The sequence below is a fragment of the Cinclus cinclus genome, chromosome 5 (genome assembly GCF_963662255.1).
Source record: "Cinclus cinclus chromosome 5, bCinCin1.1, whole genome shotgun sequence".
Classification (NCBI taxonomy): domain Eukaryota; kingdom Metazoa; phylum Chordata; class Aves; order Passeriformes; family Cinclidae; genus Cinclus; species Cinclus cinclus.
Window position 1 is genome coordinate 59862991 of NC_085050.1, and position 144179 is coordinate 60007169.

Below are 144179 nucleotides of genomic sequence, written 5' to 3' on the forward strand. Positions count from 1 at the left end.
GCATAAGTACACCTAAAAAAGAATCTCTGATCAATCAAATACAATCAAGGTGACATTAATAGAAACTCAGCTTTTCCTTGTCTTCTGGAGGCAAAAGAGCATTGTCCCCTCTCTACAAGACAAACTGTCATAAACTAGACTGGCAGTAGCCTGGCCTTCAGAGCATCTTATAGGAAATATGCTAATACTGCTTTTATCATTATTTATATTTTTGTACTGCAGGAATTTAGTTTTTCTCTTTGATTCTCGTTTTCTATAAATAACTAAGTTACACATGGCTTTATATGTGCTGCGCACATCCAAATAAACAGAACAATGGGTAGACTCACTCCTTTTCTGTCATTAGATTAAGACAGAGTCTGCGTTTCACGTCAGGAGATGAGCTGATTTGGTGCAATTTGCCAGCACCAATATCTTCTCTTACTTGGAGTTTGCCATCGTAGTCCTGCCTCACCTTCTAGTGGGATCTGGGAGATAGCAGGTATGAGAGAAACCATCGTTTGTTAACTTTTGCCACACAGGGAATATTTTTGCCCATGAAAACTCCTACTCCTAAGTGCTCTTGGTACTGAAAGCCTTCTCAGCAGGATGGAAAATAGTCCTTGGTTTTGGTACAGATTTGTTTCTTCAAGTTTTGATTGTACATCAGTTTAGATTGTCCATAAATGTCAAAACTAAGCACCTGTAACTTTCTGCACATTTTATACTCTCTGAATGTTTTGATTTCAGAAAATCTGACATGGTTTTATGACATGAAATAGTTATTTCCAGAGCAATAAAAAGAATTTTCTACTCAATAGCCACCTCTGACGCACAGAATAAGCCTTGAGCAAAATTAGGTCTCTGATATGTCAATACAATATACTAAGTAGAGATTAATAAGCTTGATCTTAGCCATTAAGTTAAATAATGGATGCACTTGCAACAGTCCTTCAAGACAGCTCTAACAAACATTGTGCACATTATTTAATGTTAATTTTAGTTGCACTACTGACTTTTAAGAGATTGATTCTGCTAAACATGAGTAACAAAAAAATGCAAACTGTCATTATTTAGATTGGAGTGCCAAGACTAAGCTGTTTTAAGCATAAGCTGAAGCATTCAGTATCACAATGCTTTCTGCATGGTCCTGCAAAGTTCTTTGGAAGAATTAGACACAAAATAATCACACAAATCCCAAAGTTGTACTTTGTGAAAGACAGGAGTCTGTTTAATTTTGCCTCCCTATAATAAGAGGAAATGGCAAGTGTGTGTTTAGGGAAGTTTAAAAACTAAAATTCTGCTGAGTTTCTTTACCAGTCACAAAGGTATTTCAACAACTATTTCAACTTTCTATTATTTTATATTACATTATAAATAACCTTAAAAAACACTGTGTTTGAAGGTTTAATGAATAAACCACTGTAGAAAGCGCCGTTCATCATCAAACATAATTTTCACTACACACATCTCTTGTAACCTCCTGAGTATCAGCCAGCATACCCCTTTACTATTATTCACACTGAAGTTTTCAAGAATGATAGAGCACAATGGTGTCATGCTGCCTCATCCACTCAGAGTTAATAAAATGTTAATGTTGTAGAAATTGTTAAAAAAACAAGTTTTGGTCCTAACCTTTTGAATGGAAGCATCCTCAAACACACTCATTGACAAAACCCTCTGATTTTGAAAGCTAGTTTTTCCTCATTAGCAAAGTATAGCCCAACAGTGCCTTTACTGTAGTCTTGCATGAAAATAATATTTTTTCTGTACTTTTCCTATGACAAATTTATTTTTCCTATATGCTTTTACTGGCTGGTGCAGTTGGCACGGCTTGACTGACAATGAGCCAGAAAGATGTTGAGTGTAGGGAAAACTCACAGCTCTCTCAGCTGCTGGAACAGGGGAGGGGAAGAATGCAGCAGAAGTGATGCATTCAAGCACAACTGTGTGAGTTAGCATTCCCTGCCTACCAGCTTGGGAACACTGCTGCCAGTGCATGCAAATGCAAATTATTCACAGCCCTGTAAACTAAGAGAAGGTGTTGGAAACTAACTGCACAGAAAAACATAGCAAAATGCTCTAAGTATTCATCAACTGTATGAGCAAGTGAGTGCTGCTATTTGAGCCCAGGATTTTAAGAGGTGAAGCTGATTTGCAAACTAAAATGCACTATCACGCTTAAAACAAAACCTGCTGTTTACAGCACCTGTGGCATTTTATTGTGTTCTGTTACCAGAACAGAATTATAGCCCTATTAGGACACCAATCTGATTAATTCTTATCATTTATGAGAACACCACTGGATCACAACACTGTAGCTGATTCTTACGGAGAGCAGCTTAATAATTCTATGTGGTGATAGAGTCTATCAGGTGATACAATGCTGAAGGAAATAATAAAGTTGGTGGCACTGAATAATGAATTTTTATGACAATAACTCATCTTAAATCTCCAGTTCACTACCAGCTGGGCATCAATGAGTTGAAGGTATCACTACCTAGGATTTGAGTTTTAAGATGACATCCAAAGAAAGTTTATGAACTTTCATCTAAACACATGAAGAGGAAACACCAAAATATCTCTAAACAGGTTCCTTTGATTTTTAAACAAATCCTAGTTATGCACATGCCTTCAGAAAAGTAAATCAGAAAAAGTTCAGGAAGTGAAAACACACGTTAAAAAATTATTATCATGATTTGCAAAAAAACAGAGGAAAATCCCATTGTCAGATGAGACAATAAATAGTTCTGAATCAGAGAAGTTGCATGATCTAAGAAAGCCCAGCAGATCTATTAATGACACAGGACAACATTATAGGTGATAGCACAAACACACAAGCAAGATGAGCTAATTATCCAGTCCCACAAATGCCCATACATTCTTTTTCTTCCTACTTCAGTGGAGCTCATTAAGCTACGAAATCCAGGAGCAAAACAAAAGCATACTCTAACAAGAAGCGGATACCAATTCAAAAAGAATTTATCTCAATAAATGCTGAAGAAGACATGGACAGAAGAACACATATAATAGATCTAAAACACATTCTTTTTGGAAATTGTGATAACAGAAACCAAGATGTATATGACACTGTGTGACTGGCCTAGGTTTAGTTGTAAGCAGTGTTGGCCAAAAAGTGCATTTAATAGAATATATCCAAGATCCAGCTCTGCATGTATTTGAAAAGGAATGGCAGGGAGAAATACAAAGATATCTTCTGCAAACACTGTCAAGTATATACCAGAGCTGGAAGTGGAAAAGCTTTAGAAACTACATTACTTGTGATATTTTTGAGAAGCGGGAAATGACAAGTAAGTTCTGTGGCAAGGAGTTTATTTTAATGGAAGAGCAGTAAAAGGAATGACACAGTGGAAGCATTTTGTGTGGTCCTGTTCATATTTTCACTGGATGGACAGAGTGCTGGTTCCACTACAAGCTTTTATTAACAGCCAAATCCAACAAGATGTGATTTTAAGCTAAAACATATACATATATAAATTGTTTATTATTTAAATTGCAAAACAAGCATAGTATTCAGACTAAGAACTAAGCCCTTGCTAGTTTTACAGAACACAACACTACAAAGGTTATGGATCAGTCTAAACACTTTCTCAGTGTACTGTGATGAGAAAACAGTTAGGGTCTTTTTTCCCTCCTCCTTTCTTAAACATACTCCTCAAAATTTTGCTTTTTGGTGGTACTGAAATGCAACATTCAATTATCAAATCATAATGTTTCTACTTCCAGTTGGCTTCACATTCTACATAAGTTTTGCCAACAGCAAAATGCTGAAGAACTTAATCACTGAAAAATATACAAATGGCAGCAACAAATCCATAAGGTCCATTTGGCTCAACAACCTGTCCCTGACAGGAGCCCAGAACAGTATCCACTGGGTTCTTTGATATTTTCAAGCACTTTCTAGTGCTTTGGAGGGTGCTCTGAAAAGCAGGAAAAAAATCTTCACCTTTAAACCTAATACACACATTCCTTTTCCAACATTTGTTGTCCCCTGTAGTCACTTTATTTCTCCAAATTCTTGTTTCCCTTATTCTTTTCCAAGCTAAAGTTGTTTGGTCTTGTTAGGGCCTGACACCATCCTGCTCCTAGAAAGGCACTGGTCTATACCAGTGCCAGCAAACAATTCTCTAAGGGAACAGTGTAAGAGGACAAGCATGTAATGGCATTTCATGCAGTACTCCAGAGATCCCCAACAATTTATGGCCTTTCTTTTGGGTTTCATAATCTTCAAAGGATTTTTCTTCCATGAATTTGTTCAGCCCTGTCTAGAAACTAAGCAAAAGCTTAAAATGTCTCCAACTACTTCATCCAAGTTTAAGCTACACATCTTAAATACAGCTTTAAGAACAATATACTTTTATTTATTTTGAACTTCTGCTGACATAACCTGATATCCTCTCATTTTTGCTCTGAAAAGACATAAGGATGGGGAATCAAATCAATCCCTACTCACTCACTCCACAGTATTCATTATTTTAATCAGTTCATTTGACAGCGCTCAGTTTTTAGCAGGCTGCTTTTGAACAGGTGTGTGAAACAAGGAATTACATTCAGAGAAAGGATTTGTCTTGAGGTAGCACGCCTTTCTATCCCAATTCACCCACCCTGATGGTAATAGGAGCTACCATGAATTAGGTGGGGAAAGACTTTCTATGCCTTAATTATATACCAGGATGAACAGACTGGCTTGGATTGTTTTCTTCTTTGGCTGCTCTTATTTTGGGTTAAGTGCTTCAGGACCACCAGAGCACAAAAAGGCTCCATATGATCCAAATCATCTTTGTCAAATACTTTCTTGCTTTCAGCAGAGCTTTTGCATTTAGAAGGTCGAGTTTGGAAGCTCCTGATAGCCCAGCTGTGCCCTGGTATTTGAAGGCCAGACAGATATTTGTACTTTGAGGCAGTAAAGATGGTTGAAAGTTCTATCTAGCAAAAAGAACCCTGCATGACAAAAAACAAATAAATAAAACCTGTCTTTTTAACACTTTTTAATAGACTGGGCACACTACAGCCTTACACCAGGAATCCAAATAGCCCAAAAAAAGGGTTTCAGTTATGAAGGTATGCCCAGGTTGAAATCCAGTGCAAAGCTAAGGGGAAGGGGGCAAGAAAGAAGAAAGAAAAGTTTAATAATGACAGAGCTTGAAAAACAAGAGTGTGAATAAGCCTGGCTCACATGAGCAGGTCAGGAGAACAGGGCAGGAGGAGTTACTCTGCTCCTTTTATTACCATACAGACTGCACACTGGGGAAGCAGAATCACAGCAGGGCACTGCAGACAGTGCTAGGTTAAAACCCTCTCAGAGCTCACCCTGGGACACTGCTACTCCAGCACAAATCCCCCCCTGAAAGCTATAAAAAAGCATAAAAGAACAGAGATATTTTCAGTACAAATACCCTTGGCAGGCTGTATCTATATAGAAAGATACTTCAACTAGACTGGGGAAGCAAATAAATTATTTTTAAAACTCTGAGTCTATAAACCCCAAATAAAAATATCTATTCTAACATCCTGAAGCTTAGCTAGTTTCTGTAGAGAATGAATTTTATACCAAATGGGAAGGTCCACACAAAGTGACAAAGCACATTGCCCAGGAGATGCTATTTGGTGAAATGTGAAACATTACCCAGGGTTCATTCCCTTGCAGATCTCTTCCGAGTTTCTCAAAACTTAGCCAAATTGCAACTCTGTTAGCTGAAATTTCCCATACCAGCTGTCTGCCTCAGGCTGAATTTATTTTTGAAAACTCCAGCCAAAACTATTCAGCCATTTCAGAGAAATACTCTCACAATCTTTTATTTGGAAACTTTTAGCACTTGAATGCTTTAGAGTTTCTGAAATTAGATGGGAATAGAGAGAGAGTAGGAGATATGCATAGAACCATTTATGAATGCCTGCCTAGTTTTGGCCAAGCCTAAAAATGCACACCCCACAGAACAATCCTGAACATGATCTGGTGTGAAGCTACTGGGCAAAGTCAACCTTTTTCTGTAATAGCTGCTTTCAGGTATTGTATCCTTGGGCTGTGTTGAGTATTACAAGCAAAAGCAGAAAAATCTCTCCCCTGTGCTCTCAATAATCTCATCATCTGCAACTTTAGCGGGATGGGAAGAGAGCTGACAGGCAGAATATATATTATGCAATGTGGGGCGGAAGCATGTCGTATTAGTTGGGACTAGCTGGGAAAGAAAGGAAAATGTTCAGGATTAGTGGAGGGAAAATGGAAAATTAGGGGATTTGGGGGGGGATATTGAGAAAATGAGTAGTGAGTGAGAAAATGTATGACTAAATAAGATACAAAATGCTGCCACAGTGCCTGGGAGAGGGACAGAGAGCTCTGGGGAAGGAAAATGGGGGTAAGGGGAAAACTAAAGCCTAGGGTGGAAAAGCACTCAGACTTGGAGATGAGACTGGGGCCAGTTTAAAGACTGGAGAGAAAGCAAGCACTGCAAATGAGCAAAGCAGGGTCCAGACATGATGACTTCTAGAGGAAAAAAAATTAGGGCTGCCATCAGAAGCCAGAGAAATCAACTAATTGAATGCAAACTTTTGTCCCCAGTAAGTGAACTGCATTGTTTTTAACGATTTTTTTTCCCCCAGGTAATCTCTTGAGCTGAATACAATGAATGATGCAAGCAAGCCTCTGCCTTCAGCAACATCTGAGAACACTGGGTATTTTCATTAATAGTTCAGAAAACCTGAACCAGAGCTTTCAGAGTAAATCCTCCAAGAAACAGACAATGAGTGATCACCTATGAAAATATTCAAGTGACTTTGCTAGAGTCATTGTGTGGGAAAATAAAGATGGAGTCCAACTTTCCAAAAAGCAATCTAAATCAAAAAACCATGTCCTCCCCCCCCTTCTGCAAGACTTCACCTCACTCACTCCATACTTTTCAAATTTCCAGAGGAGCCAGAAGTAGTAGAGTCCTTTAGCTGTGTTATTTTGATTCACTCCTAAAATAAGGCGGGGAAAAAAGAACACACGATCATAGACAAAAAGCAGCATAAATTATGGGAACAGAAGGATTGTACAAACTATTTGGATAATCCTGATTTTTGACAACATAGATAAGCCTGTCATTGCAAACTTCAAAAAGCATGTATATCAATCTTTATTCATTTAATATGCAAGAACAGACTCTCTCCTAGCTTGCACTGTTTCACTGATTTAATAAGGTTGACTTTGGTTTATGTTAACATGAGAACACAGCTAATTTTTCTGTCTGGAAGACATGAAAACTGCAGTATGTGGAGGGAAGCAGTCTAAACAGCCATTTATATACCCAAAAATATTTCTGAGAGACCCACAACAAACACTTTGTTGGTAAATACCATAGACAATTCCCTGTTTTTTTTCAGGTACACCCAGATGAACTTATCTCCTTTTAGAAGTACAACTACTTGATAAAAAGCCTTCATAAAATATGAAAATGAAGGAAACAAACAAACAAACAAAAAAATCCCATTACAAACAAGGAAGAATTAAAAGCAAATTGTTACTACAGGCAGGAAAATGAGGTTAGTGAAGAATTAAAAAAGAAAAAAACAAACAAATAAAATATTTTTTTTTTTTTTTATTACTTACCTCACTGCTTTATTGTAAGGCCTTAAAAAACAACACTGAATTATCAGAGATGGAAATACAAAAGGATTAGGTATATGTGATACAGCAGCACCTGAGCACATGTGCTCCCACTGATATTTACATCTCTACCAACTAGGAAGGTTTAGAATAACTTGTGACAGTTGAGAAGCAACAGAATATAAAGACTCCTGGCTTTTCAATAAATTAATGATAGAAAATCTGACAGAATGAAGATATACATAACCTGTATTGAGAGATGAACTATCTCTGCTAGAAGACTAACAACATCATGGAAGCTTTCAGTAAGATTTCAGTTTAAATCTTTGTCCCACTAGTATTCTCACTGACTTTCCATTGGAAAAATGCACCATCAGAAAACACTATAATTCTCCCCTGTCAACTGCCAAATAATGGGAAATAGTACCAGACAGAACAGATAAACAAGCATAACATCTGAAATATTTAAGACTAGTCTCAACTAAAATTAGAATAAGCTTTAATACTGAATACAAGAGGTCACAAGATCCTGGCCTAGAAAGACTTATCTTAAAAAAAAAAACAAAAAAAAAAACAAAACAAAAAAAAAAAAAAAAAACAAAACAAAAAAACCCAAAAAACACTGCATTTAAAGATAAAATCATTGTAAAAGAATCAAAAATCACACCAAACAAAACATGAGGATTAAATTAAATACAATTGAAAGATTAGATTCTATGGGTTTATTTGTTCCTAATAGAAAATCGCTTCAGAGATGAGTGCCCCAGATTAAAGATTCCACTCTGAAGCACCAGAATGAACACCTCTTTATTTTATACCAATTTTCAATGGCAACAGAACAGCAACCTGAAGGCACAGTGTAGAAAAACAGGTAAAACCTTTGCAAAAGAGCAGTAAGCTCACCTTTTACTTGAAATTTCTAATCAGTTTAAGCAAAGACAGAAACACATTTTTAAAGGAAATGCACAAATGTAAAGAACAAGGCAATCCCTTTCCTGAGGTGTTTTCTAATTAAAATGCTCAGACGTTATTTTGTCATAAATTATTTGCTTGTCATAGTAGTGTTTTTCTAGGGTGAATGAGACTCGTTTATAGAAGCTTTCCTCTCTGCTGCTTCACATTAAAGACTATATGCCAGTACAGAAGTACAGTAAATATTGAAATGAAACAGCCATTAGGGAATTTTGTTTAGATCATTCTGCAAGCTAGACATTGTCACCTACACAGTATCAGTCATGTACTCAAGAATATTAAATATTCAAAAAGTGAAGCGCTGAAGAGCTCTGGTACTTTCATCTTATGCACAGAACTTTTACCTTCTAATTGTACAAGATTTCAACAAACTACATGTTCATACTACATTGCATGTGTTTGGAATTTACTCCTAATTTTGTATATTGAAAGAAGCATTTGAGAAAGAAACTTCCAAAACTGCTCCAGATTTGCCTCTTTATCTATATAACTGGGAAGTCACTGATCCCATTTAATTTCCTTTGAGTATTAAATATTGGCTAAACTGTTCCCCTACAGTTATTTATAATTATTATAATAACCACATAGTTGTTTATAATTAACAGCAGCAATTCACTTCAGTGGGATCAGAGTTCAGGTATTTAATGTTTCCAGTGATCCCAAATTTACTTTCTCACTTCATATATAATTATGTCTGGATTATATCTTCTAGCAGAATCAAGTATTAGCATAATTTTCATTACCTGGGCTTTGGGGTAGGAGCTTTTTTCTTTTTTTTCCCCATTCTTCCATTAAACTAAACCATGCTAATACTGTTGACTGCTGCAAGAAAGGTTTATTCTTTGGTGCAAATGGAGAAACTGTCACAGGCAATTGTTAGGCTGACGTAAAACAGCTCATTGAAATGTCAACCTGGAGTTATAGCAAACATGTCATGCGAAGGATGACTTTCAATTTGCTTCCATGAGCAGTGTTTAATGATGCTTTATGCAGCTTTATAAAAGCACCTTAATACCTTTCTGATCTAAACCAGAACACTTAAATATTCCAAACCAACAGCAGACCACCCAATACCTTTGCCTGGAAGCCTCAGCAATCCCATATTTAGAGGGACATACTCTTAATATTATGAACATTTTAATTGCACTTAGATTATTATCTTGTGCTCCAGCAAAGACCTATTGTGTTTAATTAAAGAAGTAATGTGGTAGTTAAATATTAAATAAACAGCTATTTTAGTGTATACATGCAAAGGAATGCAAAGCATTCTTGTAATCAATGCATCAGTGTTAATTAACCATTAACACAGAATGACAAAATTTGGGAATAAGAGTGCAAAGTTTACCAGAAATTAAACAAGGCTCTGTAAGCACAGCACAGCAGTGCACTGCTTGTTATAACCATGAGCTCTTCCAAGCCCCAAACCTCTACTTCCCCTTTGCAGACAAGCACATGCTGAGGTCAATCTGGGTCATCCAGTGATGCCAAAGAATTCAGATATATTCTCCTAAAGCTGCAGAGCTTACTGATAAATTTTTTTAAAAATCCACTAAAACTTATCTCCATAACTCATTTACACAGCAAAACATAGTAACACTATAACAACTATTTATTCTTTCATTTAGACCTGGCAGAGCAATGAACTCTTCTTTTGTGTATTACTAAGCAGACCCATGCTGAAAATACAGGTTATAGAAAAACCCACTCACCATTTTGCAGCAAAAATAATGGTTGACAAATGGCTAAAGTCTTTAGGATATTCTGAGAAGCTTACTAGAGTAGCTTCTGACTTTCCTTCTTTCTTTACAGGGTGTAATGCAATTCAGCTCTAATTACTAGGTCCAGCCTTATCACCCTGACTCACTTCAGGTGATATGAATTGCCTGAGCACCTGTTTCACTTGCAGTTCCTGAGTCCAGACAATTACAGTTATTGCTGGCTACTGCTGTGCGAAAGGTGAGGATTTTTCAAGGAATGACCTACTGCCTAGAGTTGTGGCTTGCCCTATTAGGTGAGGCAACTGGCCTTCCCAAAATCTGGTAGCTCTCCATGGTCCTTCAGACTCTTCCACCACTTCATTCATTATGCCCAAGTTCATGAGTTTGTGCTGATCAGTACTGGCCATCTCAACATCTGGCTGTCTCTAATACAGAAACAGATTTCAAGCCTAAATAATGTTTCAATTACTTCCCTTAAAGTGTTTTAACACAGGTGAAGAAAAACAAATACCAACAGTAAAACTCACTTCAGGGTTACAGGTAACAACAAGCACCAAGGTGCAGCTGGAGAGTTTCAGTGGTGCATCTATAGTCGGAGTAGTGGCAAAAGTATATCTCCTACAGACAAAACCAGAACAACAAAACCAAAAATACAGTTTAAACTTTTAAATGGAATTACATACAGAAATTACACTACTGAAAAATTTGTCTTTGAAACAGGATCATTATCTGAAAATCAGCTTCACAGTGAAAGAGAAAATAGACAGTGATGATATGGCTTCAACCTCCAGCTCTGCCAGAGATTCAGATATGTGAATTTAAACAAAATATAAATGTTTTGCTATTCTCCATTTTAGAAACCAGGAGCAGCAAATACCTCTTTTCTCCCTCTCCTGCCATCTCCCTTTCTTATTTACACTGTGGTGCTAAGAAGACACACAGACATGACTTAGTCAAAACACAGGTACTGGCCTACATTTCAACCATTCCTCAAGATCCTGGTCACGCAGTTACCTCCCTCTTCTCAGTGTCTGCAAAGGAAATCAGCTAGAGTTTAATTAAAAGGAAGGTTTCTACACTTGCACTGGGAATCAAATTTCTGTTCTGTGAGGCAGAAAGGCCTAGTGACCTTCCAACAAAAGTTTTTAAATCCCCTAAATTATTACTATTTGAAGTTATGAGTCAGACCACTGCCAAGTCATGATTTTTCAGGACAAATAAATCTTCCATTTTGTCTGTCATTTATGCAAATATTACTTGTACTACTCAATATTTATCAGGTGTTTCTTATACAGGAGAAAAAGAGAAAGGCAGAAGATTCCAGGCAACTGTGTGTCTGAAAACAATGAGAAAGGAAAAGAAGCAGGAGCTAAACACAACATACATGTAAAGTAACTTCCTGAATGACTTGGCAGCCCAGTTCAAATACTAACTACTTTATTCATACACAAAGGCAGCAACATGCTTTATTTTCAGACACACTCATCTAGGATCTCATCATTTAAAAATCAGCAAACGTATGTAACCAAGTGCCAAAAGTTCTAAAAAACAAATGTACCTCCACAGATGTTAAATACCAGTGCAATGCAAAGTATCTACAGTTGCTACAAAACAACAGAGAAAAGATTTCATATGGATTTAGAGTGGCCACTGCACTTGTTTTCAAGTAAGTACAGATTCCTTCCCCAACAGTAAAGTTTAACATAATCCAGTTTATCATGGGTTCTTAAAACCACTTAAACACAAACTGTAATTTTAGAAGAGCAGGGTAAGTAGTCAAGCTGCATTTCAGCTTATTCAATGACACTGCCAGAAATAACGATTCCAAATTTTTGACACAAATGCTGGCCCCTATTCTGTATGAGCATTGATGTCCTGAAAAAAAAAATCTATAAAAGCTAGAATAGCTCTCTAAAGATCCAAAAATGATGCCTACTGATAGAAGGACAGAAATAAGAAGAACAAGACTGTGCTAACAGGCCTGTTCCTAGTACTGGATAATGTTTGGCACAGGGCAGTATTAGTCTCAATATCACTTGCAGAGTGACATATATGAAAAGATAAATGTTACTGACCAAAACACAAAATTACCACAGAATTATCTGTGGTAGAATCCTTAAGTAGGAAACAGTGGTTTGATGATGCAAAGCTAGGATGGATAACTGCCATCACAACTTCTGGGGGAAAACCAGGAAAATTCCGTGTCTAATAATCTGATTTCTTAAAATCAATCAAAAGCTTATCAAAAGTAACTAGATAAATCCAGGAGAGGTTTATTGGATTTTTTTTAAACAGTCAAATATGAAGTGGACATCAAAAGTCCATAATTGGCTTCACGTGAATAGGAACGTACAACTCCCTGACACCATATAAGAAAAGTCACAGAAGCGACAGACTTGGTGAAAGGCACAAGTTCAGCCAGCTTCTGCTGAACAGGAATTCTGCATTTGATCCATCCTCTACAGGGAAAGGTAAAGTACCATTAAGGTCCTCCTGAAATGACTGAATCCACATTTAAATAGAAACCCCAAACTATTCATGCACTCCTCTACAAGGTTCTTTACAAGAAATGCTCTACTTAATGGCCCTCCTAAATACTGTGGAAATCAGCCACAGATAAAACTTTTCAGTCAACAACAACTTCATCAATATAAAACAAATTTCAATAGTTAAATCTTTGACAACATTCCCCTTTTCCTCCATTTCACCTCTTTTCTCCTCTGCAGGATGATGTGTCATTGTTTGATGAGCCTTCACAATTATTAGCCTTTCTTGCTCACAATTAAGAAGAGTGACAAAAGTTTTCCTTCGCTGAGATTGCTCTGGATCAACCATCATCTTTTGTGGTGCTATGAGGAAGAATGAGTTTGATCAGTACTGAAGATTTTAAAAGAAACCTTGAACACCTTTCTAAAATCTATTCAATTTTTTTAAAAGATTAAACAACTAGTGATTGGACTATGAGACATTAGTAGAGGTCTTAAATATTCCTACTCACAGCAAGTAGACAGAGCACGCATTTTCCTTGCAATGCCCTTTGTTTTAAGGCACACATTAAAAAAATTCTGTGCTATACTCAAGTTCCCAGTAATTTAGAAGGTGCATTGGACCACCACATTCATTCCTACATTGCTGTAGGGTGCCAGAGCATTCCCAAACCACTTATTTTAAACAGCTATCATGTTCTAGATAACCTACACTCAGTTTATCTATACTAATGTATATGCTGTGCTGAATAATTTGCAAATATTTGGTTTTCTTCATGTCATTGTCATCTTCACTGCATTATCAGTCACTAGAATAGGCTCCCCAGGAAAATGGTTATGGCACCAAGTCTGTTACACTTCAAGGAGCATCTGAACAACATTTAGTCATATGGATTAGTTGTAGGTAGTCCTGCAAGAAGCGGCAAATTTGACTTGATGATCTTTCCATGTACCTTCCAGCTGGAGATATTCTGTAATTCTATGATTTACTTTGCAGCTACAAAGACTAAATCCATGCCCACAGCCACTGAGCCAGAAAAACCCTCTAGAGAAAAGAGCACAACACATTAGCACACCTAATAACGGGAAAATACTACTGGTAATGTCCTTAGATCATGGCTGCTCAAGAAGACAAGCAACTTTTTAAAGAGCAGTTTTTGGGTAGAGGAAATAACTATTTGTATGCATTATCAAATTAATTACTGATTCCTACCCAGTCAAATACATTCTTTTAAGAGTGCCTGGATTGTTTTTCCCCTCTCAGAGAGTACAAGAGCACTCAGACACCTAGAAAAACAAACAAAATTACAGATTACAACATATTGTAACACAAAATTATCTTTATTTCAAAAATCATACAAAGTATAAACATAAACATATAATTACACTGAAGTAAACCCTGCTCTTTAAGTATCTCAATACTTTAGCAATGATATGGTCATGAAAAAATACCTTTATTATTCCTCATGAGGAAATTTTATCTGATGGAGCGATACATCATGAAATCAATTGTTGTACATCTGGGAAATTTACCAATGGAGCTCTCCTCCACAGGGGTGTACACTTTAATTTGCCTCATGTGAGTGTCTCTTCCATTCTGGTGATTTGCTAAAACAGCAATCTGGATCATAAAGGTGCGAATGGGCTTCTTGTGAGTATCTGTTAGAGGAACATGGATCCAGCCACTGGGCTCCACTAATTCCAGTTGCTGTCAAAAACAAGACAGAAGAGCAAAACATTCAGAAACACTTCACATGCTTCATGTAAAAGATCACATTTTAAACCCATTTAATACAGCAGTCTTGTTAATCAGACTGCAGATACTTTTTCAAAGTAATTTTGAAAAAAAAAATAAATGTTTCAAATTAATTTGAAATAACAGAGTTGAATGCTCATAGCTAATTTACTGCTTGTGTAAACATATACAAATTTGGCTGTCTGCAGTTGTGTTTGCTTTTGCCTTTCAGAATCTACTTCCCATTTTGTGCCCCAACCTTAAAATAAAAATCAGTATAAAAGAATACAGGCTTCAGTACAAATTTGAGAAAGTAAAAGTGCAGCATTTGGGCCTTCTTACTGAAGAAAAATGCTTAAAGATGACAAAATATGCATTTTAAATTGTTTTATTAAGGCACTCTGAAGTACAATATACTAGAGTGACTTACATAGGAAACTAAATGCACATAAAGTTCTAGGTTTTCAGAAATTCCTTAGATTATTACGGGGACTGGGGAAGAGGAAAAGGAAGGTGACAGAGGAAAAAAAGAAAGGATACCTCCAACTTCATCTCATGTAACAAGACAGATGCCTGGGCAATTAATAATTGCTGCACAACCATTAAATCACATTCTAATCATATTTGACTTGCCTTTTATACAATATACCCAGTGTGATATGATTTTTTCTTTTTCAATTTTAATCCTACACAATCCAATGTCAAGGCAAACAAAGAACAGCATTTTGTTAACTCTAAACCACATCGCTGACACAAGTGAAATCAAGCTGGATCCTATGCAGAGCATGGTAACAGCTTTTGTTTAAAGCTAGCTGCCCAACTTCAAAGCAAAGCTCAAAACACACATGGAAGAGAACACAAGTAAACAGAAGTCTTGGGGGGGGAAAGAAAACAAAACACAAAACAATTGTCCACTAGCAAGTGGATTCACACAGCTAAGCAAATAAGAGAGCTGTTCTTAGCAGCTGAGTTCCCCTAAGGAAGATGTATGTGCTTTGAGCCACTCTAAATTCCCATCTTTCTCCCAAAACTACTGCGTGACACATCTTGTCAAATGCCTTGTTTATGCTGAAGCTTTTAAAAGAGCCATCTGAGAGCTACTGGTTCAGAGGCAGCAGACACCCTGAGAAAACTACCCACAAAACAAGTAAAAAAGTTAGATGACTACTTCAGCTTAAAGTAGCAAACAAAAAAATCTTTTACACCTCCACCTTAAAAGAAAGGACAAGGAAAAAAAAAAACAACAAAAAACCACAACCCAAAACTCTCCACAGCTGCAGACTCTCCAAAAATTATTTCCAAAGCATTAAATTCACTAAACCTTAGCAGCAAATCATTTCACTGAGAGCTAGACATTTCCACAAACACACAGTCACTTACTTGTTGTAACACTGTCCATTTAATTTGGGGTTTTTTTGTTGTTTTTTTAAATATAGGAAACTTCAGGTAATGGCTGCCTTTACAAGGGGATAAAAAAGGATGTCTTGTTGAAGCATCTTTACAAAGGTGAAATTTATCATGGTGACATGGCAGTAAACAAGGATGCTCTCCATCTTCATAGTAAACAGAGGAGGAGAATCCTCCTAATGCTTTATTCAACTACTACTAAGGTCAAGTGACTGTGATTTTGAAGAGAATTAAAAGGCTATTGCAAATTGAACTTGCATTTTAATATTCTCACTGTTTACAAATTTGGACTGCTAATTCAAAGGGGAAAATTTGAATTCAAGAGCTAAGATACTGAGATTTTTATGCTTGGATCAGTATGAAATAGATTCATTTACACAGTATTAAAAAAAAAAAGATAAAAGTATGGCGTATTTTTCAATGCTTTGTTTCATCCCTGATCAAGGGAGGTGGTTACATGCTCTATTTACATCATGCTATTTTCCAGTCCAGCTACAAAGGAAACCAGTTTCCCCCCAAGTCTTTCTACAGGGATGGGACAAGTTAGTCTTTCACCTGTAAAACTGGCAACTGAGGCATTAGGTTAATTAGACTAAAAGGCTCCCTGGCTCCAGGTGTCAAACTTCACATACTCTGAGCCGGGTTTTACTGTCTTAACTAAAATACAGGATTTTAGAGGAGGTTTAGCTCCCACTGAGTTCACTTGCAGTTCTGCATTTCTGAAAATGGATACAAGTACTCAAGCCAGCCACAACACAGAGTCTGAGCAGCCACCTAGGAACAGTCACTTGAGTGCTTCTTGTAGAAACACCACAGCTGAGCACAGACAGCATACAACTTGTCAAGCACCACTGAACTGTCTTAGCCACAAAGACTTTTTTTTTTTTCCCCAAATCTCAGCTTCCCTCACTTCACATTTTTCAACTTCCCTAACAGATGAATACATAACCTTTACTCCTACAAATCCTGGACTCATCTTCACAATAGGACCCTTTCCCCATTCCAGGCAAACAGCTGCCTCTTGGACAAAACACACAACACTTGTGATGAAGTTGCAAACGTCAGACTTTAATGTTTGAAAAAGTGAGCTCTAAATGATTGATTTCTGCCCTCTAAATAACATTCCTGTACTGACATTTGAGTATAACCTTTTTTTTTTTTAATTGATTCTCACATAGTTCATTTAAACTTTGATACCCACTCAACTATTGAGGTTTAACTGCAACAAAACCAAACTGAACATTCAGTAGAAAAGGAAGTATTGTTTTGCCAGTATGATACACACATTTTCTGTGACCAAGGAATGGTATAAACCAGACACACACTCTCTCCCAAATTCTTCTCCTCCACATCTGTCATGCTCTTTAAGATGAATTAAACAGTTTCTTTTTCCAGAGGGCCCAGGTCCATCACTAGGGAGAAGGAACAGGACATGGGAATAGGCAGGGGTGATAGAAGACACAATGCTGCCCACTCCTAGCTCAATGTCAGCACCCAGACCCAGCCATCACAACTCCTAGCAGAAGTGGGATGAAATATGCAGCTCTACTCTGCCTGGAGCATTCCCAGTGTGAACAGAATCTAAAGGAAGCTTACTGTGAAGTTTTAAGAAATTCCTATTAAGCCCATGCAAATGGCAATCTTTCAAAGCCTTGTAAACTGGTCTGGAAATTTGGGTGGATTTTTACAGGGAGGCAAAAGGCACATCCTCAACACAAAGGCTGAACTATTGCCAAATTTCAAATCCTTGCTTTAGAGCTTGGGGGCACTGGAGCATCAAAGAAGGACACCAGAATATTCTTACACAAGCAAAACAGCATACTTTTCACTAGCCTTATTCTTGGAACAGAACTGCTTTGGCTGAAACTTTTTAAAAATTAAACCCAAAGCAGATATCTGGCATGGAAAAATCTGTCAGAATTGAACTTTGGCAAAAGCCAAAGTAACCAAGAGTTAAACCTTAAAATGGAAAGGGTCACACAACTTTTAATACAGGTGGCACTGGCAGCTCCACCCATAATAAATACGGTTCTTAAAATCCATGTCAGCTGACTTTGCTCAAAGTCAAGCTCGTTCTTTAAAAGCACAGACCACTGTGTATACATATAGGCACACACATATACAGATAGATTTACATTTCACCTCAGTTCTATAGCATCAGTCCACTATAAGCAAATACCAGATTAAGTTTGCTCCTATATTTTTAATCTTATGTAGATCAAGACTCAGACATAACTGTCTTCCAAGAAATTTCTAAAAATAAGCTTTATTACTAATCAGTTGAGTGAAATTAAAAATTTCTTTTGGTTATGTGTTTTTCTAGAAAAGTATTTTTTTCTTTTTTTTTTTAAAGGAAAACATAGGTATGAATCATTGCAAGTTCAGTATTGGTAACTCAGGACAGCTCCTGCAGCTCTAGATTAATCTTACTGTATAATATACTAAAAGCCCAGGGTTTGTGGCTTTTTTATATTGGCTTCTAATACTATAAATTTTGTGACAATTGGAAAACAAGAAGACCATGAAAGTCAAAATAAAAGAACAAAGGGATAAAAATTGAAATGGAAAAATCACTCACTTGTCCTTGCTGCTGTTATACTCTAGCTCTTCTCCTGCTTTCTCTCCATTGCTTTCTTATTTTTCCTGTCCTCTGCGTGCTACAGCTTTACCTATGGACACATACTCCCAACTCCAGGAATCCACATTATTTGGAAAGCCAAAGGAAAATTAATGTACTCAATGGAATTCTCCTCCCCAGCCTACTTAACAGCCCTTTTTCTACACTTCATTGTACAGTCCAGAGATTCTACAGAATTCCATACATATTTGGCAAGGCTACTATTGCAACTAATGGGTGTCCTACCATAGAAGATGCAAACCACACAACAAAAGAAATTGAAAGAAAAAAGAAAAAAACCCAAGGCAACTTGAGGCCACACTTCAGAGTGATGACTGAACACAAGACCAGAGCTTTTAAGAAGAAGCTTCTACAGTCGCTAGCCTCCTTATAAGCTAGGAAATTATTTACCCAAAGAACACTTTTCTGTTGTATTCATCCTACCTAAACTGAATATTGAATTGAATATTGACTTATTTTCAACACTCAGTGATATTTTGTTTACATTCTGTGATGTCTCCAAATGGCATATAACTCTAACTGCTACTTCTGCTAGGGTTACAAATGCAACCCAAGTTTTCAGCTATATTAACAGTAAGCTAACATCCTTGAAATAAGACACGATTTTTCCTGCCCTTTAAAGGTGTCTTTTGTGAAGATATAGAGGAGAAAACTCACTCATACTCACTCATAAGTAGTTTCACATTCAGTGTAGTTACAAACACATCCCAGATGTGTGCTAGACAGGGCTTCCAGTTCAGGGGAACAAACACATATAGGAAGAAAAAGCAGCTTAGTTTTCTCCCTCTGGGAAGGGTGTGCAGAAGAGGACCTATGTACTGACAGAAAGCTGAGAATCCTTGCTGCCATCACAGCTTCAGCATAAACACAATTCTGAGATGTTTGTACCTCATCAAATTTCCATTTTATCAACTTTACTACTACATTCAAATGGCTGTAAAATCAAAGAGCATTTGATTTTACTCCTTCTACTTTTCCCATAAAACTGTTAAAGCTGCTTTTAATTTTAGTGATTCAGCCAACTAGAAATTAAAAGTAGTGGCTAGACTCTTCTTCACACATAATTTTGTCTCTCTATGTGCTTAGCTAGTTCTTACAATACAGTTATTATAAAAACCTAAGCTTTTCAAAGCAGGTGTTCTCAATAAATAATGAATTATTCCAAGCAGCAGATTATAAAACTACGTTTCAGGGAAAAGAAATGCTATGTTCAGAAATTAAATATTTATTGACACATGAACTTTCCCATGTAGGAAAAGGTTTTTTCCTGTTTAGTCATTGTTTTTTTACAGTTATGCAAATATGTTTTCACAACAATTGGCAAGGGGGAAAGAAGGCTGGCTTAACTTCCAAAATTCTGTTTCCATAACTGCCATGTCCTACCATTTAGTTACCAGGATTGAGAATCTGTGTGCCTCCGCATAATTCCAAGTATTGGAACTGTCAACACATGAAGTAGCAGAGCTTGGGCTTCAGCCATCACTTCACTTAGGAAGGAAGAGAACCAGTTAATAGCAGTGATGCACCAGTTCCAGCAGAAAAAATGAAGCATGTCCAAAAGAAACTTGGCGAGTTCCAAGTGAGCCAAAGGAAGGACACCACATTAGCAGCTTAACAGAGAACACAGCAACAGGCTCAAAGGACCCACTGTGAACAGCACACTTGTGTGCTCCGATGAAGCAATGACCACCTAAGGAGGTGCCTCTGTGGTCTTAATCAGCCACCTCCTTAAACGGTCAAGAAATCTCATTTCAGTCCATTAGGCAAGAGAAGTTTTCCATTCTTTTAAACAGCAGTTCCTGAAGAGTCAAAAGGAGCACAGTCCATCCTCAGGAAGAGTCAGCTGTGGATTCAGGGAGACAGGAGATCAGCTTCAGAATAAGCTATATTAGAGAATCAAACCTGCAAACACCAGAAGTTGCTATCTTTTAATATCCTATAAGCTCTTTGTTCAAATAAAGTGAAACAAATAAGCTTTGGGAAGACTGGGAAGGTCGAAAAAAGGTCCAAAAGATCCTTGCTAGAAATTTTATAGAACCTCCTTCAGACTATTCTGCTCCAGATTAAAACATTAAAAAGTAATCAATGCCCAGGTGTTATAAAGTAGTATGCAATTAAAATAAAGACAACTAAACAATCAGACCAAACTATAAAGAATATGTAGAAAAGGAAGAAAATTAAATCCCAGAATTAAATCCAGAAAAGCAAATCCTTAGTCTAGGATTACTTGAGCAGCACAACACACATTGGACAATGTCAGTGGGCTGTGTCCAATTGCCACTTTCTGAAGGGAGCGGATGATGCCAACTGACCCATGTATAATGCAACCTAAACTTCATTTGGCAGAATGATTCACCAACCAACTCATGAAATAGTCTCAGTGACTGGTTCATTTTGATATTCTTTAGAATTAGGTGTCCTGATTATCATTTCCCCATACAGTTAAAAAGAAACCAGTGCAATATCTTCTAAGAGGTACATAGATGATTCAGGCAGAATTTCAGTATTACAACAGGAATAAAGTTAGGCAGAGTTGAAGTTAAATCCATGGAACAGTAAACAAGGAAAGTCAGCTTTATGAATGCCCTCATAGTCTGTCTTTGAAATCTGCTGAAGTCAGATGAAGAACATATAAGAGGACAACAATTAAGTCCTAGACATGATGGGGAGCCTCTGATGAGGAAGTGTGCACATAAGCCTACTGTCAAATGGAGGAAATGGGGTACACTGGCACACACTGTGGAATACCAAGAGCTTTAGGACATGGATTCACAGGAAAAACAGCTCTTTCAAAATCACCAAGTGATGAAGAATCCCACATAATGATGCCTGCAAAAGGATCAAGGCTGTGCTGCACAGCCCACATACAAAAGTCCTGACAGATGAAGTCATGGATGGTCTGGACACGTGTGGAGAGGTCCCTGTCCGTGGTACTTAAAAAAACCACCACCCTGGCCATCACACTCCCACCTCTGCATCTGCTCACAGCACTTGCATAGTCAGGTACATCCAGCCTGACAGACAAACAAATAACCTGCCAAATGCTCAGCCTCTGTGAAATTGTCAGCCACAACTGTCTGACTCAATTACAATTTCAGAAAATATTGTCTGCTTAACTCTGGGTGGCAGGAAAAATAAGCAAAAGGAAAGGGAAAAAAAATTGACAGCAGTCTTTGACTACTTCATTCTGTAGAAAGTGGCTGAAAACAGCTCTTCATTCTAGAGAATTTACCTGCAGAAACCATCAGGAATTTGTCACAGACTGTTTACTAGGAAAGTCTCTCTGGAAGAAAGAAACACTGTTTTCCCATTTGCTGTGCCATATGCACTTCTTTTTAGTACGTTCTGTGAAGAACAATAGATAGGCAGGTCATACTCAAGAGGTATATATTGCTTCAGAGAAGGACGGAAATTTTCAACAGTCCTGGACAGTTTGCTTTTCAGTCCCACATTTTTGAAGTCCTACTGTTAAGTGAGGTCATTTGACCTTTCACATAAAACTTTATGCACACGTCCATAAATTAGAACTCATTAGAGAAGGATTGCTATGCTGTGTACGCTTTAAGTGGCAACCATCCTATCCACTGGAACTTCAGGAAAAAACAGAAAACCTTCTCCCCGTCTCTTTGAAAAGCAGAATGATCCAACCAGCAAATACAGAATGACAATGAAGTCTACAATGGAGTTTCATATGTGCAAGTATGGAATTAAGGCCTAAAACTCCAAAGCAAAACTTGTACCCACAGCAGGAGGCTATCTAAGTTTAGTTTGGTATCAGCTAAAAGGGATTCCATCTTAACAGTAATCTGTTGCTCCAGAAGGAATACTGTCTTCAGTTGAAATCAGCCATAACAGCTGTGAAATTTTGGATCTCTGATTTAAAGAAAAATGGGTTTCATAACTCATTTAGGAAGCAGTCAAGAATGGAGGAGAGGAAGGCAAATACACCCTAAGTGCAGTACTATTCTCCTGCAGGGACCTAATCTCATTCCACAGCTGCCACAATCCACAGGAATGCCATGCAGGGGCACTGCAGCTCTTGAGAAGATTCCTGGTATCAGGGGAAATCCTTCACATCTACAGGGACTTGGCTCCAGTGTGAACCTGCTACTTCACCTGAGCTTGGCAGACAGCACACTGAAGATGAAAAAGCTACAAAAAAATTCTTGAGCTTATGCTCTGGAGTGGTGACTGGGCTGACAGTATCAAAAAACAGGTAATGCAGCCCAAAGCAAGCTTTCTGCCTCAGTTGACCTATTTCTGGTACTAATTTCTAGTTAGGCAAAGTTTTAGTTGCAGACATACTGGAACAGGCTGCATCTGGACAGTTTGGCCTTAAAAATGAGTTGTAGAAAATCCATGGTTTGCTGCAAGTCTTTTCAAAATTCCAGCATTCTGAAAGAAGAATGAGGGACTTTTTAAATATGTTTTTTTTTAACCAGGGTACTTTACAACTCAAATTAGCAGTAGCTTAGAGTATTATAGATGCAGATGTGAGAAAAGAAACAGTACATTTAGAAAACCAAAAACCAACCAAAAACATTAATATAAAATATAAACACCACACAACTATAAAATATAAACACTGCGCATTGCACATCTAGAAAGAAGTGCAAATCTCATTTAGTGAAAACAAATGTTTTATACCTCTAAGGAAGCACTTCAAACCAAAGTTTATCATACTGCAATGTTTCTTCACTTTATGGACAAGTAACTAACTAAGGAGGAGGCCCCATGTGCACAAGGTAACTGTGTAGGGATACTTCTAAGCAGGAATCTGGAAGATGATGACCAACCAATACAAGTAACTTTTGGAGTGCTTTTCAAAACCCTCAGTTACTTTTACCTTGCTTGCAGGAAAGGAAGGTATCAGAAGCTTGCAGGAAAAAAAAGCAACTATCAGACATAACAAAACCCACTACAACTTGCCATGTTCACTCAAACGAATAGTACCATCTGCATTCCAAAGTTTTTAGTCATAACACAAAATACAAAATAGTGACAAAGGAATAAAAAAAAAAAAAAAAATCTGGTTAAGGATGTGGACTAAGGTTTTCCTAACAATGGAAATAGGGCACACATTTCTTAAAAATTACTTAAGATGATACATTACCAGCACTTTCATTTGCTTGTCTCTTAGTCATACATTTGAATTCTCTCCCCACAAGCACTGAAAAGCCCTAAGATTTCCTTGTACTGAGATACCGAAATTTTAGTCCCTCTCTCCAGAGCAGCACCCATCCAAAATAAAGACATCATCTCCTACAACTTCCAGGTGAGTCAGGCCACTCACAGGAAGAGAGTAGCACTTCAACCATCTACTGAAGAGAGGCAGGGGAATCCAGTAATGAAAGAGCAGGCAGCTACACAAAGAGAACAGTAACAGATTGAACTGGGGTAGTGGAACATTCTACTGCAAAGAAGTCTGAACATATATTTAAAAAAACATTCTGAACCTCAGGTGAATTTGCATTACAAATGGAATTGCTGACTGAAGAATGGGACAAAGCAGCTGCCTTTTATGAAAGTTAACAGAACAGGCCAAACTTGATCTCAGAGGCAAAGGCCTTAAATGACTTAAATGACTTAACTTAAATGACTCTATGGTTAACACCACAAAATCTTCCAAGAAGGGGAGTATAGACAGAGTTTTCTGTGAGCAAGAAACAACTGCTTTGAACAACAGCTTTATATAGGAGGACCTTAAGGCAAATAGAATGAACACATTAAAACCTAGTAGATAGTAAAGCATAAAGGGAGAAGTCCTATGATTTTTTTTTCAAACTAGAAATGCTGGGTACAAGTAGGAACAATATAAATGTATTCTATGGGTGCACTGCACAAATTGATTGCAAATGGAAGTTAAGGCTGGAAAACATTTCTGGGAAATAACTAATTTTACAAAGGGGCAGAAGTTTGCAAATTCGATGAAAATTGTATTGCAGATGTCTGCAGTTCCCATTTCTCCTAACATAATGGAACGATACTATGTTTGTATGAAAGTGCAAAAAAACCCAGGTCATAATTTACCTTCAAAATTGTTTAGCCATATCCAGGAAATATGTCTAGACATAGCTACAGTTAAATTATACAAAGTAAGTATTTGAAAAAAAAAATTATGCAATGAATATTAAAGATTTAAGCGCCTGAAAACTGGCCACACTGAGTTAATTCTCTATCAAACCATCTCAAATAACTTAGCAGCAATAACCTAATGACCACATTTCATGCCATGCACCACTTTGCATCCCAGAGAATGCAGAAAATTAATATGGGAAAAGAACAAATGTAAACAAAAATAAATTAAAAAAAAAAATAAAAAAGGGAACATCAAGATAATTTAAAAATAGTCCATAGTAGTAGATTAGTAGTAGCTAGCTCTCAAGCACTCTTTATAGGTGAGGGGACGAAAGTACATCAAAACCAAAAAAACCCTCATTCCTCTCACTGAAAAGAGCTATTACTATAGACTGAAGAGAACTGGATTTCTGATATTCTATCAGAAGACAGGCCCACAAAACTGCATGGCTCTTTTCGCCGGTTACACAAGACTCCTGTAGCTCCTGGGCAACTTCATTTGTCAGGAAAAGACTGGAACAAATTATATGCAAGTGGTACCAAATTAAAAAACCCTACTCATTCTTTACCAGTGAGAGGACAAGTTGTTGCTTTAAGACACAAAAAGCACTGCAGTTAAGGGAAAGCGTTTCTCCTGGTTTCACAGGAGTGGATTGTTTCTGAGAATTACAGAGGGTTGCCTCTCCCAAAAATCAAGGAATTTAAAGACCCCAAACCACTGTAAATAATCCCCAAATCCTGCAGAAGTACAGTATGCAAATATTTCCATGTCTGGATATGGAGTCCATGGATGCTCAGTAAAGGCAAGTAGGGCAGAACCTGATAAACTTCAAGATTACTCAAGTGTGTTGTAGCACACAATAAGCAAATGCAGAGTAGCATTGCACAGGATCCAGAGCATAATACTCAGCTCATGGAATATTTACCCATCGGAAATAAATGCAGAAGACTGTTGTGAAAACTATTTGTGCAAATTTAAAATGCAAAGCAGAGTCTCATCGCAGAAAGATCCCAAATTCATAAACATGTCTCACTGTAGATATATTTTCATACGAATGAACTTTAAAAGAAAAGAAATATATCTGTCAGAGGTTCAGCTGGATAGTTTTATGTGAGCCAGAATACACATCCATAAATTTGCAAAGCTGGACTCAGAACTGTTGCCCAATGGAAGCATTTAATTTTACATCTAAACAGAATTTCTTTAATGTACTGGAACAATGCAGCAGAGCTTTTACCCTTTGCTTGTGTTTTCCTACAAATCGATAAGAAAGCGTATTCAAAAAAACCACAAGGCTCTTTTTCTGTTGTTTTATGTGGAGGTCAGACTCTAGTTTCTGCTTCTTTCAATCTAGATGAATTTCATTTCTTGACTTCTTTCTGGGAGTCAAAGGTCCCTCAAATCACCATTCACTCAAAAATATACAGTTTAAAAAGGTATTCAGTAGTGCTATACACTGTTGGGCTAATGACTCCCTCAGTGCAACAGCATTTCTGCAGCTAACAGCATCTGCAAAAGCCTTGGTGCTACATCCTACAGACCAAGAACATGAGCTCTTCACCATGAACAGTGTAAGAATCAAAACAAATTTACATCCTAAGCATGCTCCTGAAAAATGAGGGGGCAGTGGAAAACAAAGCATGAGAATGAGACAATTAAAAACTTGTTTACCAGCAGGCCTGCTATGTCCTAAGTCTAGAGCTACTGTGGGGTGTCATCTTACTGCTTAGCACAGTGCAGTCAACAACAAGCAGATGGAATTGGATTGCAAATCTATGTGACTTACTGTATATCTACAAGTCCTGTGGCTACATATGCTCCTCTGCTTAATTTATTTCTGCTATGCAAGTAAATCGTTAACTCCTCATGACAGGATAAAGGAATAGAAAACAGTCCAGTAATTCCACAACAGAAGTTCCCACCCCAGCATGCAGGATTTACCAAAAGCCAATTTATGAAAACCTCTACATGTTGACCATCATAATCACAACAGAGACCTGGTCAAGGAGAAGGAACTCTACATCAAAATTTTACTACATTGTTTCTCCTGCTACTGAATTGCAACTCTTTTTGAAACAATGAAAACACAAAACAATATTTGATTTTTTCCTTTCACATTATGCTAAGCAGCACCATCCTACTAAGAAGTAACAAATTAATCTCAATTAAGAGAAACAAATTAAGGTTTTCTGCATTTGCTAGTAGAAAAAAAAAATCCTTCATACTAACAGATGAATTTGATCTCTGATAGATACAGAGGGGGAAAAATAATAATTAAAAAAGAAGTATTGGGGGCTAGGCCACATGATTCACTCAAAAACTGTCACTGGCAACAGCATTCATAAAAAACTTCAATAAAAGCTGTATTTGTTAACATTCCTTTAACATGAGACATAAAACACTCCAGAATTCATTCTGAAATAAAATAGGATTATTAGATAAACCTACTTTAGGAATTGGATGAAGGCAGCTAGCGAGCACAGGCCCTCAAGCCAGACACATATGCTACATTATTATTCTCACTCCACCCTCTCCTGTGTGTTTGCACAGAAAATGGAAAAAGCCTGGGAAAGGTTTTTCCGATTCAAACACATGATCTCGGTTATCTTATGACAGATTAAGACAGAGAACAGCCCTCAGAAAGAAATAAATTTATACTTCATAGCTACAGAAACATTTCCATGCACTACTTGAGATAAGGAACAGGGTAACACCACATTCAATCCCTTCCCACCCAATAAAACTTAGCAAAGAATTGAATTTAGACCCTGTGTAGCAGTTCTCATCAAAGCTACATGCAGACACATGATCCCTGACCCAAATAACATTTCAGTAATCAAGGGAGCAAGACCTCCCTCTGGAAAGGACTGCCATGCTGGTAGCTCTGAAGCAACTGAGTCTCTTGCTCCAGAGCCCTGGATTTGTTCTAGATCGCTACCACCTGCCAGGTAGCATTTTCTTCTGAACACTGAGGATTGCTTTAATTTACCACATCAACAGAATTCCTTCCCAAAACTACTTTCCTAGTGACACTGTGAATAATCTCAGCTTTTCACTAAAATTTTAGTCTTCAGAATGACAAAAAAAAAACAAACAAAAAAAAAAGCTGACTGTAATTATAAAACCCCCCCATATACCTATACACCTATAAGAAATACAAGTGTTCCTTTATTTCTACCTGAATTTATGGAAAATTTTGTTTGGTTTTTTTTGGTACTGACTTGACAATGTGTGGCACATCCAGTGAATTTAATGGATTTATTTTGGGGTTTCTTTAATCCTAATTAATAGTAACACCTGATAACTTTGCCACAAGGCAGCATGTACTACAAACAGCCAAGTGTGACTGCATTTGCACAGATGCAAATAAAGTTTCTACACCATAGAAGCCACACATACAGAGAATAATAAGTGGTGGGCAAATCGGTTCCTAATTCCATCTAAATTAGGGCCACTTCCTCCCTCCACCCCACTGCCAAGCTGTTGGTTTGGCAAAGGGTGGTGAACCCAGTCACAGGAGGTTTCCTTTCCAGCTGCTGGTGCCTACAAGTTTTCAAATTAAACAGAAAATGAAGTCTGCTGTGGCAGCTGACCAGCACCAGTTGAGATGATAGCATAAAACTGTCTTAGGTATCCAAGAAAATTCTCATTCCTTTCGTATCTTTTCTTATGCTTAAACCAAATTAAATGTTCAATGATGGCTTTACTCTTCGGTGGATTTTAATACTATGCTTGTAGCAGCAGCCAGAAGGATCAGAATCAGTCTTGGATTTGACCTTGCTGCATGTATTTAGCACTTCTTAATGTCTGAAAATATCTAGTGCTCCCCCCAAGGATTACTCTCCGCAGTTAAGTCTATGAAGGCAATCAGGTAAATCAAAGATGATTGTTTATAATTCACTGACTTTATCCTCCCAATCCTATTTCACAGTGTAGAAAAAGGTAGCTTAAAGGCAAGAAGTTTCCCAATGGTAAGCAACCTCTCCAGAAAGAAGAAAGCAGGAATGAGTGAGCAGCATGTTACTGTCAGCTTTGACACAACTGTTTTATATCCTTCAAGCAAAAGATGGTGGTGTGACTCCCACAATGTTACCACATTTGGAATCCAAAACCTGAGGAGATCATTTTGAATTACTCAGGCCTAAGGAACTTACAGAACGGGAAGGAGCATAACTACAGAATGTGGTAGGGTAGAAGAAGAAGAAAAATGAGAGAGAGAAATAGCTCTTTATTTAACAATTTCCACGCAGTATGCAGGAAATTTACACTTTACAACAGAAAAATGTAATTTCCCTTCCAAATACAGGTCTGCTGCACTTTTCCAAGATCTCCTTCCTAACATGCTGCCTTTTTAAGATCAAAGAAGTGTGTGTCCCTTGTTCCAGACAGTTTCTTCAATGGTACCTACCTCCTTGCTCTGCTAAATAATTGCAAGGTCAGGTGTCTAGAGTCCACTCCCCCAAAAGCTGATAAAGGATACAGCCAGCCAACAAAGACAAAGATTCTCATTTTCCCTAGTTCAAACCTTGAAGCTTTATGTGCCCAGGAACTCCTCCAAACACCCAAGTAAAAAGCTGCATTAAACAGTTTACCTACCAAGGTCTCCATCCTTCTGTCCAAGTGCAAAGAGGTCAAACACAAGAGTAAAGCAGATGTTGCTACGTGCTCCAGTTTGCAAGTGCACAGTATCCCATGTTTTGTAAACCACAGTTCTAATGAATTCTGGTCAGCTGAGGAGGTTGACCTGACTGAGCACCATGAAGATGCTCTAGATGAGTATCACACTGACACCTACCATAAGCTGTAATGCTGGAGGCACTTGGATGTTTTAAAATGTCAACTAGACACCATACTTGCATTAAAAATGAGGGGGAAGGGAGGGAAGGGGTTAAATATTGAATTTGGGAAACTAAGAATGTGAGTGTCTTCTGTCATGCTGTCACCTCCCCCTCCATTCACCCACCTTATTCCTCCCTCCCCTGTTCAGTCTTAGAGAGAGAATGCTTAAACTAAGAGAAGAGCACAGAGATCTTTCATGTTACAGTTTTCATGTTGCCAAATCCCTGCTTGCTTCTTTTACTTCTGAAACATTAATGATTATCTGCAAGAAGTATCTAGTGAGCCTACACTGGTAAACTGTAATTAGAAATCCCTACAAACTTTGAAAAACCATTGACCAACAAGTATCCCACGGCACGCTCCAAACACAGAACCTTTATTCCAAGAGGAACTTCCAGTAAAAAAAAAATGATGTGTGAACAGCAGACAGTGATGTTCACACAAGCTTACTTCATACAACCCAGCAGGCGATTTTTCTGGCTTTTTTGGATTATGCCTCGGAGATGCTGGCACAATGGAATTTCAATACCATAACTGCTTATTTCTCTGTGTGCCAGCCTCTGAAATAACAGGTAAAAAGAAAAAAAAAGAATACACACAAAACAAACATTCTCTTTTTTAAAATTACAGGAATCCCAAAATGAAATGTTTTTAATTCTCTAGTTCAAACGATGTAATTTATAACCATGACACAAATAGAGAAGAAGCACAAAAGAAGGGAAAATACAGAAATAACATAACGTTCCCAAGGTTCAGTTTACAAGGACCTCACACAAAGTTTTTTGGGTTTTTTTTTTGTTTTTTTTTTTGCAACTCTTACTAGAAACAGTATTATTTGCTAAAAATGCAGTAGCTGCCAAAAGCTATGATCCATCTAAAGCAAACATGTTTAAGATGGAAATAGAGTGTTAATGCTGAAGAAAGACAGAATTGAGTATACAAGTTTTCTTTTTAAAGTGTGGAAGCAACTGCAGTACAGAGTTAAGTTTGTTTTTCATCTTTCTGAGCAAAAAATTGATTGCATTTGCAGATAAGCACCTAAATTAGAGAGAAGTGCATTAAGACAATAACAAAAGTAATCAAATTTCAAACTTTCTAATTAAACTTCTTTTTCCTGCAGAAGGTTATTGGGAATTCAACACTAGCCTTGGTTCACATGATAGAACAATGGGAAAATTTTCCGAATGGTTGAACGCTAACCCTGACAAGTGTGGAGAGCCAACTACAATACATTATATGGTAGCATAACCTGCCACCCACGTTGCTGAGAGAACAGCTTTCAAACACATGCACCGAGCTGTAAAACCACAAAATCCCTTATTACACATTGTCCCTTACTTAAGGTGAAATACACTATTCCCCCCCCACCTCCTTTTACAAATTTTGGTGTTTTTTTTTTTTAAACCCTCATCCCTGAAGTTTATTTAGCAGCCAACTGGACTGTTTTTCAGACTTTATTTTCCAAATGCCATTTTTCCTGTTTTGTTTTCTAACCAAAATAAAATCATATTTTTATAGTACACAGTGAAGCCTGTTGTGTCCTTCACCGTTGCCTTTTTTTTTAATACTACTTCCACCTGTGTGACATTATCCAAACTTTTAAAAGGAAATGTCTGATATATGACTAATTCACTTGTGAAGACTTATTTCTGAAGTAAAATATTTTCCTTTTTTATGGGAAGATACATGACTCATCACTGGGTAAAATAAAAAAAAATGTTTCCATCGTGATTTTGATTGGAAGACCAGATATTCTAATATTTACTGTGATTCTTTTCCCCTGTTATGCAATCTGAATATATTTAAAAAGATAAACTGCCACAGCCTGTGTGGTTATAGACACTGGCATTCATGGAAGTCAACCATTGCTGCAGAATGACAAACACACTCCACCCTCATTACAACATGCTGTGGTTACCAGCCAAACACCTTTGCCTTTTCTGAAAAGGCTATGTTATAATAAAAGCAGACTATCAAAACAAATCATACAGGGGGGCACAAGGGGTGGTAAAAGTAGTAACAACTGGTAGAAAACATAACTCTGAATATGGAAAGTGAACTACTTAGTTACTTGAGGAATAAATACAGCCTCACCCTGCAAAAAGGAGCCCACTGGAAACTGCTGGTACGTTACAACTCTTCTTGGTTAATGATTCCCACTCCCCCCGCCCCCTCCCACTGCACATGTCTGCTGCCTGAATCATTGCATTCCAAGATAGTTAGAGGATATACACAGTTTCTTCAGGGGTTTTCAGTTGCAACTTTGCTGGCAATGGGAATTTTATTTGCAAGTGTTTCTATTCTACTGACAAGGTCAATTAGTCCAACGAACTATTGGTTGTTCTGTCTGATAGCTCTGTGTATTTATTCAAGCAAGCACTTTTATAACCCACAATTGAATGCAGACAGTTACCCTTGTAAACACAACTGTCCACTGGGATTTTCACTACATTTTGAGCATGTAAAACAAAAACATGCTTTCCTTCCCTTAGCCTGATAGCACATACGTTTGATTACAACTTGGAAATTTCAGGCAGTGAAGGGCATGGGGGCTACTGTTTTAAATAGATATGATCTACTGTACATCAATATACATATTTGGACCAATTCCTAGGAGCTAAAGAACACAGAAATTTGACTGGTCACTCTAAGAGCTCAAAAAATTTGGTACTGCTCTCAAAGGGAGACAGATCAGCATCTCTGCTCTATCCAGGCATTAAAAAGAAAAAAAAGTCATGGTTTAAAAGAAACAAAGCTATATGTAGCATTAAGGGCTGAAGGCTACATAAAATGCTTTCACAAAAGCTAGAAGGACAATGTGTGTGCGCCTGTGTTAATCCGCTGCAGAAGTTGGTAGAGTTAAAAATAAAAGTAGGAAAAAAAGACTATTCCCCAGGTCTAGCTAGAATTTTTGTACATGAGCAGCATAACCACACCACTGGCAAAACGTGCAAAGAGGAAAAATGACAGACCCTACCCTCACAGAACTTTTATTAACACACACGTGTGCTCCCTTCACCATACAGGAATTCCCTTCATAACAATACGTTCTTGTGAAGACGAGATCCTTCATTTATACTAAATGGGAATGGTAAAGGGGCTGGTCTATTGGTACACTGATCTCCATTATTGAAGACTTCCCTGAATGAATCTTTCAGGGATATAAAGAAGGTAAGAAACTATCAAGGAAAACCAGCAGTTTTTCCCCTAACTAATATGATTACTACTCTACAACAGCAGTATAATCCTACATACTTCAAAAGACTACTAGAGAATATGGTTTTCAACAGAAAAAGTTCAAGCATCTGGCTCCTTCCCCTCTCACACAGAGCACTATGTGCAACACGCTCATGTCCACCAGAGAATTTGTATTGTAACTAGAATGCAGTAGTTAAAACTTGCATTAAAGCCAATGGAAAATTCCCCCATCATGCTGGAGGACAGTTTACCTGCACGGATAACATATAGTTTTAAAAATTTGAATTTTTAAGCCCCTAGTACCAGAAAGATTTTTACAGAAGAAAAAAAATTTAACATAAAAAGATTTGGGGGAAATCTTTTCAAATCCTCCTACTAGATCTTCATGCACAGAAAAGAGATGAAACAAGGTAATCAAAAAATTGCTACAGGAAGAGAAGGTGGCAGTGTGACCTAATTGTGGCCTCCCAGTACCTAAGGGAGCCTAGAAAAAAGAAAAACAGAGACACTTTACAAGGGCATGTAATGATATGACAAGGGGGAGCAGCCTTAAACTAAGGTTTAGATACTAGCAAGAAATTCTTTACTGTGAGGGTAGTGATTTTCCAATTTCTTTTCCACAGTGGAATTTAAATGAATAATCGTGAAAAGGGTTGTAAGTGCAGGAGAGGCTTTCACACATATGTAACACTCAGTGCTTCGATCATTTCCTAGGCTCTCTGTACTTCAGTTCTCTCGAGGAAAGCTCTGTACTTCATCAACTTCCTGCCTTACATAGAGCTGTTGTCACATTGTTTCACATGGCTTTTCCTCTCCTTCAGAAAGTGAAGTCAGACTGACAGAGTTAAAAATACCGGGCCTCTTTAAGGTATACTTACCTAATTAAGCCCTTCCATGGCAAGAAAACGTTCCTTCATAGATTTGTTTCTGAATGCTCAGATACAAAAGAAAGAATATCTTTTATATGCAACGTGTACCACAGTATAAAAGCCATGTTTAGTTTTCCTTTACAGAAGAGATGCTTATTTCTCTTAAAATACTATTTCATAGCAAGGTAAGATTGCTTAACAATTTTATAGCATGTGAGCCAAAATAAACTTCCACTGTTCTACTAGCTCTAATGTGTCTCTATTTGTATACATGTACCTCATATGCATAAAAGGCTATTTCAATAACTGCATTTTCATGACTGCACAGTAAGCTCTGCTCTGATGTCTTACCATTCTACAGTATCAAAGGGCAGGAAAATTGTAATCCTGTTCATAATTTCCACAGTTTGAAGCAATATTAGTTATTTCCATATGCACATGAATGATGAAAAGGTCATATCACCTACTGTGATGATGATGATGATATTGGCAGGAAACAGCAATGCTACATCATTTAATTTGCCCTCTTTTTGTAAAGATGAGTTCATGTGAACATCCCAGTTGGGAATTCACAGAACATTCTCTGCTGGAAGGTGGAAATTTGTACAGAGTACAAATGGAAATAACCCTGCTTCTGAAATCTGATTCCTACCCTTGACATCAATCACAAGGTTTAATAACTAACCAATACCAGTGGAGCACTCTACTCCCCTGCTTTGCAGATTTCCAGCACCAGTACACTTTAGCTGTAAGGAAGAGGTCCTGTGTGCATCCTGATGAAACAAATCCATACTCAGCCAGCATTTACAGCAAGATAACAATCAAAATGAACAACTGCTGTGTTGATTATGTCTACGAAGCATCCTTGAGACAGACAGGAAAGGCAGATTGAAATTCTATAAAACTAAAGTTTACTCAGTCTTTTCTTGGCATGAAGAGTAGCTTGCAGAAAGCCAACTATTTTTAATTGACACTCTGAACCCAAAGAATAATTAGTGGCCAGAAATGCCTCTTTTCTTGAACAGAAGAAAGAACACAGAGGAATGGTTTCTAATCAAAGTACCTGAAGCCTAGTCAGGAACCTAAAGGAATAACAACTCAGTACTCCACCTTCAGTGGAAAGCAGTTTAAAATTACACCTTAGAGATGTTTGATTAGAGACTCACAAGAATACATCATCTTGACTGATTACCTTGCAAAAGCCCTATGACAAGGTACCATGTATTCACTCCTCAGGATCTAAGTTTACTCCACATACAGAAAACAGGTGAAGATTGCTCACTGCTGGATTTTAGAAAATGCCTGGCTAAGTCCAACCTCTTCACTACAGTCACTGGACATTGCAGGAGTAAAGGCATTACAGTAGGTAACTACCTCTTGGAAAAGCTTCCCAGCTTAGGCATTCCTCCAGTTGGTAATTCCCCTCTCTAGTGCAGAAACTCTTCCAACAGTGAAGAAAGAGCCCTGTCCGTGGTGCTCAGCCACAACCCCAGGCCACCAGGGAGGCTGCTGTGCTGGCACCTAATTACAAAACACCAGGCAAGGCCAAAAAGGGCAGAAAACAAACCAGACAGCAGTCCAAAGGAAAACCAGAAAAAAAAAATCAAAGAAAAACCTAAAACAAAGACCTCACACTGTTGCCATCAAAGCTGTATTAAGATTAGAGGGCTTTCACCTGAGTCTGTGTAAAGACCCCCCACATTATAGGCTGACAGCAGAAACCATTGTAACTACAAGGTGTGTATATCCATATGTAATATGGATTATATATGGATAAAGTATATACCTTGAAATACTACCTGCACATAGCATCAAAACACTTGGTCTTCTTACAACACGATGAACTGCTGAGCATCCAAATGTCTCAGAGATGCAAATGCAATCAACAGGTGAGCATCACTTGAAGAGATCAGAGATCTCTTACAGACAGCATTTCATTCACATCATTTGCAGTGGGTTAATTTCATATCATGAACAACTGTGATAACTTAAATCATATCCTCAGGAGTCCAGATGCTGTTCAAATGCCTCTACAGAGTACATTGTCTATCCAGACAAGATACTTTCCCCATCATGTGGGGAAACTTCATGACTGGATATGAGAAAATATCTGCTCTCCAAGCTTGACAGCTGTGATACAAAGGCTCTTCAGTCATAGGAGAAGGCTGAGTGTGCACACCTTAACTGCAGTGGGCAAGGGAATAATCCTGCCAGATTGCAAAGGCTGTTCTCACCGTTACAGTGGAGTACAAACTAGGAGAAAGAAACCTTTCATTCAGAAAATAAATTCATCTTAGGTTCCAAAGAAGATATGCCTACATACTAGAATACAAACTAAAGCTGATCTTATATTTGTGACAAAGTCTAGCCTAACAGCATATTGCACTGTGTTGAAAATGAGACCATTAGGAAAGAAAACACATTCATTAGACACTATGACTTGGGCAAGCATCCATGGAAAAATATAAAATGCTTTAGCCTGATTTTCTACCCAGTTAATCAGTACTGAAGCCAATGGAATCATTGTATAATTAAGCAGATTTCTGTAAAGAGCTCATAACAGTTCACACTGCTTTAATAACCTCCCCATGTGTCAGAGAAGCTGAAGAAAGTTTTGGGACTGAAGGAAAGTTTAAGAAACAGTATCAAGCAGTTTATATAATATTAAAATTGATAGCAACAGGTAACATCATGGTGATGACAGTCACAAGCACTTTACAGCATCAGGGTATTGTATCTCATTAATAAGAAGTGTGACCATATTTTCTTCTCAGTTTGGAAGTAAAAAAAGCACATGAACATGTGGTATGCATAAGAATTACTCTGTCATGCATTATATTATAGTCACATTCACATACCATAAAAAAAGCTAGTAACTTGTTTCATATAGAAGTATCATTTTTAACTACATACATTATGCATAGAATCCCGTGTTTGGCAAGAAAGGAGCTAAAGAAACACTGTCTGAGACACTGGAGAAAACTAATACACTTGTTCTACATTTTATTGCTTTATAGATCTTTAATATGTTAATAACACACATACCCTCAAGAGCGGGAGTTTACCACTGTATGAGAAACTTAAATTAGGCAGCGAGACGTATCTTGCTGTACTAAGCATGACTACAGAAAGGATAACAATTATTTAGCTATTGAAAGGGCAGATAAAAGTGCAAAAATCAAAGTGATAATTAAGGACAACAATGACATCTAGTGGATACTCAGGAAACTGATCCGCAGCCTAACGGGAAAGGATCCAGATGCTGCTTTTCAGATACTGCGCAGCTCCCAGATTGCTACGATACAATTAGGAAGAGGGAAAGGCAGAATTTGCAGCTGATGAAAGTCAAAATAATGTGGTGATTCATTTCTTCCAAAAGAGTATTTGATTAATTAAATTAAATAAAAATAAAGCACATCACTAGCCTTCCATTTAAGATTCAGGATAAAAGTATAGGTCCAAACTTGAGAGAACATCACAAATCAGCGAAAGGATGTAGATAGATACACAACACTATCAGACATCTCTACTACACTTTTTTTTACTCTCATAGAATCTACAACCTTCTACTTACAACTTGCTCTTGGAACTTTGAATTGCTGGAACTGAAAACCAAAGTGAAAAAAAGTAAAAATCCCAGAAGTAAAAATTCAAGCCACCATTTAGCACCACCCTTTTCTCATTGTCCCAATCCTCCTGTTATTGCAATACCTGGCATATAAGGCTGGTAAGTTAAACCTTCCCAAAATACCAGCTAATAACTGCTGAGTTCCAGAGAAGAGGAATTTGAAACATGAGGCTACCCTGACTCAGAATGAGCAAAGATACCTGCCTATGAGTAACCTAATTAGTTTCCAAGGTGGATGTCTACCAAGATCATGGATTATTTCAAATCTGCTTTTACTGCTAACCAAAAGGTAAGCAAAACTAAGCACTTAAAGCAACTCAAATCTTATCACAGTTCTGACTAGAAGCACCACCATAAAAAATACTGGATTTGATCATTTTATAAAAAAAACACTAACAAAACACTACAACTGTGTCTCATTCAAAATCTTAAGCTGATATGAAGAGCTGAAAATTGGATTTTGCTTCATATTGTTAAAAAACTGCATCCCATCCAAAATTTTTACATCTCAGTGACTGTCCAGTATTAAGATGAAAAAGGTTAGAAAAAACACTCAAAAGTAAAAATTTATGAACATATTCAATTATAATAATGTCTGGTAGAAGGGTCTGATTAAAAGAAACAGGAACCAGTCTTCTAAATTTACAAGACAAAAACTAAAACCAAACATCAAAATAAATCCAGCCATTTTCCCCCTTCAAGCACAATGCCATATTTTACCTCCAAAAAACCACTTTATTACATCAGATGTCCTAACAAGAGATAACTGTTTTAAGACAGAATGCAAAGCATTATTGACCTACCCGGATTTCCTGGAGATTATGAAAATTATTTCCTACTCTGACAGAGATTTTGCTTGGAGTGTAACTTTCATCAGATTTGTAGTCTGCATAAATACATAAGGTCTTCACTGTTGTTTTTCTTCTGCAAGAAGCAACACAAGCTATGTAAGCATCACAAAGAAATATATTCAAGATGAGTTTGTTGCTAGCTTGCAAAAACTAAGGATTTAAATGTTCTGAAAGAGAATATAAGTGTGTCTAGTGATTCATAAGAAACTTACTGTTGAAAAACTAGGTGATTTTTCACATTAAATTATGCACACAGTTGATTTTCACCATTCTCCTTTGCCTGCCTTCAGAAATGTCAGTATACCAAGAAGCATATGTCAAACAAGCACTTGTACATAATGAAGCTTAAGTTAGGCTTTTCAAATATGGGCTCTCTTATTAGACCAAGGCCTTCTCAAGAAAGTAAATAAAAAAAGGGAACAAACATCTCATCTCAAGTTTGGCTAAGGAAAAAGTACTGAAAGCATCCTACACAGGATGGTATAAAAAAGGTTTCTCAAACTCATCTCTTAGGTTACATAGGAGTCATCTACCCTCCAAATGACACTCCAAGACACAAAATCAGGACGTAAGTCACATGAATAAATGTGATGCTGTCACAACTGACATACCATTAAACATTCCTTTTCATTGTTTATTTAGGCATTTAGTGATCACAACATTTGATAATCTCATTTTTAGAAATGCTATCTGACTTCTTACCAGCTGGGCAACAGAACTAACCCAGGAGTTCTTGCACTTCCAGAATTCCTATCTTGTTGAATGGCAACCAATATGAAGTTACACAAAGTACCCGAACCCACAGGGAGTATATTTTAATACCTAAATTGGATGTTCACCAAATGAGGCTGTGATCCATCTGACTGCCAGTAAGTTTCTAGGTTATCATCTCGTAACTGATCCACTCCAAACCCTAAGAAAAAGAAAATGTGATAATCTTAAACATCCCATTTCTGTGATGCAAATGTAGCTCTTCTTCAACTGTTAAAAATGAATGCCTCCCAAGCTATAACATATTAGGAAATATTTCTAGATATCCAAGGTGCACCTATGCTTTTCTGACATGAAAATGAAATCGGGGAATCTGCAGGAGTTCAATACTCCTAAGGTCTGTGGGGTGCAAATCCATGTCAACATGTCCTGGAATTTCAAGTGGTTAAGTAATAATTCCTATTGGTTGCCAGAGCAATAATTAACAGTTAGATTTTTCCACCTCTTCTGTAACTTAACTTCTGAACTAAAGAAAAACCATTAGCAGAGACCACTCACTCTAAAATTTTAGCCAAATGTAACATTTTATTTCCAAGTCATATCCTGAAATATTTTTGCTTTTTCAAGTGCTAGCCAGAATAGGCAATAAGTGGCAAAAACAATATTCCTAAAGTTTAATGCTATCACATTTGAAGAAGCAACTCCAGCTTTGTATTTTCTATTCCCTCATTTTATGCCCTTTTGCTAATCACATCCTTTTTATTGATTGTCCACACTAGTTGTAGTTCTAACATAATAGCTGAAGTTTAATCTGCAATAAAAAATTTCCCTCAGACTATTTAAGCAACAAAACCATGAGACTTCTTTCTCCAATATTCCAGGATTTCAGACCAAAGTCATTCAGCCTGAACATGATATTGTGACATAAAGGGACCACTGACCCTAGACCGCATCAAGACAGCTGATCAATTCCCAACAGATATTTCTGAAACAGCAACTAAACCACCAAAGGAAAAGAATACAGATTTTCAGATATTTACAGCAGGTATCACTAACTGCACCTCAGGACCACAGGGTCATTTTACTTGCAGGGTTTTAGGACTACCCTGTAGTGGCCGAGCCTACACAAAGCTACAAAGTTCAGGCAGAACATTTAGGTCACCCTTAGTTAAAAATGGAAGACACTCAGACAAATTGCCAAGGCATAGAAACAATTTCAGTGTGCTGGGTGTGATTCTGCTCACATAGCTTAGTTTGTTCACTGCATAAATAATAAAAAATAATGTAAAATATGCAGGAATTCTGTTTAGTTCATATGAGATAGGTCCTCATAGTAAGATTTTTGATACAGTTATAACTTTTATATTGTATCACATACAGAGAAGGCCAGCATTATTTGTAGTGACCACATCCTACACTACTGCAGTGGATGTCTTCCATCCAGAACATAAATGTACATTCCATTTTTTACATTATTGTTGTGATTTACCTGGCTTACAGGATGAAAGAGACCAAACTGCTTGTGAGCCTATTTCTCTAACAGTACCAGTCCTCTCTAACTGCTTTGGATCAGCACCAGGTGGGGTCTTGTTTGGGGTAGTCATTTCTAGTGAGAGAAAACAAGTGAGTTAGTTGACATATTTTTTAGCTTGATGGGAAAATTAAAGGGCTTTGTTTGTTCACACAGGCAGTTTAATTCTTTGGCTCAGTTTCATAACAGCCTACAGAATATGTAGTTTATACATATATACACATACATTTTTGCATGTCTATTTTACTTACACATATAAAGTAATATATATAACTATATAGACTATAGAAGTGTAATATATCTAAGAGGTTCCACATATATGTAAATTTTGTGTCTTTAAGAATTCAATATATACTTGGAACATTCATGAGATATACTTTATTGTATTGTTCTAATTTATGCAAACAGTTAGGGTTTTAGAATTTGGTTTTTACAGTTCTGTTCTTTAAGAAATTAAATTTAAAATGTTGATTTAAAGGTTAGCAGTATAACTTCATTCTCTCGCACAGATACACTTAGAAGTTCTCTTTATCTACAAATTCAGAAACTACAACAAGTGATATTTCTCCCCTAAAATAGAAAATGGAAGTTTAAACAAATTGTATAATTTGTAGCAATTGGTTATAAGCACATTTATTCATGGACCTTAACTTTACAAGGTCATCATCTGGAATAATTAACTTGTGGCTTGCATTGTTCAAGTAATCACACTCTGTCTCAACACCCAGACTATCACCACATATACAACAACTTCATTAAGCTGGGTTTTGTATACTACAGAGCACTTCACTGTCTCCTAGGAAGAGATCTTAATATTTAAAAAAATAATAATAATTCCAGAGAAACAGAAGTTCCACAAAAAGAACTACATTAATGCTTAAAATTAAACATGGAACACTGAAGAGTCAGGGAATTAGAGCTGACATTTCATCCTTTGTTTACATGCATGACATCACATCATGCTCTGCTAATCTCTGCTAAAGTCTTCCAGAGCCTCTTCCAGACAGCAAACAAGGGACTGTTAGGCTGGGACCCACAGGATCCAGGCCTTACCCACTACAGAACCGACACCAGGCAGAGACAACATTTTCTATGTACAATTACTCTGCAGCTAAAAATTCTTTCTGGGACACAGGAAGTCTGAATTCTGTAGTGCACCAAACACTTTCTATTGGCCTTTGAGTACTTAATTTTAATTTTGTAAACATAACACTTGACATAGACCTGCTTTCTCAGATACAAGACTGCAGTCCTAACTACCATAAACAAAATCTGAAGAAATAATTGCATGTGTAGAAAAATCCAAATACTGACAACAGCAAGTGTCACAAAAGGCTTCAGACAAAATCCTTGTTCAAACACCATCCTCTCAGAAGAGAAGCTGGACACTACACAGCTAATCCTACAGACGCCATGTTTATATTCACAGATACATTAATCCTAATGCCATTTTAAAAAAAACCCACAAAAAAAAAAAAACAACAACAACAAAAAAAAAAAAAAACCACAAACAAACAAAAAAACTTGGGGAAAAAAATTCACAGCTACCTGAAAAACATTTTTGACAGAATCACATTATGGTTTAGAGTGGCGGAAGGGACCTTCAAAAATCATCTAGTCCAACCTCCATGCTGCACCAAAATTCAAACTATGTTTTTTAAGCACTGGGGAGACTATTGTCTTGGACTTGTGAATTTTAAAGCTCAGAGGACCTTCTAATCCAAACTGCAATTTTTTCTTCCTTTTGCGACAGCGAGCTAAAAGAGGCCAAGTTGCATCCATTTTAATTATCAGATTTACACAGACACCAAAAATACTGTTCTTCTGACCTCAAAACATCATAGAAAACATCTTTTGAATATTATCACCAGCCAGTCCTGACAAATCTTTTGACTTCAAGAGAAAATGAAAGAAAAACCTCAAATCCCACACTAAGGCACAAGGACTGTGAAAACATCCCATCAAAACCCACCAAAATAAGGTAAATCACAGCAATTATGTTGTTCACTCAGATTACAACACAAAGTTGATTACACATGCTTTTAGAAAAAAAATTACTGGAATGTTAAAAGTATGCAGAATCCCTTAAGATAATGATGTTGAGTTTTCTTATGAGCTTCAGCACACACAGCAAAGTTCTAAATAACTTAATAATGCAAGACTTGTATTGCACTGGTTCTCAAAAGTTGGAGGCATTACCTTTTGGGGGTCTGAAATAAACAGCAAGAAACACCATTCAAGCTTCCTGCTGTTTTAAACTGAGCTTATTTCTTTCTTCCTAACAGGAAAAGCTTCTCAAACCCCAAAATTTCAACTCAAAACCACTTCTGGCAAATAAATCAGCCACATATTGTGTACTCATGATGAGAAAGACTGAAAATTTTCAAAGGTTGAACTAAATGAGTCAGATTTTCTTGACAGAACTCCTGCTCAAGAGTAATACATTATGGATAGCTTTGCTGAAGCTCCCCAATACTCTCACAACTTTAAAACCTGATAGAAAGCTGATAGAAGTACTAAGAAAAAATAATGGCAACAACAGGCCAGCTCACTCAAGTAACATTTCTGGACATTTCACCAGCAGAAGTAAAAATACCTCATTTTGAACAAGACATCAATACTTAGCTCTAAAAGGAATTTAAATCACCTAATAAAATTTTTCTTCACTTTTTCAGGCTTTGTAAAAACAAGTAATTTTTTAGAAGGCCTTCTCCTTGACACGTGCTGAAAAATGGAAAGACACAGTGCATCTTTAGAAGCATTGGCTGGAAACATCTCTGATTTTCCAATTCAGTTATTCCAAAAGATCATTAACAGGCTGCTGTTTCCTTATTAACAGCGTGAATAGATGACTATCTTAATGACATGATCAGGGCTACACTTTCATTTTGTCATTTTCCACTCTGTGGTTTGCACATCACTGGACCAAGACAAAACAGCAGCTTTTCCCCACTCCTTGAACTCTTTATTCCTCATCTTCCTCAGAGAAGATCTCTCTTTTCCAAAAAACATCCCAGCCCCGTGAAGTAACAGCCAATTGAAGATGTTTTAACAAGCACAGTTTATGAGTGAAGAGAGTGAAATGGATTTAAATGGTTGGACAGTCTGCCTTTAAAAGGTGCACTCCTGGAAGCAAACCCTTGTGCAAGCACACAACACACCCAAGAGGAAAGGAGATGCTGAAGGATATATCATGGGCCTTTCCTACTGAAACTCCATAAAAATCCAGACTCAAGGAAACCTGCAGATTCCAAAGCAGTTTTCCCCTATAAAATCTTGTAATTCCACCACATTCTGTATGCACTGTTTAGATACACACCTGTAAGGACCCTTGAGAGACCTGACTGTGCCTGAGAGATGTCTGTCCAGACATTTACTTCTCCAGCAAGAGATTTGTGGACACCCAGCTTCAGGTTTCATCAACCCAAAAGCCAGAGTGCTTCCTTTAGCATCCAAATCAAGTATCATCTTCTAAAAACAAGCATCTCTTGATCTACTCAAAGAGAACTCAAAGACTTAATAATCACAGGCCTTTACATAGCAGCCCTTCTATTGATGTGAGGGAACTCATCAAATTTGCTCTTAGTTTCTTCTTTTCTAGACTGTCTATGCCTTTCAAGCTCCCCTCACAAAGTCTAATAAACCTAATATTCTTGCAGAGTCTAGGTATTCAGCACTATTGTTTAAAAAAATAACCAGACAATTTTAGCTAAGGTCCTTTCTAGCAGAGTAATCACTTCCCTTCTCTTTATATTTACTCACACTTGTCAATGTGACAAAGCAGCACCTGGCTAGGTGAAAGAACATAATTTTTAATTAATATTGGTTTTACTATGCATTACAGTACTCAAATGCAGTATAAATGCCCAGTATTTTTTGGGATACTGTTTGCTGTTCATGACACCTTTTCCACTAATCAGGCCTTTGATTTTTATTCCTGTGTTCTCTTCTTCCTTAACAGTTCCTGTTAACTGAGCTTAGTTACACTGATTTCCAACTTGCTACCAAGCTCCTCAAGATGGTTTTTAATTCCAACCCTGAGCTGTACAGGGTCTGCAGTCCTTTCAGTTTTGTGTTCCACATTACAGGGAACAGTGAAAATACACTCAAAAGTGAACTCTCCAGGAGCACGTTTTCATAACACCTCTGTTTAAAAGTGAGTTATTTAAAGTCAGATTCAAAAGCTCTTCAAAAAAGTTTTGTAAAAAGTATTATTTTGAGAGCACACTTCAGTAGTTTGAACAATGGCAGAAATCCTGTAAAACTCAAGACAGACTCCTCATATTCCCTCCTTATTAAGTGCATTGGCTACTGTAAAAAAAAAAAAGTTTGATCCAGACTACTCTCAACAAATCACACTAGAATATTTACTGCATGGACACTGATTTTAATTGTCCTCTACTTACTGACAAATTCCCTTTCCAAACCACCTCCTCAGAATCCTTCAGGGCATCAGAGATCATCTGGCTTTTCTCTTTTATTAAAAAAAATAAAAATTAAGTAGTATTACTCTGATTGCATTCCAATAATATAACTTTATTCAGTTTTAGAAAGTATCTGACTACAGCCTTTCCAGGAAAACTGAACACAGGCTGCACTGACTACTTCAGCATTTTTGCAACATCCATAAGACTGTTTTTCCTGTTCTTAACAGAGGGGAATTTCATACCTAAGATTCCCTGACATTCTTAACTGCACTACTCATTTACAAGCTCTTGTCCCTGCTCTCATTTTCTTTGGCTGTACCCTTGCTTGTCTAAGGCCTTTAAAGACCTCAGGATGTATCTGAAACCCAGCCTCTCATTATGCTTCCTATTTTTTTTTAATCAGATCCAAATTACTAATGTTTAATTAATATTTAATAATGATAGTGCTCAGCAGCACCCTACTTTAACTAGCTCACCTGTACATTTGATCCCTCAGATTATTCTCTCAATACAACTTCAATAAACATATTATTTTTACCCTTCTTCCAGTGCATTGCTTTAAGCCTATTAGTGAAAATTACTAGCCTTTCATTGTAAAAATATGTATTTAATTAAAAATAAAGATTATTAAAAGAATTATATTAGCAATTTTATACATATATTCCAAATCAATCTAAAAAAGTACTCACTTTAAAATACATTGTGAAAGCCCAGATTTCCCAAAGTTACCTGGTAAGGCTAAAAGCTGTTCCTTAAAGGAGGCGAGCACATCTTTACAAGGAGAGTTTAGTGCAAATATGAGGTGGAAGCTGTCGTCAAAACCAAGAGCAACCAGAGGATGCAGCCGCTTTGAAAAACCAACTGGTAGCCGTCCCCACACGACTTGTTCTAGGGCTTTCACTCAATGTTAATTATATTAACGATAATCGTAACAATTATAAATAAAAAGAATGAAAATTAAACAGGCTTACAACACTATATTGCGGCCGTGTCCCCCCGGCCCACACACCGCTTTAGCACGGGAAATAAAGCAGCAGCAGCTCCTACTCACGGCACGGGCCCCGCCGGATCCCCAGCCCGGGCTCCGCTCTCCGGCCGCGGGGGCGATGCGAGACCCCCGCACGCACGGCGGGAAGCACCGGGCGGGCTGAGCAGCCCCCACACCCGGGGCCAACACGTCGCCTCAGCCAGCCGAGCTTCTGCCCGGGATGGACCCTCCTCTTCCTCCTCCCCCCACGGCCCCGATAGAGCCTCAGCCCCCACCTTTCCCACCTGATCCGGCCGGGAACAACTGCCACCGCCACCGCCACCGCCACTACCGCCACCGCCACCGCCACGGAGGGGGCCGCAGTGCGCGCGCGCCGCCCCGCCCGCTCCCCCTCAGGCGCAGGGGCCGCCCCTCACACGGCGCCACGGGCGGGGCCGGCGGGAGCGCAGCGTCCGGGCCAGGGCCGTGCTCGGTGCTGGGTATGGAACCCGAGTTTCCCAGGTGGGCTCCTGGAAATGCTTCCCCACGGGAAGGAAAGCGCGTAGTCCCAGTGTCTCAGATGCACGTGGCACGCTGCCCAGGGCAGGTAAAGGCTAGCAGGACCTTGGTGTCGCGGGACCAATCCGTGGGCATGATCGTTATTTGGGATGGTATCCTTAGTAAGGTGATGGGCTCCCGGAAGAGAATGACAGTTCTTCCCGATGGGAATGAAAGCACGTAGGCCCTGTGTTCCAGGTGCAAAAGACACGCTGCCCAGGGCAGGTAAAGACTAGAAAGACCATTCTATCTTGGTACCTTCAGCGCTATATCAATCGCCGGGCGTATCCGATACTGGAGCTCGGTTCCTAACGCCGAAATCACGGTCGTGAAAGTGAATGGCAACAGCTTTCCTTGAGAAGAGAAGCACCCGGTCTAACTTGCTGCTGCCCATCACCACCTACCCAGGGGAGGTAGAGACCGGTGAGACCCTTCCATCCTGGGAACGCGCCGTGCCGACCCAAGGGTTCTCCTCAGAGAGGGGCCGGGGAGCTCGGGCGCCCCGACCCGCCCCGGGAGGCTGCACTTCCTCCGCACGGCCGCGCTCTAGGACTCCACGGGCTCTGGGTCTCCACGGTGAGGAGGGCCGCCCTTCCCACCCGTGCTGTCCCTGGTGAGGGCCGCCCTTCCTTCCCTTCCCTCCCCTCCTCTGCGTGGCGCGCGCCCAGGCCCCGCCCCCCGGGCCCGACGGCCATCTTGGCCGGGTGGCGGCGGCGGCGGCGCGAGCACGTTGCGGGCGCGGGCCCGCGCGCGGGATCACCGGACGCCGTTCCCCCGCCGCGGCGCGAGGGCGCCGCGCGCTCCCAGCCCTCCTGCCCCCCCCACGCCCCCGCCGTATCCCTCCCTCACAGCTCCCGGTAAGTAACGCCGGCGGGCAATTCCCACCTACCCGCACGGGAATGGTAGGCGGTAGGGTGCGGGTCCCCCTCCTCGTTCCGTGCTGCTGGCCCGACCGCCGCCGCTGGGCTCGGCCTGGGTGGCGGCCTCGCCCGATCCACCGTGGGAGAAGGGTCGGCTCGACCGCGCCCCGCCCGGGCCTCAGGGCCGAAGGCTTTCGGGGCTCGCTGCCGGCGTGGGCACGGCCCGGGCCGGCGCTGCCTGCGCACGCGGCCCGTCATCCCCGGTGCCTCGCGTTTTGTGCCAGCCGGGGTCAGAGAGCGCCGTCCCTGCTGCTGCTCCCGGCCGCGGGAATGGCTTCCCTGTGGATGCAGCGCGGGATCCTCGCCTTCCGGCGGTGGCGGCGTTGGCCTGGCTCTGGGAAGGGAACGCTGGCATTTTGCTCCTGTGAAAACGGGGAACTTCCTCCTCGGATTGGGGGGAAAAGCTGTATTTTGCCTTCTTTTGGGGGAAGCTGATATCCGTGTGGGTGCTTACGGGGCGGTGAGGGGAATCGAGCCTTCTTGCAGGTGCGATAAGATAGCGGGGTAAGGCCCCGTGTTCTACGAGGCATGTGTAAAAATACAAGAAGTCGGCAGGGCTTTTATCTAGGACCATGGTGGTGCTTCCTGCCTGGAATGCACTTGGATACTTCACCTGCAAGTTCCTGTGGCAGTTTTCACACCCTGATTTAAGTTTCCCTGCTGTGGTTCCTTCCATAAACTGGACTCCTAAACCAGTGGTCTTGAAATACTTTCATTAGTTGCATTAGATTGCTAATTTATGGGTTCGTTCTCACGCATTTCACTTCATATTAAGGGGGAATGTTAAAGATTGAGTGATAATTAATAGTGCTCAGCACAAGCTAAACACACCCACTCGTTGTGCAGCGTCAGTATATTTGACCATACTCTTTCATGTTAAGATATTTTCTTATTCATGTCTTGTCTTATGAGTAACATAGTGATTTAACACAGTAAGGAAATCTGGGGCATGTCTGAACTTCTTTTTTTATATTGCCTCAGTTTCTAAAACAAATGTAAAAAACCTTAAGCGTAGATTTTCTTGTATCATTTACGTTGTTTCTGCTTTGATACTTACAGTGAACTATAGTGGTGAACTCCCATATGCAGTTTGAAAATCTGTTTTATCTTTCATTTCAATTTTCTTTGGGTGTTCCAGTTCTTGGCTTTCTTGTTCTTGTTATGGTGTGACTGTATGTAGTCCATCAGCAGTGGACTTGAGAGGCAGTTCTTGAGCTTGTTTTCAATGGCAGCTGGAAATGCTGCTCATCCTCACTTCTTCCCACAGCATTTCTCTCTGAGGTCTGGTGTGCTGTAATTTTATAAAATGTTCACTGGTTTTGTGCAAAGTAACTAAAGCATGGCCCAGTTCTGAACCCAGACCTTGCCTTCACATCTTTGAATAGTCTCTGGTTCTGTTTTAGTCTTTGTTTACTTTTAATGTTTTTAATTTTTTCTTTGTTTAAGTCTGAATAATTCAGTGCAATTCCAAGTCTTTCTCAGCCATAATTGCTTTGATGTAGTAAATTATAATTTAGCTCTAATGCCTGTGAAAGAAATACTATTAATGCAAACACGTTGCACTTGTTCTACAGATTGTACATTGCTATTACCTTCTGTGACAGATAACAAGGTCTGCAGGTGGGCTGCTTTTGTTTTTTTTTTTTTTTAATCTGGTGTGTCAGGGTGTGCAGCAGCTGTGTCAGACTGCCTAAGAATGCTGACTTAGAGTGCTTGTGATAACATGTTTTGTGTCTTACTTTTAGATGTGTTTGATTTTTTTGTATTAAATGATGTAATTGAACATAATGGGCAGATTTTGGCTTCAATAAATGATAATGACAGAGCTTTTAGAACTTTTTTTTTTTCTAGCCAGCAGGTTTTAGTCATTCTCTCCTTCTTTCACATGTGTTGACAGTCCATTCTGGGAAGATTTTCTGCTGCCGCACCGTCACCATCCACTAATTCAAAACAGCTCTTTACCCTAGTAGTTAGTAGCAAATTAATATTTTCATACTCTGCTTTTTATTCTGTTTTTGATATGGAAGGAAGAAGCAGTCATGAAGTCAAATGCTTCTGAGTACCGGTTTCTCCAGCCCCTAGAGTGCTGACTGCACTGCTTAGTTCTTGCTGTGTTGTACTGTAACATTGCTGGTCTGTGTTCAGTGTCCTGAAAGTTCTACATCTGTTCCTTGGAATCAGACTATCCTATTCCATATGTTAATTTAAATGCCACTCAGCTAACTGGATGTAAATATGTAACTTGAGTTCAGTCTGGTATAGAACAGTTTGTTTATTTGTTTCTGAGTTCTAAGTAGATATTTTCTTTTGTGTACAGTTGTCATTGTAGACATCAGCACAGTCCTGGAAATATTGCAGAAGTTACAGGAGTCACAATTTTTTTTTCTTTCTGGAAATGGTTAAGACTGCTAAAGAGTTTTGGATAAACTGACACTTCTGTCATGTAGATGGGAGCACAGTGGGAGAAGTGTGTCTTCATGCTGCTTTATTGCTTCTATTCCCCCCACCATGTACTCTTAAATGCTTACTGTACATTCTTAATTCTCTGACGCCTTCAAAACTATTCACCACAGGTGGGCATTCTCCTGTGTGAGTTAGAACTAGAAAAAAAACCCCAAACTTGGGCTGTTCCATTGCTTACCAACCACAGTCTGATTCAGCAGTGGGTGTAAATTTCTGTCTGATTATCCCGCCAAGACTGTGGAAAGCTTGCTGAGGAGGTTGGCAAGAATTGCTTGGTTCAAGCCATACTTGCCTTGGTGTTTGAGAGCAGCCTGGTCCCACTCTCCTGCTTTGGTGCTTCAGGCTAAAGCCCAGCTGGAAGAGGGAGTGTCTGAGGAGCGATGGCCAGGCTGCTCTCGGCACTGCTCAGCAGGAGCTTGGAGCAGGGTTTGGGGGACTGGGGAGGGTGGCCCTGCTGAGCCACAGCTGGTTTGGCTTCTGGGGCTCACCTGTGCAACCCATAGAACTGGTTCACTGCTACCTGCAGCTCAGGTGGAAGATCCACAGTGGTCTGTCTGCTCAGGCCTTGGAGAAAGGGCTGGCCCACATTAAGCACTTCCTTTGCAAAACAGAGAGGGAATGATTCACCCCAAAATACTCTTGGCACTGTAAACCACGGGATTTTAGTGAAAAGCACTGGGATGTCTTCCCAAAGAATGTATCTTTATTTGAAGTAATGACAACATCCAGTATCTATCCCCAAGAAAATTACCCTGACTCAAGTACCTTTATAGTCTTTAAAAATATAAGGCTCTCAGTTTGTTGTTTCCTGATGTATTAAAGTGAGAACTGGAGACTCATTATTCCATGCCCGTTGGCCTGGTCTGCATAAGGAATTTCTATGTTCAGCCCTACTTTGTCAGTCTGGTCTGACAATACAAAATTGTTGAATCACTTTTAATTTTTTTTTTTTTAATATTCAGTCATTTATTTGAAAACATCAGCTGTGTTGATAGGACTTTATGGCTTAGGAAATTTAAAATAGTAAAGAAAAAAATAAAGTGTAAGTCGAAACTACCACAATAAGATTGGCAGCATGACTAATAGTTATATTCATTTATAGACGATGAAGAATATCTTTTTTATATTAGTTTAAAAATACTTCGGAAACTGAATAAAGGAATAAGACTGCCACTTTTAAAAGGAACCACCTAAAATATTTGTACACGTGGTAGTAATACATTTAAGGATATAGTAACATCTGCTTTTCTGACCTTTGCTGTTGGATGTCCATCTTCCAGCTATTGTGGTAGTATCTGGTGGATTCCTTCCAACTGAAGTTGGAAGGGTAGAGTTTAACATAATAAATGTACCATACACCCATTTTGTCCTTGTTCCTTCAGGAGTTTGCAAGTCACAACCTTTCTTCAAACATAGTCTGTAAACCTCTGCAGGATGCTTTGGTTTGATGAAGCAAATGTGGGCTGGACATCCAACAGAAAAAAACTTCCCTTAATTAGAAATGTTGGAATCTTTTGGATGCAACTGCACCTTTGCTGTGTAGAAACCTGAAGTATTTCCAGACTCCTTCCCAGTTATATCATTGAACTACTGATACTGCATTGAAAAGATTTTGAACATGCATAATCTGTAGGGCTGCCATCCCTCTATTTTGTGAGATGGAAATGCTTTGTACTTGATGGCTTTTTTTTTTTTTTTTTTTTTTACCAAGAAAAAGAAGTGTTATCTGTAATACCTTAAAATCTTCCAGGAACCTCATAATTCTGTCATCTTTGTTGTTCTGGAGCTGGAGGGAGTTGTCTTCAGGTGTGCCTTGTCCATAGGAAGATAAAAGTCATTATTATTGTTATTTTCAATATTATGAGTGAATATAGTAAAGGAAATATAAATGTACTCTAAAATGCAATCCACCTTTTTTTTATCTAGCACACTTAAATTTAAAATTCTCTGACCTTCCCTCCATTTGCTGCAGCTGTACAAAGTCCCACCACAGTCCAGTACTTGTCAATGTACATAACAAAGAACTGAGCAGGAAGACAGGCTTGTAGAGAGGAACGAATACAAGTAATAATTTCACTTCCTTGCATGCATTTATTTGTGATTTCAGGGGTATTTAATAATCCTATACTTCACAGAATTACAGGATTTTTTTAGGTTGGAAAAGACCTCCAAGATTGAGTCCGACCATTAACCCAGCACTGTAGATGTGGCCCCTAACTTGTGTCCCTGAGGGCCACATCTGCATGTCTTTTAAATACCTTCAGAGATGGTGACTCCACCACTTTCCTGAGCTGCCTGTTGCAATGCTTGTCTACCTTTCAGTGAAGATAGTTTTCCTAACATCCAATCTAGACTTTCCCTGGCAAAATCTGAGGCTGTTTCTTCTTGTCCTGTCTCTTGTTATTTTGGAGTAGAGCCTGATTTTCCCCCCCACTTTGCTATACCCTCCTTTCAGACAGTTGTAGAGAGTATATAAGGGCTCTCTTGAGCCTCCCTTTCTGAATTAAACACCCTCAGTTCCCCCAGCTGCTCTTCAGACCTGTGTTCCAGACCCTTCCCCAGCTCCCCTGCCCTTCTCTGGGCTCACTCCAGCTCCTCAGTGACTTTCCTTAGTGAGGGGCCCAGAGCAGGACACAGCACTCGAGGTGCAGCCTCACCAGTGCCCAGTACAGGGGGACAATCCCTGCCCTGCTCCTGCTGGCCACACTGTTGCTGTTCCAGGCCAGGATGCCATTGGCCTTTTTGGCCACCTGGGCACTGCGGGCTGGTGTTCAGTCACTGCGTCCAGCACCCCCAGGTCTTTTTCCACCAGGCAGTTTTCCTTACAGTCTGCCCCAGCCTGTGGCACTGCCTGCCGTGGTTGTGACCCAAGAGCAGGACCCAGCACTGGGCCTTACTGATCCTCAGCCCATGGATCCAGCTTGGCCAGATCCCTTTGCAGAGCCTTTTTATGTTCTTTATAAAGAATTTAACTTATTATTATTGAAATCTTATTATATGCATTGATGCCATATTAGGAGATGCAGAATGTAACTGTAGTTATTCAAATACTAATGAAACTCAAAATTAAAGAATCAAAAATCATCGTGATGTCTGCTCACATTGCCTGGTTTACTTTTTACATGCAATTACACATTTTCACCTTGAAAACTGGTTTACATTTTTCACTGTTTTTATCCTTTAATACAGAATATTGGCATACAGTTTGTAAATGTATACTCTAACCATATCTTTGGAGTAATAGTGTAGTCACAATTTGACAGTGAACAAGGGTGCTTTATACAAGGTGACTTGTAAAACTAAAATTTGGAGCTGTATAGATTCTTTGGTTCTTACTACAACATGCTTTTTTGGAAACATACAAATTTTCTTTTTACACTGGAAAAAAAGTAATGGGATGGAAAATTGATGTTAAAAATTTGTGCAGTTATCTACACATCAGTAACCTTGTTATTTGCATCTCTGACTTTGCTCTGTTTGCCATGTTGCTAAAAGGAAAAAAAATAATTTTGCATTTTTCATCTCTGCACCCCACTAGCAGTAGCTTACGATGTCTGCTCTCTGTGCTTTCAGTAACATGGTCTTTTATGGTTTCTTTTTTTCTTTTTTTTCCTTTAAGGTCTGGAAGACTCCCACTACTCCTTATAATTGGTATATGTGTTTAACCCTAACTTGTGCATTATGGCAGACAAACTAACAAGAATTGCTATAGTCAACCATGACAAGTGTAAGCCAAAGAAATGTCGTCAGGAATGCAAGAAGAGTTGTCCTGTGGTTCGAATGGGTAAGAGATACAACGTAACAAAGCATTGAAGCAATTGGAGACGTTTTAAATCACTTCTTCTAGAAGGAACAAGCTTTTTATAACTGATTGATTTTTTTGTGTATCATATTAAGCTTTTTTTTTTTTAATAAAGCCTTTAGAAATATCACTAAAAGCATGAACAATTCTTAGTAATAATGACACTTTTCAAGCCTTTGGATAATCTGAAGCTTCAGTGAACATTCATCAATTGCATATTCCTCTGTGGAATTTAGTAGGCAGGAATTCTGATTTACCAGAAACTTTACTGACCTTACCTTAATTTTTTTTCACCAGGAAAACTTTGCATAGAAGTCACATCACAGAGCAAAATAGCATGGATTTCAGAAACACTTTGTATTGGTTGTGGTATTTGCATCAAGGTAAAAATTAAACTGTTTTATTTAAAGTACTACATTTTCCTTATTTTGCTATTATATTGAGTAATGCATACTGTAACTTCAAAAAGCAATTTTCTTTCCTGGACTAATCAGACCAAGTTAACTTGTTGTTTATAGAAAATGAAGAGCTGTGTCACTTGACTGAACTGATTGGGTTGCAAAGTGTGGATTTTGTTTGTGGATTTGTTTTTACTTGGCTGTGTTTGGGGTTTTTGTTTGTTTGTGTCTGTAGACACCCAGCAGCAGAAAGATGGTTTTTGTGAAAGGTGGAGAATATATGCAGTGTACATTATTTGTATTATAAACTGACAGTCTAAATTGCAGACTATTAGTTTGAAAAATGAGGTGTAGAGCTTCCTTGGCAGGTTGACCATGTAAAGGAAATTTGGTAGAAGTCCATTTAAAAACAGAAATGCACAGCTGAGCGCAGTACAAAACATAGGCTTTTGGTAATAAATTGTGTCTATAATTTATTTCAATTCCAGAAATGTCCTTTTGGAGCCTTGTCAATTGTTAACTTACCTAGCAACCTGGAGAAAGAAACAACACATAGATACTGTGCCAATGCCTTCAAACTTCACAGGTATTTTACTTATCAAATATCAGTGTAAAAGAGACAAAAAAAAATCTGAAGTTTTTGATAGCATAAACATAGTGCACATCTAGATAGAAGACAGTTTTCCTAACATCCAATCTAACCCTCCCCTGGTGAAATCTGAGGCTGTTTCTTCCTGTCCTGTCTCTTGTTATTTTGGAACTAAGTGTTCTTGGCTCTTACACCAGTAACTGACTTTTAGAATGTTAGTTACATTTTTCTTATTAAAAAGTATTATAATGAAATAGAGATTATTTTACAGAGCCACTATTTAAAAACAGACTGCCCTTAAATATTTCTTATAGTCTTCTATTTTTAAGGAATTTTATATCATTTGGGTTAGATATTTGCAAGTTAACAAAGGCTGTAGTAATCAGAAAGTCTGAAAATGGGTTGTAACATCCACTTGACCACTAAATGTTGATGTGTGATGGCATAAATACAGCACAAACCTATCAATGTTTTGTACAGGTTGCCTATCCCTCGTCCAGGTGAAGTACTGGGATTGGTTGGAACCAATGGTATTGGAAAATCAACTGCCTTGAAAATTTTAGCAGGAAAACAGAAGCCAAATCTTGGAAAATATGATGTATGTATCAGCAATAAAATAGAGTTAGCATTTTACATAGCTGTATTTGTATTTTTGGACTGAATGTTTGTGTCTGTGAATGAGATAGACAAAGGCCCAACATCCCCACAAATCTATTGACAGCCAGTGACCTGCTCCACACAGGACCAATAGTAGAAGGTTATTGCTAACAAAGGCTTTCTTGCACATTGTGTATATCTCTTAAAAAAGATAAGGGTGCTAATTGTAATTCTTACAAAATATAAAAATCAGAGTTAGGTTTCTGTCTTGAAGTCACTCTTAAAGGCTTGGGGGTTTTTAATACCAGTCTTTTAAAAATGTCAAATTTTTCTTCCTGAATAATCTTACCTGTTCTCATCAGGGGGTTCCATAGCTCAAGTTTTGGAGTTTCTTCTAAGTTACCTTTGTTTATATCTGAACAGCTCAGCTGTCTATAGGCACTTACCATGTATCTTTGGGATCTCTTAGGTATTTTTCTTTGATTCTTTTGAGTAAGTTTTTTCATAAAATACATTGTTACTGTAAGTTGTGGTTGGAGGTATTTCCCACTGTACGCTTGAATACTGAACTCTGAAAAATCTTTAGTTTCTTCATGTTGGTAGTTACTTAGAAATAAGACTTTTTGAGAACTAGACTTAACTTGGAATCTGCTAGTATTCATGGAAATTCATAATCCACTTTCTTATGTGTTTACTCCAAGTCAAACTGCAGCCAGCGAGCAAAATATTTTACAAGGGCTTCTTTATGTAGCACTCCAAAGAGTGAATGCATTTGAGAAAAGGCATAAATAATAACTGTTAGGACTCTTCTTAGCAGTATTCAGATGTAACTTTATTACCTTCAAATTGCATGGGGACAATTCAATTCTGATGCATATTTTTGTCCTTCAAGAAGCACTTGTAAGAACAAGTGTGTTCAAACTTTATTCAGGAGTTTCTTTACCTGGAAGAGTAATGTTACAATAAACTGTTAATTTCATGGCTGCTACCTAAAGCTGCAAAGAAATATTCATTTCCCAGCTACATTTTACATTCTCTTTCAAGTTTGGTTTATATTATTTTGTGGACTTCTTGTTACAGGTGGTAGTATTGCAGAAATAGCAAAACTTTTGACTTTCTGAATGTGTACTTAATTGAATTACCATGCTTCCAAAATCAGACTTTGCTGTGAAGGAGCCATATCAGTATGACCACAGAAACACGTGGTATGAATTGAATCTTCCATGTTGCTTCTGTTTTAAAACTGATGAAGCATTTCCTCTGTGTATTTGATTGGCTTGGAAACATGACTGTGTCAGTCTGATTCCATACTGTTCATCATCAAAGTAATTAACTCGGCACCCCTCAGAGTAGTACAGTGTGCAAGAGGGGATTTTTTCCTGGGTAGTTGCTCTGAACGGTTCCTTTTATTTTCAGTTGTCATTTTTCCTTTGTTTTCTCCTTGTGTTTCCTTGGAAATGTTTGCTAGAAGCAGAGAAGATTACCAGATTTGTTGCATCTTCTGTGCAAGTTTGTGCTTTTACCATTCCAGTCCTTTTCCTTTGGATCAGATAGCTAATAAGTGTGGTTACACTAGTCCATGCTGTCACTTTCCCCATGAAGTTGTTTCAGTGGCTTCTTAACTGTGCAAATAAATTTTTTTGAAGGCTAGTGAAACTTGGAAAATATGAGGTCTAGAAACTTTGTTTTTAGAACGTTTCTGGGGATTTTTGGTGTGTTGCCTTAAGCATATTCTTCTGCCTTATTGATTGGAATTTAAAATTAGTGTTTCTTACTATGTTTTTAAGTGTTGTAAGTAAACTCAGGCTTTAATTTTGTCCCAGGATCCACCTGACTGGCAAGAAATTTTGACTTACTTCCGAGGATCTGAATTACAAAATTATTTTACCAAGATCCTGGAAGATGACCTTAAAGCTATCATTAAACCTCAGTATGTGGACCAGATTCCTAAAGCTGCAAAGGTGAGACATTTCATGAGTTAATAGAAAGCTGGGAGCTTCTTATGTAGTACTTCACATGTGTTTAAAGGTTGCATTTAGCAGCATAATTCCAAACTATCTGAAATTTTTAATGTTGTTTGTTTTTTTTTTTTATTAATCACCATGCAGGGAACAGTGGGATCAATTCTGGATAGGAAGGATGAAACTAAGACACAAACTGTTGTATGTCAGCAGCTTGGTAAGTAATTTTGTACCGTCAATTTTAAAGCATTTGAGAAGTTCATATTTACTGAAACAATCAGGTTACCATCATGTGATGAAATATGTAAATTATACCAACTTCAAAAAAAAAGAGAAAAAGTAAAGGTGCTTTAGTGTAAAGGCCAGCGCATGCTGTAATATAAATGACACAGATAATACTTTCTGGAGGCAGACTAGTTGATGCATCTAATGCAGAATCTAATGCAGTTTCTGTTTCATAGTAGAAAGTGTTTATTTTTAAATCTGGAAAAATTCCACTTAACATCTGCTGCTCTTACTTGCTTACAAATGTGGCAAAATCTGAGCATTCCCCTCAGGAGAATCACTGCATGTAAGAAATGTTATGCTAATATATCACACTCCCCCTAAAGCTTGTATAATCTAATTTTAGTGGGAGTAACACTGACTTCTGAGATTAATACATTTAATAAGAAGCCTTAGTAATGTTTTGTAGGTGTTTTGTATTTATTTGTTACTAAATTTAGTTGTTGCTAAATTGACAATGGCATTCGCTTTGGTGGAACTGGGTAGTGAAGGTGGGGCTGCCATTGTGCCACCAAAAACGTGGGCTTTGAGTCCCACTTAATTTATTAGTGACACAATCTATTCTTGAAATGTGGTGTTTGTTAAACTGCTGAGAAAATACCTGCTTCACCCATCTTCAATAAGGTTTGAGTGACTTGATTTTCTTGAAAATCAGAACTCTTCAGCCATGTCTGACAAGTAATACTTTCAGAACTCAGAGAGTTTCCTTTTAGGAAAATCAGAAATCTTTACCAAATATATGGTGGAAGAATAAACAGAAATGTAATCGTTCTGCATGATGAGCAGCAGCCATGAAACTAACACTGCAGAGAAGCCATAGCTTGCTGTGACTTAGTATTAGCAGTATGATACTGATGCTGTATAAAGTGAATGCTTATTCTCTGTTTTCTTTTCCTCTCTGTAGAATGTTTGCTATGTTTAGACATGTTTCTGTAGGTAATATGGATTCTTGTGTTGGTTATAACATACCTAAAATTAACCACTTATTTGCAGACTTAACACACCTGAAAGAAAGAAATGTTGAGGACCTTTCAGGAGGAGAACTTCAGAGATTTGCTTGTGCAGTTGTTTGCATTCAGAAGGCTGATATGTATGTTTAATTTACTTCTGTTACACATTGCTTCTAATAATCTGTCTCAGAATATGGTCCTCAAATTTGCACTCATTCTTAACAATAATACTTTTGTTTGAAATATTGAAAATACTTAATAATTTATTTAATAATGTTTAAAAATTATTTGAAAAAACAACTTTTGCCAGCTCATCAGCTGAAAGCCATATTTACTTCATGTGTAATCTCTGGCTTCTGTGTACTTTTATTTAGCTGAGTGGAAATAGCTGATTTCAGAAGTCAGTGTTAGATTTCAGCATCACAAGCTCATAATGTCTCCCTAATCCCACCTAAATGTACCTTGTTGGACAGCACACCTCCCTTAGCCTTTCTGAATGAGAAAGGTACAGCTGCTTCCCCACCTCTTGGAACTTGAGTCCCTCTTCTCTTGTCTTGCAAGCAGGAAATTACTGTCTAATCTTTGTTGTTTCCTGACTCCTTGGGACCAAGAAAGCAAGATCAGAAGAGTTACAGGGTTTTGAGTTTTTTGCTCTCATGAATTTTTGGTTGGTTGGGTTGGTTTTGTTCTTCTTGGGCTGCTGTTCTTCTTTGGTTGGTGTGAATTTCAAGTGGGCTTCCTTCAGTTTTCTCTTTTTGGAAGATGGCCTTCTTCCAGTCTTCTAAAGTACTTTTGCACTTCTCAGTTCATGTTAAATTTACAGTAACTCAGAGTGAATCCTAACTGCTGATTCTTGTGAATTTTTTATAACTTTGTCAGAACTTTTGGCAGAGTATACTTAACTCACTTTCACATGACAGTGTACAGATAATGAAGGCAGCTGTGCACAATTCTCATTTTTTGCCTCCCTTTCTCAGTATAAATAGTGATAATTTTTTATTTCCATGCATTTAATTGTTGAAATGTTAATATTATGTTTGAACTAAGTAGAAAGCTTGCATTCACTAAGACTTCATTCTTCCTTTTGGGATTAGCTTCATGTTTGATGAACCTTCCAGCTACTTGGATGTCAAGCAGCGCTTGAAGGCTGCCATTACTATTCGGTCCCTAATAAACCCTGACAGGTAAATACAAGCCTCATATATTTTGCCAGCCTGTAATAATGCATAACTGCTTGCAGAGGGAAGAAACATCCACTCCGTTCCCTCAGAAGTGCTCACTTCTCAATGGTATGCTAACAGATGTTTCAGATACTCCAAATCAGTAATGCTCTATTCTTTTCCATTTTGGAAACTTATTTCCTGTAGTTTCTTGTCCTGTTTGAAAATTTTGTAGCAAGGATGGGAAACTGTTGGTGGTTACTTTTCACATGAATATTGCTGTTGCATCCCCTTCTCACAAAGATTTTTATTTTCTTAAAATGTGCTAAGTATTTTTCACTCAAATCAATCAACATCCTTCCATTTACTGTACATAAAGAAGCTGCCAGTTTACACTAAAGATGGACTTTCAGTTTATCATTCATGAGTTTATTGGACAGTTTAAAAAATGCTTGTGAGATATTTGAACTCTCTCCTTTTTATTATAAAGTGAAGAAACCATATTAACTAAAAACTGTGTTGATACCTCTTGTTTACGCAAGACGAGAGTAAGAAAAAAGAAAGGAAAATGTTTTGTATTGAAGTAAGAAAGCTTCTCTCTGTCTCTGTTTTTCAGGTACATTATTGTTGTGGAGCATGATCTAAGTGTGTTAGATTATCTCTCTGACTTTATCTGCTGCCTGTATGGTGTGCCAAGTGCTTATGGTGTTGTTACCATGCCTTTCAGCGTAAGAGAAGGTAATTCTTGCCATATTTCTCTTTTCAGATATACCCAGAAAAAACAGCAAAATGCTATATAAACATATCCTCTTCCTGTTACAGTTCGGAAATGAAAAAACTGTTTGTTTTTTTTTTTTTTTTTTTTTTGGTAGAATTTCTGTGTCACATGATACTAAATTTGTAATTCAACCCAAAAGCCTTCATTATGAAATGCCCTTTTTCTCTTGCTATGGACATCATTTTGATACTTGCAGGTGTTTTGTTAACAGTGGAGTTACACAAAAGACCCTGTAGGTAGTAGAGAAAGGGCAGGAGAGAGGTTGCACAGTACAGAGGTTCAGCTGAATTGACCCCATTTGTAATAGAGAGACTCAGTAAAAACTGGCTTTGAGAGAGTGGGCCCAACAGCAGGAGTTCCTTTAAACCCCACACACTTCACTCACTAACAGTGGTTTTCAGGAAGAACTGCTCCAGCCATTCTGTAGTTTAGTAAGGCTTTTTTTCATCCAATTTGCATAATGTGCATACATTAAAAGAGGAAGTCTTGTTGCTGCTTTTAACATAGCACATAAAACCCAGCATTCTCATTACTTGAATGGAATTTACAGACAGGAATTTAAATACATCTTGTTTTACTTTGTTACAGACCTCTTTTAATCATCTTTCTTCCTCCCATCATAGGCATAAATATTTTCCTAGATGGCTATGTTCCAACAGAAAATCTAAGGTTTCGAGATGCATCTCTGGTATTTAAAGTAGCTGAGACAGCTAATGAAGAAGAGGTTAAAAAGATGTGTATGTACAAATATCCTGGAATGAAAAAAAAGATGGGAGAATTTGAACTATCCATAGTAGCTGGAGAATTCACCGATTCTGAAATTATGGTGATGTTAGGGGAAAATGGTAAGTGCAATTTAGGTTGAAAACTGCTTGTCCAGCCCTGAATATGCTCCTAAAGCTCTTCTTCACTTTGGGAGCCAGGCTTCAGAATTACTTGGGTTTGAGTCAGGTTGAGCTGCTTGTTTCCTGGTGAAAATACCACAGCACGAGTCCCCTGAGTAGGGAGAATATGAAGTTACTGAGTGTTAACAGTGCCACCGTGTTTGTCTGTTACCCCATTTTAAAAACTTAGGTGGCAGTTTTAAGATGCCTCTTCCATTTGAAAAAGCAAGTAATAGCAAATGCTGGAAGTTAATACAGGAATTCTCAAAGCAGCCTCATTTTAAAATGTATTCTTTATTATAAATAGTCTTTGTTGTTGTTTTATCAGTGACTTAATTGTTAGAGGTCTAAATTACTGAAAAGTGATTAATGTGTAACTTGTATTTTATTTTAGGAACTGGCAAAACAACATTTATCCGAATGCTTGCAGGAAGACTTACACCTGATGAAGGAGGTAATGTGTTATACCCAAGCTGAAACCTATTTGAAGGATACTGGAAATTCTCTTGTTTACATTATTAATTTTGTCTTTTTATAGGTGAGGTCCCAGTCCTAAATGTCAGCTACAAACCACAGAAAATCAGCCCTAAATCTACGGTACATTTCAGCCTTATTTATTAAGTATTGTGTTTGCTACAAAATGCATAGATAGAAATTGTTTTATGCCTATTTTATACCTATATCTATTTTAGATGGATAGATTTTTTTTTTTAATTCTGTTTCTGCTTGTTTTCTTGTGGTGCGTAAAACTGAATAGCAGCATTTTCCTTTTGCCAGGGAAGCGTCCGACAGCTGCTGCATGAGAAGATCAGAGATGCCTACACACACCCCCAGTTTGTAACTGATGTGATGAAACCTCTTCAGATAGAAAACATCATTGACCAGGAGGTATTAATTGCTTGAATCAACATCCTCATTGTCTTAACTCTCAATCTGTACCTGAACTAAGCATGGCCTTGTTTCCCCCCCCATCACCAGGTTCAGACACTGTCTGGTGGTGAGTTGCAGCGTGTGGCATTAGCTCTTTGTCTGGGTAAACCTGCAGATGTTTATCTGATTGATGAGCCCTCAGCATATCTGGACTCTGAACAGCGTCTGATGGCTGCCAGAGTCATTAAACGGTGAGTACACGTGGTGGGCAAGGAACTGAAATCTGCAGTAGTATTACAATGAGTTCACATTACTCTCTTCTTTTCTTTTTTTTCCCCCCCTCATTTCAGTTTCATTCTCCATGCTAAAAAAACAGCTTTTGTGGTAGAACATGATTTTATCATGGCTACATATCTTGCTGATCGTGTGATTGTTTTTGATGGCATTCCTTCCAAGAACACACTGGCAAACAGGTAAGAGATTCATTGGGATTACTAAGCAAGATTGTCATCCCTGCCTGTGGAAATTTAAGCTGCATCCAAGGCTGTCCCAAGGATTTTGAATCATGGAACATGATTAATGGGATTCATCCTCACTTACAGGCTGCCTAAACCAGAGTTGGGGCAGGGTCGAAGAACATAACCAAGCCTTCAAGGATTATTAGACCTGCATGCTGGCTAAATAACAACCAGAAGAGATTAAGGAATGAAAAAAGTACCAACTGTAAACTGCCCTTCTGAAAATAACTTTCAGATGTATTAAAAGAAAGCAGTGTACTAATGGTACCTGTATGCAGATGTAGTGAAGGGCCAGTCTTGATGCCAACATGCAGCTTGCATTGATTTACTCTTTCAGAGCTGTCCTTTTTGATGTCTACTTTTGTTCCTGTAAATAATTTCATGTAGATTACAGAGAATTTTTGATGAGCAGCCTTATCAGAAACCAGGCTTTTAGAACAGTGAGTACTTGGCACTCGTATGTATGTTCACTCATACAAGCCAGATGAAGTAAACACATTGGTCTGCCATGTGTCTGTTCCTTCCAAGAACACACACGTTGGAATTCAAAAATCACAATCATTCACTGATATTAAGAAAGTTGTGTCATGGTCTTTGTTAGATTTTGCTTATGGGTGCAAGTGTTGGGAGGTTTTTTCTTTCCTTGAATGTAAGTAAGTGTGCCAGCACACACATGTAGATACAAAATAAAAAGAAAGTAAAGGTCACAGCTGGAAGCCACAATGAGATACTACTCTCATCTTTCAGCAGCATTTGAGAGGGGGTTTGAACTAAAAATGTAGCATATCATGTTAAATACAGCTCATATTTGCATTTCTAGACCTGAGTGAGCTCAGGATGGAGATCAAAGTTGCCTGTAATCAGATGATATAAAACTTCTGCAAATGTAGCTAAAATATTCTCCTCTCTCAACAGTCCACAGACTCTTTTGGCTGGAATGAATAAGTTTTTATCTCAGCTTGAAATCACTTTTAGAAGAGACCCCAACAATTACAGACCAAGAATAAACAAACTCAATTCCATCAAGGTAAGAGAGCAGCACTTTTACAGTACAGGAGCCATGATTCTTTAATACAAAGCCAGATTTTGAAATATGGAACAAAATGAAGATTGACAGGGTAGTTCTGCTGTGCTGGAAAAACAGCATGTGAAACTAGTAATAAGGGAAGCAGAAAGGTGTTTAGATAAGTTGTTCAACTATTTAGATATGTTCAAGTCTGCCAAAGACTACCTCAAGTAACGTTGACCTTTTTTTCTCTTCCCAAGGATGTGGAACAAAAGAAGAGTGGAAACTACTTCTTCCTGGATGACTAAATATTGAATCTCAGCATCTTTTTAACTGGCATCTAGATATGCATATTGGAATCTGAACAGCTGTGATGAGAGGGCTCAGATCAGGTTTTAGAACAATTAATCTTTTGGAGCTTAAAATCTCATGCTGCATTTAACATCTGAGATAGTAGCAGTAAACCTCCTAGTCTGAGTAAAACTGCCACTTTCTATATTTTGGTGACACAGCCCTATTTTCAGTGTAATAATTTCAAAATAGACCACCTTGAAATTGTGCAAATGGGTCTTCTGATTTCTCAAAATCTAAGGGAGGTTTTCAGTTCAATATATCCTACTCACATACCAAGTACTGACTGAACTTCCTCATTTTAAAATAAATCTTTGAAGCTCTTTTCTGTATAAGAGGGAAGTTTACTAAGAATGTCACGCTACAGGAGCAACTCCTCTTTTAAAAAGGTTGAATCTCTCTGGCTGAGGGTTTCAAAAATAAAATATCCACCTAACTTACAACTCCTCTGTGATACTGCAGAATTTCTTCAATTACTAATTCAGAACTGTGTATATTTATATAATGTCACACACCCTTTCCTCACACTGTAGCGTACACAGAAGATGCAGTACAAAGAATGTAAAGGAAGGTAGCTACACCTTTTTTTAATCATCTCTCCCTGGGCATGTTCTCAGATCTAGTGAGATGAAAATAATCAGTGAAATAATCTTAAAGAAATATAAACATGTTTTCCATCTATCCACCTCACTCTTCCATGAAGTTTTAATAGCTGAGATGCAGGAATTACTTTTTCCTGAAATGAAAGCTTTGATCCTTACACTATGACAAAGAAAACAAATTTTTAAAGACCTCATTAAAAACTTATTTCCATAGACATTAAGGCCCTTCAGGGAACCAGAAGGAGGATTTAAAAGTTCCTGCTTACTTAAGCAGACTTGTTAAAACGACTTGCAGCTATGTATCTTAAAAGCAAGAAAGGTGATTTTCCATTCACCGGTTTTCTGCTGTCATTGGCATGTCAAAAACAGCATGAGAAAACATGGCTTTGTTCCTTGTTTACATTTTTGCCTCAGAATGTGCAGAAAGGAGTGGGTTTTTTGGGGGGCTTTTTGCCATTCTGTGTGTTAGTAATATGGTTATTTCATAACTGCATTATATACACACTGAGCATTATATACACACTTACCTCTGTCTTATAACAGCAATGCACCTGTACTACACCAGCAGGGGGGCTCCCTAAAGAAATGCAGGTATTGAATCCATCCTTACACAACCACGGTGGTCAGACAAAAACCTTCAAAAAGCTGACTAAACTTGTTCTCCTGTGCACAGCTTAACTCCCTTTGGACTGGAGTTATGCAATCTTCTCTTAATCAGTTGTAATAAGACTAAGGTGAACAAATGGTTCAGCTGTGTGTCACAGCTCATTATATACTGAATATTACCTATATTAACAGGAGGATGCTGCAATCTAAAACATCTTGCCCCAGGCCAGAGTTGGGCCAATCAGTCTACTACTCCTTGAGCAAGAGAAGAAACCAGACGCACTTGATCAGCATTGGAGAAATATGTATCTACATCTTCAAGTCCTTCATTGTCCAAGAGTAGCAAGGCAGTGTAGGACCAGCTGAAGGAAATTGGGTTTTAGAAGCAAATTCTGAAAGCACTCCCCTGGAAATCCTTCCCTGTTAGTGCCATGCCTCTCTTCCCCAGTGTTTCCCTACAGATTTCTTTCTGTAGGAAGTGTTATTGCCTTCATTCTTGGAACAACGCTTGTGATGCACTACCTGCTCTAGGACAGACTGATCGGTGACTGCTGCACAAATTTGGGGTACAGCTGGAATTTAGAGTTTAAAATTCATCAGTAAACTTAACAAGCAGCCCTCCTTACAACAAGTGGCCCTCGATGTTTTTGAAAGGAGTTGAAATAAATGGAGAAGCACAATGGTAACAAGGTAAATCCCTCAGTGTTTGCTTCATTCTCAACTTGAAAAGATGAAAATTGCCTCTTTGGAATCATGAATATATTTCTGACTGAAAAAGTATTTAGATTTTAAAAAAAGCAAAAATCAAAAAGCCTCCAGCGTGACCCCTACGAACAAAAACGCCACATTCAGTTTATGGCTTCTTTTTGTTTGCTGCTGTTCATCATTCTGCTGCTTACTACAACTGGCTCTGTAAGAACACTTCAATTAATGCCATTGCAACAGATTTAAATACATAAATATAATTTAGAAAGCAAGTGAAAAGACAAAACATTTATTTTAATTAGTTTTATACATAGCATGCATCTGAAAACAAACTCTTTATCCTGTAACTATCACTCTGGTTTCTGCACCAAGGATGTACAATCTCAAACACAATGAATGGGTACCATCACCTACACTACTGTATACAGAGATATAAAAATATACACCAACAGTTCAATTTTACAGAGCAACAGAGCTGAGTGAATACTGTGCACACTGCACTCTCCAGGCCTGGACAGCTGAACATCCAGGCTGCAAAGGCAACAGGAACACTGCGGAGATCGTAACTGGGCTCAGAAGAAACAGCATCAGAACTCTGACACAGTGTAAAAATATAAGGCAGAAGCCACTTTCTTCTGAATTGTAGGGAAGAGCAGAGCACACCGAGACTCTCCATTCTTGCTTTTAAAAGTAGTTCCAGCAAGGAGTTGTACATGCAAAACATCAACAGTGCAACAACAAAAGAATACTGAACAGTAGCTCAATTGTACAAACTTAAAAAAAAGTAACACGTACTTTATGCATCTCCTCACAAAATATCTAGGATTTGTCAGTGCATTAGTGTTAAAGTGGCATTAAAAAAACTTCTGCTATTATAACAGATGCAGAATTATTTTGGAAATGCATAGCATCTACATTTTTATTGTCTTTGTAATTATTCAGTTGGCATAGGCACCATTCTAGTCACACCAGCATTAAGAAGATTTTCATGGTGGAAACAGCCATTCTTATCAGTTCATACACAGGTATTCTTGACTGCTTGTCTTGATTTTGATTTCAACAAATAAATGCTTTTTAAAATTCAAAAATATACCCTATGATTATGAAAAGAACTATATACAACATACCTAAGACACAGGGTTAGCTGGCTGCCATACGTGTAACACACAAGAGAAACATTCAAGTTTGACAGATATTTTTTTCTTTTTGAGATGAAAGGCCTTTGGGTTGGAAGCATATCAGAGACAACAGTGCAGTAGGCTGAGAATTCCTTTAGCTCAGTTCAGAACTAAGGCATTGTATGATAAATATACATTTGTATTTGGTGCAATGTTACTGTCAATTTTAGAATCTAGATCACATCAAATGCTGTCATTTGTCACTCTAGTAAACGTACATACCCATCTTCTATCACAAACACAAATCTTTGTGGGGAAAAAATTTTTCAAACACTAAACCTATTTTTTTTTCTAATTTGACATTGAAGAAAAACTGCTAAGCCAGACAAACTCTAGAGTTCCCCCAAAAAGCCTATGGTAGGATTTGACATCCTCCTAGTCTTTACTTGCCCAAAAATTAAACGTATCATTGAACTTCACTAAAAAGAAATTAAGATCTTAAACTGCTACTTCAAATTACTTTTTGCTTCTTAAATTTTCCAATTATCCACTCATTTTATGCTTGCTGTCCCCTCTGATTATCTCCCAGTGTTGCCCTTCTCCTGTCATTCCTATACGGCTGCCCTCTGAAGTTTCTCTGATACTGGTAGCCATCATCTCTGCTTCTGCTGGGTGGTCCTTTCCAGGCCTCCTCGTTTCTTTGGAACTGGTATCCTCCTCTGCTGGAATAACCCCTGTCAGGTCTGGGCCTTCTGCCTCCTCCGTAAGTCTGGTTATAGAACTGCTTGGATCTGCCACTCCTCAGCATGTCAGAAACCTCAGTGTCATCTTCAGAGCTCTCTTCCCTCGTTCTCTGGGCCCTGCTTTCCGTCTGCACGTTCCCAGTGCCCTTTGATTCTCTCCCTTTAGCAGGCTTCTCCTTCCGGCCGGGAGTGCTGGGTTTCAGTTCATTTTTGGGAGGTTCTGCTAGCAGTGGCTGCATGCTGGGCCCTGCCATCGGCCTCTCTGGGCCCTGTGTCTGTGGAGGGCGATGCTGCTGCCCAGCTCCTTTCTGCTTAGGAGCAGCTGAAGGACAGGTTTGCTCCAGCTGAGGTGCCCTGGCTGAAGTGTCTTTTGGGGTCCCTGCAGCAGCCACTGGGAATGGGACGGTGTTGGAGCCGCTGCCACTGTCGGTCTTCTGGAGCTGCTCTGCACAGTTCACTCCAGGAACTGGAGGGCTGCATTCTTTGCCCACGTACATGCTGGCAGAGGTGCCAGCTGCTGCCTCTTTGTCCTCAGGTGACAAGACAACATTAGGTCTCGCTACTGAATTCTCAATGAAACCCTGAACTGGGTACCCATACCAGAAGTGAGGAAAGAAAGGAGGTGCTATCGGAACAGCTCCTAGAAAGTGATTGTGTCCAAAGGGCGGCTGCGGGAACATATTTTTCCCTCTCAGGGACTCCTCGTAGTTCGCATGAAGAGCTTGCGCTGGATTCTCCGGTTCGACACAGACCTGTCCTTGATTTTCTGTCACCTGAGCTGAAGGTATGATCAGAGGCAGTGATGGAGATCTGTCAACCTGTGGAATCTGACCATTGGACCTGGCCTCAGTCTGGACAGCGAAGTGCCTGTTTGGTCGTGCAGTTTCATTTTCATTCTGAGTGGGAGCAGCCTCCTGGAACCAGGGGTTGTGTGGATACACAGGAAGGGACACGTTTGGGTACATCCTACAAGCAGCTAAATAGGCCTGGTGCAGTGGGTACAGGTAAGAATGGGGTGCCCACATGGGACAACTGTATGCCTGCAAGACAGCAGGGGAAAAAAAATATCAGTTATTTGGTCTTCTGAATGTTCAGAGACAAAAAGCACATCAGTTATTTACCATTTTGAAACAGTTCTTATAGGAGATAACAGTTAATTTTCTTCACAGTGACTGCCCTCAATTCTAAATCCCAGGACTCTAAGGTGGTCTTATTTTTTTGCCTTGAAATGGGCAACAGTTATGACCAGTAAGAAAACTTAGTAACAATTTCTATGTGGTTAAAGACATAAAGCTTGACTTAGTAAGTCAAGTTCTAGGTATATGTTTGAAGAGAAACATTTCAAACTCATTTTCCAGAATCACACTTACTTCACAATTGACAATTTCTTCTACTAGACCTCACTTTGCAAAGGCCACAACACTGAAGTTTTCTATCTCAGGTAGTGAACCCTTCCCTTTTCTCTACCCCCCACATTGATGAACTGGACTCTGTAGAAACAGTCCCTGGAGCAAACCACAAACCATCCTCAAAAGCCTAGGCAGACCTCTGCAGGAGCCCCTTCCCTCTCAATGTGCAGTGGGCAGGGCAGCAGACAGACAATGCAGAGGGTATTTCCCGGGCCTACTGCACCCTTCGATACCAGCAGAGCATCACAGCCACTAGAACATGGGCTGGGACCAGCAGATGGTGCTGAAGTGCCAAAACGACAGGCTAGATCCTAAATAATCCACAGTAGCAGTAAGGCAAGTCCCAAGTGTCAGCTTAGGAAACTCAACCTGTTTAAATGCATTGTGGTGACACTTGCTAATTAATGACATGGATTTCCTATTAAGCCCAGAGACTTATATTAGGCAGCTGTTTCAAATTTACATCGGAAATTGTGCTGAATATTCCCTATTTCCATGCCCAGACACGAAAGAGTATCATTGCTATGGCTGAAGTACCATGAAATAAATTCACGAACTCTCAGCACCTTGCCCCTTAATTGTTTGCCTGACAGGAGCAAGAAGGTGAAAGAGGAAGTTTTATGTACAGAAGGGAGAAATAAAGCAAACAACTAGTCCTTGTCAAGCAATGGAAAATGTTGGGATTTGGTTGAGCCTCTTCTCCTGCCACACACACAGATTTGCACCACATTTACACATACATGCTACTGTAATTACTGAAAAAGTGAAATACTGTTATCATTAACCTGAGCAGAAATCCAGGTTACTTAGGGGAGTGTCCCCAGGGAAAGATTCTGGGATCTGTAGTGCAATGGCTTTGCCAGTACACAGCCAGGGCTGCAGTCTGAGGGCATTTTCTCATTCCCTATGCATGTATTCCAAAATAAGCAACTTCACACTCACGATTTATCTGGGACTTTGTAAAGCACAATTTTCTGTGCAGCCACAGCTGGAAGCCAATAGTTCTCATTATGCTGTTGACATGAATTTGATTTCTGCTGACTTTAACTGCACTGTGGACAACTGCTGGAATCCCAGTTAACACAAAATAAGAAAGTACTTCAAACTGAAAGATGGACTTGAAATGTACAGCTGCAGCAACAAAATTTCTGCATTCTAAGTTCCAACAATTGTTTACAAGTGATTTTTAGAACAAACATGAAAACATAAGTAAGCTGAAGACATACCTTCACACCAAGATTGAAGAAAAACCTAAGAATATTCTTATCTAAAAAAAGAAGAAGAAAAATATTTATGAAGACCTAAAAATACTTCATCTGATATAAAAACTGCATAAAGTTTCATTTAAGTAGATAACACTGGTATTAAGTTATTGCTTGCATGTCTTCAATTTATTAGTTGGGGTTTTTTTGCCAGAGTAAGATATCTAGAACACAACAGCAGTTTAAATTTCAGTTTTAACAGTCTCTGAACTTTTAGTTTTTAAAGAAACAGTTCACTAAACAAACACCACTATGCAGTCAGACATGAGATGCTCTTTATGGGCATACCTTGCATTCATAGTATGCCAAAACCTGTATTTTCCCAGATCAGTAAGGAAATGCTCAACAGCTTCCAAGCTTTTAAATGATATAAGCAAACCTATTACTCTGACAGGAGCAGTTCTCTAAAGAGAATTCTTTACATACACAAAATTTCAAGGCAAGCTAAGAAGCACAAAATGATCCTACTAGACTTCCAGGTGTGACCACTTGAAACAGTCACAGTGCTGGCAATGCCAACTAAAGAGCTACAACTCTATTCAATATTCTCTCCCACATCTTAAAAATCACGGAATGACAATTATTGGATCTTTTGACAAAGAATGACAACAGGACCAAAAAAAAGTTGTGTTCATCTACATTTTAAGAAAAGAAGACCTATTAGGAAAAATGGTGTAAAATTCAGACTTCTCACCTTTAGGTAAGTCTTCCCCAGTACTGCACAGGGAGTAAGGAGGTGCAACGGCTCTTTCTCCCTTTTCATTAAAAGGGAATCCAGGGTATAGTGGATCCTGGTAGGGATTCAGAGTCTGAGGCAAAGGCATTAAAGGCTGGTTAACTGCTTGTAGCCACACAGGAACTCCAGCAACTGAAGCAGATGTTACCTGAGCCTGGGATACAATAGAGTCAGGTCCCGTTGCTGGTCCTGGCATCAGTGAAGAAGCAGGTATTTGGGTTGGAATACCTAGAGAGAAAAACACCCAACATACATATATGTATATATATATATAAAAAAGAATAGAACGGGTATCAATGCATATCTATACATATGGATATACAGATAAATAATCACAAACCAAAAGACATCAGAAAAGCAGAATTCAAAACACAGAGAATAGTTTTCAGAAAGAATGAAACAAGCTAAGCTTTCCAGAAATAGCTAAACTGATCCCATGTTTATCTTTAAAATTATGAATGTCAGAAGGAAATAGGAAGGAGAAAAAAATGAGGAAACTGAAACTTATGTGAATCCCTGAAGTTCTCATTCTGACTAGTCATTTAGAGTCAAACTCTGAATCTGAGCTTAGATCAACTCAGCTACACATCTTCTGTCACAGACACAGTCAAGTGAGACAAGATTGTGAATGTCTCATGTGAACAAAGCAGGCTGATCTGAAAGCTGATTCCTGTACAGAAACAGCAGTATAAGAGAAAATGCAGCCCCTGATCTAATGAGCACTACTGATTCTAAGCTCCACAGACCACAAGGTATGTACAGCACACAAAAACCCCATTACACTGGCTCTGCAGCTCAGGTCCAAATGGATCACATTAGTTACAGGCATACAAGCCCCAGGCTGAATCCCAAGTCAACCAAGGAGCCTGTTACAACATGGGACACAGAGCACAAACACCAGGTTTCAGCATGCTGACAATATGTTCTACCTTAAGCAGCTCCTCAAAACTCAATGCTATCTCACTCAAGAGGAAAAATAGCCAATTAAACATACAACCCTCTTATACCTTCAGGTTGGGAGTCAAGCAAACTGTGCATACAGGCAAGTAAAGATCTGTAAGAACTCTCACTAGCTTTCAGCAGTGAGAAACTACGCTCCTATGAATGCCTGCCTTTGAAATGTGAAATTACAAAAGACAGTGTCTCCTGGGCGTATCTTCAACTTAGTAAGAGAGTTGAAGTATTTTCCAGGGTTAGTAATTTCTGATTAATGTTAGTATTTCTGCAAACCTGCTGGTCCATATGTTGCTGGCTCACTTGGCCAAGCTGGCACAATGGCTGGTACAGAAGGCACTGCTGGAGGTAAATGCACCTCAGAGAAGACCGGAGAGGGTGTTGGAGTTACACTCGGCAAGCACTCGGTCAGGTTCTGTAAAAACACACAAATCTAAATCCCACCATTGTGGGTGACCCTGATGACTCAGTCTTATCTGGACTACCACCATCCCCACAGGGAAGTACTAAGGAGGAACATATCAAAGAGACCTGAGCTATGTCCCTGTGTGGAGAGCTCTGCTCTGAGCTCTGTCCAGCCATGCCTGTACCATAGAGCCATCAGTGCTGGAACCACCTCCTCAAGCTTTACAATTGCATATCTCCCACCCAAAAGAAAAACCACCCTTACAAGCAATTACCAATAACCTCAGAGAAACTTGAAAAGGAAAAGCTAAAGAATTTAAAGGGAAAACCACAGCTACCTTGGTAGAAAGATATGAATTGACCCCTCTCTCAGAAAATAATAGATACACTTTTCTATTAAGGGTTGTCCTTCTACAATCTTTATGCTGGACATAACAGATTCCTAACTGCAAATATGAAATTTTAGCATTATCACCATAGAAATGACTGTAATTAAAAGCCAGTATTGTAATACATACGTGGCTGTGATGAAGCTCCCCTTTGTCTGAAGTCTCCTGACTGGAAAACTTTGAAATCAAACAAACATTTCTTACTTGCTCAGCAAGAATCGGAGAATCTGTTTTTACTTGTTCCAAAGGAGATGAAGCTTTTGGGTAACTCTCATCTTGACTATTCTTCTAAAGTAAAGTTAGAAACAACATACACAGCTAGTCTAACAGTAAGATTAACTTTACAAAGAGTTATTCACAAACAGTAAACCACAATCCATATAAAGTGGGCTAAGCACCCATTACATATTATACTAGTGTGACATTTTGCTCACTGAAAGGACAGCAAAGGTTAAAAGCCAACAAGAGGCCATGAATCTTCACTGAACTTCAGAGCTCATGGTCTGTTAACACAATAGCCATCAGCAAACATCAAATCTTCTGTGGTCCCATTATACTGAAAGTACAGACTGTACTAAGCAATTACAAATCCAGATTCATAAGTGCTCTCGATAGCCCAGGTTTGAGGACTCCGATTGCAAAGACTAAGTATAGGTTACAGGGCTGAGGAAAGCTGACAGAAATACAAGCCTCCAGCCTTAGGTGTATTTCACTAAAAGCTGTAAAGCAGCAGCAGCAACCACAGCTCTAAAGGCAGCTATTGCTCTGCTAATCATGTATCAGAGAAGCAATAACATTAAAAAAAAATTTGGTCTTTTCTTTAAGATTACCTCAGATGAATTTGGCTCAAGCTTCTGACTTAAGTGGATCTGCCTGGAATTTGACTCTGCAACACCAAGACATAACCTAGTAAATGAACTATTACACCACTTATGGCTATCACAACTTAAGCCAGTTAGTTTGTCTTTCCAAAATTACACTTTCAAAACCAAACCTATATCTTAGTATATATTACTTCAGAAAACTTAAATTTCTATTTTCACCAAAGATCAAAGCATCCTGAAACAAACAGTTGTTTGGGCAGTAACAGAGCAGCTACTTAAACCTGGGTTCTCCAAGCTCTACAGGAGTTCTTTACTGCTGTTTGGAAACCATTTCAGTAATGCTTGGGGAAAGCAGGAAGGAAATGCAGCTGTCCCTTAAAGTATACTCTGCCTAAATTGCTCCTAATGAAATAGAAGTTTGTACTTTGCTTAAAGTGGAAGTGCTCTAATAGGCATTTTCATATTCAAGTGTTAAGAATAGAAGTCTTAAGAAGTCTAAGTCTTACCTACTTTTGGATTAGTAAAAACAGTTTAGAATGTTGCAGTGGATTAAAAGATCTACAAAACTTTTCAGACTGCTGCACAGTTTTATTCTCAAGCACCAGCAACCACTTTGGTGGGGAAGACAGTGTTAAAAAACAGTCAAAAGTTCGTCACATTCTGGCTTATGTTCAGACCTGGCTACCACTGCTTGTCAATCAAACTCATGCCCAGATTATCAATAGTAGATACAGACTTTTTAAAAGCTTGTTATATACTCTGTCATAAGTAGACAGCAGTATAAATGGAAACAGCATTGGTTTTGAGAATTACTGCCAAATCCCCAAGCAGCAATAGGAATCCCTGAACAGTCAGAAGGAAGCATATTCAATTCCCATAGGATTGTTAACCTAGTTTCACAAGAGGCAATCCAGAGCATCACAAAAAGCAGAAAGCTGGATATGCCATGCCCTTCAGCCAAACCCATCATGACACTCGAGTCTTTACTTTCTCTTCAACTTTCTCTACTTGAACATTCCTTTAAAAATATGAACGTTCCTTAAAAAATTCTTTTGCAATTAGTAGAGATAGTTACTAACTACCTCCTCCTGGCACTTACAGCTTTCATCTATTACTGCCATGTTCCACTTCCTCACAGAAGAAGAAAAGCTTTAAGTCCATGAAGAGAAGCTGAAGTGTAGTAACTGACAAGGGGGGAAGGAGAAAATCCAAACAAAATTTTGACCATGTGACAGACCTTTCTACTACGAACAGGTTTGTTTTTTCAACCCTTCTGTACACCAACTTCTCCCCTTCCTGTACCATGGTATGCTAATTCTTAACCATGCCACAGTGAATACTTTTACCTGCTTTCCTAACTTTATTTTTAATAACTCTTAATCCTTCCCCATTGGCGCTTTCTGCCACACACTCTAGAATTTCAAAACTATCTAATTTAGGGTAGCTCTGATAAGTCTTTTAGTTTCTCTCACTTCTCTTCCCATTTACTACAAAAATCCCAGCCAAGAGTTTACTCTCAGCCACAACCACCAAGCAGGGAAATGTACTTTCCTCACAAACCACACCCTTGCTGCCTCCAGCCCAGTTTAGTTTGGTACTGCTACTTAGGATAACTTTCCACTCATTGCCTAAACAGATGCCCCATCTGGAATAAATTCTGTGGCTGGCAACAAAGCCAAGCAATCAAAAAAAAAAAAAAAAAAAAAGCCATTTAGTTTTACCTTTCTCCTTCTGCTCTTCTACCTCTGCTGTACACTTGCTGTTTCTTCTTTCACTATTTGAGAACTTTTTCTGGTTTACATTATCCACAGTCTGTGTAGCAGCCTGACAGACTGACTGGTTCTGAAAGAAATTGACAAAAGCAGAAATATCACTTTATGTAATCAGTCCAGTGACACTTTATCATCATCTGCTATGATCCTATTATGCCTTCATGACAAAAAATACTTGTGTCTGTGATAGGCAGAAAGGGGAAGGGGAGAGTATGCTCAGTATCCTGCAGATTCATCCACTCTTTCTCATTCATTGCTACATTTTGCCAAGCGCCCTATAAGAGCAATCATGTCACTAGCTGATGTGACAAAACCTGTTTCGCTCAGACAATAAATCACATCCTCCTCCTGCAAGTGAGCAAATACAGCAAACTGTTACTGCTCAGGGGGAGAGAGCAACCTCTGTCCCTTAAGCTTCAGTCTTTCACAAGTCTTTCCTCCCAGTCTTGTTCTTGTTTCTGTTTGCCCTAGGATTTAAACCCAAAAAGCCCCACACATCTCTAGAACAAACTTATGTGGAGAGTAGCTCTTTATCCACAGGATCTGCTCACTTCTCTGGAAGTACTGAGACTCCCACCCACTTTCATTACAATTACATCAACAGAATTATATCTCCAAAATCCTACAGCTACAGATGCTCATGCATCTCCCATATTTACACACCTAAAGTACTGTGTGGTGGATGTTCAATTATTCCCAGGATAAACTATTATGTGTATTTTCTTATCTTTAACATATAAAGCATTGTAGGTATCTGTATTTCTAATTACAAAGTGCAAAATTAATATCCCTGATTTTTGAATCACAGTGTAATTCAAGGACAGCAAACCAACACCTAATGAAAGGTTCACAGACAAGTATGGAAAGTGCACTGTTAATTACAAGGAATACAGCATACATTGCAAAGAGCTGGAAAAGCTTGTTCATCTCGCTGCTGGATCTCATAAAGGGAACGAGACTCCTCTATGGCCTGCTTCTCCCTGCGCTCCTCCGGAGACAGCCCAAAGTAGTTACAGTCCCTGCTGCCATGGCTCAGCTCCTCACTTCGCTCACGCTCCGCTTTCCTGAGCAGGAAAAAAGGAAGCAGGATCACTTGGACTAAGAAATTCCAGATCAAACCAATACAAACTTATGGGTTAGGAGGAAGAAAGATGCAGTGATGGAAACAAAATCTTCTGCAGCAGCCCAAGGAATCAAACAGTCACTGCCAACAAATGCGGGCAAAATGCTCTTCGCATACTCCTCTCAAGTGGTAAATCAGAACACAAAGCAGTCCCCTACGACAGGTTCAGCAGAAGCCAAGGGAAGATCTTAGCCACACCCGAGAAGCACTTGCAACATTATTTCAGTCCCAAACAAAATGAACTACAACAAAATCCATACTAACATTCACCTTCCATGTGGCTTTGTAGGCAGTTTCTGCCATGCAAGAAAAAACAATTTCCCATGCTTTTATGTATTCTTAAGGACTCGGGACACTTCCTAAGAATCCAATGGCAACAAATTTCAAAAGAGTATGCTGGAAGCATCTGAATCAGGCACCTGGGCTTCCCGAAGCCCAGTCAAGAGTTCAAGCCAGGGAAGATTCTGTTTGCAGTTTTACCTTGCAGACTGGGAAGGATTCCTGCCCGGAGCTTTTTGCTCAGTTGAGGTCTGATGAGGTTGGGGCCCAGAACACAAGAACTGGTGCTGCCTGGTTCCCACAGTATGCTGAAGTCGAGGAGGTAGTGCTGACTGGGGTTTGATTGACTTGTTCTGATTCTTTGGCCCTCTGCACTCTGCATCTGTGGTAGCAACATGAAAACAGGTAAGATTTCTGTCTTAATAATTTTTTTAAGCTCTTTTGGGACAAAACATCTGACAAAGAAGATTCTGCCACACAAAGACAGGTACAGTCCTACCAGGCTGAGCATTCTGCCCCCATGTTGGGTAAAACTTTTTTATCTTCTTCCCTGGCACAGTGTTCCAGCCCTCCATAGGAGAGGTCTGTGGAAGAGGTTTAAGGCTCTTCAGTGAGACAGCATGCCTACAAAACAAGGAATTATGGAGGGAATATCTTAAAGACCAGACTGGGGCTTGCATAAATTAATACATGTTCACTAATACTGACAGATCTTTCCATTTTTGCATTCAAAATCCTTTGAGTTTATGATAAAAAAATGTGTAGAACAGCAAACTCTTTTTTTTCCTTTTTACATAAAACCAGTAAGTCGTCACAGACTTATCCAGTAAAGAATGATCAGCCATTTGTGAAGTGTAGTAGTGCCTATTTTAATGTCTTCAGGGCAGACAAAGAGAATGATCCCAAAAAGCAATATACTTAGATAACAGCAATACTTAGATAAATTTATTACCAATGCTGCAATAAGTACCAAGATTGAAAAATGTTATACTGAAGGTGTATATCCCAGAACAATTACTGTCTCTTTAAATGAGGATGCTGGAGGAAGGTCCAAGCAACTGTTTACATTATTTGAAAGGCAGACATTCAAACAGGTTAAATTCCAATTTAAAAAGGGTTCAATCTGCAAGATAATCTTCAGATCTTGTATTTTTTTTAATGGTGATCATTAAATGAGATAAAGGGGCTTCTTTCTCATTTACCTTGACTGAGTATTTCCTCTTCCCAAACTACAATCAGCGTGGGGTTTTTCTGACCCAGAGATCTTAGGACTTGCAGCACAGCTTGGGATATCTCAAACTGCTCTCTCCCAACCAAAACATCCCAACAAACACAACACCACCCCACACAACCAAAACCATCAAATCCACAACCCACAACAACAACTTTAAGCACCTTTTTTTTTGTCCCAGGTAGGGCAAAGATCATGCTTATCTAAACAGCAACTTGCTGCTATCTGTATGAAATCAGGCAAAGCTACTCAACCACCAGAGGAGCTCAGTGCTTTAATGGACCTTTCAATATGAAAAGCTTGTCACAAATCTAGCATCTAATATTAAGTACAGGCAACACCTTATTAGTCAATCTGTTTAGGATTTAATCTTGTGGACAAAAAGTACAATTAAAATACTATGAATGTAGTTACTGTTCTCTTTTGCAATTAATACCCAGACCACTTGGCACTAGATAAAGAAGTATGAAATGATAATCAATTTTTCCTTTTTTTTAATAGCATGCTGTTTACTTAACAAATTTGTGGTAGTACTGCTCCAAGTAAAGAAACAGCTACATTTCAGGGGCTGAAGTTAACTCTGAACCAAAGTAATGCTTTGTTCAGTTTGGTGCTCCCTTCTAAAAGAGATTAAGCACTCACTTTGCTCCAAGCTCTTCTACAAATACAACAACTGGCCCATTCTCTGAAAAAACTTCTTGAATATGGGCATTATAAAATTTCCCATTATGTTCTAAGCGCACCTGCAAAGAACAAGAGTAAGAAAAAAAAGGGGGATTAGCTCCAAAGATGATTGTGAGAGGAGGTAACTCTTTAAAATATCAACACTGTTACAAACAGAACTTTTCCTCTGGGCAACAGAAGACCTGAGAAATGCACGTCACAATTCAGTAAATGAATCAAAAGCCAGCCTTCAACCTCTATTGCTTCTTCACAAATAAATAAAAATACTGTTAAAACAATCACACACACAACACTAAACAAACAGCCCACAAACAAACAGCTTGCTGGGGAACACTACTTAATGAAATATGCTTTTCAAAACCACATGAGAAAGTTAAAAGCAATCAGTGCAGCCAGGCTTTTCAGCTTTACTGAAAACACTCTCTCTTACAATAAAACTGAAAGCTTTTGCCTATTAAAATCCATTTCACTTCAGTGAAATGTAGCCTAATTAGGAACATAATGAGCACCAATTACTTCAGGAGTTATTCTTCAAAAAGTTTCTTTAAGAACAACCAAAAAAAATTCTTTAGACATGATCATAGTGTTACTTGTCTGACTGACATTCTGTGTTCTTAAAATTCTTCATTTTCCACTACAATATTTGGCTTTACAGCTGTTGGTCAACTCTAATTTTCACTATTCACTTCATCTTTCCTTCCCATGTTTTTATACCATGTATTTACTGTCTTGCCACATACATATAAAATTTAACAGAGTAAATATGTTAATTACCAGAGTGTTTTCTCCTAACAATATCTGCACCTTTCAATAAACAAGACAGAGCCACACAAGACAGCCTTAGAGTCTTAAATGCAAGTTTTAAGCCTGTACTATTAAGCAATAAATAATCAACTTGACATTAGGTTGGTTTGGGGGCTGAGGGCCTGTGTCTTTGTGGTGTATTTTGTGGGGGTTTTTTAGGTTTGGAGATGTGTTTTCCCTGCGGTTTAGTCACTGCGGTTGATTCCAATACACAAATAAAAAAAGTACAAACTGCACATTTACCCCAACAAGTGACAATATTTTGTCACTAATATTAATAACTTTAATAGTTGGTCAAATGTCCTAAAAAGAAACATGTTTAGCCAAGCACCACCAGTTTCATTAACACACTTAAGGAGACTAATCTACAGACTGAGAATTTAATGGCAAACCTTGCTCATTCTTAAGCAGCAACACTTAATACAAATGTTAATAGCATTTGAAGACCAATTGTGTAACACACTTCCAATACCCTATGAGGAAGAATTGCCCAAGACTTCAGGATCTGCAGTAACTAAAGCAAGCTGTACTTTATTACTCAGAAGTACTGAGATTTTATCAAAGCCAATATACAAAAAGTAATCACTATCTCCAGTGTCAAACATAAATACATGGATCTACAGTTCCATGCTTAACACTGTGGCTCCTTATTACATACATACATACATATATATACACACACACAGACAGAATCATCTTATTACATATACTCTTGGCATTAACCTTGTGGTTTTTTAATGGAGAAAACTGCACTGATCAGTTGTATGTATGCTGTAAGTCATGAACACTGCCAACAATAAAAGAACAAGTATATCCTCAGCTGAAGACACCAGGAAAGAGTATTTAGAAAGTAGCAATATCAAAATAGTTAAGAGGGAAAATTGACATCTTGAGCAAAATGTTGATGTGTCTATAAAAACTACGATTCAATATTACTTACTTTACATTTATCTCCAATGGAGTATTGCATGCCAGCAGCAATAGAGAAATCTTGTTTTTGCTGATCTGTAAATACAGAAGCAGTAACATACTGTTAGTTTAAACAGACCAAAAGGATTACTTTCTCGATGCAGTAAAAATGCAAACCAGGTGTTCTGGCCCTAAATCTGCCCGCTGACCCATGTGAGGAAAAAAAATCAAACTAAAAGCCCAAACTACCACTTACATCAGGTCTTCAGGAGGGTTTCACTTCACACAGCTTCAAAAGCTGCAACTTTGAAGTATTCTGTTACTCACCCCATTTGGATCGGAGCCAAACATCGTATTCAACGTTTCTGTAAACGAAGGGGTCAAGTGATTTCAGAACCTTTTTAGGCAACGCCAACGAGGTGGGATTCCCATTGCTCTCAAGGTGCTGCATGGAACAAAACAAAGTGCTAAATGGTCAACTGACAGACATACCCAGCTTTGCATTTTTCAATCACAGTGCTCAAGCCTTGTACTGAAACCTAAAAATGCTGAAAAAACATAGAGCATTAAGAGCTTTGAAAAAAAATAATTAAATGGTGTTTTTTTTAACCAGGTGGTTTTTTTTTGATGCCAGAACAAATATAAGAACTAAGCAGCACTAAAAAGGACACTATCCACCTCTGAGTACATCAAAAATATACCTCACTTTCCAAGGAAAGCTATTAACTCAAGAGCCTTTCATGAACATTAAATACTAAAAAATATAGTCTAAATTATTAGAAAGAAAATAAATCTCAATGGATAAATACCTTGTTGCCAGAAAGCGACTTCATTCCGTTCATGTCACTAACTGTTGTAGCTTTACTTCTGTAATAGGAGAGGCAAGTTATGTTTTCATAACAAATTACAGCATTACTAAGGCCTGAAAAATCAGATAAGACACATCTAAAAAGGGATAAAAATAGTGACACTACCATTCTCTACATGTTTTCCTCACAATAAGCACATCACAGAATATGTTCATCTCTTGAACTGAAAAAGGCATCTAAAAAAAAAAAACTATTTTTAACTTTCTTTAATAAAGAAATAAGATTTTGGGTTTAAGTACAATTTTAGGAAGTCTATCTTATGTGTGCTTTGCTGTCACTTAGGGAGAAGGGGTGGAAGACCAGGGAAACAAAAGTCCTCTTAAAATTTTTGCAACTACAGGAGGAAAACATTGCAAAATCAGCCATAAAAAAAAACCTCAAAACCAAAACCTACTCCATTAGTTAACTTGCATCAGGCACTCCAATTTACTCCTATTTTCTACACCTGACATCACTGGAAAAATACTTTCCACAGAGAAAGTCCCAAGTATTTTTCCTACAACAGCTGTAGGCAACTCTCAGCATTAACTTCTCCCAAAACTATTGCATTTAATAACAACATAATTGAAAAGTTTATATTCATAAAATAAAAAGAATCTGCTGGAAAACTAGCTGATGAAACATCCTGAAGTCAACTTTAGACAAGCAAAAAATTTAGGACTTCATAAACTCAGCAAAGTGTCTAATTTGTGTTAACTAGGTCAAGAGTCACATACACACATGCCAGCCCCTGCATTATAGGACATATGGTTTAAATCAGAAACATTGAGTTCCACAGTCTCCAGTGAGCATATGACCTTATTTCCAAAGGTGCTAAGGAGGTTAGCTGGATATTTTCTTATGAATCCCAAAGATACAGGGTAAGGCTACTGCATTTGAATCCCAGGAAAGCTCCAAGAACAGAAAGGAATAAAGATTTCCATTAGCTGACATTTAGCTATAACAACTGTTTCCTGAGGCAGAAATACTTTGTATTTTAATTGGCAACATTCCCCAGTATTTTTTTTCCAAATACGAACAACATAAGCTAATCCCTTTCCCAGAACTTTTTTTTTTTTCCTGTGATGATTTCCATCATCTTCCTTTCTGTTGTTTTGAACCTGTGCAAGAAACCAGCTACTAACAGCTCAAAGAAGTCTTCTGCCACATGCCACACAGCAGAGCCCTAGGGAAGGGCTATATAACAATCAGTGGGAAGAGGGAACGTGATCCACTGATACAGCATCATCTCCACAGTTTCAGAGGAATTTCACACAAGCCAGAGTTAAGAACCCTATTAAACAGAAGAAAACCTGCCAGTATGCAAGTGCAAAAATGGCACAGTGAATGACTGACTGTGCAAAAGGAGTCAGGTCAAAATCTCAAAGCTTGCCAGAGCATCCATCAGAAAGAATACAAACCCACATCTTTATGATCAAGATCAAAATGGAGTAAGCTGTATCTGTATGTCTGCATTAGCTTCACCTCAAGCAGGTATTCCAGCCCCCAGATGAGGAAGCCACACAAGTTGGATCAGATTCCTGTAACTCTACTCAGCTGCAGAGTAAGCCAAGTCATTCTCACAGAGTTTACCATGCCAGACTGGCACACTGACAGTTCTCCCAGGGAATTCTGCTACTCTAAACAGGAAGAGGCACATGTTGCAATGGCAATAATCCATAATGTAAAGAGACTCAGAGCTAGACTGCAGGAAGAACACAGGAAGGCCAGAAGCCTGTCCTTATGTAAGTGAAGATTACACACTGCATTCTTTCACACTTCTAACCCTACCTCTTCATGCTTCTTTTCTTAGTAACTTTTAAATGTTTTCAACCCTGACTGTTGGAGTCTACTGCCCACCAGAAATTCAGAAAATTCATTCCACCTGTGTTCACAGGCAACTTTTCAATTTCATTTACCTGTAGTTGTCATCTTCTGAATCCGAAGCCGACACTTCACTGCTCCCATTACTTTCCTCTGTCACACCAATAGCACTAAGTTCTGCCATGATTTTTTTTACATCCATATCGAACACCCTCTCATAGAGCAACTCATACAGCAGAGCTGAGGAAGAGGAGGAGAAAGCGGAAGAGCAAAATCAATTAGCAGCTACATAAGTTTTTATTCCACCATTTCAGATGGTGGTCATACAGTTACTGACAACTCAAACTGAAAACCAAGTTACTGAAAATGACTATAATAAACTTGCACACAGAGCCTTTCCCTGAAACCTAACATTGATAGCTTTAAGATTTTTGGAAAAAACAGTTTTTTTAACTAACAGCTTAATACTTACACTGGCACAGAGCAGCCTTCTCTGCATACTCTATGGGATACACAATATCATAGTGGTTTCCATTTGAGAAGCACAGCAATACCTATTAAAAAAAAATCACACTGATACTTTAGGCTTTGCATCTCACTTGATTTCTCATAAGCAGTACCTTTAAATTCAAATTAAGGTACCCATATGCTTTGTAATCCCTAAGGATCTCAATATATCAATAAAATAATCAAAATGTTTGGTGGATGTCCTTTAAAGCAAACAGAATTTGAACAAAAGCCCCCCCCCAAAAAAACTTGAAACAGAGGTTAGTGCCTGAAAAACGATTTTTACAGAATTTTATACTAGTAGGAAGATATGCCACACCCTAAATACATCCTATTTATTTAAAAAGAAGTGCTACATGTATTAACAACACAGCTGCATTAAACATGCATAAAATAAACTGCTAAAATTGAATTCTCAGTACTTTTCATTGTGCTGAATGATATAAGTCACTTGCTGTTTATAGAGTAGTCTTACTTCAGCCTGTCACAACAGCCATAGTTTTGGGGGTTTTTTTACCTTATCAGAAAAGCCATTTTCAGTTACACGTGAGGGAGAAGCATTTGGCTCCTGGTATATTATGAAATCTTTCCTAAAAAAAAAAAAAAAAGGTAGCAGATAAGAATTTATTTTAAAAGTAGTATCAATAAAAATCTGAGCATTGAAGTCAAATTCAAGGAAGATACATAACAACAGAAAACATCTAGTGGTTTCTCTGCTATAATCAATCTCTATCATGATTTTAAACAAATATCTTCTCTGTCTCCCTTTCATCCATAATGTTCTCTTAAGAGTTCTTTGCTAAACAACCTGTCACCTCCTTCAACTTCTTTCTCACACAGGCAAAAATGTTATCAGTCTTGTAAAATAACTGAGTATATACACAGATTCTGGATTAAAAAAAAAAAACAAAAAAACCCCAAACTTTTTACAACTACTCAAAAAAACCAATTCTGAGAGGAAAAGAAGACCCATTTCAAAAGAAGACCCACCCACTTCAGGGAGCAAAGAAAAATTTACTAGATAACCAACATATATTTGTGAGAGGCCTGAAGAGTGAAAGTGAAATCAAAGCTATTTGTACTGAATTTCTATCCTTTGCCTGAAAAGTATGAAAGTCACTTATTGGAACAGAATAGGAAATTCTTACTTCCCTTAAGTCTGCCAGCATGCAGGAAAGAAAGCAAAACTTTGCCCTTACCTCTACCACTATTCCTACTTTCCCTGAGACTCTAAATTGTCTTTTCAGTAGAAGCCTGTCTTCCCAAAACAAGTATGGCAGCAATTAGCCTTGTGTTCTCACCTCTGCAGTGAAACACCACACAAAAGTTGCATCTGTGCCACAAAACCCTCATAATGCTTTCAAAGGAAATTAAAAAAAAAAAAAAAACTATTATCAACCAGAATTTGTCTCAATTCATTTATCAGATGTGGCCCTGGATACCAGCGTGGCACGAATGCAAAACAAACTACTTCTATTTATGAGAATACATTTCTCATGTGCAGATAGACAACAGATCGTGACCATCCAGTTTCTGATGTGATTAAGCATCCAATTCTGCTGACTTAAATTGAGTTATATCCCTCTACAACCTGGCTCAGTGTAACCATCAGACCTTCTCACGAAGCCTCTTGAGCCAAGCTTTGCTCTGACTTTCAAGCTCAGTCCTCCCCCATCCATGCAAGACAAACAACTCTGAGCTGGCCCATTCACCTCACAAAATGCAGAGATAGAATTCCATGAAATTTCCCACACATAGGACTCAAAGTGCCCAAAGGTAGTATTTGACTAGTTTGATTCTTTCCTCTCTTATCAGCTGTCTCATCAATAGACAAAGCCATTAATTTACAGTAAACATTTTGAAATTCTGAATTTAAATGGGTTTATAAACAGCAGACAGTGAAGATGCTGTGGATTACTCACTCCCTTGCACAATAATTAGAAAGCAGTTATAAATATTCAGCACATTGTTTCTCATTACTTGGTGAAAAAAGATTTAGTATATAGGAAATGGGTACAGCTCACATATGAGCAATGCAGTTACTACTAAAGCCTTGGTGAGAAACAGGAAGAAAAACAATTTTAACAGAAAAACCAGGATATTAAAATTAACAAAATACAAACTGTATGAGATTACCCACAACTGGCTGTGCAGGTGAGATACATGGCATTACTGCAAACCTGTATTTACATCCCAGATTAAAATGTCATATTCTAAACTCACTTCTCTATTTTTATTTAATCCCTTTAGAGCTGCAGTCTTGAAATACATTCATAATTTTACAGAGGACTATGGTATGGTTGCTGTTCCCACTGGTTTACTAACAAAACAACAGAAATTATCTCAGTAAAACACACTGAAATATTTGCTTACTTGTACATAAGAGAAAGGGCACTTATTTCTACTTGTCCAACCCATTCCTGTATTGAAAACAAAAGAAAACTAAGTTCAAACAAATACTTAATTATACGTCCTTATAAGCAGATCAAGAGATGCAAGAGATCATTGTTGAAAATAAATATATCAACAGTGAATCTGGAGTTCAGCAAGACACAAACACAATTTCTCAAATCATTTTACAGTAGAGAGTACATACATTAAACTGTATATTCACGTAATTCAAACACCTCCTAAGATCAATCAAAAACACTTCGGAGGAAAAAAAAAATCCAATTAGCCATCAACTTCAATGAAAGTACTTGCTTTCTATTATAAATCAGGTTTAACATACCTGTGGGTTTTCCAAACTTTTTAAATAATCTTCAAATGGCCCCTCTATGAACTGTATTTAAAAAAAAAAAAAAAAAAAAAAAAAAAAAAACAACAGCTGTAATTAGTCAGTTTTAAGAGTGCAGCATATGGAATCCCCAACCTGTGACCCACTGTACCAATGGGAATGTACCACTGGAAATGGAAGTCTACCCTGCTCTCAAAAAGTTTGCTGCCTAAATATAAAGAGATGTCAAGATGAAGGAATGAACAGTCAAACACATAGGTTTGCCTTGCAGAAAACAACCACATAAACAGCTTTCAAAATCATCACACAAGTCAAGCCAAACAAAACCCCCCAAAAAGAAACTCAGCAGCCAAATGGGGAATCTGGAAGAAAGCAAGGATGATGTCATGTAGATGTTTATGGGTAATTCATCTCAGGCATTCACAGCATCATTGAAGAGAGGAATTGTGGACTTGAATTCAAGTACCTTGTTAAATAAACAGCAATGGACAATCAGAAACAGGAGTCACATTTCCACAGTATGGAAGCAGTGGCAAGATCTAGTACAGCCAACTCATACAGCACTTTTGCCTCTGTTCTGTGTCATCTCAAGCTGCTTTTACTTTCACCAAATGATGCAAACAATCAGGCTACACTTCAAGTGCCAGCCCAAGAAAGTGATCCTTCAACTTGCACTCCCTAACACACATCAGGAGGCCAAATTCACATTGTTAAGAGCAGAGAAAGATGCGGCAGTAGTTGAGGCATCTTAACTTCAAAGTGATTTCAGCCACACTGGCCACAGAGAGGCTACTCTTAAAAACTGCTCTTCAGTTACAATCTGCTTGATTTGCTTGAAATACAGATCCACAGATGTGCAAACCAAGAAGGAAATCCCATTATGAACTTGTGCTACAAGCTGGATGGCCTCTTTAGCCATAGATTAAGAAACAAGATAATAAGGAGAACTGAGTGGACTAGTGAGATTGAAAGTTCTGCTTTAGCCATTTGGAAGTGAGCAGAACTAACAAGCCTCACTCAAATTTTTAATTTACATAGAAGCAATCTGGTGTGAAGTTTAAAAAGGTGGATCAGCCACACATGATCACAGACAGCAGTTATTTTTTGTGCCAAAATTAAATGACTTGAAGATAAAGCACAGAGGAAGAAAGGAAGGACACCAGGAAGTTTTCATAGGAAACTGAAGAGTAAAGAGAATGAATGTAACACAGCAGCAATTCAAGATAACACTTCAAGAAAGGCTGAGGATGGAAATGAAGATGATGGCTACACTCCTGAAATCTTGGTTTAACAATATCAGTGGAGAGAAAGACATAAATTCAAGCTGAATTTATTACAATAGACAGAGAGAAGAGGAACTTCAGGAGCACCACCATGTCAATAGAGAATGCACTACTAAGGAGGCAGCAAGTGAACAGCTAAACCAGGAGATTAGGGAAAGAGACATTTGTTATTTATGCTCTTTGGGTTTTTTAAAGAGAGATAATGGTGGTGTATTCCAGAAAGAAAACTCAAAGCAGAGTGAGAGACAGGCTGCAAAAGAGATCAGCAGAGCTGAAGTGAGGTACCCATGGGAGGAAGAACACTGGGAAATGAGAACAAATATGTAACACCTACTCTCACAAGAGATTTTAAAAGGAAACTTTTCAGAAAGACAGCAAAGATGGACAGAGGAGAGGACAAACCTTGGGATAATTTCTGAAGGGAAAAAAAACACTGGGACCTGGAGTTTGGATGAAAGAGAACAAAACAACACTAAAACCAGCTAGGGATAACAAAGTAGGGATGGGGAACAACATATTCCATGCCAAAAAGGGCATGGAATTTCAAAACACTATACAATAAAACAAGAGAACAGAAGTAGAGAGACAGATACTGGAGTGAGCAGGTTAATTCTGGAAAGAAAGGGATTAAAAAGTCAGCAGTGAAAAAATGAAGAAGAGAGACATCCAAAAGTTAGAAACAACCAGAAGGAGTCAAGGGAGAGCAGCACTGTCCCAGAGAGATTTGCTATATTTTTTATCATTAATTCCTGATAACTTCCATATTTATATGATCACTCACATTTGAGCTGTGTACTATGTCAGAAATTACAGCACAAAGACACACCCTTCTTCCTCCTTTCCTTCTCTTCCCTATGCCAGTGCATACCTAAAACAGTCCTTGTATTTTGGTTCTGGGTAAATTTAGAACAGAAAACAAGAGTAACGATCTTCTATTAGCAAATCTTTACACATATTCCCTTTTTTTCTGTCCTGGAAATCAGGTAACAGGATATACACTAGAACCCATACAAACACAAACAGAAGCACCATTATTGACTAATGCCCTTTTAAAAGGAAGAAGATAGAAAAAAAAACTGATTTGCAACATTAACACTGACAGCATCGACCAACTATAATGAATATCAAAATATTTTACATCCATGGTTGATGAAAAGCTTAGTTACAGATCTTTAAGGAAAAAACTCTACAGTGCCAATGCATAATAAACCTCAGACACTGAAAAAAAACCTCACTAATCTCATCAGTCAAATCCCTTATATACTGGAAAAGCAATTAATTAGACCAAGAACATTTTATGAATTTTATTAAAGTAGGCATTATACTAAAGTCCAGATTATAGTAGCTTCACTATAGAGTACTGAAGATTAAGTTTGCTTTTCTTTTTTCATGAGCATTAAAAACTTCTCCCGCACATCACTCCAATCCAAGGAGTGCACAAGTCCCTCTAGGCTTATGAAAATGAGTTACTAGCACATATGTGCTAATTAATTTAAATAGTCCCAACTGTTATTTAGCTATGATGAATATTGCCATAAACATAGGGAGGTGCACAATATGCCAAAGTGGAAAGAATAAAGTAACTTTTCTTAAATTCTGACAGAAGAACCAGAAATACTTACCGCTTCAAATTTCTCCCTATTTTTCCGAAGATAGTCTACACAAGCCATTCTAACATCAATGTGCCGAGACTGAGAGTGCAACACCTACACAGGGAGAAAGAACAAGACGACATTGGATCTCAGGAGTTTTGATGACAGGCCACAAATAATTAATGACTGCTGTCTAAACACAAGCTTGGAAACACTCTGGTTTTATTTTTAAGAATATTTAATATGCATCCTCATTCAGCAGCAACATCTTCAGGCAAGTCAAACCTCAATTACTTAACAAAAAAATTAAGTAACTGCAGAATTCACAGGTTTGCTAAATTGAAACTTCCAATTTTAGGAGGATTTAGGAAGCAAACGAATAGCATTTATTGTTAATCTTTAACTGCCTCATTTGCAAAGGTCTTCAGTTAATTGAAGGAAGTTACAGCACGAATGGATGGGGAAGCCACCTACCAACATGCATTCATTCAAACGAAATCCAGCCAAGTCTAACAGTGCATGTTTACCTTCTCTTCAAGAGGCCTGTTGCCCAAACACTTTTTTGGAAGCCAGGAATTCAGTTCCCAATATTCTACATTCTACCTCCTGTTCAAATCTCTACTGGAAAATTATTACTTTCATCACAAGGTTCAAGTTATCTCAGTACAATGTAGGGAAGTTCCAGACAATTTAAGTTGCAGTGTCTCTTGCAGTCCTTATACACACCCTCAAAATACTTTCCAATTCAGTTTTTCTGAATGACGAGTACACAAATTACACCAAATTTGCAGATAAACATTTAATAACTCTGAATTAAAGATCTTACTTTCATAGGGATCATTTCCAACACAAATGATTCCATAATAAGAATGGGATGTTAAAATGTAATAGCTGAAAAAAAGTTCTATCAACACTGGAGCATGAAAGGAACTTTTTATGTATTAATTAAAATGTCAGAATAGATTATCTATCTATCTACATATATATTCCCTTGAGATTAAAAAAAAAAAAAATCACCCATCTTCCAATCAATAGTGTTTGCTTGTCTGAACTTACCAATTCAGCAGGAAAAGGAATTTGTTTGGTTTTTTTTTAAGAAGTGATCTGTATATAATTAGCACAGGAATCTGGGTTCCCACAATCAGAAGCACCAGAGCTCCCACTGCTGTTTGCTTGTACTTAAGACAAGATGACGCTGTCTTAACACTAACACTGAAATGGGGGAGGGGAATTCAACAGGAAGAACAGAAAATAAATTACTCACTTTCTCTTAATTTTATAGTCAACTAATTAACAAAACTAAGAAGGTGGCTTTTCAGCTCTTTCCGCTAAATTCCTTTTCCTAGACAGTCTCACACCCAGCAGCTGTACTCCGATGTTGAGATCTTACACTGAAAAAAGCCGAGGAGGCGTGGAAGGTCAAAACAGATAAGGATTTCTTGGTGGCAGGAGGCAGCTGTACACACGTAACTTCTCTCACCTCGCAAGGTGGAAACTATTTTGATAAAGTCACGTTTTTCACTGGCACATGACTGCAACACCTTAACCCATACCTGTCTGCGTTTTAACACTAAGTACCACCCGCTAATGAGATCCACTTCCCATGCTTTAGTGAGAAGGAGCTTTGTTTATGTAACCCGTTACCTGCTCGGCCACAGCCCTGAAAAGGCAGGACCCATCCTTGGCCACCTTCTTCCTGTACAAGCCCTGAGATCGCAGGTAGCGGTCCATGGACGTGTCCCCGGGGGCGTCCCCGCCGCTGCCGGGATGGCTCTGCTCCCCTCCGCCGGCCCTGCCCGCCGCATCCATGTTCACCGAGGAGAACGCCGCACCCCTCCTAGTCCCACATGGCGAGGAGAAGCCGCGGTGCAGCTCCGGGGCCGGGCACAGGTGCAGCAGCCGGAGCGGGGGGAAGCGCTGGCCCGCCGGCAGCCGCAGGAGCGGGAACGGGAGCGGCAGGAAGAGCAGCAGCCGGCTTCACGTCGTCCACTCGCATGTGGGGAGCGCGGCGGGGAGAAGCGGCAAAGTTTCCTGCGCAGCCCGGACTCGCAGCTCCTGCAGTCACTGCCGCGGCTTCCCGGCTGCGGCGGAGGGCCGGGGGCAGCTCCGGCGGGTCCCGCTGCCGCGGGGAGCGGGCGCGTCCCGGGCGCGCAGCCGGCCTGCGGGCGGAAAACAAAAGGGAAAGGAAGGACACGTGCGGCCCGCCGGGAGGGAGGGAGAGAGGGAGGGAGAGAGGGAGGGGAGGGCGCAAACAGGAGCGTAACCTGGCGCTTATTTTCACTTTCAGCCCGGGCGCTGCTGGGAGCCGTAGTCCCGGAGGAGGCGGACGCAGCGCCCGGGCCGGGCTGTCAGCCTTGCTCCCGGCCAGGATCATTTCATTGCTTCCGAGTTTAGAACCGACACGGTGGGGGCGGCTGGTGAAAATTTTGCTCAACATAACTCGGTAGTGTGCGCTGGCAGCCCACAAAGCCAGATGTATCCTGGGCTGCATCCAAAGCAGCGTGGGGAGCAGGGCAAGGGGGGAATTCTCTCTCCATCTACTCTCCTGCGCTGACACTCCACCTGGAATATTGTGTCGAGCTCTGGTGGTCCCAGCACAAGGAGGACAGGGAACTGTTAGAGCAAGTCCAGAGGAGGCCACGAAGTTGATAATGGGACTGGGGCACTTCCCTTACAAAGACAGGCTGGCAAAGTTTGGGCAGTGCAGCCTGGAGAAGCCTGCATAGAAATCTTACAACAAACTCCCAGTATCTGAAGGACACCTAAAAGGAAGCAGAAGAGGGACTCGGAATGGTAGTGATGGGACAAGAAATAACGGGTTCAAACTCACAGGGTGGAAATTTAGGTTAGATATTAGGAAGAAATTCTCCACTGTGAGAGGGGTAAGACAGAGGAGCAGGTTGCCCAGGGAGGCTGTGGATGCCCCATCCCTGGAAGTGTTCAAGCCCAGGTTGGATAAGGCCTTGGGCAACCTGGTCTAGTGGGAGGTGTCCCTGCACAGGGAAGTGGAGTTAGGATTAGATAATCTTTCAAGTCCATTCCAACCCCTTCACATTCTATAATTTTGTCTGAAACCAAATCCACAGTATGTGGGGTTTGCTTTGTTCGGTTTGGAATTTCCCCCCCAACAGATGAGACTGCAAAATTATTTTTCAACTCCATCCACTTGCAAGAAAGAAGATGAAAATAAAACAGAAATAGTAAAAGAGGGCTTAATTAAAAATGGATTATTAAAAAGCCACAGCCATTCAATACCTTTAATGTATTACTTTTCTTGTATGCCGCTCTTAGTTGTAAGAATTGCATGATTAAATTTTGCTTGGCATTGTAAACAGGACTGAGAAGGTTTTGATGCACAAAACGTGACAAGAAAGGATGCTCTTCAAACCTGTAAGGCAACTTGAATGGAAATCCTAATTTTTACTTTCAGCTGACAGTGATAAGCCTAGGCAGGGTGGTGACTTGAGATGCCCAGATAATAATAAATAACTTATTTAATAAATGCAAGCCAGCCCAAGTCTAGTGCTCCACCAACTCCTTACAAGCAACATCACACCATCCTTCTTAACAGAAGCTCAGGTTTGCCAGAAAGGAACAGGATAAAAATGTCACTTCCTGGGATCTCTGTAGACAAGAATAGAAAGTGAAAGAAGTAAAAGCAAAGCTCTACCCGCAGGCAAACCTCCAAGACACAGTGAGCTACTGAGGCAGCACAGGGATGGATGTTTTAGACAAGGAAGGGGATAAAAATACCAGCAAGGGGCTGGAGGGAAAGCTCCAACTTCTCCCCAGAAGATGGGAAAGGTCATCTAACAAGACTGAACTATAAACAGTTGCTGCCACTGACTCAACAGCCACACTGACTCAAGGAACTCAGGGTAGCAGAGTCTTGCATGCGAGAACTGCTTCTTCTGTAAATAGAAATTATTTGGAAAGATGCTTTTGAGACCTATCAAACTGGTGTCCAGTTACAGAGTTTCTTAGGAATATCCTATTTTTTCCTCACTGTATTTGTCATGTTTAGAGTCAGAACTATGCTCTAATATTTAACAAATCTGTCTTCTCATATATTTCAGCCTTTTGTGATTGTGATTCTAAAGGCTGGTGAGGGGAAGGGCAAATGCCTTTCATCACATCTCTTAGACTCAAGAATGCCTATACACAGCAGGCCATTCAGTATGTGACAGGATGTAAATGCGGTTCTGGTAAGTGAATACACAGAAAATTAGGGCATTAAAGTCGTCCAGCTGTCAGTGTTCTAAAATCCTGCTCTTCCTGAAATCAGCCCCTGAAGCTGATGGTGTGATGATGATCCACAGGGTTTTTTCCAAGTGCTGCTATACAAGACTCAATCCATTTCTAAAGAGGTCTAGTTCTCAATGAAGAAATCCACTCCGGACGCATATTTGCTAAGGCTTAAGGAGAAATGCACCCACCCAAAGGCACCTGAAACACCTCCATCAAGATAAGAATGATCTAATTATAACTCACGAGTTATTGCAGATGTTCTAATTAGAGTTAATACAGATGTATGATGTACATCTGTACAGATGTACTGGCTAATTAGCTACTAGCTTTATTAACACTTTGGACCAGCACTTGTACCACGTGCGGCAGCTCCAGACACGAGTTTCTCCTCTCACTGCCCATACCCTCAATCAGCCCAGGAAGCTGACTCAAGCTGAAAAAAAAATTTCAGGGGAATAAAATAAAAAAATAAAAAAATCTAACTTTATGTTTAAAGCAAGATTGGTTTTGTGATCCAGGCCACGGCCTGCCTGTCCCAACACTTGGGGAGAGCAGCCCGGCGTTCCCCCGCCTAGCGCGCGCCCTTTCCCGGTTCGCCACGCGCCTTCTCCCACCCGCAGGTCGGGCACGGGCGGCGAGGCGGGGCAGGCCGGGGCCAGGCAGCCGGGCAGGGGCGGCCCCGCGGCCTCCCGGAGCCGCGGCCTCTGCCCCGCCGTGCCCTGCACCGCCCGGCCGCCCCCCCCGGCGCCGCCACCGGGGCCGCACTCCCGCTGCACGCCGGCCCATGGCACTTACCGGCCCCCTCACTCCGGTTCTCCTCCCCGCGGGTGACCCTGGCAACGGCGGCAGCGCCTCACGCTCCTCGCCCCGCCGCGGCCCCGGCACTTCAATCTCCCGCGGCGGCCGCTCCGCCCGCGTCGCTCCCGGTGATGCGCCCGCTGCCAGCCCCGTCCCGTCCCGTCCCGCCCTCCCGCCGCGGCGATTCCCCCCCCTCCCCCGCCCGCTGTTGGTTTGTCCCGCCGGCCACACCTGCGGCTCGCACCATTCGCCGCGCGGGGGGGCGCCATGGGTGGGTGGAGGCGGGTGGGGAGCACCCCCGGGCGCCGGAGCAGCGAGCAGGATGTAGCGCTGGGTTGCTGCGCTGGGATTCGGCCCTGGTCGGCTCGGAGGAGCCGGATAGTGCCGAGGCGAGCGGCAGTCTCCTCATGTCGTCCTCACCCGCAAGGCCCGCAGTGGTACAGCCCAGGAACCTCTCCTTCCCCTCACCCAGCGGGTCCCGGCGAGGGGCGGGAACTGCCGTGTGCCAGCGCTGTCCTGGGCTGTGCGGCCCGGCCCGGGCACTCGCTCCACCTGTGCCGTGAAAGTCGAAACGTTGCCAAGCGTTATCCTGACGGGCCATTTTTATTCTTAGTGAGGTAACAGCCCGGGGAACAGGTGTGGGGTAGGACAGGAGACACCCCGCGTCACGCTGGGTGCGGGGATCACCCCGCAGCCACACAGGTTGGATCCCACAGCCGCACAGGTTGTGGGGACATCCCACAGCCACAGAAGTTGGATCCCACAGCCAGTTGCACTGCCAGAAGGAGAAGTTGCTGAACTGTGCCCTCAGTATGTGTGTGGTGCCACAGTAATTGTATTTCTGAAATATCACCATGTACAAAGAGTGTATTCTCACATTCAATTGCTCTTCCTCAGAAATGCTCTATCAGACATGAAGAAATACGTGAAATGTTTGTAGAGCACTAGTGGGGCGGTTGTGAGAAGAGTAAGCAAGCGTGTAACAAATTAAAATTAGACTTTTTTTTTTTTCCTCTGGTGAAAAAGCTTATTCAGGCTGGGAGCTCAAAAGCAGCGTGGCCACAGTTCAAGGGAGGGGATTCTGCCCCTCTGCTGTGCTCTGGTGAGCCCACCTGCAGTGCTGCATCCAGCTCTGGGGTCCCCAACATTAAAAGGGTGTGGAATTGTTGGAGCAAGTCTGGAGGAGGGCCATGGACGTGCTCAGAGGGTTGGAGCACCTTTCCTGTGAAGACGGGCTGAGAGGATTGGGATTTTTCAGAAGGTTCTGAGGGACCTTACTGCAGCCATTCCATAGCCCCTAAAAAGGGCTGCAGAGGGATTTTTTACAAGGGCCTGTAGCAACAGAACAAGGGGACATGGCTTTGAACTGAAAAAGGATAACTTTATATTAGACACTAGAAAGAAATTATTTACTCTGGGGGTAGTGAGGCACTGGCACAAGTTCCTCAGAGAAGTTGTGGATGCCCCATCCCTGGAATTGTTCAAGGCCATGTTTGGTGGGACTCTGAGCAGCCTGATCTAGTGGAAGGTGTCCCTGCCTGTGGCAGAGGTGTTTGAACTAGAGCTCCTTCCAACCCAAACCATCCTGTGATTCTGTGGGTCAGCTGTTCTGGCCATGCTCCCTCCCAGCTTTTCATGCACTTCCTCACTGGCAAAGCATGAGACCCTGAAAAGACCTTGACTAAGGGTAAGCACTACTTAGCAACAACCAAAACATCAGAGTATTTTTCTTTTACTGTATCCAAAACAGAGCGCTGTACCAACTACTTAAACAAAAAAAAAAAATGAACTCTATTCCGGCCAAAACCAGGAAATCATGGCAGAGATGTTGAAACTAGGTGATCTTCAAGGTCACTTTCAACCCGAATTATTCCATGATTCTGTGATTCTCTGTTCAGCACTCAAACACATGACCAAGCCAAAGAGTTTAGGGGGCATTAATAAATAAATACTTCATGCTAGCTAGCATGAATATTAATAATGGTGATAAAGCCTGATGCTTAAGGGAACACAGTTTTAAAAAAAGGGTGATCTGGCTAGAAAAAAATATATTTTAAGTTGCCTATTTGCTTACTAATCCATGATGAGATTTGTGTCTTGTCAAACCCCAGCCTGAGAGACAAAAAATGTTAAGAGTTGTCTCAACCCCTTCTGAACTGAATCTGAATAGCCTGTTAAAAGTTTTAGTTTAATTCCTCCATGATATCATTTTATTTATGCATGTCTGTGTGTGGACAAACTTGGACTTAATTCTGCTGATGAAGACTAGACCTGGATTTCATGTCCCTCATGCAGAATAGAGGTGCAGTTATAGCAGAATATAGTAATGGTTGCATTATTCCTACATGCTATTTATAGCTGACTGCATCTCTGTGCTTTATGCATGAGCCAAAGATTGTACACTCCCAGGATCTGCATTCCTTCAATACACCTCAGGGAACTACAAAAATGCAATCTACTTGAAATTTTTGAAATAATTATTCCTCAAAAATTTAGTAATCATGTAACATTTTCCCTTCTGGAGAGCTTTGGTCAAGGCTAGAACTTTAAAAGATTTAATGCCATATAGGATTCAAGGTGCTCAACATTAAGGTGGGCAGCATCCAAAAAATGATGGGCTGATGGCTCAGGCCACAGCTTAGTACCTCAGCACAACAGAACAAGCAAAAGAAGGGCAGGTTTGAGTTTGTGGAATGAATTCCTGCGGGAGCAACTAATTAACACTGTCCCACATAGAATGAAAAAGACAGGATAAAGGGGCTGTATGTGACACGATGGTCACACGTCTTAGTTATACCAGAAGTATTCTTTATGCTGCTGTGGAAGGTGTATCTTCAGATTCTGGGCAGAATATCCCATTGCAGTCTCTAATTAGGGGAAGGATATTTTCCTTGGTTGGATTTTTTTTTTTTTAAGACAAATGGTTACCATTCAGTATGAAACGAATGACAAAAAACATGTTGTGGTAAAAGCTGTTCCTTCCACCCTTGAGGAACACTTCATAAACTGTCTCGAAGATGTTGGTCTGAAGATTTGTAAAGTCAAGAACTGCTTAGAATTGAGGCAAGAAGGTATTTGAGGTAAATCGAGGCTTTTAAAAGCTTTCAGAACTCGTGAATGGTTGTACTCTAAGCACAGAAGGAGGATGGCAGAACCATATCCATTTAAAACAGCCTTTTTAGTGGTGCAAAGATAGAAGATGAGTAATTGACTGTGAAGGGGGGGGGGAAGGGGGGGGGCTATCACTTTAGGTAATGTGAACGGGTAGGTACATTGTAATAAAAAAGTACTCTTTTCACAATTTATGCTGCCAGAGCTTTGTATAGGGTTTATGTGGCAAAGTTTTGGCAGAGGAGGCCCGCAGGGGTGGCTTCTGCGAGAGACTGCCAGAAGCTTCCCACACGTCCAAGGGAACCAATGCCACACTCCTGTTTACAGAAGTAACTGTGTGACTGCAGCTAGAAAAAGCCAGGAGTCTGGCAGCAGTGTTTGCAGAAAAAATATTTCCTGTAGCTTGGAATGAGTAAACAGTAACACTGTTAGAGGAGTGCTTTAAATCAGTCATGAAAATTAGTCTTAAGCCAGTGAACAGAAAAGTTTGATTTAAATGATTGTTTATATTAAATTACAGCTGTGTTGTGTCTTAAAGACTGATTTTTCACTGTTTGGTAACCCTTAAAATGTGCTGATTATAGTCTTCATGCATAATTTACCATTTCTTTTTGCTAGCAAAGAGGATGTGGTATAGTTGCATACATCTGAGACATTTCAGACTTTAACATAACATCTTAATTTGTACATACATTTCACTATTTGGGAAGATGAGGACTGTTAATTTCTTTTTTTTTTCCCTAGGTAGTTATTACACTTTTACTTGTGGTTCATACCAAACTCCAGGTGGATAAATACGGGAATTGAAAGAAAACAATGAGGAAAAAAACCCTCTTTATAGTTGCTTTTAGTTGAATAAGATTACTATAAATGCATTTGATCCATCTTCTTAAGGAGATTATCTAAATATGTTTTGCATTGAAAAATGTTTTATTAAAAAAAATGAAGTATACTTGCAGGAAGAGAATGTGATTGGTTTAGTCACTCAGGCATTCTAGTGTGTAGAACTAGTAGAGATCATCCTGTAATCTCCACCTCTTTTTTATTTATGGATGGAAATAATGAAAAAAAAAAATCAGCAGAGGTAATCCATTTAAGTGAGCTGGGTGAATGAACAGAAATGAAGGAAATACTGCCACCTTGCTTGCAGAAAAAGATGCTTGTCAGAAACTGGTTCAACACTTCAGGAAATCAAGATTAATTCTTCAGCAGCTTGAACAGAAAGTTCATATTGCTTAATAATGCTACTTCTGTATTATTTTATTTTGCAAAGCAAACATGTTTAAAATTAAATTTTAAATCCACCAACCTTATTGATTTTATTTTTAATATTTTATTTTAGAGGCCCGGAGAAGTTACCAGGGAAGAACTATTTTTTTTGCCTTACATTTGAATCGGGCACAAAATCAGAACCTCCCAGAAACCAGGTACTTTTCTTCATGTGTGAGAAAGCTGTATGGGATCGGAGGAGCCTGTCTTTTAACAAGGCAAGAAAAAATATCATTCAAATATATAAACCTCTAATATTGCTGCAGAATATTTATTCTTTGAAGCGTTTTGGAAGGAGCAGCAATTCGTAGCACTATTGACTTTGTTTAAAGTGCAAGTGCATGAAATTATATTCATTAATAAAATCAGTAGTTCATGTTACTAATAGAGCTCTAGTGGTAAATAGAAAAAATACAAAGAGATGGACTTTGTAGGAGCCAATGTTGCTGAGTAATAAGATTTTTTTTTTTTTTTTTTGGCATTCCAGCTGTAGCCTTCTGTTGCCCTCGCTGTTCTGAGCCCCAGAACAAGTGAAAATCTGTGGCGTTTAGAGCAGTATTTTTTCCTCCGATTGGTAAGGCCGGGGCCGTGGGTTGTAGTTCAGCTTTTGGTCATTAGATGCCGGTAGCTCCCCGGGCATTTTGGGCTCTGGGTTTTCTGGCGTGCTCAAGTGTGAGGTGAGAGAGCAGCCGAGACTGCGGACTGGTGTTTGGGTAGAGGAACACAGGCAGTGCACTCCGTGCGTGCTGTCCGACTCCAAAAAAAAACCCAAACACAGTTTCACTCCCCCTCCCAAAAAAAAATATCCCAACAAAGCAACCCAAAGCCACACCACAACAGAAAAATGGGTTTTTGACTGAAAATGAAGGGAACCCAGCTCCAGAACACAAGGGTGAATTTCTCTGAGCTCAGGCTGTCCCCAGCCATTGTACTACAACAACTAAGAGGTGTAAATAAAGCAGTGTGGCATTGTCAGGTTGTTCTCCCATTTATTCTGCCTGTGCCAGCTAAGTACAGGCACAGGAGGAGTGCACTGTTTTGTTGGCTTGATGCCACCAGAGGCTCTTTGTATGCATTAGTGGCACCCTGTGCTGTGACAAGGTCAAGTCCTACTGCTGATGTGTGCAGGGACAGAATTGCAGTATCTGCTTGTGATTAAGATTATGCAAAGTAGTGCCACTGACAGCACACACTGCTTTGCTGAAAATTCCACTGTGTTCCTAGGTTTGGTCAGTGACTGCAATTAATGTTCCTTGAAACTATAGATTTCCCACATGCTGTGTTGCATTTCAGTGGGATACAGGCCTTCTGCACGTTTTCAAGTGCAACATTCACGTGCATTTTGTGTAAGAGTTAGTATTAATTCAGCTGATGATGACACTTTGAGGCATTTAAACCATGTATGCCTCTGCTGCAGAACGTTTTCAGTGATAAGACAAATTTACTGAATAATGCATTAACTGAAAAGGAAAACAATTAAGTAAGGCTGCCATAGTTAACAATGTGCAGTTCCTCCTTAACTGCAGACCTTTTAAGCTTTTTCATCTCTTCATCTCCAAGCACAGAACCTCTGGAACAAAAGCTTCCCTATCCATTTTGTAGATGAGGAAACCGGAACAACAAAATTTAATGATATGTACATGACAATGCAGGAAGTGTCTGATACATCTGGAAATTAGGCCTGGGTGGGTTCCTGATCTCTATTCTTGTGCCTTTACTGCCACATTATTTTTTCCATTTGCTGTACAGCTTTATATGGTAATAGCGATGTTGCTGTTTTCCACAAGACAGTCTGAGCTGGTGTCCAGATTAGAACAATGGCCATGACAACTGTTTTCTCTTTGATAAAGTACCATAAAAATGCACAGTGCTTTCAAGCAAGCACATGTGTCAACGAAGAATGCAATGCCTGTTCCTTGATTTAAAAGTTTCTTTTGTGAGCATGGAATACAGACTTCACAGGATGCTACTCTATGGACTTCCCCTGTTTTTTCTGAAGTCAGCGAGGCTGCAGCTATAAAAGTGAAGTCTGAATTTTGCCTTCTAGTTTCAAAGTAAGTATTTAATAATCAAATAGACATCAGAGTGTATTTTGTGCTGGCTTTTAACTCAATGATATGCAGCATTGCAGTTGAGAAGGCTTTCATTGCAGCTATGTCTCAGCTTGACTTTTAAGATTGCTAAAGGAATGTCTTGTTCTCATGCCATATTTGTCTTGCTCTTTTTTTGTAATTTATTTGCTTTAGAGAGCAGAACCAGACGTAAGCATCTGTTTCTCAATGAGGTTGGGTACTTTTGGGGGGATGTGGGGGTGTTTTCACCCAGTGTTACAGATGGTTTCACTAAAGAACATAACAGTTAACTAAGTAGCCCAAGGTGGTTCCGTGAACTGATCAACCTCCCTGAAGAAGTTAAATTCTTCTGGCTCCTTGTCTTTTCTTGTCTAGCCACTAAATCATATTGGCTCCCAAATGAAATGAAACTTTGGGAACTGGAAGTCACTTTTCATGCTGTCTAATTGCCATTCTTATGTGGGAAAATTAATATAAAAATCCTGCCTGGGAATGCTACCAAAGTTGTTTTAATAAGGTTAAACAAACTCTTTGTTTGCATCAAATAATTTATTATCTGTTGACAGTAATTCACACAGAGTATACATAGGAAAAGTTAAGCATGTTTTACTGGACCAAAGCACAAATGTGTGAGGTGATGTTGTAGTGATCTGCCCAGCAGAAAACAGATGCTGTTTAAGAAAAAGACAACAGTTTCTGCCAGTATAAAAGCAAAGGGGAAGAATTCTCTCAGAAAAGCATCTTTTCTTGTATAATGACTTTAAAAGGCAAATATTTCCAGTTACTCAAAATTTTTCTTTTGAACTATTATTCAAAGGCTTTCTTCTCTCCATGCATTTCACTTTCCCATTTCTTCTGTTCCAGTTTGGAAAGTGTTATGATGACTATGACAATTTGAGGCAGTAAGTGAGGAAATGTTTGTGAGGAGAATCTGTTATTAGCCTGATAGATTAAAAAAGGTGCAGGTGTGATCTGAGGAAAGATTTGTTTGTTCAGTACCTTATCTGTGTTTGTTACTGTGTCATCTGGTCTAATAACAGAAAGAAAAAAATCCAAAACCTTGACTTTTATTTTCCATTTGTCTGTCCAATTTCACTGTCTGTCCTCTGTTTTCAACTCTGAAAACAAATGGTGAAAACAAATTGAGACACAATATGGAGGAAGTTGAATAGAAAGGGAATGCTAAAGCCTTTTTCTTACTTATTTATGGGACGGGGAGTTTGTTTGTTTTTGGGAGAGGGAGATGACTTCTAATAGCAAAACATTACTTAAAAACAAACAAGAAAATGCTACTGTATAAATAAATTTTGCCTGTAAATGTATGCAAGACTAAACCCATTAACTGAAAATATATACCTTATAGTTGAGCTCGCCTCTTTGTGTCTTTGGAAAAATATCATTTTATTTTGCACACCAACTTTTGAAACAAATTATGTGTCTTTCAGTTAAGTGGCTTACAATGTAGTATTAGCTACTAATGTAAAGATATTTTACCCACATTTCTTCATATTTCTTTTCACTTTCTTAAAATACAAACGGTTTTATTTAAAAGATCTGTAAATAAAAATCTTTCCTGATTTGCTAATAAAGGGAAGATAAAGATTTATACTCCAAGGTTGATTGACATAGTTGTTGCATAATCAACTATTCCAGGATAATGATTTTTGCTTGGATAGACTTTTCCAGAACAAAAATCACTTTACTCCAAATAATAAATCTGTTTCCAAAGCAGAATTACTCTTCACTGATTAAGTTCTTGTGTACTGAAATAAAACACTTACCTGAGAATTCAATATTTGGTTCAACCAAATACCCCCTTTGTGACATATTTTAGTTCATTTTTATGCGGCAGCTCAGGTAAGATGTTGGCATCCCAAGGTTTTCAAACAAGGGGAAATTATGTAAGTTTTGACTGAAACAAGTACCTGCCTAGCTCGTATCATTCCTAACTAACTGAGACTTGCAGTATGAAATTTCAGAAGAACAATAATTGGGAGATATCTCTCTACAGCAAAATGTTATGGTTCAGGTGGAGATGGCTTGACTTCTTGTTCAGTAACATTCACATTCCATTCTCTTCAACATTATCTTATTTACTCTAGCAACAAACTGAGCTGATGTGTTTGGCTGGCACTGTTCACTTCTGCTCTGGCTCTTGGCCACTGGAGTTTTTAACATTTCCAGAGGGGTTTCCAGGGCTTACAGACTCAGAGCCCTTCCTGCTGACCAGCAGGCCATCATCTCATCCAGATATTAGCCCAGTGCTCAGGCAGCAGAGTGCTGACTGAGGGAGACAGATACTGTCCTCTCCTGCTAGATTAATCACTTAATTGTCTGTCAAATTACTCAACTTTCCTCCACTGGCACTCAAACTGAGACTGTCTCTATTCCTGCCAAAGAGTATTCCCCTATCTTTGGCTGTATATTAAGCTTTTCCAACTTGTGCAGGCTATCTTTGCCTATTATTTTTCTGACATCATACATTTTGCTGTCAGTAATCCTGCAACACACAAATAATTTGTTTTTTATGTCTGTAATTTATGCTCCAGAGTTGAGTAAATTGCTGCACTTCAGACCCAATCCAAAGTCTAATTAAGCTGTTGGAAACATTCCAGTTGACTTCACTAGGCTTTACATCAGGCCCATAAGTAGTACTTGCCTGCCACTGAGTCAGAACTTATAAAAGACAAACAAAGCAGAACACTTTTTTACCATTCTTAGTCAGAAAATGCCAAGGTAAGAAAAAATAGTAAAAAAGAATCAGACTGTAGTTTAATTGCAACTCTTTCAGCTGCTAGTCCTAAATAGTGCTTCATTCAATTAAAAAAAAAAATAGCTTCTTAAGCATCGCTACATTAAAGGATTTATTAAGAAATTTCTTTTATTTTTTTCTGATTTTTTTCTTGTATTTTAATTGCATATTTAGTGGATTCTACATCATGCTAACATGAGCCAAGCTCTTGCAATTGCTAAATGTTACTTTTATTTTCAAAGTGTCATTTTATATGTTATGGGCAACAAAGTGATTCAGCTAACACCAAATGTGTGACTCACTTGATGAACAAAAAAATAAATTAAAAGGTAAGGAAAAACCCCAGTATTTATTATTTCTTCTATAGAATCCAGGTCGCAGTGTGAGAAACAGGGACTCTTGTTCCTACTAGTAATGCTAACAATTGTTCAAACTGTTAAACCTCTCTTGAAAAAACTGAACTTGAAATGTTTGAAAGAAAAAGCCCACCACACTGATTTTTTTCCCCAGGGGTGCAGCAGATTCTGTAAGGTAAACAAGCTGTAGCACTGTGCTGTGGGTGCAGGTGGCTAATTAGTGCTCATCCCTATCTTTAATCCCAGGGGAAGGCAGAAAACCTTTTAAATCTCTCTATCAAAAATGGATGTAGTCAAGCTTGAAAGGAGGCCATGACAAGCTGACTGTAGAAGCTGTGTGAACAGTTAATTCAATTAGATCTTGAATGCAAATATCTTTGGAATACAGTTGCATTTGCATATCCCTCAGCTAGGACTTAAGTCAACATTTTTAATACATTTTTCATTCAGCATCCACTGAAATTAAATTAGTGAAATATTTGTGAAATGTAACTTCAGCATCTAGAGAAGAACAGATTAAAATACCATTTATGAACTAAATGAAAAAGATTAACTGAGTTTTAGGGTGCCAGGGAAGAATCTGAAGAACCTGCCAGAATCCAGAGAGCTGGATTCTCACAATTCTAAACAGGTCATATAAGGTCAGATTCACAGACTTAATTAGGTATCTAATTTCCTTTGGGCTTTCCTTTCCTGTAGGTCTTGGTTCTGTGTTTTTTTCTCTCAACAGCATCCCCTCAAAAACAGAAAAGAAAAGGGAAGGGGAGGAGGAGAGCTTTTAGTGTTGAATCAGCTCTGTGCTCTGGTTTATTATTCAGCTCCATGGACAATCGAAGTAGAACAAACAGGGTGTGGGCACAGGCGTCAAAGTGATCAGGGATGAGGGAAGGGGACTGGAAGCACTTAATTCTCTGCCCTTGTGAGAAGTGGCCTTGGAACCAGAGAGTCTCATTTCCTCAGGCCTCATCTACACCACAAAGTTTTTCAAGCGGAGTTGCCTCATGTTCCCACTTGAGTTTGTAAGCTGGCAAAACATAACCCTTTGGTTATGTTTTTGGTTATGGTTGGGTAAAACTTCCCAAACCACAGCAGCCCTCAGCCACCAACCACTCTGCTCATGACTTAGCAGCAGTGGCATCCAGGAGCTCCTGCCCCAGCTCATAGCAAACATTTTTTAAGCAGTCATTTTTTGTATAGGGGTGCATATCTAACAGGTCTTCTGAGAGGTGATGGCAAAGTGTTCTGGTTATGTAGATAGTATCTGCTGCTGTTTTGTTCCATTTTTCTATGGAAAATGTTTCCATTTTTCTTTGCTGTCAGACTGTTTGTTACTGGTAGTGCACTGTGATAATCTTTAAATTTGTATCAGGTTTGTATCAGGAAAATCTTCCATTTAAAGACAACTTGTAAGTCATAGTTATCAAGTTTGAAATACCCAAGTTTAAAGAAAGAGAAAACATTTTCAATTCCATTCACATCTGGGAATTAGAGGAATGAGAGTAAAGGAATTTTCTCTCTGTGAGCAGGTTTCCAGAATTTAATTCAGTTTCATTTGGGAGACTCATCTGTTGGTGTTGTAGCACTTCCACTGCGTGGTGACTGATACTGCATTGCTTGGTAACTGTTTGAACAGGAAAAACAATATAGTACAGAAGCAGAAACACCTGCAGTAAACCAGCTTGGTGCACACAACAGCAGGAAATCCTTATGAGTGTAACAAGTGCACGAGGTAGATACCATAGCAAAGAAGCCAAAACCAGGGTAAATATTTTGTGCTGGTTTCCTTACGCAAGATCCTTGGATCAGTTGCACTCTCCTGTGTTTAAGCCAGCAGCATAATTCTGTTCTGTGAACACTGACAGTGGCAAGTGGTTATGCAAAGAGGTCCTCACCACGGAAAGCAGCGGAACTGAATGAAAAGTCTCTTCTTTTTTCTCACCTCAGTGTTCAGTCTAATACACTAAATGGGAAGAATGGGTTTATTTATGAAACTTTATTAGTTGTCTGAAGAATGCTGCACAAACAGAATGGCTGTTTCCTTTTTTTTGAAACTGGTGTTTTTTTGCTACATCAGTTCAGTTCTAGAAATGCTCAGTTAGATTTGTACATTCTTAGAGCATTCTAAGTACTCACAATGTCCATATTTAGTGGAAACTTGGAAAACTAGGCCATGACATACAAATGTGTATGTCTGTACTATTATAGGCTAGGCTAAGGCTTTCACAAACTTTTGATAGTAATTCTCATTCTGATGCTGAGAACTTTGTAGAACAACAGCCTGATTTGGAAAAATAAAACCAAAATACGCATAATTTCAAAATTAGGAAGGCTTCTGCTTTTGATTTACATTATTACCCTTCTTTATGCAGTAGTATTAGTAACACACTATCATGATAAATTTCATCTCAGTCATAATGAATGTGGTTCTCTCCTCATCCTTGTCTATAGCTCTATGAACCATTATTATCAAAAGCACAGAAAAAGCTAAAAAATCTTCTCCTATTTCTTCACTGACTCTATCCTCATCAAAATATGTTATTGCTGTAATCTGAACATAGTTTTTCCTGAGACTGTAATTTCTGGCAATTTTGAATTTAATATTAAGACCCCTTCCGCACACTGGGCAAATTGGCCCTTTATTTCAACTAAAACCCCTCATTCTGTGATTCTGTTATTTTGGTTTAAAAACCTTTTTCTTAGAAAAAATTTTAAAAAATTCTTTACAAATTACAATAGTTATTGTTGATAGATATGGGAGGTAACACTATGGAATAACTATTTTATACAAAGAAAAGAGAAATAATGAACAAGTAGTTCAACCCTGCAGCACTAGCCCTTCTTTACTATCAAATAAATCTTTACATGTACTTTCAAACACCACTTCTATCTAGAGTCTGCAAAATTTGAAAATATTGTAACTTTAGGCTGAGAAATGTTTTCCCTGTCAGCTGTAGTGAGAATAATGTACAGGAAAAGGTGATGTAATGATCATATCACTTTCATTATTCTCTCCCTAATGAATAATCTTCCACACTAACGATGAGCTCACTTACTATTATTGGAGCCACATCTGTAGGCCACAGCACACTGCTGAAAGTAGCAGAGTTTGGATGCTGTATAATCTGCCTGTAGCTAATACTTTCCATTAGAATTGCAAAACCATTGTATGTACTACATATGGAGTGAATTTTTCTCATGAAGAATCAGATGGAATCAAAGAAACAAAGCTTTTATTTGCAGCAGTTGTACTTGGGATTCACACACTTCCTAGGCACAGCTATGTCTTTCTTTGAAAAACAGTCCCAGACTATTATTAGTTTGAAACATCTAAAACATGTGATGGATGTTTTCTGTTCTTATTTCAGCCAGAGCTCACATGATTAGTACAGTAATCTAAGTTTTATTTCAAACTAAGGATAGAAAATCTTCCTCTATTTCCATTCCTATTCCTATTTGTACCTTCAGTGCAGACAGTTTGTGTGCTCAGTTGTGCAACAATGTAACTGACTTATGTAATGTGCTTTCTGTAAATGATGAATCATATTCTTATTTATACCTGGTAATATGAGTATGGTTGGGAGTCAGTTTGAAAATCAAGAAATAACATAATTAGAGCCACTGAGTAATGTAATTCAGTATTACAAATGTCTTGAATACGCAAGCTTTTATTAATATTAATGAAGCAGCAATGGACAAGGAAGAATACAGTGTGTGTAGAAAGTCTAAAATAAATAGTCTGTCCCATAGCATAGCCACATTCCCTTATGCTGTTCTCCTCATGCATCTAACCCAATAACTGCACTGGGCTGGAAGGAATACTGGGAACATTTTAGGCTCCTATTCAGAAAAGGGTTAAGCATGTGCTTAAAATGACATGTGTTTCTATGTGTTTGGCTGAGTGCAGTACTAGGAGCAGAGCACAACAGACCAGATTCCCTTTTTGTGCTGGCAGTGTGTGTGTCTGTGGCAGTAGTATTTCTATGGGTAATTATAAATTTCCCATTTAAGTAGGAATGAAGTTTTCTCATTTTGGTGTTTTGTCTCTGTACTCTAAATCAAATCTAAATCTAAACTCTTTTGTACTCTAAATCAGTTAGAGAAGTCAATTTTCATAAAAATTTTTGAACTAAAAATATATCGAGGATTGCAAAGGAAACTTGAAATCCATTCCTCTTCCAAATATGGTCCTAACACTCAGATCTTCCCCCTTAGTTCCCAAACTAGGCTTGCAAGTGTGTGCCCCCATGTACACAGGGGGCACACTTACTGCTTACTTGTGTAAGCAGTAGTTACACCATTTCAGATTTGAGGCATTTACCTCCAGCGTAGTGATGGTTCCCTCACACTGACACTGATGTCCCCTTTCTCATAATAACTGGCCCAGCTCCCAGCCCACCTCGACTCCTCCATAGCACTCAGGCTCCCAGTGTCCCCTCGCAGAATGAGCCTCTGCTGTCCCTGTGTGTGCAGGTGAAGGGGGTGAGTTGCTGGCCTGATGTGTGGCCCAGATATGCAGCTCTGTGGAGAGTTCTTCCCCGGAGACTCCTGCTGGAAGCTGGAGCAGTTTGTCACATTTGTGCTGAGGTCTGCACCAGCCTCAGGACTTGCCCATCTGGACTGTGCTAACAGAAAAGTTCCTGGTTTGGATTCAGCCTAGGAGGTACCATAGCTCCTTGAGGATCACCTGTCATCTATCCCTGGTTATCTGTGGGAATCAAGCACTAACAATTAGTGGAAGCTGGGCCATTCACTCTTGAGAAAGACATTGAGGGGCTGGAGCGAGTCCAGAGAAGGGCAGCGGAGCTGGTGAAGGGTCTGGAGCACAAGTCTGATGAGGAACAGCTGAGGGAGCTGAGGATGTTTAGCCTGGAGAAAAGGAGGCTCAGAGATGACCTTTTCATCCTTTCAGGAGTTTGGAGCCAGGTGGGAGTTGGCTCCTTCTCCCATGAAACAAGCAACAAGACAGCCTCAGGTAGTGCCAGAGGAGGCTGAGATTGGACATTAGGAAAAATTGCTTCCCCAAAAGGGTGGTGGCAGGGTTCCAGGCAGTGGAACAGGCTGCCCAGGGAAGTAGTGGAAGTGTCCCTGGAAGTGTTCAAAAGATGTATGGTTGTACCACTTAGGGTCTTGGTTTAGTGGTGGACATGGCTGTGCTGGCTTAACAGTGGGACTCGATGATCTTAGAGGCCTTTTCCAGCATTATCAGTTCTGTGATTCTATAATCCTATGTGTAGAAATTCTCATTTGCTTACTAAAATTTGTACTGGACTCATTGCAATGCAGTGACATTTTGTCTTCCTCTCATATGTTTAACTGGATATTTATTCTATCACTTCCATCACAAAACATTTTAAACTTTAATTTTTGGGAATATGGATCTTTCTTCTAGATTTACTAATTGGAGTCCACAATTCTTGCCTTGACACATTTCATAAACATTTTTTATGTTCTGTTTCTATTAGCTCTCTTTCTCCTGTCTCCTCACAATCTCCTTTGAGAGGCATCAAGATTTGTTCCTCTGCCCTATTTCAAGACCTGAATAATTCTACAAAATTAATGCATGATGTCAAGTATGGGTAGAAATAAGCCATTATGTCCCTCATCACTATATTAGTCATTGATTTATTCAGCTCACTCTCAACCTTCATACAAATATATCACATCTTATAAAATTTCTGTCTTGCTATTTGTAGCAGATAAACATCAGCCAACAAAATAAACATTTCCATTCCATAGTATGAGATAAAATGGAGGAAAATATATTTGATTCCGCCTATTAATTTCAGTTGTCCCAGTGGTTTTTTCTCAGTGTTTGTGTCTAGTCTTTGCCTGTGTAGACATATTTCCATAAATTCTAGAACAGGTCAGTTTCATTCTGTGCAGTGCAACAACAAGTGAAAGCATCAGCCACTACACTGACAAGCCAGTGGGTAATTTTCCTCTCTCTCAGCCTGCAAAATATTCAGAAGTATACATGTACTTATGTGCATTTTCTGACTACAATATATTCTTTCAGGGAATGTGAAATTTCTGTAATTGCAGCAATGGGCACAGTAAAACAAGCGTACAGATGATTACAGTTTGCACAAAGTGAATGGAAGTTTGTTTTCCCATAGTGCGGCTGGTAATGAAAACACATAAAACCTCTTTGTTGAAGAGATTTCCACACTTTTTGTGGTTTTTCCACATCTTTTACAAAAAACATTTGTTTCGTAGGTTTTCTTAGTTCCTCTAAAAAATCAGGCCCCAGAAGGGTGAATTGAATGCAAAGTAGAAATAAAACTCATTATTGTAAAGAAAGCAGGAAGGGGGTGGAAGTAGAGTGTTCAGACACTGGTCAGGCTGGTTTTGTACCCTTCACTCCTGCTTCAGCATTTACTGCCATGCCTCATTTCCTCTCTCAAAGCTGAATTGTCTGTAGCAATCCTTGAAAGGGATTTTTTTTCCCTCCTTGATTTGAAATTTTTGAGTCAATGCTTAATAAACTGGTTAACAATTTTCAAGAACTGTGTGATGAGAATATGCTTCCTTAGGAGCATCTGACACTGAAGTATCTGCCATGCAACCTGGAGTTATTTGTCTGTTTAGGACACAGCTGACTGCCTTTTATGCCTCTTCTCTTATAAAAAGAGAAGTTCTTTCAGGCATAAAAATTATGAGTTTAGCCTCCCCCCCCCCCCATAAGAATCCAGTTTAAATTAGTTTCTGAAGTAAACCTAAATTTTGTCTGAAAATTAGATTGAAAACCTCAACATCTTGCATGGCTTAAGTTCTTTCTTGTTTAATCTGGGTTTGACATACCACAAGGGTCAGACACTTTTGTGTTCATGTTTCAGTGTACACAGTATTTAGGATAAATCAGTATTTACACATGAAGTGTCTTCACAGTTAATGTTAAAAGGCAGCTACTTCTGGGCTTAATCATGGTTACTGGTTATCAGTGCAGAGCAAAACTCTGGGACAGCTAGCAGAGAAGTGAGGTTCAGCTCAATGAAATACAGTTACCCAGGCCAGATTTTCCCTATTCATCTTCCATTTCAACCACAGAGCGCTACAAGATGTCTCTTTCCCTGGCATGGAAGCAGCTGTATGCTGCTTACATACCTGGAATCCACTGGGCTAGGACTCAAGGGATACAGTATCCACCTCAATCACACAATGGTATTCCCCGGAAAGGAATTAAAACTCCTCAGAGAGAGAAACACCATTTTCTCAACCATCTCTCTTAGGGCACCTAAGAACCATTGCAAATCATCCCACCATGTTTTCTCTGACTGATATGGACTTCTTGACCCAATGCCACTATTATGAATGTACAAGAAGATACATTCTAAGAAGCAAAATAGCAAACACCTAATGAGATGTTTCACATCAATCAAACAACCCACTGCATACCCGTTCTACAAGCTAAAAATTATCACATATCTAATTTCAATTTTTTTTTTCAAATTGCTCAGTAATACAGAAGTAGATTAAATTTCCAAATGAAGTAGCTTGTTAGAACAGCTAGTTTCGTGCACAAAAGCTATGAGTGAATATTGGCTTTGAGTTCTACTTTTTCCAGTACTTTGAGATTCATGACTAATGTATGCATTGTAGAGAGGCTGTTTTATAGATTTTATTTAGCCTAATGTATAAATTTGTGATTGATTCTTAAATTCACTACTGGTAAACATCCATTTGCCATCTTTGAGAACAAATGTCTCAAGTATCAGAAAATTACCTGTAATTTTATCTGTGTGATACACAGCTAAACCTGAACACCAAAAATACAAGTATTATAGCTACTGTTACAATATTTACTGTTAGAAATTCCCTGCATTGCAAATAAGCAATCTGGTGTGCTTTTCTATTTATATGATATATTCTGATAATTTGAAACTTAAATATGTACATCAGTCATTTTTTTCCATTTCATGTTCCCTTTGTTGTAACTCTACTTCTGACTGAGAAGGGATTTTTGAAGCCAACAGCACTAAAATCCATGCAGCTACTGAACATGTTCTCCTCTCTCCAGCTGCAAAGCTTGCTGCTGATGCCAAAGAATTAATGAATCATGTAAAAGGGACAGTTAAGGAACGACCTCGACAGCTTAGGAAGCACTGTCAGCCCCTCTGCCCATGGGTTCCCTATTGATGTCTACTCCAGTGGCGCAATTCAGGGCTCTCACCAGATGTGATCAGCCGGATTTCCCACTCGGGGCAGTGGAGACACAGAGAACCCATTCATCCCTCTGCACTGTGCATGGGCAACTCCCACCCTCCCAGGCAGATCCCCAGGCAGCTCAGAGCCCCATCTGGTAGCCATTCAGATCATGTGAACCTAAATATTATTTGAAACTACTTCTTTCTTCTTTCACTAGACCCCATTGTTGTGATGAGACATCATGGCTAATGTGAAGTCCAGAACTTATTTTGTGTAACAGCATTAGCAGCAAACACTACTGTGAACTGTTTTCAGCCTTCCTAGAAGCTTGAAGGATGGTTGAACATGAAAGCTTCCAAATTTCATCAAAAGTTTAGATAAACTGATAGATTTAAATATCTGTAAGATAATATATTTAGAAAACATCTAGGAAAGGAACTGGGTAATTGTTAACCACTTTGGTTGCCAACATCAACATAGATGGCAGTGAAAGCATCTAAATTGTAGTTCTATCCTGGTGTTTGATGGGTTATACCAGAATAGGAACAGAAGAAATATTTCCATCTTTGGGCAGCAGTACCTTCCACCTCTCATTTTACAAGTTGGCACTGTATTATAGATTACAATAAATGGGAGGAACTAAGTGGATTTTCCAGATACTTCTCTGACAGTCCCTGCCTGTAAATTATGGTACATTATGTAGTATTTAAACTTACTTACGTAATACCAAGTGCTCCCAAATTTTAATCAATTTGTCAGTGAGATTGCTGTAGAAATAGATCTGAAAACAGGAAAAAGTATGATATAATCAGAAGAGAAATGAGTCATATTTGCTGCCCTGAGGTCTAGGGTGACCTATTGACACCATACACTCAAAGATCTTAATTAGCTGATCAACTGTAAAATGCATCTCTTGGTACATGTGGAGTCTACAGCTGTACACAAAAGAAAAGGATTACATTAGCTTCATTTGGTTTTGAAATCAAAGGGTATGATTTTTAAGTAAGAATTTTAACTAAAGATTAACTAGAATAACACCGATTAAAAAAATGAAACTTTGTAAATACAGACATAATTATAGTAGTCTTATGTTTAAGAAACAAATGCCTTTTAAAAAATAATGGTGAAGTGAGGACCAGAATTTAAGGTTTACCAATTCAGAATTTATCTACCTTATATCTTGCATCTAAACACAGAAAAATCTTCAACTCTCCAAATCTACTACAGGTACTAGTAGTCCCCTTACAGACAAGAAAAGTCCTAGTCTGCTTGCGTAAATGCCAAGAAAAAGCCCTGAAATATGTAACTTGAAGTCAGAGCTGTCACCACTAAGTTTCTCCAGGAAAACACCTGACTTTAATTCACTCTCTGAATACAAGCTTGACAAATACGCTTTTCACTGAGGCAGATCTTGAGCTAGAAGTATCCTGTTATCAGATGCAGCTCAATGCAATAGAAAGCCAGTAAAAATGCACAGGGTTTGCATTAAAACTAATGCAAAAACTCTTAGGATGGTATTCCAATGTAGCCAACTCCCCATCTCAATTTTTATGTCAAATTTCATTAATTCAACCCTATCCCAATCCTAAACTGTATGTGCTTGTCCATGGTGCCTCAGTATATGACACAGTCCTGCACATTTACTTAAAAGGCAGAATTAAGAACTGGTTGGCTCTTAGACTTTTGAATATAAAATAGTGTTTCAGAGCACTCTACTACTGAACTGCTGTGAAACTTCAAGCACAACTAAACCCTGTTGCACTTCACTACTGCTGGTGCACTTAACAATAGGCCACCAGAATCCTCAAGTGTGGTGCCAGGATTACTTGCACTAACCTAAACTCAGGGGTGGTGCTAAAAGGAAAGCTCCTACTCTGTCCCAGGGTGTGCATTTCCACAGCCTCCCTCAGGCTTGACACAGGCATTAGAGCAGCCAGGAAACTGTGACAGGTGACAAAATGGATGTGGCTTAAAACTGTCTCACTAGAAGAGAAGAATTCATCACAAAAAATGTGAGCTGGAGTCAAATCCTTTATGTATCATATAATGATCGTGTGGGCTTTTTAAGATACAGAAGATACAGGCTGTAAATCTTCCTGGCAAAAAAGGACCTGTGCTCAACAGCCCCTGACCATGAACCAAAAAGGCTAATCCTGGCCTGGAACAGCAACAGTGTGGCCAGCAGGAGCAGGGCAGGGATTGTCCCCCTGTACTGGGCACTGGTGAGGCTGCACCTCGAGTGCTGTGTCCTGCTCTGGGCCCCTCACTAAGGAAAGTCACTGAGGAGCTGGAGTGAGCCCAGAGAAGGGCAGGGGAGCTGGGGAAGGGTCTGGAGCACAGGTCTGATAAGGAGGGAAGTCACAGAAGTCTCCCAACTGTGTGGAACAATGAACAATGGCATGTGAATATATTCTTATTTTGAGAATGTTGTTGCAACATAAATTTGTTTTTAAAGGCACTGTAAATAATACTATGCAGAGGCCTATAAGAGCATAATTCGCAGGACAAATGTTTCAATTGAGTTAATGTAAAAAGAAATCTGCAGTATTAGGTAATAAATGAAAATGAACATATAGAGACTTTTGTCACCAACTATTCCCAAGATCAGAATATGAGACACTTTGGCAGAGGCCTATGCAAAGAATAATCTCTCCTCCAAAAAGCTCGAGATAGCGATAGTGGAAATCCCACAAGCCAATAGTGGGAACAGACTCATCAGTAGTTGTGTGGGCATGCACCACGTCTGTCTGTGCTAAGCTTGGCTAAAGCCACTACTATGAGTCACCCACAAATTTAAACAAAAAGTGTTGTGGAAGATTAAACAGAGACTGGGTGAGGAGTTTGCAGTCTTCACCATGTGTATTTAAGATCCTGTTCATTTTACTACAGATTGACAACATGAACAAAACAAGGGAGCATTTAACAGATGTTGAAAACAAATGCCTTCTGTGTTCCAGGTTTTGCCTCATTCTTCCTTCTATTCCTTGTAGCAAACTGAAGACATCTAAAATAATTTGTTTAAAATAAGTGCTTTGTAATAATAATAAAAAAATCTTTGTATTTCACTGTGGCTAGCTATGTTGGTGGAGTAGAGAACAAATTTTGAAATGTGTTGTTCAGAATTCTTATTGACAAATACTTTGAAAATTGAGGTCTCTTGCCATTTTTCTTCCTTGCTGAGGAAAGCAAAATGTTGAGAAGGGTTATCTCCAGGTTTGTAGGTGGAAAGACAGTAAAATGGGGCATCTGTCAGCTTTACATAAACCAAAGAGGTAGAAAGCAATAGCAAGTGATACAATAGCTGTGTTATTCTGTTACTGTACCAGTAAGTGCTGGTAGTTTCAGAAGGATGCAGAAAAAAGGGGATTGATTCTTCACCCTTCCTATTCTGTTTTTAAAGGTCTCTGATGTTCAAGGCCTCATTTTTCAGAAATGGAGGCTTTCTAGGTATCTAGAAGAGATTAAAAAGTAAATACAGTTTAATATACTGGAAAAAGAATCCTATCTTCTTTGCCTTTTAGGTGACTGCCTAGTTAAGTTTGTACTTACACTGTGGATGTTTGTCAGCTGCCCCTCTAGAAGCAACAAATGCAGGAGATCGTTCCATTATCTTGTAAATTAAATTACATTCTGGTTAGCTGAGATGTGACACCACCAGTGTACAGCAGCACATAATTCAATCTGATTTCATTTTTCTCATCTTTGTGTGCCACTTGTAAAATCCAGATGTATTGCAAAACTCTTCAAACACATTTCCAGCAGCAACATGAGCTGAACAAGAGCCTCTCGTTCCTTGACAGACTCCTCAGGCAGCTGCGTGGGTGGCTTTGGAGTTTCTTTGTGGTCTTTCATGTGGCTGAGTTGCTGATGGGCTGTTTTGTCTGCTTTGCCCTCCTGGGTATCAGTTCCCTTTGATTTTGAGGAATTTACACATCTTTATCCATCTGAGAATAAAGTTCTCTGTAAAATTCTTCTAAATTATTCAGAATCTACTTCTTTGTTAGAAAAGTGTATTTTCTAAATTCATGACATGGATTACACTGGGATTGCCTAAACCCTTGAAATCTGATATTGGACGTTTGATTTAAATTATTTATTGATCTGTTTATGACAACAGGCATCCTTAAAAAGCACAACGTTTTATTGTTTATAGTTTGTGAAGTATCAACAGAGAAACAGGAAATAGAAAATATTTCTTTTCCTGCAAAGTTTTTCAAGCTAGATTTTGTGACTGCTGTATCCAAACAAATCACATGCTCAAGAGATGTTGTTGTGTAGAAACTCAATGGCTCTGAATTGTGATTTTAAACAAAATTTTAATTATCTTATTTTTCCTTTTTTTTTTCTTTTTTTTTTGTCCGGCTGCAGTTCCTGTCTGTAATCCCAAGAGTTTAGTGGCACTGTTCCCCTCTACCTTGCTCCAAAATGGTACCATATGTAATCACATTCCCTCTTACATTTGCTATTTCCCTACACATAATAGATAACACAGAGTTAAACTGCGTGGTTAATATGCCAATAAAGATTTTTAAAAATAGTTAAGATTAGTCCTGGACTCCTGAAAATCTTTGCTTTGAACTGCTGAAGTGTGACAAACTGTTGGATGTAAAATCTTGGGGTGTTTGTCACCACCTGATAGCCTGTTACCACTTGTTACTTAGCTGGGCACTGTTTTTTTTCCCTGGGGGTAGCTGTTAGTCAGGGAAGTTTTATCACAGCAGGGCTCCTGACACAACGATGTTTACCGTGTAGCAGGACCAAATAAGTGCTCCTGGAATCTGCAGATAAATATGGAGAATGTGAACAGTGATGACAGAAGGAGAATGTATTTATGATAGCTCAGCTAATTAGTATTATTAAATTAGAAACAGATGGCATAAACTGCAGCATATAGTCTAGTATTTTTTCTTGACTCTTGAGTTATTTTAGTTCACATGATATTCTGAGTGAAATGGAAGAAGCCTCTAGACTGAACAAAGCACACTGTTGTGGTAAGTAGGGTGACATAGTAAATCTTTTTACCACTAACTCTTAGGCCATACTGTTCTAAGTGTTTATGATCTGGGGATACAGGAAGCTCTCTGACAATAGAAATGGTAGCAGTGAGCATGAGAATATGTTTATTTCTCCCTGATAGACTTGCTCTTTTCCATCAGCAAAACTTCATTTTGGAGCTCTCTTAAAACTATAATCCCATAAAGTAGTTTATATTCCAAGCATAAATTTTCAGTATACTGTTTTTTAAAAGGAAAAACTCACAATAAAATAAAGAGCCCTACAGAACTGATGCCGTAAATGACAACATATAACACGTCTCTTGTCATAATAATCACAGAGCTGGTTCTGTTCATCCATTAATGGCATAAACTGAAATTTATTGAAAGGATTGCAGGAAAAAAGGTGGGTTGCAGGTCTGCTTTGATGTGCCAGTGAAGTCAATGTTTATCCCTCTCCATTTCACACCATGGAAATGTTTATCTGGTTAAGGTGAATACAGGTGAGAGCTACCTAGAGATAAGTCTGGTGCAATGCTGGCCCACAGGAAGCAGGCAAAACTAAGGTGAGAATTGTGTCTGTTTTCTGTCACAGATGATACAGAACTGCCACCTTTGTTCTCCATGGGAGTAGTTTGACCTTTTGACCAAATCAATCAACCAAATCCATGATAAGCCACTGTTGAGGTGAGCATGGTTATTATAATTTGCTGCTTGGTAGGCATGGTCTCTTTTCCTTTCAAGGAGCCGTAAAGAGAGCAGGGAGGAAAAATGGGATCCAGAACTCATTTCTCTGTGTGAAAGTGCCTCTCAGTGCTTCTCCTGATAAATAAATCAGTTTGTACTCTACCCATCCACCTTGCAGAATGGAAGTGCCTTGAGCTATTCTCTGGGCCTAAAAGAGGTGAGGTATGGATGCGAATAACAGACTCATCAGCTCCTACATCAAAAAAATGGAAAGGAATTAGTAGAAGTTTCATACTACAGTGGTTCTGTCTGTATTGATGGTAACTTCACCATCTATCAGACAGACTGTTAAGAGAACACTGCTTTTCAGTGATGGTGCAAGGCAATTGAATTTGGATCTGTCAAATCATGGCTACATGAGATATTCAAGCACACCATCTGAGTCTACATTTTTCAATCTATCGTGGTGTTTTTTCAGGTGCTGTAAATTAGCTATAAAAATATTAAAGGCAGGCAAAAAATCCTTTATGGTAGTTTTGAGTGTGATGTGGAATCCACACAGACTTACTGACACAGACACTGAAACTGATATGACTCAGCAAAGATCCTGAAGTAACTCGAAATTATTTTCTGCTGCCATTTGCCCACTTCTTGGCTTACAGCCTCAGCCACACATCTTATTAGCTTCCCAGAAATCTGTGAAGTATAGAGCTCTGATGCTTTCCCTCAGCCACAAAGAGACGTGAGTGCTTTAACCATTAGTCTCCTTTAGCACACCAAATAAATACGGTCTAGTGAATTTGAATTAGGAGATTTGTCAATATAGAGTTGCAGCACCTTGGCAGTTACAGTATAGAAGTAAAATTCCTATGATGCTCATAAAGGAACTTCAAGGAAGCCAAGATTTTGCTGTCTTTTAAATAAACTTGCCTATATCACTGGTGAGTTATCAAATGCTGTTTATTGAATGCATAAAATACTGTCTCCAGTTATGGTAAAACATGCACACTATTTTAATCAATACTGAAAGTCGTTATCGAGAGGATTTTGACTGTATCTGCTGACAGATAAATGTACATGAATAATGTACACAGATATGCTTTTACTGCTCTGCCAACTTTCTCTTCTCTAAGCATAGATGCAGCTAATGCCAAGTAGCTGTACAGAAAGCAGGTTTTTACTCATATTGTCCTGAATTGTTTGTATATAAAAATCTAATAAGCACAGTTTCCAAACAATGGTCTTCTACTCAGCAGCTACATCAGTATGGCCATATTGTTAAGGAACTGAGTTTGAGCTCTGTGATAAAATAGAACAAATTTGTTTCCAGCCTGATACCTGCTGGCGCATAAAGTGTGTGATAGCTGATGATAATCTTCTATGAAAAATGAAATTCCCTTCCCCTCTGTCCTCACAGTGAATTGCTGACAGGCTTTCTTGATGTTCTCCTTAAAGTAGAAAAGCTGCAAGTATTTAAAAAAAATACTTATTCTTGAGGAAAAATAGATTCTGAAAAACATGGAGTCCATGAGCATAAAGCTGCTATTTGGAAGCACTTTGCCTCACCGTCTGTGTGCGTCCCAGCGGTGTGCACAGAGGCAGGCTGCTGTGTGTCAGCAGTTTACCTCATCAGGAACCCAATCCCAGGGGCTATTTATTGGCCTTACTTTCAGAGCACTGATCAGGACACGAGTCTCAGTACTTTTTATAGTTTTGGGTGGAAGGACAGAGCTGCTGCTGTGAGGGAAGCCCAGTAAGTATCTCTGAAACAATCTCTTATCTCTATAAAGTGTCTCTTGAAGCTTAAGTTTTAAGGAAGTTGAGCCATTTACACATGAGCAAAAGATTTTTTTTTTTCTCACATCAGGGGACAGATTATGTTAGAGGAGAGATGTAGCTGGAGTCTAGGAGAGAGCTAAGTGCTTTCATCTTTATAATTGAGGCCTACTGGTTAGGAGAAAGGAGATGGTAGTAGAGCTGCTTACTAAATATGCTCCCCTCAAGGATATCAGTCTAATATTTTTCTTCAAAATTTGTTTTTGATTTTATTTGTGACAGACCTTCCATGCGTCCTTAACAAAACAGACAATTTCCTTGCTTACCCTTCCTGTGTGATAATTACTGAGATTTGACCATGGCTAGAGGTGAAGTTTATTCATCTGCTTGGAGCAGATTTTCCTTTGAGAAAATGGCAATATTTGAGCTAAATGGCAAGTATATTATTGTTGTTTGTAACACACATGGTATTCTGAATATTCCAGTGTGGATTACTTCATTCAGGATGAGAGGACTTAGTCTCAAGCTACACCAGGGGAGATTCAGATTGGACATCAGGAAGAATTTCATCGCAGTAAGGGTGATTAAACATTGGAATAAACTGCCCAAGGATGTGGTGCAATCACCATCCCTGGAGCTGTTTAAGAAAAGTGTCATGGTCTGCTTGACATAGTGGTGTTCAAAGGTTGGACTCAATGATCTCAGAGATCTTTTCCAACTTAATTGATTCTGAAATTCTCTGAGTGCTTTTTGTAGGCTGTTACTCTGAAAAAAACTATGAAAATACATCTTGAAAGAATTCTGTGATAAAAGGAACTATCTTGCAACTCAGTCTTGGCTAAGAGGAGGAAACCAAGAGCTTACTTTAGTAAGTCAAATAACTGGAACTCATAACAGAAGGAGCACTCAGGTGAAGCCAGAATTTGCTGTATATATGAGTCACTCAGAAAAGATGCATCCATACATTTCCTTTCTTATAACTGATGTTAGACAATCTGTTGAGTACTAAAGGATGTCTGCTTAGCCATGAAGGCCTAGCTCAGCCTTTACAACACCTAGAAAGCAGGTGGTTATCCCATCAGGATACCTGTGTTAGGTACTCAGACCCTGGGTGGTGTCCCTGAGCAGGGACACTTTGGTGACAGTGTGAGTGGAATCTATATGTGATGGGGAGCACTTGCTCAGCCCTCTGCTTAACACCACTCCTGCTGTGTCAAGTTTTAGGGAGACCACAAGCCCCACATATTTTGGCTAGCAATACCACCTTTTCCATACCACTACACCTTTTCTATCTCATTCTTTTGTTTGTTTTTTGCACTCAGTGATGTAGACACCACTTAAAAACCAAATTTTCCATGGAGCTTCTCTATCTTGCAAACATAATGTTTCTTGCACCTGCAACAAATGTTTAGGTGTATCATAGATCTGGGTGTGTTATATGTGGTTGTAAAACTTCCTGTGTCTAGGTACTACAATGTCTTGGGGTTTTTTTCCCATCTGAATAGAGTAATATATCATTCTTCAGCTTGTCAGCTCCCAAATGCCATGTACATATGTTCTCAGTTTTCTTCAAAGGGACTGCCTTTTCCAGCACTCTGCATGTCAAGAGATACAGGGATAAGTGGAGGCTGATGAGTTGCACAAGATGCAATAACATTTCTTTCTAGATCCTCTTTCAGTGGCTTCCAGCTCTACCCAGATAATCAATGGATAACAAATCTTGTAAAAATACTAACACTGATAATGTAATTTTTGAGATTTAGAGCCAATGCTCAACCTGAGGTGGCTTGAGGCAGCAGTACACAATTCCTTATGTATGCTTTCCAGTTATCAGTATCCTTTCTTAATTTTTACATAATTGCTTAAGAATAACAATATGCTTGTCATAAAATAAAGGTCTGAAGTGTTTATTACAAAAAGAATGACACTGAAGAGAGAGCTACATTGACAAATCTGGAAACAACCAAAAATACAGACTTCTGCTTCATATGGTGGTTATTTTCTTTAAAGCAGAATAGCTAAGAATTTTCTTAAAACAGTGTCTATGTCCTGCATAGACTGAAGTACCACAAAGTGGCCGCAAGAAAGATTTTGGTATAATAGATTATTAGCAATTGCTATTCCTGTGGCTGCATGAAACTGGAAAAAAAGTCTAGTGGCCTTTAAAATTCTTTTGAATCAGAAAGGCCAAGGTCTCCTCTTATCCTGCAAACAAGCAGTTTCAGATAATGTTTATCAGTATGAAAAAAGCTATTTGTGTGTGTGTGTGTGTGTGTGTGTGTGTGTGTGTGTGTGTGTGTATACATGAGTTCTGCATGACACAGATGACACGGCTAAATGACTTGACAGCTACTTATGTCTCTAGAGGTGTGTTCCTGATACCACTGCTCACTTTCAATAATTGCACAAATCAGGTTTGGATTATTCTGCACTTTATTCAGCTCAAGTGAAAGTGCAGACAGGATTTGCATCCATGAAGATTGTAGGGTTCATTTCTTCCCTTGTAAATAAATTCCCTCACTATCAATGACGGCAATTCAGGAAACAATATGAATCTGATATAAACTTAAGCATTTTAAATCTAATGTCATTAGCTTCAGTAGATCTCAGACAGGTTTTTTAAATTATTTGCTCAATAGGAGACAGAGTTCTCAGCTACATTAGGATTAATATGCTTTTCACTCTGAGCCTAAGCAGTTAATCCTGTGCAAAATCCACTTTCACACTCCTGACAGCTCTTTTTATTTTTTTTCTTGTTTGTAAGAGCTTTTTGAGGTTATTTTTATTTCACTTGTGCACATAAAAATATTGGAATGTCTGGTTGTCTATGACAGGTTTAACCTTACTGCTGAGGTTTGGTTATGTGCCACAGGTAATGGAAACAATATAACCATTCTAGTGTTTTAAAGTTAAAGCTTTATTTCATTGTCTCAAATCCAATGAACACAAATATTTGTGAAAGAGATTAACCTTGTTGATAGTCACAGAAATTCTGGTATAAATACATCTGTGGCCTCTGAGAAGAATATATATAGAACAATATGAGCATATAGGTTCTTTATGACAGGTATTGTTCAGTTTGTTTAACTTAATCATGTGGCTTTTAAAACTCATTGTCTATATGGTGTTAGAACTTAGAAAGAATAAACCCTGTAGGTTAAAGTCCAACATGTTCGTTTTCCTGAATAAGCAGTAAAAAATTTTGTTATGTCCCAACTCAAACTGATGACTGTAGTAGGGATAATCTCTTTAACAATATTGATATTTTATTTGATACCCATAGGATTCAAGGCCAACACACGAGTGGCTTCTCAAACTTCTCCAGATATTTCTGTACATGGAACTTGTACAGGCACAGATGGTTCCTCTTTAATTGTTGATGACAGTCTAGATCAGCCTCCCTATTTACAGATTTCCAGAATGTTCCTTAAGGCAGTGCAGCTATCTGCTCAGCAAACTTTCATTTGCTGCTTTTAATTCCTTATCTCTCCATGACCCTCTGGAAGCCACCCAGAGACATCTTGAATTCCAGAAGTTCCTGTATTTTTGTGGCTCAGCAGCTGAAACTTGTTCAAGGTTCTAGGCCTATTCACAGACCTGCTTTACAAACTGTCAGAAAGATTAGGTTATCTTGAAAGACTGTACTCTTTCAGACATGCACAGACACAATGACTTTTATTTTCAGTATAAAATGTTAACAGAAGTTTATCAAAGTTTTATTAATTCTTTAGCTAGTTAAAATATGAAGGGGAAAATCTATGAATGTTTTCCATCTTATATTCTCTTGGTTTTAATCTGCATTTAAAACGAATAGGTTTTAAGAAGGGCTTTTATGTTTTTAAAGAAGTTGAAATAAAATCCTGCTAACATAAATGAAAATACTTCATACTGCTCTAACTTGTGTTGGGATTTGAAAGGGTGAAACCATGATTTTCCCACAGATTTTGAAGTTACCTGGACAGCAGTATAACTGCCTATGGCTCTGAAAAATCATGCTTCATGCTTGCTTGCCTAATGTCGTTGGCCAGAATAGCTCTTCAGAATAATTGCGCATATGTGTACTGTCATCCAAAATAAATCAGTGATTTTGTCGCAGTAGGGAGTCATTCCAGGCTGACACCACCATTCCAGAATAGCTGCACTATTCACTTTTCCTGTGCAGTCCTGCAGTGTTGTCCAGCTTTGCCTATGTTTTATTGCCTTGCCTGATTAAAAGCTTCTACTTGCTTGCATAAAATAGATTTTAAAAGGAAAAACATATTAATGGGAACACCCAATCTCCTTGTGCTAGCAACAAATATTAGCTCAAAGCCTATATCAATTAAAAACAGTGACATTCTTGAAAGGTGCTTCTCTCCTCACCTCCACCATCACATATAGTGACACTATTTTTTATCAAGCACGTATCAGTTATGTGTAGAATGGTTTGGGGAGAAGGGACCTTAAATATTTTCTCATTCCACCCACCCCTGTCATGGGCAGGGAGGCCACCCATTAGATTAGGTTTCTCAGGGCCCCCATCCAACACCTGAACACTTCCAGGGATGAGGCATCCACAATTCTCCAGGCAACCTGTTCCAGTGACACAGCACCCTCAAGCAAAGAATTTCCTCCTACACCCAATCTAAATCTGAGCTCTTTTAGTGTAAAACCATTTCCCCATCCTATCACTATCATGCAAAAAGTTGCTCTTGATCTGTTTTATAAGATGCCTTTTAGATACTGGAAGGCTGCAACCCTGGAGCCTTCTTCATGCTGAACAACCCCTGCTCTCTCGGCCTGTCTTCACAGGAGAGGTGCTCCAGCTCTTTGATAATCTTCATCACCTTCCTCTGGACTCACACCAAGAGGTTCATGTCCTTCTGATGTTGGGGGACGCAGAGCTGGCCACAGCTTATGACAGAGATTCTGGACAGTGTTGCTAAAGGTAGAGGTTGTTGAAGAGCTAGGTAGGAAGTAATTCAGAACACAGAATACCTGAACATAAGAACTGCTCACATGAAGACAGATGAATCTATGTAGCCTAACTTCCATTTTGGAGCAGCACTGGGCAGTCAGAAATGCTTAGGATAAAGACAATAAGCAAACAGACATTACTACCTTGTTAATTCTCTGAGCTTGTGTGTCATCATGTTCAAAAGGAGCTGGAAATCCAGGTGACCCTTGCATCAGTGTACAAGAGCATTCTAAACAGTTCACCCACGTTGCCCCATTCAGATGTTAGGTCAGGGTATGATGTGCCAGGACAAACAGAGTCATTGCATACTGGATTTGGAAATTCTTTCAGACAGCTGGTGTGCCAAGGCCAAACGGAACTTGGTAAGATAAACATGACTGTTCAAGGTCGAAACGCAGGAAAACAAGGACTCTGTTATTTAGCCCAGGTGCTGGAATGAGATGGGCTGGTCTAGGGATGTATTCAGTTTTCTGGTCAGTTTGCATCTTGTTTGACAGAGTGTCCAAGAATGTGCAAGGTCTGACTGAATTTTGTTTTTCTTATAGTCTCAGGACAATATCCATAAAGGAGGATTCTGTGGATTCCCAGATGTTTAATAATTTTATGCTTCTGCCTTTCCCTGATACATACCTGATAGGCATACACTACTAGAGAAATATTTTCAGAGTCTTTGCCCTTTGTGCATTCCCTTTCTGCATAAAACTTTGTAGGAATCTAGTTGCCCTGAGATCTCTATGCTTTATCAAATGCAGCCGTGTGGATGCAAAAGGTATTCACGTTGACAGAAAGATGTACATAGAGACACTGGGATCATAATGATTTTGTTTCCATCAGGACAAAGAAATACAGAAAAATTTTATTAGTTATTCTAAGAAGTTCAGTAACCTTTCAGCTTTCCAAAACTCCTAATGAAAGGGAAAAATCTCATACGTGTTATTGCAACAGGTCTGTCCTTTACCTTCTCCAAAATGGGCTGTGCTGCGAAATAATTGCAGCTTACATGAGGAGAGTGGTTCAGCCTGAGACCACAATTCCATCACTGTGCTAAAACAAAGAGCTCCCATTCTCAGGCTGTGCCTTTAGCTTAGTAACCACAGGGAGGAGAGAGATGTATTATTGCTGAGGTGGGAGGTATCAGGATTCCAGCAAAGCTGCTGCTCATCTGGAGTACACTCGATCCCATTGATTCCTGTGTTCCTGTGTTGTACTTAAATCCTAAGAGTCACAGTGGGTGTGCTGTTAACAAAGAGGGTGTCTGCCTGCTCTGAGTTCTGTACAGGGATGCTGCTAATGCTTTTCAAGGAGTCACTGTCAGTGCCTGTTTATCTAAGAGAAATGGCTGCATAGCATGACTTTAATTTGTAAATTGGGTAAGAAAAATACAGTCTGGAAGACATCTCTAGAAAGCTGTCAATCCTAGTCTTTTTTTAGCCATATAGGCATCTTTTTCATGTATTATTGATTAGATCATATTGGTCTTCAAACTGGATGTGCTGCTTTGGAAGCTTTTTATATCTGACAGTAAAATCATTATGACTAGCATCACAGCTATTACCTTTACTAGTAGGCAAAGTAATAAGATAAAGTATCAGCTGGAAGTAAAGACTAGTATTTTGTACATTTCTAAAGCCTGTGACTGCCTATCCTTTCCAGTTTGTGAGGCCTGGAAGATGAAAGAGATTTTAAAATACTTCTGTTTTTTCTCCTTAGTAAGAGTGCCTTGAAAATATAGCACGATTAAAAAAAAATCACTCAGGTGGAAGACTGGTCACAGATTTTTCTGAGATTTAATAGGTTATTTGTGGTTCTCTGTCAGAAACATAGGTCTGGAGAGAAAAACATAGCTGTATGTCCCAGGGTTTGCTGGGAAGGCAATCTCTGATGCTATCAACCAGAGCAAGAAACTGTGGCAAACTCCCTAATAGGTATCAGGAAGGATAATCTGAGTATAACACAAGGTGCAGTTTGACCAGGTGGAGCAGAGAGCACTAATAGTAACTACCTGGCTGGCATATGTAATACGGGTCAAACATTCAAAGGACTTAAAATTGCATTATGTGTTGCATTATGGTGTTATGGTATCACCACATACAAGAGCTTCTTATTCCAAACAGCATTACAGGATAGGAAAGCTGGATATTCTCCTACTATGGAAAAAAATTAAGGTTTCAGAACCTGTTTTATGTATTGACAAATTCTGTAGGCATTACACTTTTGGAAGATTTAGGACAAAAATTAAAAGTGCTTCTTTCAGGCAATAGGGAAAATACTTTTGGTACCAAGCTTTTGTTCTGAAGCCAGGTATAAGCAGATACATTAAGAACAGCTCATCGTTTGTGCTGTGCAGGCTCCTTTTTACAGACATATCTTTCCTATGTCTGTGCATCTCATCCCTGCAGGGACTCTGACTGGCTCCACATTGCTACTCATGCAAGTACAGGCTGCTCATAGCTGCTCATAGCTGACATGCTGACACTCAGCTGTAGTTTATTTTTTTTTTTTCTGAGACGAGTATCTGCAGGCATTACAGGTATATTGACCAGCATTCTGCTCTGTGGATCCCTCTTGCCATCAGTGTTGTTGCTCTCACTGTATCTTGGCATGTCTGGCTGCTTCTACAGAATTTGCTCTTTAATTGTGGTGGCAGCTGAATGTTGGAAATTTGATAGCCAAACACCGAGATGCCAAAACAAAATCTCCATCCTAATCCCATGACAGTGTCCTAGCATCAGTGTAGTACTGAAAGGTTGCTGAAAGCCCTAGACCTTCCTTACTGGCCATACCTTGTTGTCTCTTGAATTTCTTTAAAATGCTGTCCGTTGTTTTCTGCCAGTCACTCTTGATTAGGTGTTTTTCTCATTAGCAAGGCAACCCCACATGTAATCCTGCCTGATTTACAAGAGAAGATACCCAGCAGCCTGGGGCTGAAGCTGCTCCACTCCTGATATGACTGCAGAAGCAACAACATGAGTGGTACTACCAATGTTAAATCAAAACTGCTGGTAGAGGCAGCACTGGAAGTGTTTGGGGGCCTGTTTCAAAACAGTTGTGATCAAATGGCAAGGAAAGGGTAGAGCAGAGAAATTAGCTTTCACATGTAAAATTACAGCTGAAGACAGATAGCAGTACCTGCTGTGGAACTGAAAGTACTGAAGGCAGAGGAATGCGTTTATGTTGTGGACAACATCAACTATAAATCTTAATTGTCTGTGGCATTTAACAGTCTAGAATTCAGCTCAACATGTAGGCAGCATCTCCTCACCTCTCACTGCTGTTAGCTCAGGCCCTGACTTGTTTGGAGAATTGTCATTTGAAAATATTATGTATGCCAGCAATTACGCCAAACTGTTCTGTCAGTGGAGTGGATCAAGCAGTCAAAATGATGCAGCATTTACAAAGTGCTTAGTTTCTCATTTGCTTACTGCAGTGTATGAATAAACATTAAACCGTGGTCTACTCCGAAGGAAAACTTTCCCACAAATTCTTAGCACTTCTAACCTGTATTTGGGAAAGATATTTTAAAATCGTTGGTGGTGTGCAGCTCCAGCTCTGGGGACACACTGCAGTTGGAAAATGTTGATTGGGCTGGGACACCGTTCTTCACTCTGTTTCCAGTTCAGGATCCCGATGTCTCTCAGGTTTTGCTAACAAAAAATTGTTTCCTTCCAACAGCGCTGTGGGAAAAACAGAGCTCCATTTGAATATTGTCTGTATGACAGCTTCCTCAGGCTCTACAGCTGACAGCAATCCTGATTAAGGGTTACAGGTTCAAAAAAATCTCACAGTAGGCAAGGCCCTGCTGACTTTCATTAAAGTTACTCACATGATGACTACAAAATCAACAGTTGTTTTTCCCATACAAAGACCTGTTTGAGAAAAGGTCTTCAGGAAGAATTGTTTAAATACAAACTAAGTATTGGGATTTTTTAAAGAAGCTGCCACTCAATTCACACTAGAACAAAGTTGGAATCATTCATTCAAGGATTTCTTTTTTTCAATAGAACATTGGGTAGCAAATGTTAGCAAAAATTAGCAAAACAAAAGCATTCATAGCTCAACGTCCTTGCTGCCTGTTGTAGCTTTTAAACAAACCCATTTCCGAGTTTTCCCTTTGGACCTTTTTCCCTAGACTGATTAGCCAATGTTTGTTGTCTGTTGTAATTTCCACTTCTTGGGAGAAATGTAAATTAAGGCAACTTTATTATCTCAGAGATTTGTATTTCCCTGAAAAAAAAGGCGAAAGATTTACTGTTAAGGCTATGTGTGAAAAGTCACCTTCTCATATGTAAAGAGCTCAGCCGCCTGTCTTTGTTTTGATGTGGGTATGGATTAAGCATTTAACAAAAACTGTTGGTAAAGTTCACACTACTTAATGCTTTTGTGAAAGCTTGCTTAAATACAAACTTTCTAAAATAAAAAGTAATTCAAGGCTTCTCAATAAACAAATGTATTTTAATTCCTTCTTTGACTCATTGATACTCTTCTGGGAGCCTTTGCTCAATTTTAATACTGTCTACATAAAAAAGACGTCCTGTCTTTTATATGTGAAATCTTGGACGATTTTCCCATCTCTAACACTTGTTCTAATAAAAGTCATTACCTCTTCCTGCAAACTTTGGTTTATTATATTGCAAAGCATAGCAGAAATAGATGGAATTCAAGAGGTTATTATGGAGAGATTTTTGAATAAGGGTCTGAAAAGATCAGAACTTTTTTAGAAAGAGTACCAAATACCTGGCAGATGTATATATATTAAAAAATAATTTAAAAAGCAGAAAGGAAATATGTCTGATCTGGTTTCATTGCACCTGTTTATAGCCTGGTAACCAGACTGAGGTTTGTGTTAACTGCATTTCTATAGCATTGAAAATGAAGTTTGTGCTAATTTTACCTTGATATAGTACAGCAATACACAGGATTATTTTTTTTTTAATATAAGGGATTAATAGTTTTACCAGGAAACTTCTGTGATTTGCAAACTCCCCGGAGAAAAGTTTGCTTCCATTCCTTTTGTAGTCAGTTTAAAGTCACTTCCCATATCTGTATGGTTATACCATTCATACATGACAAACATGGGCAGGTCCTAATGATTTCTAATTAGGACATGTTTTTGGGACCCAGGAAAGTCTTATTTTCCAACACCAACTCTGCAACTGATTTAATGAATAATTGTGGGCTAATCATGTGGTATTTCTACTTAAGTTGCTGCATTTGCAGCATCTCACCTTAGGAATAATATCCAATGAGGTTGTGTGTGAGTTTTGATTAATACAAGAATGTTTCTTATGTTAAAAAATGGTTAAAATTTATCTCACAGATATTACAGGCAATATCATTATATACAGCAAACATTTTTTAATGTCAGTGGACTGAGACTTGGCAATACATTCTGAGCTAGAACAATAAGGAGTTAACAACTTTCCTGTGGAGTTTTTTGTCTTTAATAGGATAGCCTATAAAAGTAAGAGCTTGTCTTACCCACACTTTTGATATCAGTGTGACTGCTGTCTTGTAGGATGGGGTTGGTGACTTGCAGAATAAGAGTTGTGAAGTGCTGCCCTATGAGGGTAACTTTCTGCAGGATGCAAAAGAATTCTGTGATTTATAGCAATGCTAGTGGCTGTTATGGGTGAGAAGTATTATCATAGGGCTGGAAAAATAGGGGCATGCACTATTCATTTTGACTTTAAAATATTTTATTTTAAGTTAATATCCATTATTTCTAACAATAAATAACAGTCCATAGTTATTTGCTTTAAAAATAGATTTCTAGGGGATATGGGAATAGTCTGTTCAGGTTTTCCATGTTCACTAGGCTAAACCTATCTGCCTAATTGCATTCCACAGCATCCAAACTGTAGCATTGATAAAAAAAAAGCCCCCAAACAAACAACGAACTTCTCATTGCAGCTAGCTTACCCTAAAGTATTTTAAATGTATCTTTGTAGAGCCTAGTAAAGCAAACACTTCAGCCGGGTAGTAATTATCATGAGTAATTAACTGTTAACAGTGTTCTCAGGGAAATTGTGACATTTTGTTAATGTTCTACGGGAACACAGAAATATAACTAAGGGAGAAGTCTGTTGTGAGCATCACAAAGATAGCTGACACAGAAGAGCTAGGGGAGATTGTAATGTGGGAGAAAAGGAAGGAAGATTAATTACTGATATATTTTCTGGAACTCACTTTTATGGTTTCAAATATCGTGGTAGCATCTCTTCTCCAACCCATGAAGAAATATAGGAGTCAGAATCCCGTAAATTTAGTGAGTTTGTAACAAAGATGTGTTCTGTAGATAGCATATTTTTGTTAAAAGCAGTGTTTCTCTTAAGTTTTCAGAGGCAATTGCCTTTTCCAGGTGGGTGATTTCCATTTCACTTAACCCAGCACAGAATTACTATTTTGCTGGCTTAGTGAAAACTCTGTAGTAACTGAAAGTAATATTCCTATTTAGTTTTTCTGATTTTGACTGGGACCTTTTAAAAAGGATATTCTTCTGCTAATAAAAGGGGAAATATTATGACAAAGGGATACAAATCTCATTGATACAAGTGCCAGGCCACTGCCTGGCTAAGGGCAACAATGCATATTCCCAGCAGGACACTGATCTTATGTGTATTTTAGTCTTGCACTTCTTTTGGGCCAGGGTATCACCTCTCTAGAGAGGTCTGCCTAATATTTGAAGAAGCTTTAGACAGGGTGAGAAAATAATATGAGTATCCTGGGAGAGGAGAAAAGTGGGAAAAGAGGAAAAGGCAGCTGGCTGGAGAGCACATGGCAGCAGATAGCATAGTAAGTTGAAACTGGTGAATAAGGTGGCTCACAGAAAAAGCCTTTGCTTTCAAGAGCATCCGAAGCACTGTTTGCTTCTTCTTCTCTGTTCCCTTGCCTCTGCTGGCCCAGGGTGAGCCACGCTGCTGCCACGGCAGCCCGGTGGTTCTTCCTTTCCTGCCGGAGCCCAGACTCACCGGTTCGGCCACGGCAGCTGTGGAAGGCAGCTCTGAAGGGCAAGGCCGTAGGGCAAGAGGTGGTAGTCTCAGGAGGTGCCTTAGCAAGCAGAAGATGCAGGTATTAGGGAAATGAAGGGAAGCGCCCGGAGGCAGTGCTTTGATGGGGCTCTGAGGAGTGCAGAGAACCAGCTAGAGGTGCTGGGGGCTCCTGCTGTAACATGGGCAGCAGGATTGCCTGGATGAAGCCTGCACATACACTGCTATATATTTTTTCATGCAAAGACTTGGGGCAGGGAGAGCAGAAGGTGGGCGCTGTTCCACTTGAAGAACTGGAGCACCTCGGTTGGGACAGGCGAGAAAGTGAAGATAGGAATAAATAGGAATGGAACAAAGAAGGATGACAAAAGGACTGAAAATGTGAACAATACTTTTAAACAAATAGGAGTTGGAAAACTTCACAAAGCTGGGAAGTTACACTGGTTTTTACTTAAACATTGTATCAGCCTTGAACATTTTTTTGTCTTGCTTCAGCGACTTGTGAAGACTGTTTTGGGAAGCAAGGCTGGAGGTAAAGAAACCACCTTAAGTGAAAAGTGGAACATCTCTCTGGCTAGCCAGGAGTGGAAGAATTTCCTGTGTCTTTGTTTCTCCAGAAATTATGTCTGGTGATTTTAAGTGCTTAGTCATAAAACCTTTCATGTAAACAATGTGTCCTGCTGCCCAGTATTAGCAATAGCTTTGTCTTGATTGCAAGGTTGTCTTTTAGTGATATGAAGTGGTTAAGAAATACCCCCCCCTCCTTCTTGCGAAGTAGCTCAGTGAACAAATGCAACTTTTTGGAATACCTAACAAGATCTTCATTTGTGCTACTTAAAACAGATCAAATATCCCACCTGCCTTGGTGAGCTTCTGTGGTGTGGGAGGAACAGAGTGGCAGCAGCAGAGGAAAACTTAATGTCAATGTTTCTGCAAAATCCACATAGTTCTGTGAATCTGTATCATTTAGGATCCTAAATTACTGTTCTACAGTGGCTTTGTTAGAATATTTGCAAGTTCCTCAAAATTCTCCCTTCTTACTGATATCACTTTGAATTTGCAAATTGCTTCTCTCACCTTCACTGATCACTTTCTAATACCTTGCCTGAGGATGCAAAAGCATGACTCCGCGGATTTATCACCTGTTTATTGATAAAGTCAGCATATAAGCCTCTAGAATTTCTCACTCTTTAAATGTGCTTGTCTAGGCTTGGATAAAACATTAATGTTTGAGAACATGTTAGCTAGCTTTAGCCTAATTATCTAAATCCCATGACAATATTAATGAAATTGCCCAGTCAGTATCAGAAATTTAGACTGTGTTACAGCTCACTCATCAACAAGCAACAAAATAACCACTCCATTATCGCACTGCGGGCAACTTGACTAGTTTGGGGGAGGTGATTAAAAAAGGGGGGGGAATCCTACAATCTAATGGGCTCTGGACAGTAGAAAGATAACTTTTTGAAACTAACTCCACACTTCCATGACTCTCTCTAATGTGGGTTGTGCCCTCACTTTTGAATCACTTCTGATATATGCTGCATGCTGTTACACTCTGTTCAGACTACTTGCCCAGCAAAAGTCTAGACACCTCCTTTTTTTACCTGTATCTCTTTCTGCTCAATTGGTTATTTGGACTGGCCTAGGAAACAGGTCTGACAAGCTCTGACGAGCACAGCTGGTAGGCAGAATGGTCACCCTGCTGTGAGAAGAGTGGGAACACCAGGTGAACAGCAGTGATGAGCTGTGAATTTAATTTCCATCAACTGAACCTTTTTGTAAGGTTTAACAAAGCAAAGATGTTCTGACAGCAGTGGAATCCACAGATGAATTTACCACCCTAAACTGAACCCTACTCGCATAGGTCATGAAAAGGCAGTAGGTTGAATTGCTGCTTTGCTTGCCTGGGCATCTTGATTTGGCTTGAATATGTTTTGAGTTCCATTGAACTTCTTCTCTTCAGAGGGATCGAAATCAAGGTAACTCCAAATATTATTGAACTGTGGCACCAAAATGAGACATTTCTCACAGTTAATTGGGCAGGCCTGTGACTTTATCTCCTGCCTACTGCTGAAATAGTTAACGGTGTTGACATGTAAATTATCTTTACTGTTCATTTAATAAAGAGCAGAAGTTGTTTCTCCCAAACAGGTACATGTTCCAAGGAACCATTACACAAATACCCCAAGACTTGCTCCCAGCTACTTGGTTGCTTAATTACCTGCCCCACCTCTTCCTTATCGGACCAGGAACCCTATTTCATCAGCAGCAAAACTGTCACAGACACAACATAGCCAGCAGCGTTCCTCAGATAACTGCAATCCCTTCACCTCACACACACTGCCAAAACACTGCTGGCTAACTCCTTGTCAGGGGACACGGCTCTCAGAGTGGACAGACCAGCGCTAGGCAGAACCTGCCCACCACAGTGCAGATTTCACCAGGGCTGGGACTTTTGGACATGGCAGAATTGCCATCTCCAAGGCTCACGCACTTTCCAGTCGTATTTATCAGACCAGAAACCCTGGTAATCAAAACTGACAACAGCAATGGGAAAGAACCTCTGACACTGTTTTACTTCTGTATCCGTCCCAGTCAGGTGAACAGCTACCTGCCTTTGGGCTCCTTTGCTGCTTCTGGAGCCAGTTTAACTGGTTTGGATCTGGCATGGTCTGCTCTGCCAAAGCCAATAGTGCCTGGGGCACCCAGGACAGCCTGTTGTGCCTGTTGGTAGTGCAGAGGGTGCTTTGCTCTTGCTCAGTAGCTTTTCTAGTCCATGCTGGATGATCTTCTCAAGAATGTTGCTACAGATTTGGATATCATTGATTGTTTTGGGACTGTTTGGGTGAGTTCTGGAACTGTTTTAAACCTTGGCTTGTTTAAAAATACAAAATGCTTGCATAAATAATGAAGTGGATGGAGAATTTCTGTTTCTTGGAGCTATCTCCTATTACAGACTTTGACACAGAAATCAAATTGCCTGTGTTCTGGCACAATGTAGGAAGATGCTCAAGGCTGGGAATATGCCAGGGGGGAAGCAAAAAAGAACAGTGGGGATTTCTGTAGGGAAAATATCTGCAAATATCTGTTTAACTATGGTCTCAGTCAGATGAGCATATCACACTATCTGTGTAGCTTTGCTGTGAACCAGAGAAGGGAATTAAGTGCCTTTAGTTCTTTTGCTTTCTTACAGCTTGATTAGGTCCCTTATTCCCATTCCCAGGCACAGCTGTGCACATTGGCACAAGGGAAAGGGTGCTGTAAGTGAAATTTGGACAGGAATAAATTGTGTGTGTACGGGGGAAATTATGCTGTTCAGCTACACAACAAACCAGTATTACTGCTGAAGCTACAGCCTGAGGCACTACCTCCCCCCAAAAGTAAAAGGGGGCAGCTGGACTATTTTTATTGTGCCTAAGTTTGGATATCCATTTTGCAGCATAGTCCCACAAAGTGGCAAAGCTGAAGGAACAGGATGCAGCAGCTTGAGGCTGGGACAAACAGAAGGGGCATGCTGGGAGTTCCGGCAGCCTCAGTGTCTGCACAGGGAACCACAGCCTTGGGACTTCTGGCAAGCTGATGAAGTAATTTATGTGAAGGCTTGGACAGTAACTCAGCACAAATGAAGTTGTAGGTGTAATGATGTTTTGAATCAAAACAAACTGGTTCAAAATTTAAATCAATAACAAGTGCTTAAAGCTATCATTCAGGAGAGAACTACTGCTGGCATAATGGTCCACAGTTTTGAAATGCAGATCAGCAAGCCTCTCTGAAAGCCATTTGTTGGGCTTCCTGTGAAAGTATATGTGGTTCCTGAGATAGGGCTTTAATGCAAAATGTGTATCAGCATATTCTTCACTGTAGGTATGTGAAGTCTTGTTTACCTGCATGGCTGAAATGAGACATAGGATGTTGTTTCACAATACTTTTAGCTGACATAAGCCAGCACTGCTGCCCAAAACAGTGCAAGAGTGGAGTTAGAAGATCCAGTTGAGCCAAACTAACAGGTCACTGCTGCTGAAAGGGGGAGGTTCTTCTGTCCTTCTCCTCAGCCTGTCTCCCTGTCTGCTATCCATGCACTTCTTCCACTTCTCTAGCTCTGGCTCTGCATTGCTCTGTTCCTTCAGTGAGCTGTTCCAGCTCCAGTGCAGTTAAATCACATCAACAGTTGTCCCATGGTTTAATGAGCTGAGCTGGCTCACTGCAAGGTCACTTGGACTTTAGGGATGCACACACAAGAAGGACCTGGCTCCACAGCTGCAGACAGGTGCAGAGGAGAGGGGGAAGGAGGGTGTGGGACTGATGTTTTTGGCAGCAGCAAGCCAATAAATCGGCTTGGCTGCCTCTTCTAGCAGCAAGCAGAGCTAACCCTGTTGCAGTCCCACACAGCTCTTGTTTTTTTCTCTTCCCCCCCCCCCCCCCCCCCAATCCACCTCCCTCCTTGTGCCAGCACCAGCCTTTGCACAGCCAGCTGATGAACTGTGCCAGGCTCCAAAGCCCAACCAGCCAAACCATTGCTCAGCTCTAACCAAGATCACCTTCACAGATGAATGGTGAATGGGCAGGAAGAGTGGGGCATGGGAGTGAAGGGAAAAGACTCTGGGGTTTTATTTCAGCAGCAGAGGCTGCTTAAGGTATTGGTGAAAGTACATCCCTGCAGGCCTGCTACTGTGGTTAAGCCCTAGAAAATGAGACATAACCAAGTTTCCAGAGCAGATTTGCATGAAGCTCAGAGGGTAAAGGCAGTGGATTCCTCTGTTTCACATTTTGTTCCCTGACTTCTTCCAGAAGGTAACTTGACCCAGTTATCCATCTCAGGCAACCCCAAATTTCTCCTCCTGTTAAAATCACCCTATGATTTAGTAAGGAGTGTGGAAATTAATCACCTTGTCAAACAAATGGAAAAACATACACTGCCTTTCACTTTTTGAACAACATCTTAACTGTTTGCTAGATATTTGTTTTAAAATGTAATAACTGTTCTTACTGCTGAGACAAACACAATGCAATGCCAAAAGCTAAACTGGATTCACTGTCAATTTTTTATTTCCAGTTACCCAGGTTTTCTGTTTTCAGTTCCAAATCACCACAAAACAACCAGTTTTATCTTCTCAAGAAATGTTGGATTTACTTGAAAGAACTTTGTAGATATTAAGAGGTTGTTGGATGTGTTTTAGTGTTGGCTGTAATGGCTGAAGCTTAAAAGCTTGAATTTTAGATTACACGAGTCTAAGGAAGGTAGAGCCAAAAATGAAAAGCTGGAGCGGTGATGTGAGTGTAGCCCACACATTGGCTGCAGGGCTGAATGCACAATCACACTTTTCCTCAAGAATAACCCTGATAAACTGCCCCACAGAATGCTCATGATGTGACTGGGCTTGGAGGAGGAATGGTGCAACAGCTGGGCCCCTGAAAGGAACATCTGCATGGCTGTAACCTTTGGGGAATGTTTTGGTGGGCTGCAGCAAGAGGGAATAATGGTGATGTGGAGGGTGTGAGGCTACACTGAGGCTGCCACCAAACACCACCTTCAGGGAAACCTCACCTCCAGCTGTGGTCTTGTTTACATGTATTTAGGGCAACTATTTTTTTATTTATGATTGGGAAAAAAACCCCTCACTTTTCCACATTACAGCATTTTTACTGCATTGCTTGCACATTTAAAGAGCTCTTTATTATTTGTTTTATGCCAGTGTTTAGATGGCTGTTATTAGCTAGGTATGCTCTTTTAATGTGCGGGAATTTTTTTTATCTATTCTCTTTCTACCTGTGAAAGTAAATTGAGCTTCTTCTGCAACTCCTGCAGGACACTGAAATTTGCTTTCTGTATACATATATACACAAGTAACTTCAGTGTTTATGGGGAAAAATAAGGGTCAAGAAAAAGCATGAATAAAATTAATTTTAAAATCTGAATTCACTTTAGATCTGTAATTTTTTTTTTTGTACTGCAATTATGTATCTGAGTTCCCTTGCTCTAAGGAATCTACTCCATTAATTGAATGTGCATGTTTTCAAATTAACCCTTGGAATGACAGACTAGATGAGATCAGAGTATTAAAGATGAATTTTATGACAGTTGGAGCCATGGGTATCACCAAATGCAAGGAATTATTGTAAGTCAGTCAAGACTTGGAGTGAGGAAACACAAATCCAAAATATTAATTCCATGAGCATTCCATTTAGTGTCAGCTTGAGCCAGGTTGGCCATGTACACAGATTTTTAGCATGCTATAAAAAATAGCACTTTAAAAGCATCTCCTTCAAAGCAGCAGCTCTTTTTTTGGTCATCTAAACCAATCTTGCTGCTGCAGCCCTTCTTTTGCACTAGTGCTGACATCTGTCTGAGCTGCCCCATTATGCTCATCCAGCAGAAAGTAAATTCAATAGTTTTCTGCCACATAAGGAGTATCTCTACTAGTCCTAACATCTGTCTTCACTACTTTTGCCTACTTTGTGTCTATAATCCCCTTCTCAATTCTTCTTGCTATATGAAAATGTTATTTGGACAAGGGGAAATGGTTTTAGACTAAAAGAAGAGAGATTTGGATTACATGTTTGGAAGAAATTCTTTGCTGGGAGGGTGCTGAGGCGCTGGCACAAGTTGCCCAGAGAAGCTGTGGATGCCCCATCCATGGAGTGTTCAAGGCCAGGTTGGATGGGGCTCTGAGCAGCCTGATCCAGTGGGAAGTGTCACTGCCCATGGCTGGGGGATTGGAATGGGATGATCTTTAAGTCTCTTTCAACCCAAGCCTTTCTATGATTCTGTGATTGCTATGATTCTATTATTCCATTTTTGTAAGGGTCAAGTTATATTAGTGGCTCTCCAGAGAAAATCACATGGCATTTCTTCATCTTGTCCAATGACTATAAATTAAATTTTTTTTTTTTTGTTTATGTTTGTTCATGCATATATTTGTTTGATATTGGTTACCTATTTATGGCTTTGTGTTCTCAAATCTCTTAGTACATTCAAATTGCATCAATTTGCACTGCCCATTTGAAATTTCACCAATTTTTTTTAACCTAGATGTAGTTTTATACTACAATAAAGATAAAAAGGAATAAAATATTTTATTAATTAAAAGTTCCACTATTCAAAATAAGGTCAAGTGTTACTGCATTTTTATTTGGTTGAGCTTTTTTATACACACTCAGAGCATAATTTAAGAACAACTCCCATATTTTATAAGCATGGGGCAGTAATACACAAATACCCCACTGACACCTGAAAATTTAGAACCATATTATTCAAGAATGTTATACTTCAGGGATTTTAGTACTTTGTGTCATGCATGCTGCTGAAATAAAGGCACGTTACACCTATGCAATTTCATCACCTTGTCATTTAGACTGGGCCATAACATAACCTGAGATGATGCAGGCAGGGAAAATACAGCATACCACTCATTTCACTAACTCACATGCAACATGCTGAAAAACATTGTTACTCCTTGTGAATGATCCTGTCGTACCCATTTCTACTAAGGCTTTACAGCTTAGTCCTTGGAAGTTGCTAGTGAGGTTGAAAAATGAAGAATTATTAAAATACCATATGAACTAAATTGTGAATCTCTCTGTCCTCTCTCAATCTGTTCCCACTGTTGCTTTCCCTCACACATGGTGTTGTAAGGCAATTAATATAAATCGAGATTATTCATTTTGCTCATCCCAGAAGTATGAAGTTTCATGTATGTATGCCAAACTTATTGTCTCATATATACTGTAGTTCATGTTTATCCATGTTTGGAAGTTTCAGAGAGCTCATCAGAGGAAAATAGATGTAGTTTTTCCATTGCACAGTGCAGCAGACACAACATTAGTCCAGCATTATACCTGTGTCCTATTATAATATCTTTGTTAGTTTAAAGACCCTAAGTCCCTCTGGGAGTGTCACAAACCCATATAATGTCCCTCAGTGCTAGACTTTTGTGTTTCTATCTCTGATTTAGTAGACAGATGTGAAAAAGCATATGATGCCAGATAACTCCCCAGTAACCACACAGCTGCAGATGTTGAAGAGAGCAAGTTGTTCTGGCTAAGGTCAATATTAATTTGTGCTCAAGACTTTCCTTCCAGACATGCCATTTTTTTTGATGGTATAATATATCTTACTGGTATTTTGGGCTGATCCCTCCCACATTGATCAAACTGTTTCCCCATCTGTGGCCTCTTCCAGCATAAAGTTGCTTTTCCTGGGCAAGGGGAGTAGTCTTAATTCACAGACAAAAGCAAGACTGGGTTAAAAAAGTCTTGAAACAGCAGAATTTCAAGGCTTTATGGTCTTTTATATCTACGAGAGTTTGCAAAGCAAGTTTCCTTTCTACCTTCATCTTGTTATTTCTACTCAGAAGGGCAAAACAATCAACAGAAAATAAATTCTGGTTTTCTTTTGGCCAAATTCTGAACACTCATGTCTCTTTTTCTCTTCCCTTTAATCCATCTAAAATTCTTACCAAATTCCCAATCTGCTATGACCCCAGGTTTGGCAGAACCACATGTTGAACTCTGTTTAATGACAACAGGTTGTACAAAATAGAAGAGCTGCTGTGCAGTCAATTTGCATTAGCTAGTGGTCATTCACAGTAGAGTAATGTGATTGCATAGTGCTTTAAAATTTGGGGTGGGATGGGGAACCATGCAGTTTCTGAACCAATTTTTAAACCCTAAACTTGCCTTGTTTAGCTTGGACAACTGCCTTTCCCATAGAAGAAAAAGTTAATTTAAAATTTTTAAAACATACTTTAAAAGATTCTGTGTTAGTGAACGTAATTCAAAAGTCTGAAAGTCCCTTCTGGCATCCTTCTGAGTTTAGTAGGTCTTTCCACCTTTATAGAACATCATTGGGTGTTGAAAAAGCACAAGCATCCTACCTTTAGTGGCAAGGCTTAAAACACAACAGAGAATGTTGCAGGCATCTGCCTTTTTGCTGTCCACCAGCCAGCAAAGTTATAGAGCTGCCCTAACCCGGCACTTTCAGCAGTTCTTACTAGTTCCAGCTCAGTACCATGATCATGAAGCTGAAGGGCTTCAGCTCAGCTTGGAGCATGGAGTAGGAGCAATTTTCATCTGCAGAAAACAGGTTGTGTAGCTGCACGTACGAAAGATCACCCCACACACACGTTGTCCAGTGTTGAGTGAATCTATCAGATTAGGTCAGTGTCCCAGCAAATAAGCTACTGGCTCTGGGAGTAGAGCAGGGGGAGTTCATTTGGAAGGGAATTGATTCAGGTTTGGAAAAGAGTACCAAAAGAAATGTCATAACCTACTGGAGCAGGCTAAGAATGGTACCAGTGCTACAGTTTCCTTAGTATTATTACACAGAAATTAATTGTGCCTTGAGATGAATACCTGTCTGTGTAATATATGCCCTAAAACTTTCCTCACCTGGCACGTAAACACCAGGTTCCTCACAGAAGAATCTCAGTATTGGCCCATGATCATCACTCGGGGCAGACTTTTAATTTTACCTGTAGCAATAAGACAAGGAACAAAGGTCTTAAAAGAGGGTAGGTTCAGACTAGATATAAGAAAGACATTTTTATGGGAGCAGTAGAACACTTGGAAGGGTTGCTCTAAGAGGTGGTGGATGCCCCATCCCTGGAAGCATCCAAGGTCAGTTTGGATGGAGCTCTGTACAGCCCGATCTGGTTGAAGATGTCATTGCTGGGAGTTTGGAGTAGACGACCTTTAAAGACTTCTTCCAATCTAATCCGTTCTGTGATTCTATGACTTGTGTCACAACACACAGTGTTGAGGTGTTCATGCCTGGTGATGGAAACAGCTACTTTGTTTCTGCTAATTACTAATTTTGCCTGCAGGTTTTCCTCCACATGTAACAAAGCTTCGGTGTTTGCATTTAGGGCAGTGGCAGAGGATTTTTTTTGTTCCTTGTAGCCACTTCCACTGGAAATGAAAAGACAACATCAGAGGAAAAATGTATGGTCTCAAGGGGAAAAAAAGGCAATAAAAAAATCTTGGTTTTACAAAATTCAGGTCGGGGGTCAAAATACAAGTAGACTGTTACTGTTTCTAATTGAGTGACCAGGGGTCTGGCCAAAGCATGCCATGGTTCACCCTCAGCTAGTGTGCCTGTGTTTCTTCCCCTGTGGTGAAAGGCAAAGTGGGAGCCTGATGAATGCATCTGTCTCACTCTGAGATAAGGCTGTAACATAGCTGGAGTTTGGGAACATTCTGGGTGCTTAAGTTAAGGTGTAGTTACTGTGATCTTTGATAACAATAAACCAGCATGTTAACTGAGTGGGTTTAGTGTGGTTCTAACCTTTTGCATTCTTCGGACTTTGCTGTTTATCAGACACGTTTAAGACACTCCCTAGATCCTGGTTTTGTTAGTGTTTCTCTACTGCTTGTGCCAGTGGTTGCGTTCTATTCTGAGAGGTGTTACTTTGTCAATATACACTGCCCCTTAAAATCACTCTTGTTTATTGCCTACAGCACACATGCAATACCCATCTCAAGCAATTTGCAGATGATCTCTTGGAAATGCTGCCAAAATTCCAGGAAGGCTTCATGATGGTTCCCTTTACTTGCTGGATGGGGTGTTTAATGGCGAGCTCATTTCATAAATGCTTGCCATGTTTGTTCAGCTGTGCACCTGCTTTGAAAAGAAATTTGCAGTGGAGCCTGGTGCTGCCCTCACAAGACAGAGCAGGCTAACCCCAGGCGCAGGAGCACACCGGGCAGCAGAGATTCCAGTTACCAGGTTTTGCAGATGCCAGATGCTAAACTTCAGCTCTCTAGCACTAAGCTGCAGCATGCCATGGATCTCATGCCAGAATCAAGGTTGCCTGTTCGTAGTATAGACATGTCTTTCATGTTTGAAATTATGTCTAAGGAAGAAGTAGAGATAAGACAGATATTGGCAAAGAGAGAGAGGAGAAAAGAATTTCTACACTTATTAGTCATGTTGAAGAAAGAGGGAAGATTTTATCGTGCCTGTCTTGCTGAAAGCAAGGCTCTGGGTTCACAAGATTGCTGGCTAGAGTGTGTAACCAAGTCTACTTTCCTGCAGGTTGATGCTCGAAGGTTACCACTGCTTTCCTCACAAAAAGGGGAAAAAAGTTCTGTCAGCAGGGTGTGTGCTGCATGTATGTCTCTGTAGGCATGGCCAGTAGGTGAGAATGAAGCTGGCATTTTTTCTAACCTTACTAAAATGTGTGTGGTGGGGGGCAACACCGGACTAATCCCCACAGGGACGGAAGGAGAGCTATGGAATGCTAGCTCTGCTGACCCAGCTGGATGAAAGGGCTGAAGTCCTCCCAGCTACTTATTGCTTGGTAAACAGGTATCTGCTGATTAAAGCACTTATCAAAAACGAAATAAAGACTAATGGTGTGAAGAGAACTGCAGCATTCCTGCCTATGGAAATCCCTTTCATGGACAAAAAAAATGACTGGTTAACGAATGGGTTTCGCTGGTGAGAGGAGCACGGTCCCTTTAAAAGCCTTGGCCTCCTTTTCTAAAAGCTGTTGCTGAGCTGTGCCCCACCCCTGCATAAGCAACACCTGCATACCTGCAGGGTACTGTCTTCTTGATAGCTTGTACACCTTAATAATACCTGGTGGTGGAGTGGTCTAGGTTTAGGATGTTTCTCTATCCAGTCTATTAGTGTAAGGATGCTGAGGTAGCATCTGCCAGATCCCCGGTGATCTAATAACACACAGTGCTCCTAATATCCTTTTTACAGCATGTGTGTTCTTGGTAGCCACCGAGCTGATGAGTTTTAAAAGGAAAAAAAGGCACACTAAGGCACCTTCCTTCAAGATAAACTCAAATGGCAAATCCTAGCAAGCAGAATACAAAACAATTCCAGATGATGTGGGAGCTGTGCACCACAGTTTTCTCATCAAACCAATAGTGTTTCAGTTTCTCAGTGTTGACTGACTGCTTATGACATATGTTAAGGTGAACTGGGGTATGTGCAATTGCTCTGGATACAGAAATACATAACATGTCCAGGAATCCTCAAAGTACAGCTCCTATGTGGTCTGAGGAAGCCTGATGGATTTTAAGGAGGAATGAGGCATTTGGGAGTGATAGAATATTCGAGGCTTCCAGAAACCTTTCTTCAGCACACTGTGCATCGCTCTGAGAAGAAATAGCTAACTTGCAGAAAAAATGTAAATGGAGTAAATAAGATACTCTTTTGGCAGAATTAATGAAGTCTTCATTGTGTAGGAAGGAGCATAAATACAATGTAAACTGTAGAAAGAGACATAGAAGAAAGAAATATGGGGCTTACTGGGTTAGGACAACAGGAGTCAGGGAGATGGTTGGTAGGGAAAAAATCAATATGCATGCACACCAGAAAGAGCTGCACAAATATCAGCCATGCTTTCCAGGACCAAAGAGCAAGTACTGTGTTTCAGTGCGTGTTTGTATAGTGTATAACACATGTGTTTTCACTCCTGATTACTAATAAAAGACAGTGTATACAGAATCAAGAATTATCACATAAAAGCCCCAGTAGGAAACACAAGACAAGGGGTTGGCAAACCACTGGCTGACCTAGTCTGTCACTCCTTGTTTTGTTCCCAGTTACTCATTGTAGAACTAATTAGTGGCAAATTGCAGAACTGAGGTCATTAAGACTTAGAACTCCTTGCATCTTTCCCACCTAATTTTAAAACCAACTAGAGTGCTTTGGTTCCTTCTTGTAGGCAATGCTACTGTATTCACACCCCTCCCCTCCTTTATTTTGGCATTTGCACGTGGTCACTGCCATTAGTAGGGCTTCTTTAAATACAACACACTGGCTGGAGATCTCCCACTGTAGACACACTGCTGTTCTTTTCTCTAGACCGTAGTCATTCCCTGGAATAGGAGGCAGAAGTACCCAGATTCTGCCCCTCATGGTTCACATCAAAAGGACCTTACTTGGCTGTAGATGGAAAACTGGACTGCACTGGGAAAAAATTCCAGGATGAC

At 39.3% G+C, this 144179-nt stretch overlaps 4 protein-coding genes across 6 annotated transcripts; 1 reads left to right on the plus strand and 3 right to left on the minus strand.

Moving 5' to 3' along the window:
- Positions 1-14165: 14165 nt before the first annotated feature.
- On the minus strand, positions 14166-40320 carry ANAPC10 (anaphase promoting complex subunit 10). Its single transcript, XM_062493060.1, has 4 exons — positions 40206-40320; positions 38828-38918; positions 37958-38078; positions 14166-14469 (listed from the first exon to the last, which is right to left on the minus strand). The coding sequence occupies exons 1-4, from the start codon at positions 40318-40320 to the stop codon at positions 14239-14241; spliced, it is 558 nt and encodes a 185-aa protein (XP_062349044.1). The 3' UTR covers positions 14166-14238.
- A 6689-nt stretch (positions 40321-47009) lies between these two features.
- On the plus strand, positions 47010-64943 carry ABCE1 (ATP binding cassette subfamily E member 1). The gene is made up of 18 exons (XM_062493059.1): positions 47010-47056; positions 53202-53366; positions 53682-53767; positions 54271-54368; positions 54852-54969; positions 56792-56929; positions 57077-57146; positions 58208-58304; positions 59259-59348; positions 59941-60062; positions 60726-60947; positions 61381-61440; positions 61525-61583; positions 61764-61874; positions 61965-62107; positions 62207-62329; positions 63290-63401; positions 63641-64943. Exons 2-18 carry the CDS (start codon positions 53264-53266, stop codon positions 63686-63688), a joined length of 1800 nt encoding a protein of 599 aa, XP_062349043.1. The 5' UTR covers positions 47010-47056; positions 53202-53263; the 3' UTR covers positions 63689-64943.
- Positions 64944-65917: 974 nt separating this feature from the next.
- On the minus strand, positions 65918-72776 carry LOC134044065 (OTU domain-containing protein 4-like). Its single transcript, XM_062493065.1, has 4 exons — positions 72143-72776; positions 70871-71140; positions 70141-70181; positions 65918-68545 (listed from the first exon to the last, which is right to left on the minus strand). Exons 2-4 carry the CDS (start codon positions 71106-71108, stop codon positions 67319-67321), a joined length of 1506 nt encoding a protein of 501 aa, XP_062349049.1. The 5' UTR covers positions 71109-71140; positions 72143-72776; the 3' UTR covers positions 65918-67318.
- Positions 72777-72857: 81 nt separating this feature from the next.
- On the minus strand, positions 72858-91094 carry LOC134044064 (OTU domain-containing protein 4-like). 3 transcript variants are annotated; one of them, XM_062493062.1, is made up of 16 exons: positions 90722-91094; positions 89108-89191; positions 86197-86247; positions 85839-85885; positions 83983-84055; positions 83431-83512; positions 83054-83198; positions 81096-81153; positions 80614-80731; positions 80318-80382; positions 78532-78632; positions 77158-77282; positions 76860-77040; positions 76155-76320; positions 75206-75326; positions 72858-72948 (listed from the first exon to the last, which is right to left on the minus strand). In XM_062493062.1, the coding sequence occupies exons 1-16, from the start codon at positions 90884-90886 to the stop codon at positions 72941-72943; spliced, it is 1590 nt and encodes a 529-aa protein (XP_062349046.1). In that variant the 5' UTR covers positions 90887-91094; the 3' UTR covers positions 72858-72940. The 3 variants fall into 3 exon arrangements, with proteins under 3 accessions (XP_062349046.1, XP_062349045.1, XP_062349047.1); XM_062493061.1 differs by lacking the exon at positions 72858-72948 and having other exon boundaries at positions 74794-75326; XM_062493063.1 differs by lacking the exons at positions 72858-72948; positions 75206-75326; positions 76155-76320; ... (4 more) ...; positions 80614-80731; positions 81096-81153 and having other exon boundaries at positions 83050-83198.
- Positions 91095-144179: the final 53085 nt, after the last annotated feature.

Bases quoted from the DNA above. Each gene is read 5' to 3' on its own strand.
- ANAPC10 (XM_062493060.1), bottom strand. From the start codon at position 40,320: ATGACTACCCCAAACAAGACCCCACCTGGTGCTGATCCAAAGCAGTTA. The intron at 38,079-38,827 runs GTATTAAAATAT...TGCTTCTTGCAG, and splicing joins TTGGTGAACATCCAATTTAG to AAGAAAAACAACAGTGAAGA. The intron at 14,470-37,957 runs GTAGGTCAATAA...TGTTTTTGACAG, and splicing joins ATAATCTCCAGGAAATCCGG to CAACTGGAATTAGTGGAGCC.
- ABCE1 (XM_062493059.1), top strand. From the start codon at position 53,264: ATGGCAGACAAACTAACAAGAATTGCTATAGTCAACCATGACAAGTGT. The intron at 54,970-56,791 runs GTATGTATCAGC...ATTTTGTCCCAG, and splicing joins CAAATCTTGGAAAATATGAT to GATCCACCTGACTGGCAAGA. The intron at 61,441-61,524 runs GTAATGTGTTAT...GTCTTTTTATAG, and splicing joins ACTTACACCTGATGAAGGAG to GTGAGGTCCCAGTCCTAAAT.
- LOC134044065 (XM_062493065.1), bottom strand. From the start codon at position 71,108: ATGCCAGGACCAGCAACGGGACCTGACTCTATTGTATCCCAGGCTCAG. The intron at 70,182-70,870 runs GTGAGAAGTCTG...TTCTTTTTTTAG, and splicing joins TGGGGAAGACTTACCTAAAG to ATAAGAATATTCTTAGGTTT. The intron at 68,546-70,140 runs GTATGTCTTCAG...GCTGTCTTGCAG, and splicing joins TCTTCAATCTTGGTGTGAAG to GCATACAGTTGTCCCATGTG.
- LOC134044064 (XM_062493061.1), bottom strand. From the start codon at position 90,886: ATGGATGCGGCGGGCAGGGCCGGCGGAGGGGAGCAGAGCCATCCCGGC. The intron at 86,248-89,107 runs GTAAGTATTTCT...TTTTAAATACAG, and splicing joins ATAGGGAGAAATTTGAAGCG to TTCATAGAGGGGCCATTTGA. The intron at 81,154-83,053 runs GTAAATGAAATT...CTCCTATTACAG, and splicing joins TCAGAAGATGACAACTACAG to AAGTAAAGCTACAACAGTTA.